The sequence below is a fragment of the Hyperoodon ampullatus genome (assembly GCF_949752795.1).
Source record: "Hyperoodon ampullatus genome assembly, chromosome: X".
NCBI lineage: Eukaryota > Metazoa > Chordata > Mammalia > Artiodactyla > Ziphiidae > Hyperoodon > Hyperoodon ampullatus.
In genome coordinates, this window is record NC_136913.1 from 134,419,377 (window position 1) to 134,563,555 (window position 144,179).

Sequence of the window (144,179 nt, forward strand, 5' to 3'; positions counted from 1 at the left end):
GTATTCTCCGTTTTTTTTCATTTTTTCTTTAACAGAAATTTAAAAAGTGTGGGAAAATGAACCTTAGAAATAATTAAAGACATGCAAATCCAAATTACAAAAGTCCTATCAGTTCACACCAGTCAGAATGGCCATCCCCCAAAATTCTGCAAACAATAAATGCTGAAGGGGTTGTGGAGAAATGCCTAGCCTTGGTTCAACGTGGGACATGGTAAGAGCCAGTAAGGAAAACACAAAGGAGGTGCCTTGAAAAGGTAAATACTGAGCTACCACTCAATCAAGCATACCCACTGCTGGGCCTATCGCCTGAGAGGATGAGAATCAAAAAGATACAGGCTGGACTTCACTGGTGGCGCAGTGGTTGAGGGTCCTCTGCTGAAGCAGGGGACACGGGTTCATGCCCCGGTTTGGGAAAATCACACGTGTCCCGGAGCGGATGGTCCCATGAGCTATGGCTGCTGGGCCTTTGCGGCCAGAGCCTGTGCTCTGCAATGGGAGTGGCCATGGCAGTGAGTGGCCCACGTACCGCAAATAATAAAAAAAAAACACAGGCTGGCAATCCTACACTCCAGCAATATTTATCATAGCCAACACTTGGAAGCTATGAAAATGTCCATCAACAGAGGAATGCACAAAGAAAAAGTGGTCCATGTACACTATGGAATATGACTCCAATAAAAAATTATAAATTCAATCTAGAAAACAAACATAAGTAAAGAAACATCAGCTTTTGGGGGTTTATCCAGGCACATTTCACTCTAGTTTATAACTGAGGAATACCACTGCAAGGTACTCTGTTTCCCTAGTTAAAAGCTTGGGAAAAGCAGAAATGCTGCCACCCTCTGTCCATGACCTGCAACAGCAGCGTTAAAACCTGTGCTAAGGGTCACTGCATATGCACCAGTACTGGAGGGCTGTAAATGAAACCTGCCCTCAAAATGTCTTGAGGGGGGTAATGGCCAAAATATTTCTAAATGTCACACATACTTCAAGAAAACAATTTGAAGAGGTAAGCTGTACTCACAGTTTGAAGAAAATAAGGACATGCCAGAAAGCTCAATTTCAATGGATTATGAGACGCATGCAAATCCTACCACAAACATGTACCAGCTCACACTAGTCAGAATAAACATCGGCAAAAAATCTACAAACAATAAATGCTGAAGGTGTTGTGCAGAAGTGCATACCCTCAACGTTAAGTGGGACGTGACCTGGTAAGAGCCACTAATGAGAACAGAATGGAGGTGCCTTTAAAGGTAAACATTTTGCTACCATATGATCCAGCAGGCCCACTCCTGGGCCTATAACCTAAGAAGACAGAATTGGAAACACAGAGGCAGGCAAATGTGCATTGCCGCAGCATTACAATAGCCAAGTCATGGAAGCAACCAAAAAGTCCATCAACAGATCAGTGGACAAAGAAGAACTGGTACATGTACAGACGGAGTATTAGCCAAGGAAAAATAGGACACGATGCCATTTGCAGCACTGTAGATGAGCCTACTTGTACTATGTCAGGAAAAGAAAGACACATATCGTATGATATCACTTATAGGTATTACCTATAAATTGATACCAGTGAAGATATTTCCACAGAGAAGGGCAACCACACATTCATTAAACAAACTTATGGTTCCCCAATGGAAACTTGGGAGGACTGGATACATTAGGATATTGGGGTTAACAGACATATACAAACACAGGTGAAATATATAATTACCAAACACCTACGGAATACCAAGAGAAGACTACTCAACATTCTGTCATAACGTACGTGGGAAAAGGATTCCAGGAAGGAAAGACATATGTTTATGTGTACAAGAACCACATCTTGCACAGCTAGAACAAGCCAAATATTGTAATCAAACTTGCTGTGGTAAAAATAAAAATTAAATTAAAAAAATGAACAAGAAGTAGGGAGACATATACTTAAGGGGCTTCAGGAAAAGAAAGACACATATCGTATGATATCACTTATAGGTATTACCTATAAATTGATACCAGTGAAGATATTTCCACAGAGAAGGGCAACCACACATTCATTAAACAAACATATGGTTCCCCAATGGAAACTTGTGAGGACTGGATACATTAGGATATTGGGGTTAACAGACATATACAAACACAGGTGAAATATATAATTACCAAACACCTACGGAATACCAAAAGAAGACTACTCAACATTGTGTCATAACGTACGTGGGAAAAGGATTCCAGGAAGAAAAGACATATGTTTATGTGTACAAGAAGCACATCTTGCACACCTAGAACAAGCCAAATATTGTAATCAAACTTGCTGTGGTAAAAATAAAAATTAAATTAAAAAAATGAACAAGAAGTAGGGAGACATATACTTAAGGGGCTTTTTCCTGGCACATTCCATTCTAAATTACAACCTAGAACACGACTTCCATTGAGGCTCTGTTGCCCTAGTAACCAGATTTGGTAAAGTAGAACTGCTGCCACCTTGTGCGCGTTTCACACAACAGCAGCTTTCATCCCGGCATCGATGGAAGTTGATATTCAAAATAATTGCAGGCCTTTATATCACACCTGCCCGGAAAACCAATCCTGGGGTCGTATATCGACCAAAAAATTCAAAAGGCGTCCATATTTCAAACCGACAGTTTCAAGACGCATAATTTATGCACATTTGTCTTCTGGTTCTTTTTCTTTCTTTCTTTTTTGTTAAAAAATCGGGAATGGAAAAAGGCTGAACATCAGGAATTAATAAAGCCATGCAAATCCAGTGTACACAAACGTTCACCTGACAGCCGTCAGAATGATCATCAGCAAAAAAAGTCTACAAAGAATAAATGCTGAAGGGGTTTTAGAGAACTGCGTACCCTTTAGCTGCCAGTGAGATGTAACCTGGTAACAGCCAGTAGTGAGAGCAGAATGGAGGTGCGTTTAAGGGTAAAAATGGAGCTACCATGTGATGTGGTAGGCCCACTCATGGGCCTATCACCTGAAGAGAGCAGAATCAAAAAGACACAGGCTGGCAATCCTGCACTGCAGCAACATGTACCATAGCCAAGACCTGGAAGAATCCAAAATGTCCATCAACAGAAAAATGCACCAAGAAGAAGTCGCCCATGTACACAATGGAATATTAGCCATGAAAAAGCATGGAACAGTGCCGTTGGCGCCACCATAGAAGGACCAAGAGATAATCACCCAACTTGAAGTAAGAGAGAAATAGAAAGGCCGACATCCTACGAAACCACTTAGAGGTGTTACCTAAAAATTGATACCCATGAAATAATTTCCAAGAGAAGGACACACATAGATTCAGAAAATCAAATTATCTTTAACCAAATGGAAAGGTGTAAGGAATGTATGAATTAGGATATGGGGGTTAACAGACATATACTAATACATAGGAAATATATAATCACAAAATACCTATGGAATACGAAGAGAGGTCTACTCAACACTCTATAATAACATACACGGGAAAGGATCCAAACAGGAATAGACAGATACATTGATAGGATGAACCAGAAACTGTCCACCTCGGAGAATCTACATTTTGATCAAATTCGCTCTGATAATTAATAAAAATTAAATTTAAATAACAAACAACAATTTAGGAGATATAAGCTCTTGGGGGTTTGCGCTGGCACATTCCACTCTAATTCGCAGCTTACTAACACGATTGCCGGGAAACCTCTGTGGCCCAAAATCCCAGAGTTGGAAATGTAGAAATGCTGCCGCCTTGTGGCCGTTTCCCACAGGAGCGGCTTTAAACCCACAGCTAATGGTCACTTAACATTCACAAGGATTCAGGGCTGTAAAGGACACCTGCCCTAAAAAATTGTGCAGAGGTAGGGAATGGCCAAAAAATTTCAAAACTCTCAAATTTTTCAAGGAGATTATATGGAGGGGTGAGTTTTACTCACTCATTTTCAAAAAAGAGGAAAATGGATAAAAGCTCAACATCAGTAATTATTAGACTCATGCAAATCTAACCTCCAAAAAGGTTTCAACTCACACATGTCAACTACCATCAACTAAAAGTCTACAAACATTACATGCTGAAGGGGTTTTAGAGAACTGTGTACTCTCTAGCTGCTGGTGAGATGTAAAGTGGTGACAGCCAATAATGAGAATAGAAAGGAGCTGCGTTTAAAAGTAAACATTGAGCCACCATTCCGTTCAGCAGGCCCACCGCTGAGACTCTCACCTGACAAGTCCAGAGTCGAGAAGGCACAGGCTTCAACAGCTGCACTGCAGGAATTTTCACAGTAGCCAAGACACGGAAGCAACCAAAATGTCCATCACCATATCAGTTGACAAAGTAGAAGTGGTCCATGTACACAATGGAATATTAGCCATGGAAAACAATGAAACACTGCTCTTTGAGGCACCATAGTTGAGCCTAGAGATAATCACAGAACATGAGGTAAGTCGGAAAGCAAAACACACATCCTATGATATCACTTATAGGCGTTATCTAACAACTGACACAAATGAACATATTTGCACAGAGAATGACACACACACACTTAGAAAACAAACTATGCTTATCTAAAAGGAAAGGTGGGCTGAATGGAAAAATTAGAGATTAGGGTTACCATACGTGTACAAATACCTATTAAATACATATGTCAAAAGCCCGACCATATAACAAGGGAGGTCTAGGGAACACTCTGCAATAATTTACATGGCAAGTGGATCTGTACATGAGTATATATATATATATATATATATATGTTATGCACAAATGACCCAGATTGTGTACACCTAGGACAAACAATATTCTAAACATTACCCCAATTAAAAAAACTAAAACAACAAACAAGTAATAATGTAACATAAACTTATGGGGGTTTCTCCTGGCACATTCCATTTTAATTTACAACCTAGGAACAGGGATTGCAGAACGGCTCTGCTGCCCTAGTAACCAGATTTGGGAATGGAGAAATGCTGCCGCCTAGTGGCCGTTTACCACAACAGCAGCTTTAAACCCAGTGCTAATGGTCACTAAATATTCACACTCATTACAGGCCTGTGAATGACACCTGCCCTCAAAAAAAATCCTGGGGGCGAATATTGACCAAAAAATTCAATTTTGAGGGCAACCTTTCAAGAAGATAATTTCAAGAGGTTAATTGTATTCTCCGTTTTTTTCATTTTTTCTTTAACAGAAATTTAAAAAGGTGTGGGAAAATGAACCTTAGAAATAATTAAAGACATGAAAATCCAAATTACAAAAGTCCTATGAGTTCACACCAGTCAGAATGGCCATCCCCCAAAATTCTGCAAACAATAAATGCTGAAGGGGTTGTGGAGAAATGCCTAGCCTTGGTTCAACGTGGGACATGGTAAGAGCCAGTAAGGAAAACACAAAGGAGGTGCCTTGAAAAGGTAAATACTGAGCTACCATTCATTCAAGCATACCCACTGCTGGGCGTATCGCCTGAGAGGATGAGAATCAAAAACATACAGGCTGGACTTCACTGGTGGCGCAGTGGTTGAGGGTCCTCCGCTGAAGCAGGGGACACGGGTTCATGCCCCAGTTCGGGAAAATCACACATGACCCGGAGCGGCTGGTCCTGTGAGCTATGGCTCCTGGGCCTGTGCGTCCAGAGCCTGTGCTCTGCAATGGGAGTGGCCATGGCAGTGAGTGGCCCACGTACCGCCAATAATAAAAAAAAAAAACACAGGCTGGCAATCCTACACTCCAGCAATATGTATCATAGCCAACACTTGGAAGCTATGAAAATGTCCATCAACAGAGGAATGCACAAAGAAAAAGTGGTCCATGTACACAATGGAATATGACTCCAATAAAAAAATATAAATTCAATCTAGAAAACAAACATAAGTAAAGAAACATCAGCTTTTGGGGGTTTATCCAGGCACATTCCACTCTAATTTATAACCGAAGAATACCACTGCAAGGTACTCTGTTTCCCTAGTTAAAAGCTTGGGAAAATCAGAAATGCTGCCACCCTCTGTCCATGACCTGCAACAGCAGCTTTAAAACCTGTGCTAAGGGTCACTGCATATGCACCAGTAATGGAGGGCTGTAAATGAAACCTGCCCTCAAAATGTCTTGAGGGGGGTAATGGCCAAAATATTTCTAAATGTCACACATACTTCAAGAAAACAATTTGAAGAGGTAAGCTGTACTCACAGTTTGAAGAAAATAAGGACATGCCAGAAAGCTCAATTTCAATGGATTATGAGACGCATGCAAATCCTACCACAAACATGTACCAGCTCACACTAGTCAGAATAAACATCGGCAAAAAATCTACAAACAATAAATGCTGAAGGTGTTGTGCAGAAGTGCATACCCTCAACGTTAAGTGGGACGTGACCTGGTAAGAGCCACTAATGAGAACAGAATGGAGGTGCCTTTAAAGGTAAACATTTTGCTACCATATGATCCAGCAGGCCCACTCCTGGGCCTATAACCTAAGAAGACAGAATTGGAAAGACACATGCAGGCAAATGTGCATTGCCGCAGCATTACAATAGCCAAGTCATGGAAGCAACCAAAAAGTCCATCAACAGATGAGTGGACAAAGAAGAACTGGTACATGTACAGACGGAGTATTAGCCAAGGAAAAATAGGACACAATGCCATTTGCAGCACTGTAGATGAGCCTAGAGGTAATCACACAACTTGTACTATGTCAGGAAAAGAAAGACACATATCGTATGATATCACTTTTAGGTATTACCTATAAATTGATACCAGTGAAGATATTTCCACAGAGAAGGGCAACCACACATTCATTAAACAAACTTATGGTTCCCCAATGGAAACTTGTGAGGACTGGATACATTAGGATATTGGGGTTAACAGACATATACAAACACAGGTGAAATATATAATTACCAAACACCTACGGAATACCAAGAGAAGACTACTCAACATTCTGTCATAACGTACATGGGAAAAGGATTCCAGGAAGAAAAGACATATGTTTATGTGTACAAGAACCACATCTTGCACAGCTAGAACAAGCCAAATATTGTAATCAAACTTGCTGTGGTAAAAATAAAAATTAAATTAAAAAAATGAACAAGAAGTAGGGAGACATATAATTAAGGGGCTTTTTCCTGGCACATTCCATTCTAAATTACAACCTAGAACACGACTTCCATTGAGGCTCTGTTGCCCTAGTAACCAGATTTGGTAAAGTAGAACTGCTGCCACCTTGTGGGCGTTTCGCACAACAGCAGCTTTCATCCCAGCATCAACGGTCAGTTGATATTCAAAATAATTGCAGGCCTGTAAATCACACCTGCCCGGAAAACCAATCCTGGGGTCGTATATCGACCAAAAAATTCAAAAGGCGTCCATATTTCAAACCGACAGTTTCAAGAGGCATAATTTATACACATTTGTCTTCTGTTTCTTTTTCTTTCTTTCTTTTTTGTTAAAAAAACGGGAATGGAAAAAGGCTGAACATCAGGAATTAATAAAGCCACGCAAATCCAGTGTACACAAACGTTCACCTGACAGCCGTCAGAATGATCATCAGCAAAAAACGTCTACAAAGAATAAATGCTGAAGGGGTTTTAGAGAACTGCGTACCCTTTAGCTGCCGGTGGGATGTAACCTGGTAACAGCCAGTAGTGAGAGCAGAATGGAGGTGCGTTTAAGGGTAAAAATGGAGCTACCATGTGATGTGGTAGGCCCACTCATGGGCCTATCACCTGAAGAGAGCAGAATCAAAAAGACACAGGCTGGCAATCCTGCACTGCAGCAACATGTACCATAGCCAAGACCTGGAAGAAACCAAAATGTCCATCAACAGAAAAATGCACCAAGAAGAAGTCGCCCATGTACACAATGGAATATTAGCCATGAAAAAGCATGGAACAGTGCCGTTGGCACCACCATAGAAGGACCATGAGATAATCACCCAACTTGAAGTAAGAAAGAAACAGAAAGGCCGACATCCTACGACATCACTTAGAGGTGTTACCTAAAAATTGATACCCATGAAATAATTTCCAAGAGAAGGACACACATAGATTCAGAAAATCAAATTATCTTTAACCAAATGGAAAGGTGTAAGGAATGTATGAATTAGGATATGGGGGTTAACAGACATATACTAATACATAGGAAATATATAATCACAAAATACCTATGGAATACGAAGAGAGGTCTACTCAATACTCTATAATAACATACACGGGAAAGGATCCAAACAGGAATAGACAGATACATTGATAGGATGAACCAGAAACTGTCCACCTAGGAGAATATACATTTTGATCAAATTTGCTCTGATAATTAATAAAAATTAAATTTAAATAACAAACAACAATTTAGGAGATATAAGCTCTTGGGGGTTTGCGCTGGCACATTCCACTCTAATTCATAGCTTACTAACACGATTGCCGGGAAACCTCTGTGGCAGAAAAACCCAGAGTTGGAAATGTAGAAATGCTGCCGCCTTGTGGCCATTTCCCACAAGAGCAGCTTTAAACCCACATCTAATGGTCACTTAACATTCACAAGGATTCAGGGCTGTAAAGGACACCTGCCCTAAAAAATTGTGCGGAGGTAGGGAATGGCCAAAAAATTTCAAATCTCTCAAATTTTTCAAGGAGATTGTATGGAGGGGTAAGTTTTACTCACTCATTTTCAAAAAAGAGGAAAATGGATAAAAGCTCAACATCAGTAATTATTAGACTCATGCAAATCTAACCGCCAAAAAGGTTTCAACTCACACATGTCAACTACCATCAACTAAAAGTCTACAAACATTACATGCTGAAGGGGTTTTAGAGAACTGTGTACCCTCTAGCTGCTGGTGAGATGTAAAGTGGTGACAGCCAATAATGAGAATAGAAAGGAGCTGCGTTTAAAAGTAAACATTGAGCCACCATTCCGTTCAGCAGGCCCCCCGCTGAGACTCTCACCTGACAAGTCCAGAGTCGAGAAGGCACAGGCTTCAACAGCTGCACTGCAGGAATTTTCGCAGTAGCCAAGACACGGAAGCAACCAAAATGTCCATCACCATATCAGTTGAAAAAGAAGAAGTGGTCCATGCACACAATGGAATATTAGCCATGGAAAACAATGAAACACTGCTCTTTCAGGCACCATAGTTGAGCCTAGAGATAATCACAGAACATGAGGTAAGTCGGAAAGCAAAACACATATCCTATGATATCACTTATAGGCGTTATCTAACAACTGACACAAATGAACATATTTGCACAGAGAATGACACACACACACTTAGAAAACAAACTATGCTTATCTAAAAGGAAAGGTGGGGGGAATGGAAAAATTAGAGATTAGGGTTACCATACGTGTACAAATACCTATTAAATACATATGTCAAAAGCCCGACCATATAACAAGGGAGGTCTAGGGAACACTCTGCAATAATTTACATGGCAAGTGGATCTGTACATGAGTATATATATATATATATATGTTATGCACAAATGACCCAGATTGTGTACACCTAGGACAAACAATATTCTAAACATTACCCCAATTAAAAAAACTAAAACAACAAACAAGGAATAATGTAACATAAACTTATGGGGGTTTCTCCTGGCACATTCCATTTTAATTTACAACCTAGGAACAGGGATTCCAGAACGGCTCTGCTGCCCTAGTAACAGGATTTGGGAATGGAGAAATGCTGCCGCCTAGTGGCCGTTTACCACAACAGCAGCTTTAAACCCAGTGCTAATGGTCACTAAATATTCACACTCATTACAGGCCTGTGAATGACACCTGCCCTCAAAAAAAATCCTGGGGGCGAATATTGACCAAAAAATTCAATTTTGAGGGCAACCTTTCAAGAAGATAATTTCAAGAGGTTAATTGTATTCTCCGTTTTTTTCTTTTTTTCTTTAACAGAAATTTAAAAAGGTGTGGGAAAATGAAACTTAGAAATAATTAAACACATGCAAATCCAAATTACAAAAGTCCTATCAGTTCACACCAGTCAGAATGGCCATCCCCCAAAATTCTGCAAACAATAAATGCTGAAGGGGTTGTGGAGAAATGCCTAGCCTTGGTTCAACGTGGGACATGGTAAGAGCCAGTAAGGAAAACACAAAGGAGGTGCCTTGAAAAGGTAAATACTGAGCTACCATTCAATCAAGCATACCCACTGCTGGGCCTATCGCCTGAGAGGATGAGAATCAAAAACATACAGGCTGGACTTCACTGGTGGCGCAGTGGTTGAGGGTCCTCCGCTGAAGCAGGGGACACGGGTTCATGCCCCAGTTCGGGAAAATCACACATGACCCGGAGCGGCTGGTCCTGTGAGCTATGGCTCCTGGGCCTGTGTGTCCAGAGCCTGTGCTCTGCAATGGGAGTGGCAATGGCAGTGAGTGGCCCACGTACCGCCAATAATTAAAAAAAAAAACACAGGCTGGCAATCCTACACTCCAGCAATATGTATCATAGCCAACACTTGGAAGCTATGAAAATGTCCATCAACAGAGGAATGCACAAAGAAAAAGTGGTCCATGTACACAATGGAATATGACTCCAATAAAAAAATATAAATTCAATCTAGAAAACAAACATAAGTAAAGAAACATCAGCTTTTGGGGGTTTATCCAGGCACATTCCACTCTAATTTATAACCGAAGAATACCACTGCAAGGTACTCTGTTTCCCTAGTTAAAAGCTTGGGAAAATCAGAAATGCTGCCACCCTCTTTCCATGACCTGCAACAGCAGCTTTAAAACCTGTGCTAAGGGTCACTTCATATTCACCAGTAATGGAGGGCTGTAAATGAAACCTGCCCTCAAAATGTCTTGAGGGCGGTAATGGCCAAAATATTTCTAAATGTCACACATACTTCAAGAAAACAATTTGAAGAGGTAAGCTGTACTCACAGTTTGAAGAAAATAAGGACATGCCAGAAAGCTCAATTTCAATGGATTATGAGACGCATGCAAATCCTACCACAAACATGTACCAGCTCACACTAGTCAGAATAAACATCGGCAAAAAATCTACAAACAATAAATGCTGAAGGTGTTGTGCAGAAGTGCATACCCTCAACGTTAAGTGGGACGTGACCTGGTAAGAGCCACTAATGAGAACAGAATGGAGGTGCCTTTAAAGGTAAACATTTTGCTACCATATGATCCAGCAGGCCCACTCCTGGGCCTATAAACTAAGAAGACAGAATTGGAAAGGCACAGGCAGGCAAATGTGCATTGCCGCAGCATTACAATAGCCAAGTCATGGAAGCAACCAAAAAGTCCATCAACAGATGAGTGGACAAAGAAGAACTGGTACATGTACAGATGGAGTATTAGCCAAGGAAAAATAGGACACGATGCCATTTGCAGCACTGTAGATGAGCCTAGAGGTAATCACACAACTTGTACTATGTCAGGAAAAGAAAGACACATATCGTATGATATCACTTTTAGGTATTACCTATAAATTGATACCAGTGAAGATATTTCCACAGAGAAGGGCAACCACACATTCATTAAACAAACTTATGGTTCCCCAATGGAAACTTGTGAGGACTGGATACATTAGGATATTGGGGTTAACAGACATATACAAACACAGGTGAAATATATAATTACCAAACACCTACGGAATACCAAGAGAAGACTACTCAACATTCTGTCATAACGTACATGGGAAAAGGATTCCAGGAAGAAAAGACATATGTTTATGTGTACAAGAACCACATCTTGCACACCTAGAACAAGCCAAATATTGTAATCAAACTTGCTGTGGTAAAAATAAAAATTAAATTAAAAAAATGAACAAGAAGTAGGGAGACATATAATTAAGGGGCTTTTTCCTGGCACATTCCATTCTAAATTACAACCTAGAACACGACTTCCATTGAGGCTCTGTTGCCCTAGTAACCAGATTTGGTAAAGTAGAACTGCTGCCACCTTGTGGGCGTTTCGCACAACAGCAGCTTTCATCCCAGCATCAACGGTCAGTTGATATTCAAAATAATTGCAGGCCTGTAAATCACACCTGCCCGGAAAACCAATCCTGGGGTCGTATATCGACCAAAAAATTCAAAAGGCGTCCATATTTCAAACCGACAGTTTCAAGAGGCATAATTTATACACATTTGTCTTCTGTTTCTTTTTCTTTCTTTCTTTTTTGTTAAAAAAACGGGAATGGAAAAAGGCTGAACATCAGGAATTAATAAAGCCACGCAAATCCAGTGTACACAAACGTTCACCTGACAGCCGTCAGAATGATCATCAGCAAAAAACGTCTACAAAGAATAAATGCTGAAGGGGTTTTAGAGAACTGCGTACCCTTTAGCTGCCGGTGGGATGTAACCTGGTAACAGCCAGTAGTGAGAGCAGAATGGAGGTGCGTTTAAGGGTAAAAATGGAGCTACCATGTGATGTGGTAGGCCCACTCATGGGCCTATCACCTGAAGAGAGCAGAATCAAAAAGACACAGGCTGGCAATCCTGCACTGCAGCAACATGTACCATAGCCAAGACCTGGAAGAAACCAAAATGTCCATCAACAGAAAAATGCACCAAGAAGAAGTCGCCCATGTACACAATGGAATATTAGCCATGAAAAAGCATGGAACAGTGCCGTTGGCACCACCATAGAAGGACCAAGAGATAATCACCCAAATTGAAGTAAAAAAGAAACAGAAAGGCCGACATCCTACGACATCACTTAGAGGTGTTACCTAAAAATTGATACCCATGAAATAATTTCCAAGAGAAGGACACACATAGATTCAGAAAATCAAATTATCTTTAACCAAATGGAAAGGTGTAAGGAATGTATGAATTAGGATATGGGGGTTAACAGACATATACTAATACATAGGAAATATATAATCACAAAATACCTATGGAATACGAAGAGAGGTCTACTCAATACTCTATAATAACATACACGGGAAAGGATCCAAACAGGAATAGACAGATACATTGATAGGATGAACCAGAAACTGTCCACCTAGGAGAATCTACATTTTGATCAAATTTGCTCTGATAATTAATAAAAATTAAATTTAAATAACAAACAACAATTTAGGAGATATAAGCTCTTGGGGGTTTGCGCTGGCACATTCCACTCTAATTCACAGCTTACTAACACGATTGCCGGGAAACCTCTGTGGCCCAAAAACCCAGAGTTGGAAATGTAGAAATGCTGCCGCCTTGTGGCCATTTCCCACAAGAGCAGCTTTAAACCCACATCTAATGGTCACTTTACATTCACAAGGATTCAGGGCTGTAAAGGACACCTGCCCTAAAAAATTGTGCGGAGGTAGGGAATGGCCAAAAAATTTCAAATCTCTCAAATTTTTCAAGGAGATTGTATGGAGGGGTAAGTTTTACTCACTCATTTTCAAAAAAGAGGAAAATGGATAAAAGCTCAACATCAGTAATTATTAGACTCATGCAAATCTAACCCCCAAAAAGGTTTCAACTCACACATGTCAACTACCATCAACTAAAAGTCTACAAACATTACATGCTGAAGGGGTTTTAGAGAACTGTGTACCCTCTAGCTGCTGGTGAGATGTAAAGTGGTGACAGCCAATAATGAGAATAGAAAGGAGCTGCGTTTAAAAGTAAACATTGAGCCACCATTCCGTTCAGCAGGCCCACCGCTGAGACTCTCACCTGACAAGTCCAGAGTCGAGAAGGCACAGGCTTCAACAGCTGCACTGCAGGAATTTTCACAGTAGCCAAGACACGGAAGCAACCAAAATGTCCATCACCATATCAGTTGACAAAGAAGAAGTGGTCCATGTACACAATGGAATATTAGCCATGGAAAACAATGAAACACTGCTCTTTGAGGCACCATAGTTGAGCCTAGAGATAATCACAGAACATGAGGTAAGTCGGAAAGCAAAACACATATCCTATGATATCACTTATAGGCGTTATCTAACAACTGACACAAATGAACATATTTGCACAGAGAATGACACACACACACTTAGAAAACAAACTATGCTTATCTAAAAGGAAAGGTGGGGGGAATGGAAAAATTAGAGATTAGGGTTACCATACGTGTACAAATACCTATTAAATACAATTGTCAAAAGCCCGACCATATAACAAGGGAGGTCTATGGAACACTCTGCAATAATTTACATGGCAAGTGGATCTGTACATGAGTATATATATATATATATGTTATCCACAAATGACCCAGATTGTGTACACCTAGGACAAACAATATTCTAAACATTACCCCAATTAAAAAAACTAAAAGAACAAACAAGAAATAATGTAACATAAACTTATGGGGGTTTCTCCTGGCACATTCCATTTTAATTTACAACCTAGGAACAGGGATTCCAGAACGGCTCTGCTGCCCTAGTAAGCAGATTTGGGAATGGAGAAATGCTGCCGCCTAGTGGCCGTTTACCACAACAGCAGCTTTAAACCCAGTGCTAATGGTCACTAAATATTCACACTCATTACAGGCCTGTGAATGACACCTGCCCTCAAAAACAATCCTGGGGGCGAATATTGACCAAAAAATTCAATTTTGAGGGCAACCTTTCAAGAAGATAATTTCAAGAGGTTAATTGTATTCTCCGTTTTTTTCATTTTTTCTTTAACAGAAATTTAAAAAGGTGTGGGAAAATGAACCTTAGAAATAATTAAACACATGCAAATCCAAATTACAAAAGTCCTATCAGTTCACACCAGTCAGAATGGCCATCCCCCAAAATTCTGCAAACAATAAATGCTGAAGGGGTTGTGGAGAAATGCCTAGCCTTGGTTCAACGTGGGACATGGTAAGAGCCAGTAAGGAAAACACAAAGGAGGTGCCTTGAAAAGGTAAATACTGAGCTACCATTCAATCAAGCATACCCACTGCTGGGCCTATCGCCTGAGAGGATGAGAATCAAAAACATACAGGCTGGACTTCACTGGTGGCGCAGTGGTTGAGGGTCCTCCGCTGAATCAGGGGACACGGGTTCATGCCCCGGATCGGGAAAATCACACGTGTCCCGGAGCGGATGGTCCCATGAGCTATGGGTGCTGGGCCTGTGCGTCCAGAGCCTGTGCTCTGCAATGGGAGTGGCCATGGCAGTGAGTGGCCCACATACCGCCCAAAATGAAAAAAAAAAAACACAGGCTGCCAATACTACACTCCAGCAATATTTATCATAGCCAACACTTGGAAGCTATGAAAATGTCCATCAACAGAGGAATGCACAAAGAAAAAGTGGTCCATGTACACAATGGAATATGACTCCAATTAAAAAAATATAAATTCAATCTAGAAAACAAACATAAGTAAAGAAACATCAGCTTTTGGGGGTTTATCCAGGCACATGCCACTCTAGTTTATAACTGAGGAATACCATTGCAAGGTACTCCGTTTCCCTAGTAAAAAGCTTGGGAAAAGCAGAAATGCTGCCACCCTCTGTCCATGACCTGCAACAGCAGCGTTAAAACCTGTGCTAAGGGTCACTTCATATGCACCAGTACTGGAGGGCTGTAAATGAAACCTGCCCTCAAAATGTCTTGAGGGCGGTAATGGCCAAAATATTTCTAAATGTCACACATACTTCAAGAAAACAATTTGAAGAGGTAAGCTGTACTCACAGTTTGAAGAAAATAAGGACATGCCAGAAAGCTCAATTTCAATGGATTATGAGACGCATGCAAATCCTACCACAAACATGTACCAGCTCACACTAGTCAGAATAAACATCGGCAAAAAATCTACAAACAATAAATGCTGAAGGTGTTGTGCAGAAGTGCATACCCTCAACGTTAAGTGGGACGTGACCTGGGAAGAGCCACTAATGAGAACAGAATGGAGGTGCCTTTAAAGGTAAACATTTTGCTACCATATGATCCAGCAGGCCCACTCCTGGGCCTATAACCTAAGAAGACAGAATTGGAAAGACACAGGCAGGCAAATGTGCATTGCCGCAGCATTACAATAGCCAAGTCATGGAAGCAACCAAAAAGTCCATCAACAGATGAGTGGACAAAGAAGAACTGGTACATGTACAGATGGAGTATTAGCCAAGGAAAAATAGGACACGATGCCATTTGCAGCACTGTAGATGAGCCTAGAGGTAATCACACAACTTGTACTATGTCAGGAAAAGAAAGACACATATCGTATGATATCACTTATAGGTATTACCTATAAATTGATACCAGTGAAGATATTTCCACAGAGAAGGGCAACCACACATTCATTAAACAAACTTATGGTTCCCCAATGGAAACTTGGGAGGACTGGATACATTAGGATATTGGGGTTAACAGACATATACAAACACAGGTGAAATATATAATTACCAAACACCTACGGAATACCAAGAGAAGACTACTCAACATTCTGTCATAACGTACGTGGGAAAAGGATTGAAGGAAGAAAAGACATATGTTTATGTGTACAAGAACCACATCTTGCACACCTAGAACAAGCCAAATATTGTAATCAAACTTGCTGTGGTAAAAATAAAAATTAAATTTAAAAAATGAACAAGAAGTAGGGAGACATATACTTAAGGGGCTTTTTCCTGGCACATTCCATTCTAAATTACAACCTAGAACACGACTTCCATTGAGGCTCTGTTGCCCTAGTAACCAGATTTGGTAAAGTAGAACTGCTGCCACCTTGTGGGCGTTTCGCACAACAGCAGCTTTCATCCCGGCATCAATGGTCAGTTGATATTCAAAATAATTGCAGGCCTGTAAATCACACCTGCCCGGAAAACCAATCCTGGGGTCGTATTTCGACCAAAAAATTCAAAAGGCGTCCATATTTCAAACCGACAGTTTCAAGAGGCATAATTTATGCACATTTGTCTTCTGGTTCTTTTTCTTTCTTTCTTTTTTGTTAAAAAATCGGGAATGGAAAAAGGCTGAACATCAGGAATTAATAAAGCCATGCAAATCCAGTGTACACAAACGTTCACCTGACAGCCGTCAGGATGATCATCAGCAAAAAAAGTCTACAAAGAATAAATGCTGAAGGGGTTTTAGAGAACTGCGTACCCTTTAGCTGCCGGTGAGATGTAACCTGGTAACAGCCAGTAGTGAGAGCAGAATGGAGGTGCGTTTAAGGGTAAAAATGGAGCTACCATGTGATGTGGTAGGCCCACTCATGGGCCTATCACCTGAAGAGAGCAGAATCAAAAAGACACAGGCTGGCAATCCTGCACTGCAGCAACATGTACCATAGCCAAGACCTGGAAGAAACCAAAATGTCCATCAACAGAAAAATGCACCAAGAAGAAGTCGCCCATGTACACAATGGAATATTAGCCATGAAAAAGCATGGAACAGTGCCGTTGGCACCACCATAGAAGGACCAAGAGATAATCACCCAACTTGAAGTAAGAAAGAAACAGAAAGGCCGACATCCTACGACATCACTTAGAGGTGTTACCTAAAAATTGATACCCATGAAATAATTTCCAAGAGAAGGACACACATAGATTCAGAAAACCAAATTATCTTTAACCAAATGGAAAGGTGTAAGGAATGTATGAATTAGGATATGGGGGTTAACAGACATATACTAATACATAGGAAATATATAATCACAAAATACCTATGGAATACGAAGAGAGGTCTACTCAACACTCTATAATAACACACACGGGAAAGGATCCAAACAGGAATAGACAGATACATTGATAGGATGAACCAGAAACTGTCCACCTAGGAGAATCTACATTTTGATGAAATTGGCTCTGATAATTAATAAAAATTAAATTTAAATAACAAACAACAATTTAGGAGATATAAGCTCTTGGGGGTTTGCGCTGACACATTCCACTCTAATTCGCAGCTTACTAACACGATTGCTGGGAAACCTCTGTGGCCCAAAAACCCAGAGTTGGAAATGTAGAAATGCAGCCGCCTTGTGGCCGTTTCCCACAAGAGCGGCTTTAAACCCACAGCTAATGGTCACTTAACATTCACAAGGATTCAGGGCTGTAAAGGACACCTGCCCTAAAAAATTGTGCGGAGGTAGGGAATGGCCAAAAAATTTCAAAACTCTCAAATTTTTCAAGGAGATTGTATGGAGGGGTAAGTTTTACTCACTCATTTTCAAAAAAGAGGAAAATGGATAAAAGCTCAACATCAGTAATTATTAGACTCATGCAAATCTAACCGCCAAAAAGGTTTCAACTCACACATGTCAACTACCATCAACTAAAAGTCTACAAACATTACATGCTGAAGGGGTTTTAGAGAACTGTGTACCCTCTAGCTGCTGGTGAGATGTAAAGTGGTGACAGCCAATAATGAGAATAGAAAGGAGCTGCGTTTAAAAGTAAACATTGAGCCACCATTCCGTTCAGCAGGCCCACCGCTGAGACTCTCACCTGACAAGTCCAGAGTCGAGAAGGCACAGGCTTCAACACCTGCACTGCAGGAATTTTCACAGTAGCCAAGACACGGAAGCAACCAAAATGTCCATCACCATATCAGTTGACAAAGAAGAAGTGGTCCATGTACACAATGGAATATTAGCCATGGAAAACAATGAAACACTGCTCTTTGAGGCACCATAGTTGAGCCTAGAGATAATCACAGAACATGAGGTAAGTCGGAAAGCAAAACACATATCCTATGATATCACAAATAGGCGTTATCTAACAACTGACACAAATGAACATATTTGCACAGAGAATGACACACACACACTTAGAAAACAAACTATGCTTATCTAAAAGGAAAGGTGGGGGGAATGGAAAAATTAGAGATTAGGGTTACCATACGTGTACAAATACCTATTAAATACATATATCAAAAGACCGACCATATAAGAAGGGAGGTCTATGGAACACTCTGCAATAATTTACATGGCAAGTGGATCTGTACATGAATATATATATATATATATAAATATATGTTATCCACAAATGACCCAGATTGTGTACACCTAGGACAAACAATATTCTAAATATTACCCCAATTAAAAAAACTAAAACAACAAACAAGAAATAATGTAACATAAACTTATGGGGGTTTCTCCTGGCACATTCCATTTTAATTTACAACCTAGGAACAGGGATTCCAGAACGGCTCTGCTGCCCTAGTAACCAGATTTGGGAATGGAGAAATGCTGCCGCCTAGTGGCCGTTTACCACAACAGCAGCTTTAAACCCAGTGCTAATGGTCACTAAATATTCACACTCATTACAGGCCTGTGAATGACACCTGCCCTCAAAAAAAATCCTGGGGGCGAATATTGACCAAAAAATTCAATTTTGAGGGCAACGTTTCAAGAAGAAAATTTCAAGAGGTTAATTGTATTCTCCGTTTTTTTTCATTTTTTCTTTAACAGAAATTTAAAAAGGTGTGGGAAAATGAACGTTAGAAATAATTAAAGACATGCAAATCCAAATTACAAAAGTCCTATCAGTTCACACCAGTCAGAATGGCCATCCCCAAAATTCTGCAAACAATAAATGCTGACGGGGTTGTGGAGAAATACCTAGCCTTGGTTCAACGTGGGACATGGTAAGAGCCAGTAAGGAAAACACAAAGGAGGTGCCTTGAAAAGGTAAATACTGAGCTACCATTCAATCAAGCATACCCACTGCTGGGCCTATCGCCTGAGAGGATGAGAATCAAAAACATACAGGCTGGACTTCACTGGTGGCGCAGTGGTTGAGGGTCCTCCGCTGAAGCAGGGGACACGGGTTCACGCCCCGGTTTGGGAAAATCACACATGCCCCGGAGAGTCTGGTCCCGTGAGCTATGGCTGCTGGGCCTGTGCGTCCAGAGCCTGTGCTCTGCAATGGGAGTGGCCATGGCAGTGAGTGGCCCACGTACCGCCAATAATAAAAAAAAAACACAGGCTGGCAATCCTACACTCCAGCAATATTTATCATAGCCAACACTTGGAAGCCATGAAAATATCCATCAACAGAGGAATCCACAAAGAAAAAGTGGTCCATGTACACAATGGAATATGACTCCAATAAAAAAATATAAATTCAATCTAGAAAACAAACATAAGTAAAGAAACATCAGCTTTTGGGGGTTTATCCAGGCACATTCCACTCTAATTTATAACTGAGGAATACCACTGCAAGGTACTCTGTTTCCCTAGTTAAAAGCTTGGGAAAAGCAGAAATGCTGCCACCCTCTGTCCATGACCTGCAACAGCAGCGTTAAAACCTGTGCTAAGGGTCACTTCATATGCACCAGTACTGGAGGGCTGTAAATGAAACCTGCCCTCAAAATGTCTTGAGGGCGGTAATGGCCAAAATATTTCTAAATGTCACACATACTTCAAGAAAACAATTTGAAGAGGTAAGCTGTACTCACAGTTTGAAGAAAATAAGGACATGCCAGAAAGCTCAATTTCAATGGATTATGAGACGCATGCAAATCCTACCACAAACATGTACCAGCTCACACTAGTCAGAATAAACATCGGCAAAAAATCTACAAACAATAAATGCTGAAGGTGTTGTGCAGAAGTGCATACCCTCAACGTTAAGTGGGACGTGACCTGGTAAGAGCCACTAATGAGAACAGAATGGAGGTGTCTTTAAAGTTAAACATTTTGCTACCATATGATCCAGCAGGCCCACTCCTGGGCCTATAACCTAAGAAGACAGAATTGGAAAGACACAGGCAGGCAAATGTGCATTGCCGCAGCATTACAATAGCCAAGTCATGGAAGCAACCAAAAAGTCCATCAACAGATGAGTGGACAAAGAATAACTGGTACATGTACAGACGGAGTATTAGCCAAGGAAAAATAGGACACGATGCCATTTGCAGCACTGTAGATGAGCCTAGAGGTAATCACACAACTTGTACTATGTCAGGAAAAGAAAGACACATATCGTATGATATCGCTTTTAGGTATTACCTATAAATTGATACCAGTGAAGATATTTCCACAGAGAAGGGCAACCACACATTCATTAAACAAACTTATGGTTCCCCAATGGAAACTTGTGAGGATTGGATACATTAGGATATTGGGGTTAACAGACATATACAAACACAGGTGAAATATATAATTACCAAACACCTACGGAATACCAAGAGAAGACTACTCAACATTCTGTCATAACGTACATGGGAAAAGGATTCCAGGAAGAAAAGACATATGTTTATGTGTACAAGAACCACATCTTGACCACCTAGAACAAGCCAAATATTGTAATCAAACTTGCTGTGGTAAAAATAAAAATTAAATTAAAAAAATGAACAAGAAGTAGGGAGACATATACTTAAGGGTCTCTTTCCTGGCACATTCCATTCTAAATTACAACCTAGAACACGACTTCCATTGAGGCTCTGTTGCCCTAGTAACCAGATTTGGTAAAGTAGAACTGCTGCCACCTTGTGGGCGTTTCGCATAACAGCAGCTTTCATCCCAGCATCGATGGTCAGTTGATATTCAAAATAATTGCAGGCCTTTATATCACACCTGCCCGGAAAACCAATCCTGGGGTCGTATATTGACCAAAAAATTCAAAAGGCGTCCATATTTCAAACCGACAGTTTCAAGAGGCATAATTTATACACATTTGTCTTCTGTTTCTTTTTCTTTCTTTCTTTTTTGTTAAAAAAACGGGAATGGAAAAAGGCTGAACATCAGGAATTAATAAAGCCATGCAAATCCAGTGTACACAAACGTTCACCTGACAGCCGTCAGAATGATCATCAGCAAAAAACGTCTACAAAGAATAAATGCTGAAGGGGTTTTAGAGAACTGCGTACCCTTTAGCTGCCGGTGGGATGTAACCTGGTAACAGCCAGTAGTGAGAGCAGAATGGAGGTGCGTTTAAGGGTAAAATTGGAGCTACCATGTGATGTGGTAGGCCCACTCATGGGCCTATCACCTGAAGAGAGCAGAATCAAAAAGACACAGGCTGGCAATCCTGCACTGCAGCAACATGTACCATAGCCAAGACCTGGAAGAAACCAAAATGTCCATCAACAGAAAAATGCACCAAGAAGAAGTCGCCCATGTACACAATGGAATATTAGCCATGAAAAAGCATGGAACAGTGCCGTTGGCACCACCATAGAAGGACCAAGAGATAATCACCCAACTTGAAGTAAGAAAGAAACAGAAAGGCCGACATCCTACGACATCACTTAGAGGTGTTACCTAAAAATTGATACCCATGAAATAATTTCCAAGAGAAGGACACACATAGATTCAGAAAACCAAATTATCTTTAACCAAATGGAAAGGTGTAAGGAATGTATGAATTTGGTTATGGGGGTTAACAGACATATACTAATACATAGGAAATATATAATCACAAAATACCTATGGAATACGAAGAAAGGTCTACTAAACACTCTACAATAACATACACGGGAAAGGATCCAAACAGGAATAGACAGATACATTGATAGGATGAACCAGAAACTGTCCACCTAGGAGAATCTACATTTTGATCAAATTTGCTCTGATAATTAATAAAAATTAAATTGAAATAACAAACAACAATTTAGGAGATATAAGCTCTTGGGGGTTTGCGCTGGCACATTCCACTCTAATTCACAGATTACTAACACGATTGCCGGGAAACCTCTGTGGCCCAAAAACCCAGAGTTGGAAATGTAGAAATGCTGCCGCCTTGTGGCCGTTTCCCACAAGAGCAGCTTTAAACCCACATCTAATGGTCACTTAACATTCACAAGGATTCAGGGCTGTAAAGGACACCTGCCCTAAAAAATTGTGCGGAGGTAGGGAATGGCCAAAAAATTTCAAAACTCTCAAATTTTTCAAGGAGATTGTATGGAGGGGTAAGTTTTACTCACTCATTTTCAAAAAAGAGGAAAATGGATAAAAGCTCAACATCAGTAATTATTAGACTCATGCAAATCTAACCCCCAAAAAGGTTTCAACTCACACATGTCAACTAACATCAACTAAAAGTCTACAAACATTACATGCTGAAGGGGTTTTAGAGAACTGTGTACCCTCTAGCTGCTGGTGAGATGTAAAGTGGTGACAGCCAATAATGAGAATAGAAAGGAGCTGCGTTTAAAAGTAAACATTGAGCCACCATTCCGTTCAGCAGGCCCCCCGCTGAGACTCTCACCTGACAAGTCCAGAGTCGAGAAGGCACAGGCTTCAACAGCTGCACTGCAGGAATTTTCGCAGTAGCCAAGACACGGAAGCAACCAAAATGTCCATCACCATATCAGTTGAAAAAGAAGAAGTGGTCCATGCACACAATGGAATATTAGCCATGGAAAACAATGAAACACTGCTCTTTCAGGCACCATAGTTGAGCCTAGAGATAATCACAGAACATGAGGTAAGTCGGAAAGCAAAACACATATCCTATGATATCACTTATAGGCGTTATCTAACAACTGACACAAATGAACATATTTGCACAGAGAATGACACACACACACTTAGAAAACAAACTATGCTTATCTAAAAGGAAAGGTGGGGGGAATGGAAAAATTAGAGATTAGGGTTACCATACGTGTACAAATACCTATTAAATACATATGTCAAAAGCCCGACCATATAACAAGGGAGGTCTAGGGAACACTCTGCAATAATTTACATGGCAAGTGGATCTGTACATGAGTATATATATATATATATATATATGTTATGCACAAATGACCCAGATTGTGTACACCTAGGACAAACAATATTCTAAACATTACCCCAATTAAAAAAACTAAAACAACAAACAAGGAATAATGTAACATAAACTTATGGGGGTTTCTCCTGGCACATTCCATTTTAATTTACAACCTAGGAACAGGGATTCCAGAACGGCTCTGCTGCCCTAGTAACAGGATTTGGGAATGGAGAAATGCTGCCGCCTAGTGGCCGTTTACCACAACAGCAGCTTTAAACCCAGTGCTAATGGTCACTAAATATTCACACTCATTACAGGCCTGTGAATGACACCTGCCCTGAAAAAAAATCCTGGGGGCGAATATTGACCAAAAAATTCAATTTTGAGGGCAACCTTTCAAGAAGATAATTTCAAGAGGTTAATTGTATTCTCCGTTTTTTTCTTTTTTTCTTTAACAGAAATTTAAAAAGGTGTGGGAAAATGAAACTTAGAAATAATTAAACACATGCAAATCCAAATTACAAAAGTCCTATCAGTTCACACCAGTCAGAATGGCCATCCCCCAAAATTCTGCAAACAATAAATGCTGAAGGGGTTGTGGAGAAATGCCTAGCCTTGGTTCAACGTGGGACATGGTAAGAGCCAGTAAGGAAAACACAAAGGAGGTGCCTTGAAAAGGTAAATACTGAGCTACCATTCAATCAAGCATACCCACTGCTGGGCCTATCGCCTGAGAGGATGAGAATCAAAAACATACAGGCTGGACTTCACTGGTGGCGCAGTGGTTGAGGGTCCTCCGCTGAAGCAGGGGACACGGGTTCATGCCCCAGTTCGGGAAAATCACACATGACCCGGAGCGGCTGGTCCTGTGAGCTATGGCTCCTGGGCCTGTGTGTCCAGAGCCTGTGCTCTGCAATGGGAGTGGCAATGGCAGTGAGTGGCCCACGTACCGCCAATAATTAAAAAAAAAAACACAGGCTGGCAATCCTACACTCCAGCAATATGTATCATAGCCAACACTTGGAAGCTATGAAAATGTCCATCAACAGAGGAATGCACAAAGAAAAAGTGGTCCATGTACACAATGGAATATGACTCCAATAAAAAAATATAAATTCAATCTAGAAAACAAACATAAGTAAAGAAACATCAGCTTTTGGGGGTTTATCCAGGCACATTCCACTCTAATTTATAACCGAAGAATACCACTGCAAGGTACTCTGTTTCCCTAGTTAAAAGCTTGGGAAAATCAGAAATGCTGCCACCCTCTTTCCATGACCTGCAACAGCAGCTTTAAAACCTGTGCTAAGGGTCACTTCATATTCACCAGTAATGGAGGGCTGTAAATGAAACCTGCCCTCAAAATGTCTTGAGGGCGGTAATGGCCAAAATATTTCTAAATGTCACACATACTTCAAGAAAACAATTTGAAGAGGTAAGCTGTACTCACAGTTTGAAGAAAATAAGGACATGCCAGAAAGCTCAATTTCAATGGATTATGAGACGCATGCAAATCCTACCACAAACATGTACCAGCTCACACTAGTCAGAATAAACATCGGCAAAAAATCTACAAACAATAAATGCTGAAGGTGTTGTGCAGAAGTGCATACCCTCAACGTTAAGTGGGACGTGACCTGGTAAGAGCCACTAATGAGAACAGAATGGAGGTGCCTTTAAAGGTAAACATTTTGCTACCATATGATCCAGCAGGCCCACTCCTGGGCCTATAAACTAAGAAGACAGAATTGGAAAGGCACAGGCAGGCAAATGTACATTGCCGCAGCATTACAATAGCCAAGTCATGGAAGCAACCAAAAAGTCCATCAACAGATGAGTGGACAAAGAAGAACTGGTACATGTACAGATGGAGTATTAGCCAAGGAAAAATAGGACACGATGCCATTTGCAGCACTGTAGATGAGCCTAGAGGTAATCACACAACTTGTACTATGTCAGGAAAAGAAAGACACATATCGTATGATATCACTTTTAGGTATTACCTATAAATTGATACCAGTGAAGATATTTCCACAGAGAAGGGCAACCACACATTCATTAAACAAACTTATGGTTCCCCAATGGAAACTTGTGAGGACTGGATACATTAGGATATTGGGGTTAACAGACATATACAAACACAGGTGAAATATATAATTACCAAACACCTACGGAATACCAAGAGAAGACTACTCAACATTCTGTCATAACGTACATGGGAAAAGGATTCCAGGAAGAAAAGACATATGTTTATGTGTACAAGAACCACATCTTGCACACCTAGAACAAGCCAAATATTGTAATCAAACTTGCTGTGGTAAAAATAAAAATTAAATTAAAAAAATGAACAAGAAGTAGGGAGACATATACTTAAGGGGCTTTTTCCTGGCACATTCCATTCTAAATTACAACCTAGAACACGACTTCCATTGAGGCTCTGTTGCCCTAGTAACCAGATTTGGTAAAGTAGAACTGCTGCCACCTTGTGGGCGTTTCGCACAACAGCAGCTTTCATCCCAGCATCAACGGTCAGTTGATATTCAAAATAATTGCAGGCCTGTAAATCACACCTGCCCGGAAAACCAATCCTGGGGTCGTATATCGACCAAAAAATTCAAAAGGCGTCCATATTTCAAACCGACAGTTTCAAGAGGCATAATTTATACACATTTGTCTTCTGTTTCTTTTTCTTTCTTTCTTTTTTGTTAAAAAAACGGGAATGGAAAAAGGCTGAACATCAGGAATTAATAAAGCCACGCAAATCCAGTGTACACAAACGTTCACCTGACAGCCGTCAGAATGATCATCAGCAAAAAACGTCTACAAAGAATAAATGCTGAAGGGGTTTTAGAGAACTGCGTACCCTTTAGCTGCCGGTGGGATGTAACCTGGTAACAGCCAGTAGTGAGAGCAGAATGGAGGTGCGTTTAAGGGTAAAAATGGAGCTACCATGTGATGTGGTAGGCCCACTCATGGGCCTATCACCTGAAGAGAGCAGAATCAAAAAGACACAGGCTGGCAATCCTGCACTGCAGCAACATGTACCATAGCCAAGACCTGGAAGAAACCAAAATGTCCATCAACAGAAAAATGCACCAAGAAGAAGTCGCCCATGTACACAATGGAATATTAGCCATGAAAAAGCATGGAACAGTGCCGTTGGCACCACCATAGAAGGACCAAGAGATAATCACCCAACTTGAAGTAAGAAAGAAACAGAAAGGCCGACATCCTACGACATCACTTAGAGGTGTTACCTAAAAATTGATACCCATGAAATAATTTCCAAGAGAAGGACACACATAGATTCAGAAAATCAAATTATCTTTAACCAAATGGAAAGGTGTAAGGAATGTATGAATTAGGATATGGGGGTTAACAGACATATACTAATACATAGGAAATATATAAAGACAAAATACCTATGGAATACGAAGAGAGGTCTACTCAACACTCTATAATAACATACACGGGAAAGGATCCAAACAGGAATAGACAGATACATTGATAGGATGAACCAGAAACTGTCCACCTAGGAGAATCTACATTTTGATCAAATTTGCTCTGATAATTAATAAAAATTAAATTTAAATAACAAACAACAATTTAGGAGATATAAGCTCTTGGGGGTTTGCGCTGGCACATTCCACTCTAATTCACAGCTTACTAACACGATTGCCGGGAAACCTCTGTGGCCCAAAAACCCAGAGTTGGAAATGTAGAAATGCTGCCGCCTTGTGGCCATTTCCCACAAGAGCAGCTCTAAACCCACATCTGATGGTCACTTTACATTCACAAGGATTCAGGGCTGTAAAGGACACCTGCCCTAAAAAATTGTGCGGAGGTAGGGAATGGCCAAAAAATTTCAAATCTCTCAAATTTTTCAAGGAGATTGTATGGAGGGGTAAGTTTTACTCACTCATTTTCAAAAAAGAGGAAAATGGATAAAAGCTCAACATCAGTAATTATTAGACTCATGCAAATCTAACCCCCAAAAAGGTTTCAACTCACACATGTCTACTACCATCAACTAAAAGTCTACAAACATTACATGCTGAAGGGGTTTTAGAGAACTGTGTACCCTCTAGCTGCTGGTGAGATGTAAAGTGGTGACAGCCAATAATGAGAATAGAAAGGAGCTGCGTTTAAAAGTAAACATTGAGCCACCATTCCGTTCAGCAGGCCCACCGCTGAGACTCTCACCTGACAAGTCCAGAGTCGAGAAGGCACAGGCTTCAACAGCTGCACTGCAGGAATTTTCACAGTAGCCAAGACACGGAAGCAACCAAAATGTCCATCACCATATCAGTTGACAAAGAAGAAGTGGTCCATGTACACAATGGAATATTGGCCATGGAAAACAATGAAACACTGCTCTTTGAGGCACCATAGTTGAGCCTAGAGATAATCACAGAACATGAGGTAAGTCGGAAAGCAAAACACATATCCTATGATATCACAAATAGGCGTTATCTAACAACTGACACAAATGAACATATTTGCACAGAGAATGACACACACACACTTAGAAAACAAACTATGCTTATCTAAAAGGAAAGGTGGGGGGAATGGAAAAATTAGAGATTAGGGTTACCATACGTGTACAAATACCTATTAAATACATATATCAAAAGACCGACCATATAACAAGGGAGGTCTAGGGAACACTCTGCAATAATTTACATGGCAAGTGGATCTGTACATGAATATATATATATATATATATATAAATATATGTTATCCACAAATGACCCAGATTGTGTACACCTAGGACAAACAATATTCTAAATATTACCCCAATTAAAAAAACTAAAACAACAAACAAGAAATAATGTAACATAAACTTATGGGGGTTTCTCCTGGCACATTCCATTTTAATTTACAACCTAGGAACAGGGATTCCAGAACGGCTCTGCTGCCCTAGTAAGCAGATTTGGGAATGGAGAAATGCTGCCGCCTAGTGGCCGTTTACCACAACAGCAGCTTTAAACCCAGTGCTAATGGTCACTAAATATTCACACTCATTACAGGCCTGTGAATGACACCTGCCCTCAAAAAAAATCCTGGGGGCGAATATTGACCAAAAAATTCAATTTTGAGGGCAACGTTTCAAGAAGAAAATTTCAAGAGGTTAATTGTATTCTCCGTTTTTTTTCATTTTTTCTTTAACAGAAATTTAAAAAGGTGTGGGAAAATGAACGTTAGAAATAATTAAAGACATGCAAATCCAAATTACAAAAGTCCTATCAGTTCACACCAGTCAGAATGGCCATCCCCAAAATTCTGCAAACAATAAATGCTGACGGGGTTGTGGAGAAATACCTAGCCTTGGTTCAACGTGGGACATGGTAAGAGCCAGTAAGGAAAACACAAAGGAGGTGCCTTGAAAAGGTAAATACTGAGCTACCATTCAATCAAGCATACCCACTGCTGGGCCTATCGCCTGAGAGGATGAGAATCAAAAACATACAGGCTGGACTTCACTGGTGGCGCAGTGGTTGAGGGTCCTCCGCTGAAGCAGGGGACACGGGTTCACGCCCCGGTTTGGGAAAATCACACATGCCCCGGAGAGTCTGGTCCCGTGAGCTATGGCTGCTGGGCCTGTGCGTCCAGAGCCTGTGCTCTGCAATGGGAGTGGCCATGGCAGTGAGTGGCCCACGTACCGCCAATAATTAAAAAAAAAAAAACACAGGCTGGCAATCCTACACTCCAGCAATATGTATCATAGCCAACACTTGGAAGCTATGAAAATGTCCATCAACAGAGGAATGCACAAAGAAAAAGTGGTCCATGTACACAATGGAATATGACTCCAATAAAAAAATATAAATTCAATCTAGAAAACAAACATAAGTAAAGAAACATCAGCTTTTGGGGGTTTATCCAGGCACATTCCACTCTAATTTATAACCGAAGAATACCACTGCAAGGTACTCTGTTTCCCTAGTTAAAAGCTTGGGAAAATCAGAAATGCTGCCACCCTCTGTCCATGACCTGCAACAGCAGCTTGAAAACCTGTGCTAAGGGTCACTTCATATGCACCAGTAATGGAGGGCTGTAAATGAAACCTGCCCTCAAAATGTCTTGAGGGGGGTAATGGCCAAAATATTTCTAAATGTCACACATACTTCAAGAAAACAATTTGAAGAGGTAAGCTGTACTCACAGTTTGAAGAAAATAAGGACATGCCAGAAAGCTCAATTTCAATGGATTATGACACACATGCAAATCCTACCACAAACATGTACCAGCTCACACTAGTCAGAATAAACATCGGCAAAAAATCTACAAACAATAAATGCTGAAGGTGTTGTGCAGAAGTGCATACCCTCAACGTTAAGTGGGACGTGACCTGGTAAGAGCCACTAATGAGAACAGAATGGAGGTGCCTTTAAAGGTAAACATTTTGCTACCATATGATCCAGCAGGCCCACTCCTGGGCCTATAAACTAAGAAGACAGAATTGGAAAGGCACAGGCAGGCAAATGTGCATTGTCGCAGCATTACAATAGCCAAGTCATGGAAGCAACCAAAAAGTCCATCAACAGATGAGTGGACAAAGAAGAACTGGTACATGTACAGACGGAGTATTAACCAAGGAAAAATAGGACACGATGCCATTTGCAGCACTGTAGATGAGCCTAGAGGTAATCACACAACTTGTACTATGTCAGGAAAAGAAAGACACATATCGTATGATATCGCTTTTAGGTATTACCTATAAATTGATACCAGTGAAGATATTTCCACAGAGAAGGGCAACCACACATTCATTAAACAAACTTATGGTTCCCCAATGGAAACTTGTGAGGATTGGATACATTAGGATATTGGGGTTAACAGACATATACAAACACAGGTGAAATATATAATTACCAAACACCTACGGAATACCAAGAGAAGACTACTCAACATTCTGTCATAACGTACATGGGAAAAGGATTCCAGGAAGAAAAGACATATGTTTATGTGTACAAGAACCACATCTTGCACAGCTAGAACAAGCCAAATATTGTAATCAAACTTGCTGTGGTAAAAATAAAAATTAAATTAAAAAAATGAACAAGAAGTAGGGAGACATATACTTAAGGGGCTTTTTCCTGGCACATTCCATTCTAAATTACAACTTAGTACACGACTTCCATTGAGGCTCTGTTGCCCTAGTAACCAGATTTGGTAAAGTAGAACTGCTGCCACCTTGTGGGCGTTTCGCACAACAGCAGCTTTCATCCCAGCATCAACGGTCAGTTGATATTCAAAATAATTGCAGGCCTGTAAATCACACCTGCCCGGAAAACCAATCCTGGGGTGGTATATCGACCAAAAAATTCAAAAGGCGTCCGTATTTCAAACCGACAGTTTAAAGAGGCATAATTTATGCACATTTGTCTTCTGTTTCTTTTTCTTTCTTTCTTTTTTGTTAAAAAAACGGGAATGGAAAAAGGCTGAACATCAGGAATTAATAAAGCCACGCAAATCCAGTGTACACAAACGTTCACCTGACAGCCGTCAGAATGATCATCAGCAAAAAACGTCTACAAAGAATAAATGCTGAAGGGGTTTTAGAGAACTGCGTACCCTTTAGCTGCCGGTGGGATGTAACCTGGTAACAGCCAGTAGTGAGAGCAGAATGGAGGTGCGTTTAAGGGTAAAAATGGAGCTACCATGTGATGTGGTAGGCCCACTCATGGGCCTATCACCTGAAGAGAGCAGAATCAAAAAGACACAGGCTGGCAATCCTGCACTGCAGCAACATGTACCATAGCCAAGACCTGGAAGAAACCAAAATGTCCATCAACAGAAAAATGCACCAAGAAGAAGTCGCCCATGTACACAATGGAATATTAGCCATGAAAAAGCATGGAACAGTGCCGTTGGCACCACCATAGAAGGACCAAGAGATAATCACCCAACTTGAAGTAAGAAAGAAACAGAAAGGCCGACATCCTACGACATCACTTAGAGGTGTTACCTAAAAATTGATACCCATGAAATAATTTCCAAGAGAAGGACACACATAGATTCAGAAAACCAAATTATCTTTAACCAAATGGAAAGGTGTAAGGAATGTATGAATTTGGTTATGGGGGTTAACAGACATATACTAATACATAGGAAATATATAATCACAAAATACCTATGGAATACGAAGAAAGGTCTACTAAACACTCTACAATAACATACACGGGAAAGGATCCAAACAGGAATAGACAGATACATTGATAGGATGAACCAGAAACTGTCCACCTAGGAGAATCTACATTTTGATCAAATTTGCTCTGATAATTAATAAAAATTAAATTTAAATAACAAACAACAACTTAGGAGATATAAGCTCTTGGGGGTTTGCGCTGGCACATTCCACTCTAATTCACAGATTACTAACACGATTGCCGGGAAACCTCTGTGGCCCAAAAACCCAGAGTTGGAAATGTAGAAATGCTGCCGCCTTGTGGCCGTTTCCCACAAGAGCAGCTTTAAACCCACATCTAATGGTCACTTAACATTCACAAGGATTCAGGGCTGTAAAGGACACCTGCCCTAAAAAATTGTGCGGAGGTAGGGAATGGCCAAAAAATTTCAAAACTCTCAAATTTTTCAAGGAGATTGTATGGAGGGGTAAGTTTTACTCACTAATTTTCAAAAAAGAGGAAAATGGATAAAAGCTCAACATCAGTAATTATTAGACTCATGCAAATCTAACCGCCAAAAAGGTTTCAACTCACACATGTCAACTACCATCAACTAAAAGTCTACAAACATTACATGCTGAAGGGGTTTTAGAGAACTGTGTACCCTCTAGCTGCTGGTGAGATGTAAAGTGGTGACAGCCAATAATGAGAATAGAAAGGAGCTGCGTTTAAAAGTAAACATTGAGCCACCATTCCGTTCAGCAGGCCCCCCGCTGAGACTCTCACCTGACAAGTCCAGAGTCGAGAAGGCACAGGCTTCAACAGCTGCACTGCAGGAATTTTCGCAGTAGCCAAGACACGGAAGCAACCAAAATGTCCATCACCATATCAGTTGAAAAAGAAGAAGTGGTCCATGCACACAATGGAATATTAGCCATGGAAAACAATGAAACACTGCTCTTTCAGGCACCATAGTTGAGCCTAGAGATAATCACAGAACATGAGGTAAGTCGGAAAGCAAAACACATATCCTATGATATCACTTATAGGCGTTATCTAACAACTGACACAAATGAACATATTTGCACAGAGAATGACACACACACACTTAGAAAACAAACTATGCTTATCTAAAAGGAAAGGTGGGGGGAATGGAAAAATTAGAGATTAGGGTTACCATACGTGTACAAATACCTATTAAATACATATGTCAAAAGCCCGACCATATAACAAGGGAGGTCTAGGGAACACTCTGCAATAATTTACATGGCAAGTGGATCTGTACATGAGTATATATATATATATATATATATGTTATGCACAAATGACCCATGTTGTGTACACCTAGAACAAACAATATTCTAAACATTACCCCAATTAAAAAAACTAAAACAACAAACAAGGAATAATGTAACATAAACTTATGGGGGTTTCTCCTGGCACATTCCATTTTAATTTACAACCTAGGAACAGGGATTCCAGAACGGCCCTGCTGCCCTAGTAACCAGATTTGGGAATGGAGAAATGCTGCCGCCTAGTGGCCGTTTACCACAACAGCAGCTTTAAACCCAGTGCTAATGGTCACTAAATATTCACACTCATTACAGGCCTGTGAATGACACCTGCCCTCAAAAAAAATCCTGGGGGCGAATATTGACCAAAAAATTCAATTTTGAGGGCAACCTTTCAAGAAGATAATTTCAAGAGGTTAATTGTATTCTCCGTTTTTTTCATTTTTTCTTTAACAGAAATTTAAAAAGGTGTGGGAAAATGAACCTTAGAAATAATTAAACACATGCAAATCCAAATTACAAAAGTCCTATCAGTTCACACCAGTCAGAATGGCCATCCCCCAAAATTCTGCAAACAATAAATGCTGAAGGGGTTGTGGAGAAATGCCTAGCCTTGGTTCAACGTGGGACATGGTAAGAGCCAGTAAGGAAAACACAAAGTAGGTGCCTTGAAAAGGTAAATACTGAGCTACCATTCAATCAAGCATACCCACTGCTGGGCCTATCGCCTGAGAAGATGAGAATCAAAAACATACAGGCTGGACTTCACTGGTGGCGCAGTGGTTGAGGGTCCTCCGCTGAAGCAGGGGACACGGGTTCATGCCCCAGTTCGGGAAAATCACACATGACCCGGAGCGGCTGGTCCCGTGAGCTATGGCTCCTGGGCCTGTGTGTCCAGAGCCTGTGCTCTGCAATGGCAGTGGCAATGGCAGTGAGTGGCTCACGTACCGCCAATAATTAAAAAAAAAAAAAACACAGGCTGGCAATCCTACACTCCAGCAATATTTATCATAGCCAACACTTGGAAGCTATGAAAATGTCCATCAACAGAGGAATGCACAAAGAAAAAGTGGTCCATGTACACAATGGAATATGACTCCAATAAAAAAATATAAATTCAATCTAGAAAACAAACATAAGTAAAGAAACATCAGCTTTTGGGGGTTTATCCAGGCACATTCCACTGTAATTTATAACCGAAGAATACCACTGCAAGGTACTCTGTTTCCCTAGATAAAAGCTTGGGAAAATCAGAAATGCTGCCACCCTCTGTCCATGACCTGCAACAGCAGCTTTAAAACCTGTGCTAAGGGTCACTTCATATGCACCAGTAATGGAGGGCTGTAAATGAAACCTGCCCTCAAAATGTCTTGAGGGGGGTAATGGCCAAAGTATTTCTAAATGTCACACATACTTCAAGAAAACAATTTGAAGAGGTAAGCTGTACTCACAGTTTGAAGAAAATAAGGACATGCCAGAAAGCTCAATTTCAATGGATTATGACACGCATGCAAATCCTACCACAAACATGTACCAGCTCACACTAGTCAGAATAAACATCGGCAAAAAATCTACAAACAATAAATGCTGAAGGTGTTGTGCAGAAGTGCATACCCTCAACGTTAAGTGGGACGTAACCTGGTAAGAGCCACTAATGAGAACAGAATGGAGGTGCCTTTAAAGGTAAACATTTTGCTACCATATGATCCAGCAGGCCCATTCCTGGGCCTATAACCTAAGAAGACAGAATTGGAAAGGCACAGGCAGGCAAATGTGCATTGCCGCAGCATTACAATAGCCAAGTCATGGAAGCAACCAAAAAGTCCATCAACAGATGAGTGGACAAAGAAGAACTGGTACATGTACAGACGGAGTATTAGCCAAGGAAAAATAGGACACGATGCCATTTGCAGCACTGTAGATGAGCCTAGAGGTAATCACACAACTTGTACTATGTCAGGAAAAGAAAGACACATATCGTATGATATCACTTTTAGGTATTACCTATAAATTGATACCAGTGAAGATATTTCCACAGAGAAGGGCAACCACACATTCATTAAACAAACTTATGGTTCCCCAATGGAAACTTGTGAGGACTGGATACATTAGGATATTGGGGTTAACAGACATATACAAACACAGGTGAAATATATAATTACCAAACACCTACGGAATACCAAGAGAAGACTACTCAACATTCTGTCATAACGTACATGGGAAAAGGATTCCAGGAAGAAAAGACATATGTTTATGTGTACAAGAACCACATCTTGCACACCTAGAACAAGCCAAATATTGTAATCAAACTTGCTGTGGTAAAAATAAAAATTAAATTAAAAAAATGAACAAGAAGTAGGGAGACATATAATTAAGGGGCTTTTTCCTGGCACGTTCCATTCTAAATTACAACCTAGAACACGACTTCCATTGAGGCTCTGTTGCCCTAGTAACCAGATTTGGTAAAGTAGAACTGCTGCCACCTTGTGGGCGTTTCGCACAACAGCAGCTTTCATCCCAGCATCAACGGTCAGTTGATATTCAAAATAATTGCAGGCCTGTAAATCACACCTGCCCGGAAAACCAATCCTGGGGTCGTATATCGACCAAAAAATTCAAAAGGCGTCCATATTTCAAACTGACAGTTTCAAGAGGCATAATTTATGCACATTTGTCTTCTGTTTCTTTTTCTTTCTTTCTTTTTTGTTAAAAAAACGGGAATGGAAAAAGGCTGAACATCAGGAATTAATAAAGCCATGCAAATCCAGTGTACACAAACGTTCACCTGACAGCCGTCAGAATGATCATCAGCAAAAAAACGTCTACAAAGAATAAATGCTGAAGGGGTTTTAGAGAACTGCGTACCCTTTAGCTGCCGGTGGGATGTAACCTGGTAACAGCCAGTAGTGAGAGCAGAATGGAGGTGCGTTTAAGGGTAAAATTGGAGCTACCATGTGATGTGGTAGGCCCACTCATGGGCCTATCACCTGAAGAGAGCAGAATCAAAAAGACACAGGCTGGCAATCCTGCACTGCAGCAACATGTACCATAGCCAAGACCTGGAAGAAACCAAAATGTCCATCAACAGAAAAATGCACCAAGAAGAAGTTGCCCATGTACACAATGGAATATTAGCCATGAAAAAGCATGGAACAGTGCCGTTGGCACCACCATAGAAGGACCAAGAGATAATCACCCAACTTGAAGTAAGAAAGAAACAGAAAGGCCGACATCCTACGACATCACTTAGAGGTGTTACCTAAAAATTGATACCCATGAAATAATTTCCAAGAGAAGGACACACATAGATTCAGAAAACCAAATTATCTTTAACCAAATGGAAAGGTGTAAGGAATGTATGAATTTGGTTATGGGGGTTAACAGACATATACTAATACATAGGAAATATATAATCACAAAATACCTATGGAATACGAAGAAAGGTCTACTAAACACTCTACAATAACATACACGGGAAAGGATCCAAACAGGAATAGACAGATACATTGATAGGATGAACCAGAAACTGTCCACCTAGGAGAATCTACATTTTGATCAAATTTGCTCTGATAATTAATAAAAATTAAATTTAAATAACAAACAACAATTTAGGAGATATAAGCTCTTGGGGGTTTGCGCTGGCACATTCCACTCTAATTCACAGATTACTAACACGATTGCCGGGAAACCTCTGTGGCCCAAAAACCCAGAGTTGGAAATGTAGAAATGCTGCCGCCTTGTGGCCGTTTCCCACAAGAGCAGCTTTAAACCCACATCTAATGGTCACTTAACATTCACAAGGATTCAGGGCTGTAAAGGACACCTGCCCTAAAAAATTGTGCGGAGGTAGGGAATGGCCAAAAAATTTCAAAACTCTCAAATTTTTCAAGGAGATTGTATGGAGGGGTAAGTTTTACTCACTAATTTTCAAAAAAGAGGAAAATGGATAAAAGCTCAACATCAGTAATTATTAGACTCATGCAAATCTAACCGCCAAAAAGGTTTCAACTCACACATGTCAACTACCATCAACTAAAAGTCTACAAACATTACATGCTGAAGGGGTTTTAGAGAACTGTGTACCCTCTAGCTGCTGGTGAGATGTAAAGTGGTGACAGCCAATAATGAGAATAGAAAGGAGCTGCGTTTAAAAGTAAACATTGAGCCACCATTCCGTTCAGCAGGCCCCCCGCTGAGACTCTCACCTGACAAGTCCAGAGTCGAGAAGGCACAGGCTTCAACAGCTGCACTGCAGGAATTTTCGCAGTAGCCAAGACACGGAAGCAACCAAAATGTCCATCACCATATCAGTTGAAAAAGAAGAAGTGGTCCATGCACACAATGGAATATTAGCCATGGAAAACAATGAAACACTGCTCTTTCAGGCACCATAGTTGAGCCTAGAGATAATCACAGAACATGAGGTAAGTCGGAAAGCAAAACACATATCCTATGATATCACTTATAGGCGTTATCTAACAACTGACACAAATGAACATATTTGCACAGAGAATGACACACACACACTTAGAAAACAAACTATGCTTATCTAAAAGGAAAGGTGGGGGGAATGGAAAAATTAGAGATTAGGGTTACCATACGTGTACAAATACCTATTAAATACATATGTCAAAAGCCCGACCATATAACAAGGGAGGTCTATGGAACACTCTGCAATAATTTACATGGCAAGTGGATCTGTACATGAGTATATATATATATATATATATGTTATGCACAAATGACCCAGATTGTGTACACCTAGGACAAACAATATTCTAAACATTATCCCAATTAAAAAAACTAAAACAACAAACAAGAAATAATGTAACATAAACTTATGGGGGTTTCTCCTGGCACATTCCATTTTAATTTACAACCTAGGAACAGGGATTCCAGAACGGCTCTGCTGCCCTAGTAAGCAGATTTCGGAATGGAGAAATGCTGCCGCCTAGTGGCCGTTTACCACAACAGCAGCTTTAAACCCAGTGCTAATGGTCACTAAATATTCACACTCATTACAGGCCTGTGAATGACACCTGCCCTCAAAAACAATCCTGGGGGCGAATATTGACCAAAAAATTCAATTTTGAGGGCAACCTTTCAAGAAGATAATTTCAAGAGGTTAATTGTATTCTCCGTTTTTTTCATTTTTTCTTTAACAGAAATTTAAAAAGGTGTGGGAAAATGAACCTTAGAAATAATTAAACACATGCAAATCCAAATTACAAAAGTCCTATCAGTTCACACCAGTCAGAATGGCCATCCCCCAAAATTCTGCAAACAATAAATGCTGAAGGGGTTGTGGAGAAATGCCTAGCCTTGGTTCAACGTGGGACATGGTAAGAGCCAGTAAGGAAAACACAAAGGAGGTGCCTTGAAAAGGTAAATACTGAGCTACCATTCAATCAAGCATACCCACTGCTGGGTCTATCGCCTAAGAGGATGAGAATCAAAAACATACAGGCTGGACTTCACTGGTGGCGCAGTGGTTGAGGGTCCTCCGCTGAAGCAGGGGACACGGGTTCATGCCCCAGTTCGGGAAAATCACACATGACCCGGAGCGGCTGGTCCTGTGAGCTATGGCTCCTGGGCCTGTGTGTCCAGAGCCTGTGCTCTGCAATGGGAGTGGCCATGGCAGTGAGTGGCCCACGTACTGCCAATAATTAAAAAAAAAAACACAGGCTGGCAATCCTACACTCCAGCAATATTTATCATAGCCAACACTTGGAAGCTATGAAAATGTCCATCAACAGAGGAATGCACAAAGAAAAAGTGGTCCATGTACACAAAGGAATATGACTCCAATAAAAAAATATAAATTCAATCTAGAAAACAAACATAAGTAAAGAAACATCAGCTTTTGGGGGTTTATCCAGGCACATTCCACTCTAGTTTATAACCGAAGAATACCACTGCAAGGTACTCTGTTTCCCTAGTTAAAAGCTTGGGAAAATCAGAAATGCTGCCACCCTCTTTCCATGACCTGCAACAGCAGCTTTAAAACCTGTGCTAAGGGTCACTTCATATGCACCAGTAATGGAGGGCTGTAAATGAAACCTGCCCTCAAAATGTCTTGAGGGCGGTAATGGCCAAAATATTTCTAAATGTCACACATACTTCAAGAAAACAATTTGAAGAGGTAAGCTGTACTCACAGTTTGAAGAAAATAAGGACATGCCAGAAAGCTCAATTTCAATGGATTATGAGACGCATGCAAATCCTACCACAAACATGTACCAGCTCACACTAGTCAGAATAAACATCGGCAAAAAATCTACAAACAATAAATGCTGAAGGTGTTGTGCAGAAGTGCATACCCTCAACGTTAAGTGGGACGTGACCTGGTAAGAGCCACTAATGAGAACAGAATGGAGGTGCCTTTAAAGGTAAACATTTTGCTACCATATGATCCAGCAGGCCCACTCCTGGGCCTATAACCTAAGAAGACAGAATTGGAAAGACACAGGCAGGCAAATGTGCATTGCCGCAGCATTACAATAGCCAAGTCATGGAAGCAACCAAAAAGTCCATCAACAGATGAGTGGACAAAGAAGAACTGGTACATGTACAGACGGAGTATTAGCCAAGGAAAAATAGGACACGATGCCATTTGCAGCACTGTAGATGAGCCTAGAGGTAATCACACAACTTGTACTATGTCAGGAAAAGAAAGACACATATCGTATGATATCACTTATAGGTATTACCTATAAATTGATACCAGTGAAGATATTTCCACAGAGAAGGGCAACCACACATTCATTAAACAAACTTATGGTTCCCCAATGGAAACTTGGGAGGACTGGATACATTAGGATATTGGGGTTAACAGACATATACAAACACAGGTGAAATATATAATTACCAAACACCTACGGAATACCAAGAGAAGACTACTCAACATTCTGTCATAACGTACGTGGGAAAAGGATTGCAGGAAGAAAAGACATATGTTTATGTGTACAAGAACCACATCTTGCACACCTAGAACAAGCCAAATATTGTAATCAAACTTGCTGTGGTAAAAATAAAAATTAAATTAAAAAAATGAACAAGAAGTAGGGAGACATATACTTAAGGGGCTTTTTCCTGGCACATTCCATTCTAAATTACAACCTAGAACACGACTTCCAGTGAGGCTCTGTTGCCCTAGTAACCAGATTTGGTAAAGTAGAACTGCTGCCAACTTGTGGGCGTTTCGCACAAGAGCAGCTTTCAACCCAGCATCGATGGTCAGTTGATATTCAAAATAATTGCAGGCCTTTATATCACACCTGCCCGGAAAACCAATCCTGGGGTCGTATATTGACCAAAAAATTCAAAAGGCGTCCATATTTCAAACCGACAGTTTCAAGAGGCATAATTTATGCACATTTGTCTTCTGGTTCTTTTTCTTTCTTTCTTTTTTGTTAAAAAAAAGGGAATGGAAAAAGGCTGAACATCAGGAATTAATAAAGCCATGCAAATCCAGTGTACACAAATGTTCACCTGACAGCCATCAGAATGATCATCAGCAAAAAAAGTCTACAAAGTATAAATGCTGAAGGGGTTTTAGAGAACTGCGTACCCTATAGCTGCCGGTGAGATGTAACCTGGTAACAGCCAGTAGTGAGAGCAGAATGGAGGTGCGTTTAAGGGTAAAAATGGAGCTACCATGTGATGTGGTAGGCCCACTCATGGGCCTATCACCTGAAGAGAGCAGAATCAAAAAGACACAGGCTGGCAATCCTGCACTGCAGCAACATGTACCATAGCCAAGACCTGGAAGAAACCAAAATGTCCATCAACAGAAAAATGCACCAAGAAGAAGTCGCCCATGTACACAATGGAATATTAGCCATGAAAAAGCATGGAACAGTGCCGTTGGCACCACCATAGAAGGACCAAGAGATAATCACCCAACTTGAAGTAAGAAAGAAACAGAAAGGCCGACATCCTACGACATCACTTAGAGGTGTTACCTAAAAATTGATACCCATGAAATAATTTCCAAGAGAAGGACACACATAGATTCAGAAAACCAAATTATCTTTAACCAAATGGAAAGGTGTAAGGAATGTATGAATTAGGATATGGGGGTTAACAGACATATACTAATATATAGGAAATATATAATCACAAAATACCTATGGAATACGAAGAGAGGTCTACTCAACACTCTATAATAACATACACGGGAAAGGATCCAAACAGGAATAGACAGATACATTGATAGGATGAACCAGAAACTGTCCACCTAGGAGAATCTACATTTTGATCAAATAGGCTCTGATAATTAATAAAAATTAAATTTAAATAACAAACAACAATTTAGGAGATATAAGCTCTTGGGGGTTTGCGCTGGCACATTCCACTCTAATTCACAGCTTACTAACACGATTGCCGGGAAACCTCTGTGGCCCAAAAACCCAGAGTTGGAAATGTAGAAATGCTGCCGCCTTGTGGCCATTTCCCACAAGAGCAGCTTTAAACCCACATCTAATGGTCACTTTACATTCACAAGGATTCAGGGCTGTAAAGGACACCTGCCCTAAAAAATTGTGCGGAGGTAGGGAATGGCCAAAAAATTTCAAATCTCTCAAATTTTTCAAGGAGATTGTATGGAGGGGTAAGTTTTACTCACTCATTTTCAAAAAAGAGGAAAATGGATAAAAGCTCAACATCAGTAATTATTAGACTCATGCAAATCTAACCTCCAAAAAGGTTTCAACTCACACATGTCAACTACCATCAACTAAAAGTCTACAAACATTACATGCTGAAGGGGTTTTAGAGAACTGTGTACCCTCTAGCTGCTGGTGAGATGTAAAGTGGTGACAGCCAATAATGAGAATAGAAAGGAGCTGCGTTTAAAAGTAAACATTGAGCCACCATTCCGTTCAGCAGGCCCACCGCTGAGACTCTCACCTGACAAGTCCAGAGTCGAGAAGGCACAGGCTTCAACAGCTGCACTGCAGGAATTTTCACAGTAGCCAAGAAACGGAAGCAACCAAAATGTCCATCACCATATCAGTTGACAAAGAAGAAGTGGTCCATGTACACAATGGAATATTAGCCATGGAAAACAATGAAACACTGCTCTTTGAGGCACCATAGTTGAGCCTAGAGATAATCACAGAACATGAGGTAAGTCGGAAAGCAAAACACATATCCTATGATATCACTTATAGGCGTTATCTAACAACGGACACAAATGAACATATTTGCACAGAGAATGACACACACACACTTAGAAAACAAACTATGCTTATCTAAAAGGAAAGGTGGGGGGAATGGAACAATTAGAGATTAGGGTTACCATACGTGTACAAATACCTATTAAATACAATTGTCAAAAGCCCGACCATATAACAAGGGAGGTCTATGGAACACTCTGCAATAATTTACATGGCAAGTGGATCTGTACATGAGTATATATATATATATATATGTTATCCACAAATGACCCAGATTGTGTACACCTAGGACAAACAATATTCTAAACATTACCCCAATTAAAAAACTAAAACAACAAACAAGAAATAATGTAACATAAACTTATGGGGGTTTCTCCTGGCACATTCCATTTTAATTTACAACCTAGGAACAGGGATTCCAGAACGGCTCTGCTTCCCTAGTAAGCAGATTTCGGAATGGAGAAATGCTGCCGCCTAGTGGCCGTTTACCACAACAGCAGCTTTAAACCCAGTGCTAATGGTCACTAAATATTCACACTCATTACAGGCCTGTGAATGACACCTGCCCTCAAAAACAATCCTGGGGGCGAATATTGACCAAAAAATTCAATTTTGAGGGCAACCTTTCAAGAAGATAATTTCAAGAGGTTAATTGTATTCTCCGTTTTTTTCATTTTTTCTTTAACAGAAATTTAAAAAGGTGTGGGAAAATGAACCTTAGAAATAATTAAACACATGCAAATCCAAATTACAAAAGTCCTATCAGTTCACACCAGTCAGAATGGCCATCCCCCAAAATTCTGCAAACAATAAATGCTGAAGGGGTTGTGGAGAAATGCCTAGCCTTGGTTCAACGTGGGACATGGTAAGAGCCAGTAAGGAAAACACAAAGGAGGTGCCTTGAAAAGGTAAATACTGAGCTACCATTCAATCAAGCATACCCACTGCTGGGCCTATCGCCTGAGAGGATGAGAATCAAAAACATACAGGCTGGACTTCACTGGTGGCGCAGTGGTTGAGGGTCCTCCGCTGAAGCAGGGGACACGGGTTCATGCCCCGGGTCGGGAAAATCACACGTGTCCCGGAGCGGATGGTCCCATGAGCTATGGGTGCTGGGCCTGTGCGTCCAGAGCCTGTGCTCTGCAATGGGAGTGGCCATGGCAGTGAGTGGCCCACATACCGCCCAAAATGAAAAAAAAAAAACACAGGCTGGCAATCCTACACTCCAGCAATATTTATCATAGCCAACACTTGGAAGCTATGAAAATGTCCATCAACAGAGGAATGCACAAAGAAAAAGTGGTCCATGTACACAATGGAATATGACTCCAATTAAAAAAATGTAAATTCAATCTAGAAAACAAACATAAGTAAAGAAACATCAGCTTTGGGGGTTTATCCAGGCACATTCCACTCTAGTTTATAACTGAGGAATACCACTGCAAGGTACTCTGTTTCCCTAGTTAAAAGCTTGGGAAAAGCAGAACTGCTGCCACCCTCTGTCCATGACCTGCAACAGCAGCGTTAAAACCTGTGCTAAGGGTCACTTCATATGCACCAGTACTGGAGGGCTGTAAATGAAACCTGCCCTCAAAATGTCTTGAGGGCGGTAATGGCCAAAATATTTCTAAATGTCACACATACTTCAAGAAAACAATTTGAAGAGGTAAGCTGTACTCACAGTTTGAAGAAAATAAGGACATGCCAGAAAGCTCAATTTCAATGGATTATGAGACGCATGCAAATCCTACCACAAACATGTACCAGCTCACACTAGTCAGAATAAACATCGGCAAAAAATCTACAAACAATAAATGCTGAAGGTGTTGTGCAGAAGTGCATACCCTCAACGTTAAGTGGGACGTGACCTGGTAAGAGCCACTAATGAGAACAGAATGGAGGTGCCTTTAAAGGTAAACATTTTGCTACCATATGATCCAGCAGGCCCACTCCTGGGCCTATAACCTAAGAAGACAGAATTGGAAAGACACAGGCAGGCAAATGTGCATTGCCGCAGCATTACAATAGCCAAGTCATGGAAGCAACCAAAAAGTCCATCAACAGATGAGTGGACAAAGAAGAACTGGTACATGTACAGATGGAGTATTAGCCAAGGAAAAATAGGACACGATGCCATTTGCAGCACTGTAGATGAGCCTAGAGGTAATCACACAACTTGTACTATGTCAGGAAAAGAAAGACACATATCGTATGATATCACTTATAGGTATTACCTATAAATTGATACCAGTGAAGATATTTCCACAGAGAAGGGCAACCACACATTCATTAAACAAACTTATGGTTCCCCAATGGAAACTTGTGAGGACTGGATACATTAGGATATAGGGGTTAACAGACATATACAAACACAGGTGAAATATATAATTACCAAACACCTACGGAATACCAAGAGAAGACTACTCAACATTCTGTCATAACGTACGTGGGAAAAGGATTGCAGGAAGAAAAGACATATGTTTATGTGTACAAGAACCACATCTTGCACACCTAGAACAAGCCAAATATTGTAATCAAACTTGCTGTGGTAAAAATAAAAATTAAATTAAAAAAATGAACAAGAAGTAGGGAGACATATACTTAAGGGGCTTTTTCCTGGCACATTCCATTCTAAATTAAAACCTAGAACACGACTTCCATTGAGGCTCTGTTGCCCTAGTAACCAGATTTGGTAAAGTAGAACTGCTGCCACCTTGTGGGCGTTTCGCACAACAGCAGCTTTCATCCCGGCATCAATGGTCAGTTGATATTCAAAATAATTGCAGGCCTGTAAATCACACCTGCCCGGAAAACCAATCCTGGGGTCGTATTTCGACCAAAAAATTCAAAAGGCGTCCATATTTCAAACCGACAGTTTCAAGAGGCATAACTTATGCACATTTGTCTTCTGGTTCTTTTTCTTTCTTTCTTTTTTGTTAAAAAATCGGGAATGGAAAAAGGCTGAACATCAGGAATTAATAAAGCCATGCAAATCCAGTGTACAGAAACGTTCACCTGACAGCCGTCAGGATGATCATCAGCAAAAAAAGTCTACAAAGAATAAATGCTGAAGGGGTTTTAGAGAACTGCGTACCCTTTAGCTGCCGGTGAGATGTAACCTGGTAACAGCCAGTAGTGAGAGCAGAATGGAGGTGCGTTTAAGGGTAAAAATGGAGCTACCATGTGATGTGGTAGGCCCACTCATGGGCCTATCACCTGAAGAGAGCAGAATCAAAAAGACACAGGCTGGCAATCCTGCACTGCAGCAACATGTACCATAGCCAAGACCTGGAAGAAACCAAAATGTCCATCAACAGAAAAATGCACCAAGAAGAAGTCGCCCATGTACACAATGGAATATTAGCCATGAAAAAGCATGGAACAGTGCCGTTGGCACCACCATAGAAGGACCAAGAGATAATCACCCAACTTGAAGTAAGAAAGAAACAGAAAGGCCGACATCCTACGACATCACTTAGAGGTGTTACCTAAAAATTGATACCCATGAAATAATTTCCAAGAGAAGGACACACATAGATTCAGAAAACCAAATTATCTTTAACCAAATGGAAAGGTGTAAGGAATGTATGAATTAGGATATGGGGGTTAACAGACATATACTAATACATAGGAAATATATAATCACAAAATACCTATGGAATACGAAGAGAGGTCTACTCAACACTCTATAATAACACACACGGGAAAGGATCCAAACAGGAATAGACAGATACATTGATAGGATGAACCAGAAACTGTCCACCTAGGAGAATCTACATTTTGATGAAATTGGCTCTGATAATTAATAAAAATTAAATTTAAATAACAAACAACAATTTAGGAGATATAAGCTCTTGGGGGTTTGCGCTGACACATTCCACTCTAATTCGCAGCTTACTAACACGATTGCCAGGAAACCTCTGTGGCCCAAAACCCCAGAGTTGGAAATGTAGAAATGCTGCCGCCTTGTGGCCGTTTCCCACAAGAGCGGCTTTAAACCCATAGCTAATGGTCACTTAACATTCACAAGGATTCAGGGCTGTAAAGGACACCTGCCCTAAAAAATTGTGCGGAGGTAGGGAATGGCCCAAAAATTTCAAAACTCTCAAATTTTTCAAGGAGATTGTATGGAGGGGTAAGTTTTATTCACTCATTTTCAAAAAAGAGGAAAATGGATAAAAGCTCAACATCAGTAATTATTAGACTCATGCAAATCTAACCTCCAAAAAGGTTTCAACTCACACATGTCAACTACCATCAACTAAAAGTCTACAAACATTACATGCTGAAGGGGTTTTAGAGAACTGTGTACCCTCTAGCTGCTGGTGAGATGTAAAGTGGTGACAGCCAATAATGAGAATAGAAAGGAGCTGCGTTTAAAAGTAAACATTGAGCCACCATTCCGTTCAGCAGGCCCACCGCTGAGACTCTCACCTGACAAGTCCAGAGTCGAGAAGGAACAGGCTTCAACAGCTGCACTGCAGGAATTTTCACAGTAGCCAAGACACGGAAGCAACCAAAATGTCCATCACCATATCAGTTGACAAAGAAGAAGTGGTCCATGTACACAATGGAATATTAGCCATGGAAAACAATGAAACACTGCTCTTTGAGGCACCATAGTTGAGCCTAGAGATAATCACAGAACATGAGGTAAGTCGGAAAGCAAAACACATATCCTATGATATCACTTATAGGCGTTATCTAACAACTGACACAAATGAACATATTTGCACAGAGAATGACACACACACACTTAGAAAACAAACTATGCTTATCTAAAAGGAAAGGTGGGGGGAATGGAAAAATTAGAGATTAGGGTTACCATACGTGTACAAATACCTATTAAATACATATATCAAAAGACCGACCATATAACAAGGGAGGTCTATGGAACACTCTGCAATAATTTACATGGGAAGTGGATCTGTACATGAACATATATATATATATATATATATATATATATATATATATATATAAATATATGTTATCCACAAATGACCCAGATTGTGTACACCTAGGACAAACAATATTCTAAATATTACCCCAGTTAAAAAACTAAAACAACAAACAAGAAATAATGTAACATAAACTTATGGGGGTTTCTCCTGGCACATTCCATTTTAATTTACAACCTAGGAACAGGGATTCCAGAACGGCTCTGCTGCCCTAGTAACCAGATTTGGGAATGGAGAAATGCTGCCGCCTACTGGCCGTTTACCACAACAGCAGCTTTAAACCCAGTGCTAATGGTCACTAAATATTCACACTCATTACAGGCCTGTGAATGACACCTGCCCTCAAAAAAAATCCTGGGGGCGAATATTGACGAAAAAATTCAATTTTGAGGGCAACCTTTCAAGAAGATAATTTCAAGAGGTTAATTGTATTCTCCGTTTTTTTTCATTTTTTCTTTAACAGAAATTTAAAAACGTGTGGGAAAATGAACGTTAGAAATAATTAAAGACATGCAAATCCAAATTACAAAAGTCCTATCAGTTCACACCAGTCAGAATGGCCATCCCCCAAAATTCTGGAAACAATAAATGCTGAAGGGGTTGTGGAGAAATGCCTAGCCTTGGTTCAACGTGGGACATGGTAAGAGCCAGTAAGGAAAACACAAAGGAGGTGCCTTGAAAAGGTAAATACTGAGCTACCATTCAATCAAGCATACCCACTGCTGGGCCTATCGCCTGAGAGGATGAGAATCAAAAACATACAGGCTGGACTTCACTGGTGGCGCAGTGGTTGAGGGTCCTCCGCTGAAGCAGGGGACACGGGTTCACGCACCGGTTCGGGAAAATCACACATGCCCCGGAGAGTCTGGTCCCGTGAGCTATGGCTGCTGGGCCTGTGGGTCCAGAGCCTGTGCTCTGCAATGGGAGTGGCCATGGCAGTGAGTGGCCCACATACCGCAAATAATAAAAAAAAAAAAACACAGGCTGTCAATCATACACACCAGCAATATTTATCATAGCCAACACTTGGAAGCTATGAAAATGTCCATCAACAGAGGAATGCACAAAGAAAAAGTGGTCCATGTACACAATGGAATATGACTCCAATAAAAAAAATATAAATTCAATCTAGAAAACAAACATAAGTAAAGAAACATCAGCTTTGGGGGTTTATCCAGGCACATTCCACTCTAGTTTATAACTGAGGAATACCACTGCAAGGTACTCTGTTTCCCTAGTTAAAAGCTTGGGAAAAGCAGAACTGCTGCCACCCTCTGTCCATGACCTGCAACAGCAGCGTTAAAACCTGTGCTAAGGGTCACTTCATATGCACCAGTACTGGAGGGCTGTAAATGAAACCTGCCCTCAAAATGTCTTGAGGGCGGTAATGGCCAAAATATTTCTAAATGTCACACATACTTCAAGAAAACAATTTGAAGAGGTAAGCTGTACTCACAGTTTGAAGAAAATAAGGACATGCCAGAAAGCTCAATTTCAATGGATTATGAGACGCATGCAAATCCTACCACAAACATGTACCAGCTCACACTAGTCAGAATAAACATCGGCAAAAAATCTACAAACAATAAATGCTGAAGGTGTTGTGCAGAAGTGCATACCCTCAACGTTAAGTGGGACGTGACCTGGTAAGAGCCACTAATGAGAACAGAATGGAGGTGCCTTTAAAGGTAAACATTTTGCTACCATATGATCCAGCAGGCCCACTCCTGGGCCTATAACCTAAGAAGACAGAATTGGAAAGACACAGGCAGGCAAATGTGCATTGCCGCAGCATTACAATAGCCAAGTCATGGAAGCAACCAAAAAGTCCATCAACAGATGAGTGGACAAAGAAGAACTGGTACATGTACAGACGGAGTATTAGCCAAGGAAAAATAGGACACGATGCCATTTGCAGCACTGTAGATGAGCCTAGAGGTAATCACACAACTTGTACTATGTCAGGAAAAGAAAGACACATATCGTATGATATCGCTTTTAGGTATTACCTATAAATTGATACCAGTGAAGATATTTCCACAGAGAAGGGCAACCACACATTCATTAAACAAACTTATGGTTCCCCAATGGAAACTTGTGAGGACTGGATACATTAGGATATTGGGGTTAACAGACATATACAAACACAGGTGAAATATATAATTACCAAACACCTACGGAATACCAAGAGAAGACTACTCAACATTCTGTCATAACGTACGTGGGAAAAGGATTCCAGGAAAAAAAGACATATGTTTATGTGTACAAGAACCACATCTTGCACACCTAGAACAAGCCAAATATTGTAATCAAACTTGCTGTGGTAAAAATAAAAATTAAATTAAAAAAATGAACAAGAAGTAGGGAGACATATACTTAAGGGGCTTTTTCCTGGCGCATTCCATTCTAAATTACAACCTAGAACACGACTTCCAGTGAGGCTCTGTTGCCCTAGTAACCAGATTTGGTAAAGTAGAACTGCTGCCACCTTGTGGGCGTTTCGCACAACAGCAGCTTTCATCCCAGCATCGATGGTCAGTTGATATTCAAAATAATTGCAGGCCTTTATATCACACCTGCCCGGAAAACCAATCCTGGGGTCGTATATTGACCAAAAAATTCAAAAGGCGTCCATATTTCAAACCGACAGTTTCAAGAGGCATAATTTATGCACATTTGTCTTCTGGTTCTTTTTCTTTCTTTCTTTTTTGTTAAAAAAAAGGGAATGGAAAAAGGCTGAACATCAGGAATTAATAAAGCCATGCAAATCCAGTGTACACAAATGTTCACCTGACAGCCATCAGAATGATCATCAGCAAAAAAAGTCTACAAAGTATAAATGCTGAAGGGGTTTTAGAGAACTGCGTACCCTATAGCTGCCGGTGAGATGTAACCTGGTAACAGCCAGTAGTGAGAGCAGAATGGAGGTGCGTTTAAGGGTAAAAATGGAGCTACCATGTGATGTGGTAGGCCCACTCATGGGCCTATCACCTGAAGAGAGCAGAATCAAAAAGACACAGGCTGGCAATCCTGCACTGCAGCAACATGTACCATAGCCAAGACCTGGAAGAAACCAAAATGTCCATCAACAGAAAAATGCACCAAGAAGAAGTCGCCCATGTACACAATGGAATATTAGCCATGAAAAAGCATGGAACAGTGCCGTTGGCACCACCATAGAAGGACCAAGAGATAATCACCCAACTTGAAGTAAGAAAGAAACAGAAAGGCCGACATCCTACGACATCACTTAGAGGTGTTACCTAAAAATTGATACCCATGAAATAATTTCCAAGAGAAGGACACACATAGATTCAGAAAACCAAATTATCTTTAACCAAATGGAAAGGTGTAAGGAATGTATGAATTAGGATATGGGGGTTAACAGACATATACTAATATATAGGAAATATATAATCACAAAATACCTATGGAATACGAAGAGAGGTCTACTCAACACTCTATAATAACATACACGGGAAAGGATCCAAACAGGAATAGACAGATACATTGATAGGATGAACCAGAAACTGTCCACCTAGGAGAATCTACATTTTGATCAAATAGGCTCTGATAATTAATAAAAATTAAATTTAAATAACAAACAACAATTTAGGAGATATAAGCTCTTGGGGGTTTGCGCTGGCACATTCCACTCTAATTCGCAGCTTACTAACACGATTGCCGGGAAACCTCTGTGGCCCAAAAACCCAGATTTGGAAATGTAGAAATGCTGCCGCCTTGTGGCCGTTTCCCACAAGAGCGGCTTTAAACCCACAGCTAATGATCACTTAACATTCACAAGGATTCAGGGTTGTAAAGGACACCTGCCCTAAAAAATTGTGCGGAGGTAGGGAATGGCCCAAAAATTTCAAAACTCTCAAATTTTTCAAGGAGATTGTATGGAGGGGTGAGTTTTACTCACTCATTTTCAAAAAAGAGGAAAATGGATAAAAGCTCAACATCAGTAATTATTAGACTCATGCAAATCTAACCTCCAAAAAGGTTTCAACTCACACATGTCAACTACCATCAACTAAAAGTCTACAAACATTACATGCTGAAGGGGTTTTAGAGAACTGTGTACCCTCTAGCTGCTGGTGAGATGTAAAGTGGTGACAGCCAATAATGAGAATAGAAAGGAGCTGCGTTTAAAAGTAAACATTGAGCCACCATTCCGTTCAGCAGGCCCACCGCTGAGACTCTCACCTGACAAGTCCAGAGTCGAGAAGGCACAGGCTTCAACAGCTGCACTGCAGGAATTTTCACAGTAGCCAAGACACGGAAGCAACCAAAATGTCCATCACCATATCAGTTGACAAAGAAGAAGTGGTCCATGTACACAATGGAATATTAGCCATGGAAAACAATGAAACACTGCTCTTTGAGGCACCATAGTTGAGCCTAGAGATAATCACAGAACATGAGGTAAGTCGGAAAGCAAAACACATATCCTATGATATCACTTATAGGCGTTATCTAACAACTGACACAAATGAACATATTTGCACAGAGAATGACACACACACACTTAGAAAACAAACTATGCTTATCTAAAAGGAAAGGTGGGGGGAATGGAAAAATTAGAGATTAGGGTTACCATACGTGTACAAATACCTATTAAACACATATATCAAAAGACAGACCATATAACAAGGGAGGTCTATGGAACACTCTGCAATAATTTACATGGGAAGTGGATCTGTACATGAATATATATATATATATATAAATATATGTTATCCACAAATGACCCAGATTGTGTACACCTAGGACAAACAATATTCTAAATATTACCCCAATTAAAAAAACTAAAACAACAAACAAGAAATAATGTAACATAAACTTATGGGGGTTTCTCCTGGCACATTCCATTTTAATTTACAACCTAGGAACAGGGATTCCAGAACGGCTCTGCTGCCCTAGTAACCAGATTTGGGAATGGAGAAATGCTGCCGCCTAGTGGCCGTTTACCACAACAGCAGCTTTAAACCCAGTGCTAATGGTCACTAAATATTCACACTCATTACAGGCCTGTGAATGACACCTGCCCTCAAAAAAAATCCTGGGGGCGAATATTGACCAAAAAATTCAATTTTGAGGGCAACCTTTCAAGAAGATAATTTCAAGAGGTTAATTGTATTCTCCGTTTTTTTTCATTTTTTCTTTAACAGAAATTTAAAAAGGTGTGGGAAAATGAACGTTAGAAATAATTAAAGACATGCAAATCCAAATTACAAAAGTCCTATCAGTTCACACCAGTCAGAATGGCCATCCCACAAAATTCTGCAAACAATAAATGCTGAAGGGGTTGTGGAGAAATGCCTAGCCTTGGTTCAACGTGGGACATGGTAAGAGCCAGTAAGGAAAACACAAAGGAGGTGCCTTGAAAAGGTAAATACTGAGCTACCATTCAATCAAGCATACCCACTGCTGGGCCTATCGCCTGAGAGGATGAGAATCAAAAACATACAGGCTGGACTTCACTGGTGGCGCAGTGGTTGAGGGTCCTCCGCTGAAGCAGGGGACACGGGTTCATGCCCCGGTTTGGGAAAATCACACATGCCCCGGAGAGTCTGGTCCCGTGAGCTATGGCTGCTGGGCCTGTGCGTCCAGAGCCTGTGCTCTGCAATGGGAGTGGCCATGGCAGTGAGTGGCCCACGTACCGCCAATAATAAAAAAAAAACACAGGCTGGCAATCCTACACTCCAGCAATATTTATCATAGCCAACACTTGGAAGCTATGAAAATATCCATCAACAGAGGAATGCACAAAGAAAAAGTGGTCCATGTACACAATGGAATATGACTCCAATAAAAAAATATAAATTCAATCTAGAAAACAAACATAAGTAAAGAAACATCAGCTTTTGGGGGTTTATCCAGGCACATTCCACTCTAGTTTATAACTGAGGAATACCACTGCAAGGTACTCTGTTTCCCTAGTTAAAAGCTTGGGAAAAGCAGAAATGCTGCCACCCTCTGTCCATGACCTGCAACAGCAGCGTTAAAACCTGTGCTAAGGGTCACTTCATATGCACCAGTACTGGAGGGCTGTAAATGAAACCTGCCCTCAAAATGTCTTGAGGGCGGTAATGGCCAAAATATTTCTAAATGTCACACATACTTCAAGAAAACAATTTGAAGAGGTAAGCTGTACTCACAGTTTGAAGAAAATAAGGACATGCCAGAAAGCTCAATTTCAATGGATTATGAGACGCATGCAAATCCTACCACAAACATGTACCAGCTCACACTAGTCAGAATAAACATCGGCAAAAAATCTACAAACAATAAATGCTGAAGGTGTTGTGCAGAAGTGCATACCCTCAACGTTAAGTGGGATGTGACCTGGTAAGAGCCACTAATGAGAACAGAATGGAGGTGCCTTTAAAGGTAAACATTTTGCTACCATATGATCCAGCAGGCCCACTCCTGGGCCTATAACCTAAGAAGACAGAATTGGAAAGACACAGGCAGGCAAATGTGCATTGCCGCAGCATTACAATAGCCAAGTCATGGAAGCAACCAAAAAGTCCATCAACAGATGAGTGGACAAAGAAGAACTGGTACATGTACAGACGGAGTATTAACCAAGGAAAAATAGGACACGATGCCATTTGCAGCACTGTAGATGAGCCTAGAGGTAATCACACAACTTGTAATATGTCAGGAAAAGAAAGACAGATATCGTATGATATCACTTATAGGTATTACCTATAAATTGATACCAGTGAAGATATTTCCACAGAGAAGGGCAACCACACATTCATTAAACAAACTTATGGTTCCCCAATGGAAACTTGTGAGGACTGGATACATTAGGATATTGGGGTTAACAGACATATACAAACACAGGTGAAATATATAATTACCAAACACCTACGGAATACCGAGAAGACTACTCAACATTCTGTCATAACGTACATGGGAAAAGGATTCCAGGAAGAAAAGACATATGTTTATGTGTACAAGAACCACATCTTGCACAGCTAGAACAAGCCAAATATTGTAATCAAACTTGCTGTGGTAAAAATAGAAATTAAATTAAAAAAATGAACAAGAAGTAGGGAGACATATAATTAAGGGGCTTTTTCCTGGCACATTCCATTCTAAATTACAACCTAGAACACGACTTCCATTGAGGCTCTGTTGCCCTAGTAACCAGATTTGGTAAAGTAGAACTGCTGCCACCTTGTGGGCGTTTCGCACAACAGCAGCTTTCATCCCAGCATCAACGGTCAGTTGATATTCAAAATAATTGCAGGCCTGTAAATCACACCTGCCCGGAAAACCAATCCTGGGGTCGTATATCGACCAAAAAATTCAAAAGGCGTCCATATTTCAAACCGACAGTTTCAAGAGGCATAATTTATACACATTTGTCTTCTGTTTCTTTTTCTTTCTTTCTTTTTTGTTAAAAAAACGGGAATGGAAAAAGGCTGAACATCAGGAATTAATAAAGCCACGCAAATCCAGTGTACACAAACGTTCACCTGACAGCCGTCAGAATGATCATCAGCAAAAAACGTCTACAAAGAATAAATGCTGAAGGGGTTTTAGAGAACTGCGTACCCTTTAGCTGCCGGTGGGATGTAACCTGGTAACAGCCAGTAGTGAGAGCAGAATGGAGGTGCGTTTAAGGGTAAAAATGGAGCTACCATGTGATGTGGTAGGCCCACTCATGGGCCTATCACCTGAAGAGAGCAGAATCAAAAAGACACAGGCTGGCAATCCTGCACTGCAGCAACATGTACCATAGCCAAGACCTGGAAGAAACCAAAATGTCCATCAACAGAAAAATGCACCAAGAAGAAGTCGCCCATGTACACAATGGAATATTAGCCATGAAAAAGCATGGAACAGTGCCGTTGGCACCACCATAGAAGGACCAAGAGATAATCACCCAACTTGAAGTAAGAAAGAAACAGAAAGGCCGACATCCTACGACATCACTTAGAGGTGTTACCTAAAAATTGATACCCATGAAATAATTTCCAAGAGAAGGACACACATAGATTCAGAAAATCAAATTATCTTTAACCAAATGGAAAGGTGTAAGGAATGTATGAATTAGGATATGGGGGTTAACAGACATATACTAATACATAGGAAATATATAATCACAAAATACCTATGGAATACGAAGAGAGGTCTACTCAATACTCTATAATAACATACACGGGAAAGGATCCAAACAGGAATAGACAGATACATTGATAGGATGAACCAGAAACTGTCCACCTAGGAGAATCTACATTTTGATCAAATTTGCTCTGATAATTAATAAAAATTAAATTTAAATAACAAACAACAATTTAGGAGATATAAGCTCTTGGGGGTTTGCACTGGCACATTCCACTCTAATTCACAGCTTACTAACACGATTGCCGGGAAACCTCTGTGGCCCAAAAACCCAGAGTTGCAAATGTAGCAATGCTGCCGCCTTGTGGCCGTTTCCCACAAGAGCAGCTTTAAACCCACATCTAATGGTCACTTAACATTCACAAGGATTCAGGGCTGTAAAGGACACCTGCCCTAAAAAATTGTGCGGAGGTAGGGAATGGCCAAAAAAATTCAAATCTCTCAAATTTTTCAAGGAGATTGTATGGAGGGGTAAGTTTTACTCACTCATTTTCAAAAAAGAGGAAAATGGATAAAAGCTCAACATCAGTAATTATTAGACTCATGCAAATCTAACCTCCAAAAAGGTTTCAACTCACACATGTCAACTACCATCAACTAAAAGTCTACAAACATTACATGCTGAAGGGGTTTTAGAGAACTGTGTACCCTCTAGCTGCTGGTGAGATGTAAAGTGGTGACAGCCAATAATGAGAATAGAAAGGAGCTGCGTTTAAAAGTAAACATTGAGCCACCATTCCGTTCAGCAGGCCCACCGCTGAGACTCTCACCTGACAAGTCCAGAGTCGAGAAGGCACAGGCTTCAACAGCTGCACTGCAGGAATTTTCACAGTAGCCAAGACACGGAAGCAACCAAAATGTCCATCACCATATCAGTTGACAAAGAAGAAGTGGTCCATGTACACAATGGAATATTAGCCATGGAAAACAATGAAACACTGCTCTTTGAGGCACCATAGTTGAGCCTAGAGATAATCACAGAAAATGAGGTAAGTCGGAAAGCAAAACACATATCCTATGATATCACTTATAGGCGTTATCTAACAACTGACACAAATGAACATATTTGCACAGAGAATGACACGCACACACTTAGAAAACAAACTATGCTTATCTAAAAGGAAAGGTGGGGTGAATGGAAAAATTAGAGATTAGGGTTACCATACGTGTACAAATACCTATTAAATACATATGTCAAAAGCCCGACCATATAACAAGGGAGGTCTAGGGAACACTCTGCAATAATTTACATGGCAAGTGGATCTGTACATGAGTATATATATATATATATATATGTTATGCACAAATGACCCAGATTGTGTACACCTAGGACAAACAATATTCTAAACATTACCCCAATTAAAAAAACTAAAACAACAAACAAGTAATAATGTAACATAAACTTATGGGGGTTTCTCCTGGCACATTCCATTTTAATTTACAACCTAGGAACAGGGATTCCAGAACGGCTCTGCTGCCCTAGTAACCAGATTTGGGAATGGAGAAATGCTGCCGCCTAGTGGCCGTTTACCACAACAGCAGCTTTAAACCCAGTGCTAATGGTCACTAAATATTCACACTCATTACAGGCCTGTGAATGACACCTGCCCTCAAAAAAAATCCTGGGGGCGAATATTGACCAAAAAATTCAATTTTGAGGGCAACCTTTCAAGAAGATAATTTCAAGAGGTTAATTGTATTCTCCGTTTTTTTCATTTTTTCTTTAACAGAAATTTAAAAAGGTGTGGGAAAATGAACCTTAGAAATAATTAAAGACATGAAAATCCAAATTACAAAAGTCCTATCAGTTCACACCAGTCAGAATGGCCATCCCCCAAAATTCTGCAAACAATAAATGCTGAAGGGGTTGTGGAGAAATGCCTAGCCTTGGTTCAACGTGGGACATGGTAAGAGCCAGTAAGGAAAACACAAAGGAGGTGCCTTGAAAAGGTAAATACTGAGCTACCATTCAATCAAGCATACCCACTGCTGGGCCTATCGCCTGAGAGGATGAGAATCAAAAACATACAGGCTGGACTTCACTGGTGGCGCAGTGGTTGAGGGTCCTCCGCTGAAGCAGGGGACACGGGTTCATGCCCCAGTTCGGGAAAATCACACATGACCCGGAGCGGCTGGTCCTGTGAGCTATGGCTCCTGGGCCTGTGTATCCAGAGCCTGTGCTCTGCAATGGGAGTGGCCATGGCAGTGAGTGGCCCACGTACCGCCAATAATAAAAAAAAAAACACAGGCTGGCAATCCTACACTCCAGCAATATTTATCATAGCCAACACTTGGAAGCTATGAAAATGTCCATCAACAGAGGAATGCACAAAGAAAAAGTGGTCCATGTACACAATGGAATATGACTCCAATAAAAAAATATAAATTCAATCTAGAAAACAAACATAAGTAAAGAAACATCAGCTTTTGGGGGTTTATCCAGGCACATTCCACTCTAATTTATAACCGAAGAATACCACTGCAAGGTACTCTGTTTCCCTAGTTAAAAGCTTGGGAAAATCAGAAATGCTGCCACCCTCTGTCCATGACCTGCAACAGCAGCTTTAAAACCTGTGCTAAGGGTCACTTCATATGCACCAGTAATGGAGGGCTGTAAATGAAACCTGCCCTCAAAATGTCTTGAGGGGGGTAATGGCCAAAATATTTCTAAATGTCACACATACTTCAAGAAAACAATTTGAAGAGGTAAGCTGTACTCACAGTTTGAAGAAAATAAGGACATGCCAGAAAGCTCAATTTCAATGGATTATGAGACGCATGCAAATCCTACCACAAACATGTACCAGCTCACACTAGTCAGAATAAACATCGGCAAAAAATCTACAAACAATAAATGCTGAAGGTGTTGTGCAGAAGTGAATACCCTCAACGTTAAGTGGGACGTGACCTGGTAAGAGCGACTAATGAGAACAGAATGGAGGTGCCTTTAAAGGTAAACATTTTGCTACCATATGATCCAGCAGGCCCACTCCTGGGCCTATAACCTAAGAAGACAGAATTGGAAACACAGAGGCAGGCAAATGTGCATTGCAGCAGCATTACAATAGCCAAGTCATGGAAGCAACCAAAAAGTCCATCAACAGATGAGTGGACAAAGAAGAACTGGTACATGTACAGACGGAGTATTAGCCAAGGAAAAATAGGACACGATGCCATTTGCAGCACTGTAGATGAGCCTAGAGGTAATCACACAACTTGTACTATGTCAGGAAAAGAAAGACACATATCGTATGATATCACTTTTAGGTATTACCTATAAATTGATACCAGTGAAGATATTTCCACAGAGAAGGGCAACCACACATTCATTAAACAAACTTATGGTTCCCCAATGGAAACTTGTGAGGACTGGATACATTAGGATATTGGGGTTAACAGACATATACAAACACAGGTGAAATATATAATTACCAAACACCTACGGAATACCAAGAGAAGACTACTCAACATTCTGTCATAACGTACATGGGAAAAGGATTCCAGGAAGAAAAGACATATGTTTATGTGTACAAGAACCACATCTTGCACACCTAGAACAAGCCAAATATTGTAATCAAACTTGCTGTGGTAAAAATAAAAATTAAATTAAAAAAATGAACAAGAAGTAGGGAGACATATAATTAAGGGGCTTTTTCCTGGCACATTCCATTCTAAATTAAAACCTAGAACACGACTTCCATTGAGGCTCTGTTGCCCTAGTAACCAGATTTGGTAAAGTAGAACTGCTGCCACCTTGTGGGCGTTTCGCACAACAGCAGCTTTCATCCCAGCATCAACGGTCAGTTGATATTCAAAATAATTGCAGGCCTGTAAATCACACCTGCCCGGAAAACCAATCCTGGGGTCGTATATCGACCAAAAAATTCAAAAGGCGTCCATATTTCAAACCGACAGTTTCAAGAGGCATAATTTATACACATTTGTCTTCTGTTTCTTTTTCTTTCTTTCTTTTTTGTTAAAAAAACGGGAATGGAAAAAGGCTGATCATCAGGAATTAATAAAGCCACGCAAATCCAGTGTACACAAACGTTCACCTGACAGCCGTCAGAATGATCATCAGCAAAAAACGTCTACAAAGAATAAATGCTGAAGGGGTTTTAGAGAACTGCGTACCCTTTAGCTGCCGGTGGGATGTAACCTGGTAACAGCCAGTAGTGAGAGCAGAATGGAGGTGCGTTTAAGGGTAAAAATGGAGCTACCATGTGATGTGGTAGGCCCACTCATGGGCCTATCACCTGAAGAGAGCAGAATCAAAAAGACACAGGCTGGCAATCCTGCACTGCAGCAACATGTACCATAGCCAAGACCTGGAAGAAACCAAAATGTCCATCAACAGAAAAATGCACCAAGAAGAAGTCGCCCATGTACACAATGGAATATTAGCCATGAAAAAGCATGGAACAGTGCCGTTGGCACCACCATAGAAGGACCAAGAGATAATCACCCAACTTGAAGTAAGAAAGAAACAGAAAGGCCGACATCCTACGACATCACTTAGAGGTGTTACCTAAAAATTGATACCCATGAAATAATTTCCAAGAGAAGGACACACATAGATTCAGAAAATCAAATTATCTTTAACCAAATGGAAAGGTGTAAGGAATGTATGAATTAGGATATGGGGGTTAACAGACATATACTAATACATAGGAAATATATAATCACAAAATACCTATGGAATACGAAGAGAGGTCTACTCAATACTCTATAATAACATACACGGGAAAGGTTCCAAACAGGAATAGACAGATACATTGATAGGATGAACCAGAAACTGTCCACCTAGGAGAATCTACATTTTGATCAAATTTGCTCTGATAATTAATAAAAATTAAATTTAAATAACAAACAACAATTTAGGAGATATAAGCTCTTGGGGGTTTGCGCTGGCACATTCCACTCTAATTCACAGCTTACTAACACGATTGCCGGGAAACCTCTGTGGCCCAAAAACCCAGAGTTGGAAATGTAGAAATGCTGCCGCCTTGTGGCCATTTCCCACAAGAGCAGCTTTAAACCCACATCTAATGGTCACTTAACATTCACAAGGATTCAGGGCTGTAAAGGACACCTGCCCTAAAAAATTGTGCGGAGGTAGGGAATGGCCAAAAAATTTCAAATCTCTCAAATTTTTCAAGGAGATTGTATGGAGGGGTAAGTTTTACTCACTCATTTTCAAAAAAGAGGAAAATGGATAAAAGCTCAACATCAGTAATTATTAGACTCATGCAAATCTAACCTCCAAAAAGGTTTCAACTCACACATGTCAACTACCATCAACTAAAAGTCTACAAACATTACATGCTGAAGGGGTTTTAGAGAACTGTGTACCCTCTAGCTGCTGGTGAGATGTAAAGTGGTGACAGCCAATAATGAGAATAGAAAGGAGCTGCGTTTAAAAGTAAACATTGAGCCACCATTCCGTTCAGCAGGCCCACCGTTGAGACTCTCACCTGACAAGTCCAGAGTCGAGAAGGCACAGGCTTCAACAGCTGCACTGCAGGAATTTTCACAGTAGCCAAGACACGGAAGCAACCAAAATGTCCATCACCATATCAGTTGACAAAGAAGAAGTGGTCCATGTACACAATGGAATATTGGCCATGGAAAACAATGAAACACTGCTCTTTGAGGCACCATAGTTGAGCCTAGAGATAATCACAGAACATGAGGTAAGTCGGAAAGCAAAACACATATCCTATGATATCACTTATAGGCGTTATCTAACAACTGACACAAATGAACATATTTGCACAGAGAATGACACACACACACTTAGAAAACAAACTATGCTTATCTAAAAGGAAAGGTGGGGGGAATGGAAAAATTAGAGATTAGGGTTACCATACGTGTACAAATACCTATTAAATACATATGTCAAAAGCCCGACCATATAACAAGGGAGGTCTATGGAACACTCTGCAATAATTTACATGGGAAGTGGATTTGTACATGAATATATATATATATGTTATGCACAAATGAACCAGATTGTGTACACCTAGGACAAACAATATTCTAAACATTACCCCAATTAAAAAAACTAAAACAACAAACAAGTAATAATGTAACATAAACTTATGGGGGTTTCTCCTGGCACATTCCATTTTAATTTACAACCTAGGAACAGGGATTCCAGAACGGCTCTGCTGCCCTAGTAACCAGATTTGGGAATGGAGAAATGCTGCCGCCTAGTGGCTGTTTACCACAACAGCAGCTTTAAACCCAGTGCTAATGGTCACTAAATATTCACACTCATTAAAGGCCTGTGAATGACACCTGCCCTCAAAAAAAACCCTGGGGGCGAATATTGACCAAACAATTCAATTTTGAGGGCAAACTTTCAAGAAGATAATTTCAAGAGGTTAACTGTATTCTCCGTTTTTTTTCATTTTTTCTTTAACAAAAATTTAAAAAGTGTGGGAAAATGAACCTTAGAAATAATTAAAGACATGCAAATCCAAATTACAAAAGTCCTATCAGTTCACACCAGTCAGAATGGCCATCCCCCAAAATTCTGCAAACAATAAATGCTGAAGGGGTTGTGGAGAAATGCCTAGCCTTGGTTCAACGTGGGACATGGTAAGAGCCAGTAAGGAAAACACAAAGGAGGTGCCTTGAAAAGGTAAATACTGAGCTACCACTCAATCAAGCATACCCACTGCTGGGCCTATCGCCTGAGAGGATGAGAATCAAAAAGATACAGGCTGGACTTCACTGGTGGCGCAGTGGTTGAGGGTCCTCTGCTGAAGCAGGGGACATGGGTTCATGCCCCGGTTCGGGAAAATCACACGTGTCCCGGAGCGGATGGTCCCATGAGATATGGCTGCTGGGCCTGTGCGGCCAGAGCCTGTGCTCTGCAATGGGAGTGGCCATGGCAGTGAGTGGCCCACGTACCGCAAATAATAAAAAAAAAACACAGGCTGGCAATCCTACACTCCAGCAATATTTATCATAGCCAACACTTGGAAGCTATGAAAATGTCCATCAACAGAGGAATGCACAAAGAAAAAGTGGTCCATGTACACTATGGAATATGACTCCAATAAAAAATTATAAATTCAATCTAGAAAACAAACATAAGTAAAGAAACATCAGCTTTTGGGGGTTTATCCAGGCACATTTCACTCTAGTTTATAACTGAGGAATACCACTGCAAGGTACTCTGTTTCCCTAGTTAAAAGCTTGGGAAAAGCAGAAATGCTGCCACCCTCTGTCCATGACCTGCAACAGCAGCGATAAAACCTGTGCTAAGGGTCACTGCATATGCACCAGTACTGGAGGGCTGTAAATGAAACCTGCCCTCAAAATGTCTTGAGGGGGGTAATGGCCAAAATATTTCTAAATGTCACACATACTTCAAGAAAACAATTTGAAGAGGTAAGCTGTACTCACAGTTTGAAGAAAATAAGGACATGCCAGAAAGCTCAATTTCAATGGATTATGAGACGCATGCAAATCCTACCACAAACATGTACCAGCTCACACTAGTCAGAATAAACATCGGCAAAAAATCTACAAACAATAAATGCTGAAGGTGTTGTGCAGAAGTGCATACCCTCAACGTTAAGTGGGACGTGACCTGGTAAGAGCCACTAATGAGAACAGAATGGAGGTGCCTTTAAAGGTAAACATTTTGCTACCATATGATCCAGCAGGCCCACTCCTGGGCCTATAACCTAAGAAGACAGAATTGGAAACACAGAGGCAGGCAAATGTGCATTGCCGCAGCATTACAATAGCCAAGTCATGGAAGCAACCAAAAAGTCCATCAACAGATGAGTGGACAAAGAAGAACTGGTACATGTACAGACGGAGTATTAGCCAAGGAAAAATAGGACACGATGCCATTTGCAGCACTGTAGATGAGCCTAGAGGTAATCACACAACTTGAACTATGTCAGGAAAAGAAAGACACATATCGTATGATATCGCTTTTAGGTATTACCTATAAATTGATACCAGTGAAGATATTTCCACAGAGAAGGGCAACCACACATTCATTAAACAAACTTATGGTTCCCCAATGGAAACTTGTGAGGACTGGATACATTAGGATATTGGGGTTAACAGACATATACAAACACAGGTGAAATATATAATTACCAAACACCTACGGAATACCAAGAGAAGACTACTCAACATTCTGTCATAACGTACATGGGAAAAGGATTCCAGGAAGAAAAGACATATGTTTATGTGTACAAGAACCACATCTTGCACAGCTAGAACAAGCCAAATATTGTAATCAAACTTGCTGTGGTAAAAATAAAAATTAAATTAAAAAAATGAACAAGAAGTAGGGAGACATAATTAAGGGGCTTTTTCCTGGCACATTCCATTCTAAATTACAACCTAGAACACGACTTCCATTGAGGCTCTGTTGCCCTAGTAACCAGATTTGGTAAAGTAGAACTGCTGCCACCTTGTGGGCGTTTCGCACAACAGCAGTTTTCATCCCAGCATCAACGGTCAGTTGATATTCAAAATAATTGCAGGCCTGTAAATCACACCTGCCCGGAAAACCAATCCTGGGGTCGTATATCGACCAAAAAATTCAAAAGGCGTCCATATTTCAAACCGACAGTTTCAAGAGGCATAATTTATACACATTTGTCTTCTGTTTCTTTTTCTTTCTTTCTTTTTTGTTAAAAAAATGGGAATGGAAAAAGGCTGAACATCAGGAATTAATAAAGCCACGCAAATCCAGTGTACACAAACGTTCACCTGACAGCCGTCAGAATGATCATCAGCAAAAAACGTCTACAAAGAATAAATGCTGAAGGGGTTTTAGAGAACTGTGTACCCTTTAGCTGCCGGTGGGATGTAACCTGGTAACAGCCAGTAGTGAGAGCAGAATGGAGGTGCGTTTAAGGGTAAAAATGGAGCTACCATGTGATGTGGTAGGCCCACTCATGGGCCTATCACCTGAAGAGAGCAGAATCAAAAAGACACAGGCTGGCAATCCTGCACTGCAGCAACATGTACCATAGCCAAGACCTGGAAGAAACCAAAATGTCCATCAACAGAAAAATGCACCAAGAAGAAGTCGCCCATGTACACAATGGAATATTAGCCATGAAAAAGCATGGAACAGTGCCGTTGGCACCACCATAGAAGGACCAAGAGATAATCACCCAACTTGAAGTAAGAAAGAAACAGAAAGGCCGACATCCTACGACATCACTTAGAGGTGTTACCTAAAAATTGATACCCATGAAATAATTTCCAAGAGAAGGACACACATAGATTCAGAAAATCAAATTATCTTTAACCAAATGGAAAGGTGTAAGGAATGTATGAATTAGGATATGGGGGTTAACAGACATATACTAATACATAGGAAATATATAATCACAAAATACCTATGGAATACGAAGAGAGGTCTACTCAATACTCTATAATAACATACATGGGAAAGGATCCAAACAGGAATAGACAGATACATTGATAGGATGAACCAGAAACTGTCCACCTAGGAGAATCTACATTTTGATCAAATTTGCTCTGATAATTAATAAAAATTAAATTTAAATAACAAACAACAATTTAGGAGATATAAGCTCTTGGGGGTTTGCGCTGGCACATTCCACTCTAATTCATAGCTTACTAACACGATTGCCGGGAAACCTCTGTGGCCCAAAAACCCAGAGTTGCAAATGTAGAAATGCTGCCGCCTTGTGGCCATTTCCCACAAGAGCAGCTTTAAACCCACATCTAATGGTCCCTTAACATTCACAAGGATTCAGGGCTGTAAAGGACACCTGCCCTAAAAAATTGTGCGGAGGTAGGGAATGGCCAAAAAATTTCAAATCTCTCAAATTTTTCAAGGAGATTGTATGGAGGGGTAAGTTTTACTCACTCATTTTCAAAAAAGAGGAAAATGGATAAAAGCTCAACATCAGTAATTATTAGACTCATGCAAATCTAACCTCCAAAAAGGTTTCAACTCACACATGTCAACTACCATCAACTAAAAGTCTACAAACATTACATGCTGAAGGGGTTTTAGAGAACTGTGTACCCTCTAGCTGCTGGTGAGATGTAAAGTGGTGACAGCCAATAATGAGAATAGAAAGGAGCTGCGTTTAAAAGTAAACATTGAGCCACCATTCCGTTCAGCAGGCCCACCGCTGAGACTCTCACCTGACAAGTCCAGAGTCGAGAAGGCACAGGCTTCAACAGCTGCACTGCAGGAATTTTCACAGTAGCCAAGACACGGAAGCAACCAAAATGTCCATCACCATATCAGTTGACAAAGAAGAAGTGGTCCATGTACACAATGGAATATTGGCCATGGAAAACAATGAAACACTGCTCTTTGAGGCACCATAGTTGAGCCTAGAGATAATCACAGAACATGAGGTAAGTCGGAAAGCAAAACACATATCCTATGATATGACTTATAGGCGTTATCTAACAACTGACACAAATGAACATATTTGCACAGAGAATGACACACACACACTTAGAAAACAAACTATGCTTATCTAAAAGGAAAGGTGGGGGGAATGGAAAAATTAGAGATTAGGGTTACCATACGTGTACAAATACCTATTAAATACATATGTCAAAAGCCCGACCATATAACAAGGGAGGTCTATGGAACACTCTGCAATAATTTACATGGGAAGTGGATTTGTACATGAATATATATATATATGTTATGCACAAATGACCCAGATTGTGTACACCTAGGACAAACAATATTCTAAACATTACCCCAATTAAAAAAACTAAAACAACAAACAAGTAATAATGTAACATAAACTTATGGGGGTTTCTCCTGGCACATTCCATTTTAATTTACAACCTAGGAACAGGGATTCCAGAACGGCTCTGCTGCCCTAGTAACCAGATTTGGGAATGGAGAAATGCTGCCGCCTAGTGGCTGTTTACCACAACAGCAGCTTTAAACCCAGTGCTAATGGTCACTAAATATTAACACTCATTACAGGCCTGTGAATGACACCTGCCCTCAAAAAAAATCCTGGGGGCGAATATTGACCAAAAAATTCAATTTTGAGGGCAAACTTTCAAGAAGATAATTTCAAGAGGTTAACTGTATTCTCCGTTTTTTTTCATTTTTTCTTTAACAAAAATTTAAAAAGTGTGGGAAAATGAACCTTAGAAATAATTAAAGACATGCAAATCCAAATTACAAAAGTCCTATCAGTTCACACCAGTCAGAATGGCCATCCCCCAAAATTCTGCAAACAATAAATGCTGAAGGGTTGTGGAGAAATGCCTAGCCTTGGTTCAACGTGGGACATGGTAAGAGCCAGTAAGGAAAACACAAAGGAGGTGCCTTGAAAAGGTAAATACTGAGCTACCACTCAATCAAGCATACCCACTGCTGGGCCTATCGCCTGAGAGGATGAGAATCAAAAAGATACAGGCTGGACTTCACTGGTGGCGCAGTGGTTGAGGGTCCTCTGCTGAAGCAGGGGACATGGGTTCATGCCCCGGTTCGGGAAAATCACACGTGTCCCGGAGCGGATGGTCCCATGAGCTATGGCTGCTGGGCCTGTGCGGCCAGAGCCTGTGCTCTGCAATGGGAGTGGCCATGGCAGTGAGTGGCCCACGTACCGCAAATAATAAAAAAAAAACACAGGCTGGCAATCCTACACTCCAGCAATATTTATCATAGCCAACACTTGGAAGCTATGAAAATGTCCATCAACAGAGGAATGCACAAAGAAAAAGTGGTCCATGTACACTATGGAATATGACTCCAATAAAAAATTATAAATTCAATCTAGAAAACAAACATAAGTAAAGAAACATCAGCTTTTGGGGGTTTATCCAGGCACATTTCACTCTAGTTTATAACTGAGGAATACCACTGCAAGGTACTCTGTTTCCCTAGTTAAAAGCTTGGGAAAAGCAGAAATGCTGCCACCCTCTGTCCATGACCTGCAACAGCAGCGTTAAAACCTGTGCTAAGGGTCACTGCATATGCACCAGTACTGGAGGGCTGTAAATGAAACCTGCCCTCAAAATGTCTTGAGGGGGGTAATGGCCAAAATATTTCTAAATGTCACACATACTTCAAGAAAACAATTTGAAGAGGTAAGCTGTACTCACAGTTTGAAGAAAATAAGGACATGCCAGAAAGCTCAATTTCAATGGATTATGAGACGCATGCAAATCCTACCACAAACATGTACCAGCTCACACTAGTCAGAATAAACATCGGCAAAAAATCTACAAACAATAAATGCTGAAGGTGTTGTGCAGAAGTGCATACCCTCAACGTTAAGTGGGACGTGACCTGGTAAGAGCCACTAATGAGAACAGAATGGAGGTGCCTTTAAAGGTAAACATTTTGCTAGAATATGATCCAGCAGGCCCACTCCTGGGCCTATAACCTAAGAAGACAGAATTGGAAACACAGAGGCAGGCAAATGTGCATTGCCGCAGCATTACAATAGCCAAGTCATGGAAGCAACCAAAAAGTCCATCAACACATGAGTGGACAAAGAAGAACTGGTACATGTACAGACGGAGTATTAGCCAAGGAAAAATAGGACACGATGCCATTTGCAGCACTGTAGATGAGCCTAGAGGTAATCACACAACTTGAACTATGTCAGGAAAAGAAAGACACATATCGTATGATATCACTTATAGGTATTACCTATAAATTGATACCAGTGAAGATATTTCCACAGAGAAGGGCAACCACACATTCATTAAACAAACTTATGGTTCCCCAATGGAAACTTGGGAGGACTGGATACATTAGGATATTGGGGTTAACAGACATATACAAACACAGGTGAAATATATAATTACCAAACACCTACGGAATACCAAGAGAAGACTACTCAACATTCTGTCATAATGTACGTGGGAAAAGGATTCCAGGAAGGAAAGACATATGTTTATGTGTACAAGAACCACATCTTGCACACCTAAAACAAGCCAAATATTGTAATCAAACTTGCTGTGGTAAAAATAAAAATTAAATTAAAAAAATGAACAAGAAGTAGGGAGACATATACTTAAGGGGCTTCAGGAAAAGAAAGACACATATCGTATGATATCACTTATAGGTATTACCTATAAATTGATACCAGTGAAGATATTTCCACAGAGAAGGGCAACCACACATTCATTAAACAAACTTATGGTTCCCCAATGGAAACTTGTGAGGACTGGATACATTAGGATATTGGGGTTAACAGACATATACAAACACAGGTGAAATATATAATTACCAAACACCTACGGAATACCAAGAGAAGACTACTCAACATTCTGTCATAACGTACGTGGGAAAAGGATTCCAGGAAGAAAAGACATATGTTTATGTGTACAAGAACCACATCTTGCACACCCAGAACAAGCCAAATATTGTAAGCAAACTTGCTGTGGTAAAAATAAAAATTAAATTAAAAAAAATGAACAAGAAGTAGGGAGACATATACTTAAGGGGCTTTTTCCTGGCACATTCCATTCTAAATTACAACCTAGAACACGACTTCCATTGAGGCTCTGTTGCCCTAGTAACCAGATTTGGTAAAGTAGAACTGCTGCCACCTTGTGGGCGTTTCGCACAACAGCAGCTTTCATCCCAGCATCAACGGTCAGTTGATATTCAAAATAATTGCAGGCCTGTAAATCACACCTGCCCGGAAAACCAATCCTGGGGTCGTATATCGACCAAAAAATTCAAAAGGCGTCCATATTTCAAACCGACAGTTTCAAGAGGCATAATTTATACACATTTGTCTTCTGTTTCTTTTTCTTTCTTTCTTTTTTGTTAAAAAAACGGGAATGGAAAAAGGCTGAACATCAGGAATTAATAAAGCCACGCAAATCCAGTGTACACAAACGTTCACCTGACAGCCGTCAGAATGATCATCAGCAAAAAACGTCTACAAAGAATAAATGCTGAAGGGGTTTTAGAGAACTGCGTACCCTTTAGCTGCCGGTGGGATGTAACCTGGTAACAGCCAGTAGTGAGAGCAGAATGGAGGTGCGTTTAAGGGTAAAAATGGAGCTACCATGTGATGTGGTAGGCCCACTCATGGGCCTATCACCTGAAGAGAGCAGAATCAAAAAGACACAGGCTGGCAATCCTGCACTGCAGCAACATGTACCATAGCCAAGACCTGGAAGAAACCAAAATGTCCATCAACAGAAAAATGCACCAAGAAGAAGTCGCCCATGTACACAATGGAATATTAGCCATGAAAAAGCATGGAACAGTGCCGTTGGCACCACCATAGAAGGACCAAGAGATAATCACCCAACTTGAAGTAAGAAAGAAACAGAAAGGCCGACATCCTACGACATCACTTAGAGGTGTTACCTAAAAATTGATACCCATGAAATAATTTCCAAGAGAAGGACACACATAGATTCAGAAAATCAAATTATCTTTAACCAAATGGAAAGGTGTAAGGAATGTATGAATTAGGATATGGGGGTTAACAGACATATACTAATACATAGGAAATATATAATCACAAAATACCTATGGAATACGAAGAGAGGTCTACTCAACACTCTATAATAACATACACGGGAAAGGATCCAAACAGGAATAGACAGATACATTGATAGGATGAACCAGAAACTGTCCACCTAGGAGAATCTACATTTTGATCAAATTTGCTCTGATAATTAATAAAAATTAAATTTAAATAACAAACAACAGTTTAGGAGATATAAGCTCTTGGGGGTTTGCGCTGGCACATTCCACTCTAATTCACAGCTTACTAACACGATTGCCGGGAAACCTCTGTGGCCCAAAAACCCAGAGTTGCAAATGTAGCAATGCTGCCGCCTTGTGGCCATTTCCCACAAGAGCAGCTTTAAACCCACATCTAATGGTCACTTAACATTCACAAGGATTCAGGGCTGTAAAGGACACCTGCCCTAAAAAATTGTGCGGAGGTAGCGAATGGCCAAAAAAATTCAAATCTCTCAAATTTTTCAAGGAGATTGTATGGAGGGGTAAGTTTTACTCACTCATTTTCAAAAAAGAGGAAAATGGATAAAAGCTCAACATCAGTAATTATTAGACTCATGCAAATCTAACCTCCAAAAAGGTTTCAACTCACACATGTCAACTACCATCAACTAAAAGTCTACAAACATTACATGCTGAAGGGGTTTTAGAGAACTGTGTACCCTCTAGCTGCTGGTGAGATGTAAAGTGGTGACAGCCAATAATGAGAATAGAAAGGAGCTGCGTTTAAAAGTAAACATTGAGCCACCATTCCGTTCAGCAGGCCCACCGCTGAGACTCTCACCTGACAAGTCCAGAGTCGAGAAGGCACAGGCTTCAACAGCTGCACTGCAGGAATTTTCACAGTAGCCAAGACACGGAAGCAACCAAAATGTCCATCACCATATCAGTTGACAAAGAAGAAGTGGTCCATGTACACAATGGAATATTGGCCATGGAAAACAATGAAACACTGCTCTTTGAGGCACCATAGTTGAGCCTAGAGATAATCACAGAACATGAGGTAAGTCGGAAAGCAAAACACATATCCTATGATATCACTTATAGGCGTTATCTAACAACTGACACAAATGAACATATTTGCACAGAGAATGACACACACACACTTAGAAAACAAACTATGCTTATCTAAAAGGAAAGGTGTGGGGAATGGAAAAATTAGAGATTAGGGTTACCATACGTGTACAAATACCTATTAAATACATATGTCAAAAGCCCGACCATATAACAAGGGAGGTCTAGGGAACACTCTGCAATAATTTACATGGCAAGTGGATCTGTACATGAGTATATATATATATATATATATGTTATGCACAAATGACCCAGATTGTGTACACCTAGGACAAACAATATTCTAAACATTACCCCAATTAAAAAAACTAAAACAACAAACAAGTAATAATGTAACATAAACTTATGGGGGTTTCTCCTGGCACATTCCATTTTAATTTACAACCTAGGAACAGGGATTCCAGAACGGCTCTGCTGCCCTAGTAACGAGATTTGTGAATGGAGAAATGCTGCCGCCTAGTGGCCGTTTACCACAACAGCAGCTTTAAACCCAGTGCTAATGGTCACTAAATATTCACACTCATTACAGGCCTGTGAATGACACCTGCCCTCAAAAACAATCCTGGGGGCGAATATTGACCAAAAAATTCAATTTTGAGGGCAACCTTTCAAGAAGATAATTTCAAGAGGTTAATTGTATTCTCCGTTTTTTTCATTTTTTCTTTAACAGAAATTTAAAAAGGTGTGGGAAAATGAACCTTAGAAATAATTAAAGACATGAAAATCCAAATTACAAAAGTCCTATCAGTTCACACCAGTCAGAATGGCCATCCCCCAAAATTCTGCAAACAATAAATGCTGAAGGGGTTGTGGAGAAATGCCTAGCCTTGGTTCAACGTGGGACATGGTAAGAGCCAGTAAGGAAAACACAAAGGAGGTGCCTTGAAAAGGTAAATACTGAGCTACCATTCAATCAAGCATACCCACTGCTGGGCCTATCGCCTGAGAGGATGAGAATCAAAAACATACAGGCTGGACTTCACTGGTGGCGCAGTGGTTGAGGGTCCTCCGCTGAAGCAGGGGACACGGGTTCATGCCCCAGTTCGGGAAAATCACACATGACCCGGAGCGGCTGGTCCTGTGAGCTATGGCTCCTGGGCCTGTGTGTCCAGAGCCTGTGCTCTGCAATGGGAGTGGCCATGGCAGTGAGTGGCCCACGTACCGCCAATAATAAAAAAAAAACACAGGCTGGCAATCCTACACTCCAGCAATATTTATCATAGCCAACACTTGGAAGCTATGAAAATGTCCATCAACAGAGGAATGCACAAAGAAAAAGTGGTCCATGTACACAATGGAATATGACTCCAATAAAAAAATATAAATTCAATCTAGAAAACAAACATAAGTAAAGAAACATCAGCTTTTGGGGGTTTATCCAGGCACATTCCACTCTAATTTATAACCGAAGAATACCACTGCAAGGTACTCTGTTTCCCTAGTTAAAAGCTTGGGAAAATCAGAAATGCTGCCACCCTCTGTCCATGACCTGCAACAGCAGCTTTAAAACCTGTGCTAAGGGTCACTTCATATGCACCAGTAATGGAGGGCTGTAAATGAAACCTGCCCTCAAAATGTCTTGAGGGGGGTAATGGCCAAAATATTTCTAAATGTCACACATACTTCAAGAAAACAATTTGAAGAGGTAAGCTGTACTCACAGTTTGAAGAAAATAAGGACATGCCAGAAAGCTCAATTTCAATGGATTATGAGACGCATGCAAATCCTACCACAAACATGTACCAGCTCACACTAGTCAGAATAAACATCGGCAAAAAATCTACAAACAATAAATGCTGAAGGTGTTGTGCAGAAGTGCATACCCTCAACGTTAAGTGGGACGTGACCTGGTAAGAGCCACTAATGAGAACAGAATGGAGGTGCCTTTAAAGGTAAACATTTTGCTACCATATGATCCAGCAGGCCCACTCCTGGGCCTATAACCTAAGAAGACAGAATTGGAAAGACACATGCAGGCAAATGTGCATTGCCGCAGCATTACAATAGCCAAGTCATGGAAGCAACCAAAAAGTCCATCAACAGATGAGTGGACAAAGAAGAACTGGTACATGTACAGACGGAGTATTAGCCAAGGAAAAATAGGACACGATGCCATTTGCAGCACTGTAGATGAGCCTAGAGGTAATCACACAACTTGTACTATGTCAGGAAAAGAAAGACACATATCGTATGATATCACTTTTAGGTATTACCTATAAATTGATACCAGTGAAGATATTTCCACAGAGAAGGGCAACCACACATTCATTAAACAAACTTATGGTTCCCCAATGGAAACTTGTGAGGACTGGATACATTAGGATATTGGGGTTAACAGACATATACAAACACAGGTGAAATATATAATTACCAAACACCTACGGAATACCAAGAGAAGACTACTCAACATTCTGTCATAACGTACATGGGAAAAGGATTCCAGGAAGAAAAGACATATGTTTATGTGTACAAGAACCACATCTTGCACAGCTAGAACAAGCCAAATATTGTAATCAAACTTGCTGTGGTAAAAATAGAAATTAAATTAAAAAAATGAACAAGAAGTAGGGAGACATATAATTAAGGGGCTTTTTCCTGGCACATTCCATTCTAAATTACAACCTAGAACACGACTTCCATTGAGGCTCTGTTGCCCTAGTAACCAGATTTGGTAAAGTAGAACTGCTGCCACCTTGTGGGCGTTTCGCACAACAGCAGCTTTCATCCCAGCATCAACGGTCAGTTGATATTCAAAATAATTGCAGGCCTGTAAATCACACCTGCCCGGAAAACCAATCCTGGGGTCGTATATCGACCAAAAAATTCAAAATGCGTCCATATTTCAAACCGACAGTTTCAAGAGGCATAATTTATACACATTTGTCTTCTGTTTCTTTTTCTTTCTTTCTTTTTTGTTAAAAAAACGGGAATGGAAAAAGGCTGAACATCAGGAATTAATAAAGCCACGCAAATCCAGTGTACACAAACGTTCACCTGACAGCCGTCAGAATGATCATCAGCAAAAAACGTCTACAAAGAATAAATGCTGAAGGGGTTTTAGAGAACTGCGTACCCTTTAGCTGCCGGTGGGATGTAACCTGGTAACAGCCAGTAGTGAGAGCAGAATGGAGGTGCGTTTAAGGGTAAAAATGGAGCTACCATGTGATGTGGTAGGCCCACTCATGGGCCTATCACCTGAAGAGAGCAGAATCAAAAAGACACAGGCTGGCAATCCTGCACTGCAGCAACATGTACCATAGCCAAGACCTGGAAGAAACCAAAATGTCCATCAACAGAAAAATGCACCAAGAAGAAGTCGCCCATGTACACAATGGAATATTAGCCATGAAAAAGCATGGAACAGTGCCGTTGGCACCACCATAGAAGGACCAAGAGATAATCACCCAACTTGAAGTAAGAAAGAAACAGAAAAGCCGACATCCTACAACATCACTTAGAGGTGTTACCTAAAAATTGATACCAATGAAATAATTTCCAAGAGAAGGACACACATAGATTCAGAAAATCAAATTATCTTTAACCAAATGGAAAGGTGTAAGGAATGTATGAATTAGGATAGGGGGGTTAACAGACATATACTAATACATAGGAAATATATAATCACAAAATACCTATGGAATACGAAGAGAGGTCTACTCAATACTCTATAATAACATACACGGGAAAGGATCCAAACAGGAATAGACAGATACATTGATAGGATGAACCAGAAACTGTCCACCTAGGAGAATCTACATTTTGATCAAATTTGCTCTGATAATTAATAAAAATTAAATTTAAATAACAAACAACAATTTAGGAGATATAAGCTCTTGGGGGTTTGCGCTGGCACATTCCACTCTAATTCACAGCTTACTAACACGATTGCCGGGAAACCTCTGTGGCCCAAAAACCCAGAGTTGCAAATGTAGAAATGCTGCCGCCTTGTGGCCATTTCCCACAAGAGCAGCTTTAAACCCACATCTAATGGTCACTTAACATTCACAAGGATTCAGGGCTGTAAAGGACACCTGCCCTAAAAAATTGTGCGGAGGTAGCGAATGGCCAAAAAAATTCAAATCTCTCAAATTTTTCAAGGAGATTGTATGGAGGGGTAAGTTTTACTCACTCATTTTCAAAAAAGAGGAAAATGGATAAAAGCTCAACATCAGTAATTATTAGACTCATGCAAATCTAACCTCCAAAAAGGTTTCAACTCACACATGTCAACTACCATCAACTAAAAGTCTACAAACATTACATGCTGAAGGGGTTTTAGAGAACTGTGTACCCTCTAGCTGCTGGTGAGATGTAAAGTGGTGACAGCCAATAATGAGAATAGAAAGGAGCTGCGTTTAAAAGTAAACATTGAGCCACCATTCCGTTCAGCAGGCCCACCGCTGAGACTCTCACCTGACAAGTCCAGAGTCGAGAAGGCACAGGCTTCAACAGCTGCACTGCAGGAATTTTCACAGTAGCCAAGACACGGAAGCAACCAAAATGTCCATCACCATATCAGTTGACAAAGAAGAAGTGGTCCATGTACACAATGGAATATTAGCCATGGAAAACAATGAAACACTGCTCTTTGAGGCACCATAGTTGAGCCTAGAGATAATCACAGAACATGAGGTAAGTCGGAAAGCAAAACACATATCCTATGATATCACTTATAGGCGTTATCTAACAACTGACACAAATGAACATATTTGCACAGAGAATGACACACACACACTTAGAAAACAAACTATGCTTATCTAAAAGGAAAGGTGGGGTGAATGGAAAAATTAGAGATTAGGGTTACCATACGTGTACAAATACCTATTAAATACATATGTCAAAAGCCCGACCATATAACAAGGGAGGTCTAGGGAACACTCTGCAATAATTTACATGGCAAGTGGATCTGTACATGAGTATATATATATATATATATATGTTATGCACAAATGACCCAGATTGTGTACACCTAGGACAAACAATATTCTAAACATTACCCCAATTAAAAAAACTAAAACAACAAACAAGTAATAATGTAACATAAACTTATGGGGGTTTCTCCTGGCACATTCCATTTTAATTTACAACCTAGGAACAGGGATTCCAGAACGGCTCTGCTGCCCTAGTAACCAGATTTGGGAATGGAGAAATGCTGCCGCCTAGTGGCCGTTTACCACAACAGCAGCTTTAAACCCAGTGCTAATGGTCACTAAATATTCACACTCATTACAGGCCTGTGAATGACACCTGCCCTCAAAAAAAATCCTGGGGGCGAATATTGACCAAAAAATTCAATTTTGAGGGCAACCTTTTAAGGAGATAATTTCAAGAGGTTAATTGTATTCTCCAGTTTTTTTCATTTTTTCTTTAACAGAAATTTAAAAAGGTGTGGGAAAATGAACCTTAGAAATAATTATAGACATGCAAATCCAAATTACAAAAGTCCTATCAGTTCACACCAGTCAGAATGGCCATCCCCAAAAATTCTGCAAACAATAAATGCTGAAGGGGTTGTGGAGAAACGCCTAGCCTTGGTTCAACGTGGGACATGGTAAGAGCGAGTAAGGAAAACACAAAGGAGGTGCCTTGAAAAGGTAAATACTGAGCTACCATTCAATCAAGCATACCCACTGCTGGGCCTATCGCCTGAGAGGATGAGAATCAAAAAGATACAGCCTGGACTTCACTGGTGGTGCAGTGGTTGAGGGTCCTCCGCTGAAGCAGGGGACACAGGTTCATGCCCCGGTTCGGGAAAATCACACGTGCCCCGGAGTGGCTGGTCCCGTGAGCTATGGCTGCTGGGCCTGTGCGTCCAGAGCCTGTGCCCTGCAATGGGAGTGGCCATGGCAGTGAGTGGCCCACGTACAGCAAAAAATAAAAAATAAAAAAAACACAGGCTGGCAATCCTACACTCCAGCAATATTTATCATAGCCAACACTTGGAAGCTATGAAAATGTCCATCAACAGAGGAATGCACAAAGAAAAAGTGGTCCATGTACACAATGGAATATGACTCCAATAAAAAAATATAAATTCAATCTAGAAAACAAACATAAGTAAAGAAACATCAGCTTTTGGGGGTTTATCCAGGCACATTCCACTCTAATTTATAACCGAGGAATACCACTGCAAGGTACTCTGTTTCCCTAGTTAAAAGCTTGGGAAAAGCAGAAATGCTGCCACCCTCTGTCCATGACCTGCAACAGCAGCTTTCAAACCTGTGCTAAGGGTCACTTCATATGCACCAGTACTGGAGGGCTGTAAATGAAACCTGCCCTCAAAATGTCTTGAGGGGGGTAATGGCCAAAATATTTCTAAATGTCACACATACTTCAAGAAAACAATTTGAAGAGGTAAGCTGTACTCACAGTTTGAAGAAAATAAGGACATGCCAGAAAGCTCAATTTCAATGCATTATGAGACGCATGCAAATCCTACCACAAACATGTACCAGCTCACACTAGTCAGAATAAACATCGGCAAAAAATCTACAAACAATAAATGCTGAAGGTGTTGTGCAGAAGTGCATACCCTCAACGTTAAGTGGGACGTGACCTGGTAAGAGCCACTAATGAGAACAGAATGGAGGTGCCTTTAAAGGTAAACATTCTGCTACCATATGATCCAGCAGGCCCACTCCTGGGCCTATAACCTAAGAAGACAGAATTGGAACGACACAGGCAGGCAAATGTGCATTGCCGCAGCATTACAATAGCCAAGTCATGGAAGCAACCAAAAAGTCCATCAACAGATGAGTGGACAAAGAAGAACTGGTACATGTACAGACGGAGTATTAGCCAAGGAAAAATAGGACACGATGCCATTTGCAGCACTGTAGATGAGCCTAGAGGTAATCACACAGCTTGTAGTATGGCAGGAAGAGAAAGACACATATCGTATGATATCACTTTTAGGTATTACCTATAAATTGATACCAGTGAAGATATTTCCACAGAGAAGGGCAACCACACATTCATTAAACAAACTTATGGTTCCCCAATGGAAACTTGTGAGGACTGGATACATTAGGATATTGGGGTTAACAGACATATACAAACACAGGTGAAATATATAATTAACAAACACCTACGCAATACCAAGAGAAGACTACTCAACATTCTGTCATAACGTACATGGGAAAAGGATTCCAGGAAGAAAAGACATATGTTTATGTGTACAAGAACCACATCTTGCACACCTAGAACAAGCCAAATATTGTAATCAAACTTGCTGTGGTAAAAATAAAAATTAAATTAAAAAAATGAACAAGAAGTAGGGAGACATATACTTAAGGGGCTTTTTCCTGACACATTCCATTCTAAGTTACAACCTAGAACACGACTTCCATTGAGGCTCTGTTGCCCTAGTAACCAGATTTGGTAAAGTAGAACTGCTGCCACCTTGTGGGCGTTTCGCACAACAGCAGCTTTCATCCCAGCATCGATGGTCAGTTGATATTCAAAATAATTGCAGGCCTGTAAATCACACCTGCCCGGAAAACCAATCCTGGGGTCGTATATCGACCAAAAAATTCAAAAGGCGTCCATATTTCAAACCGACAGTTTCAAGAGGCATAATTTATGCCCATTTGTTTTCCGTTTCTTTTTCTTTCTTTCTTTTTTGTTAAAAAAACGGGAATGGAAAAAGGCTGAACATCAGGAATTAATAAAGCCATGCCATGCAAATCCAGTGTACACAAACGTTCACCTGACAGCCGTGAGAATGATCATCAGCAAAAAAAGTCTACAAAGAATAAATGCTGAAGGGGTTTTAGAGAACTGCGTACCCTTTAGCTGCCGGTGGGATGTAACCTGGTAACAGCCAGTAGTGAGAGCAGAATGGAGGTGCGTTTAAGGGTAAAAATGGAGCTACCATGTGATGTGGTAGGCCCACTCATGGGCCTATCACCTGAAGAGAGCAGAATCAAAAAGACACAGGCTGGCAATCCTGCACTGCAGCAACATGTACCATAGCCAAGACCTGGAAGAAACCAAAATGTCCATCAACAGAAAAACGCACCAAGAAGAAGTCGCCCATGTACACAATGGAATATTAACCATGAAAAAGCATGGAACAGTGCCGTTGGCACCACCATAGAAGGCCCAAGAGATAATCACCCAACTTGAAGTAAGAAAGAAACAGAAAGGCCGACATCCTACGACATCACTTATAGGTGTTACCTAAAAATTGATACCCATGAAATAATTTCCAAGAGAAGGACACACATAGATTCAGAAAACCAAATTATGTTTAACCAAATGGAAAGGTGTAAGGAATGTATGAATTAGGATATGGCGGTTAACAGACATATACTAATACATAGGAAATATATAATCACAAAATACCTATGGAATACAAAGAGAGGTCTACTCAACACTCTATAATAACATACACGGGAAAGGATCCAAACAGGAATAGACAGATACTTTGATAGGATGAACCAGAAACTGTCCACCTAGGAGAATCTACATTTTGATCAAATTTGCTCTGATAATTAATAAAAATTAAATTTAAATAACAAACAACAATTTAGGAGATATAAGCTCTTGGGGGTTTCGGCTGGCACATTCCACTCTAATTCGCAGCTTACTAACACGATTGCCGGGAAACCTCTGTTGCCCAAAAACCCAGAGTTGGAAATGTAGAAATGCTGCCGCCTTGTGGCCGTTTCCCACAAGAGCGGCTTTAAACCCACAGCTAATGGTCACTTAACATTCACAAGGATTCAGGGCTGTAAAGGACACCTGCCCTAAAAAATTGTGCGGAGGTAGGGAATGGCCAAAAAATTTCAAAACTGTCCAATTTTTCAAGGAGATTGTATGGAGGGGTAAGTTTTACTCACTCATTTTCAAAAAAGAGGAAAATTGATAAAAGATCAACATCAGTACTTATTAGACTCATATAAATATAACCTCCAAAAAGGTTTCAACACACACATGACAACTACCATCAACTAAAAGTCTACGAACATTACATGCTGAAGGGGTTTTAGAGAACTGTGTACCCTCTAGCTGCTGGTGAGATGTAAAGTGGTGACAGCCAATAATGAGAATAGAAAGGAGCTGCGTTTAAAAGTAAAAATTGAGCCACCATTCCGTTCAGCAGGCCCACCGCTGAGACTCTCACCTGACAAGTCCAGAGTCGAGAAGGCACAGGCTTCAAGAGCTTCACTGCAGGAATTTTCACAGTCGCCAAGACACGGAAGCAACCAAAATGTCCATCACCATATCAGTTGAAAAAGAAGAAGTGGTCCATGTACACAATGGAATATTAGCCATGGAAAACAATGAAACACTGCTCTTTGAGGCACCATAGTTGAGCCTAGAGATAATCACAGAACATGAGGTAAGTCGGAAAGCAAAACACATATCCTATGATATCACTTATAGGCGTTATCTAACAACTGACACAAATGAACATATTTGCACAGAGAATGACACACACACACTTAGAAAACAAACTATGCTTATCTAAAAGGAAAGGTGGGGGGAATGGAACAATTAGAGATTAGGGTTACCATACGTGTACAAATACCTATTAAATACATATATCAAAAGACCGACCATATAACAAGGGAGGTCTATGGAACACTCTGCAACAATTTACATGGGAAGTGGATCTGTACATGAATATATATATATATATATATATATGTTATGCACAAATGACCCAGATTGTGTACACCTAGGACAAACAATATTCTAAACATTACCCCAATTAAAGAAACTAAAACAACAAACAAGAAATAATGTAACATAAACTTATGGGGGTTTCTCCTGGCACATTCCATTTTAATTTACAACCTAGGAACAGGGATTCCAGAACGGCTCTGCTGCCCTAGTAACCAGATTTGGGAATGGAGAAATGCTGCCGCCTAGTGGCCGTTTACCACAACAGCAGCTTTAAACCCAGTGCTAATGGTCACTAAATATTCACACTCATTACAGGCCTGTGAATGACACCTGCCCTCAAAAAAAATCCTGGGGGCGAATATTGACAAAAAAATTCAATTTTGAGGGCAACCTTTTAAGGAGATAATTTCAAGAGGTTAATTGTATTCTCCAGTTTTTTTCATTTTTTCTTTAACAGAAATTTAAAAAGGTGTGGGAAAATGAACCTTAGAAATAATTATAGACATGCAAATCCAAATTACAAAAGTCCTATCAGTTCACACCAGTCAGAATGGCCATCCCCAAAAATTCTGCAAACAATAAATGCTGAAGGGGTTGTGGAGAAACGCCTAGCCTTGGTTCAACGTGGGACATGGTAAGAGCCAGTAAGGAAAACACAAAGGAGGTGCCTTGAAAAGGTAAATACTGAGCTACCATTCAATCAAGCATACCCACTGCTGGGCCTATCGCCTGAGAGGATGAGAATCAAAAAGATACAGCCTGGACTTCACTGGTGGTGCAGTGGTTGAGGGTCCTCCGCTGAAGCAGGGGACACAGGTTCATGCCCCGGTTCGGGAAAATCACACGTGCCCCGGAGTGGCTGGTCCCGTGAGCTATGGCTGCTGGGCCTGTGCGTCCAGAGCCTGTGCCCTGCAATGGGAGTGGCCATGGCAGTGAGTGGCCCACGTACAGCAAAAAATAAAAAATAAAAAAAACACAGGCTGGCAATCCTACACTCCAGCAATATTTATCATAGCCAACACTTGGAAGCTATGAAAATGTCCATCAACAGAGGAATGCACAAAGAAAAAGTGGTCCATGTACACAATGGAATATGACTCCAATAAAAAAATATAAATTCAATCTAGAAAACAAACATAAGTAAAGAAACATCAGCTTTTGGGGGTTTATCCAGGCACATTCCACTCTACTTTATAACCGAGGAATACCACTGCAAGGTACTCTGTTTCCCTAGTTAAAAGCTTGGGAAAAGCAGAAATGCTGCCACCCTCTGTCCATGACCTGCAACAGCAGCTTTCAAACCTGTGCTAAGGGTCACTTCATATGCACCAGTACTGGAGGGCTGTAAATGAAACCTGCCCTCAAAATGTCTTGAGGGGGGTAATGGCCAAAATATTTCTAAATGTCACACATACTTCAAGAAAACAATTTGAAGAGGTAAGCTGTACTCACAGTTTGAAGAAAATAAGGACATGCCAGAAAGCTCAATTTCAATGCATTATGAGACGCATGCAAATCCTACCACAAACATGTACCAGCTCACACTAGTCAGAATAAACATCGGCAAAAAATCTACAAACAATAAATGCTGAAGGTGTTGTGCAGAAGTGCATACCCTCAACGTTAAGTGGGACGTGACCTGGTAAGAGCCACTAATGAGAACAGAATGGAGGTGCCTTTAAAGGTAAACATTCTGCTACCATATGATCCAGCAGGCCCACTCCTGGGCCTATAACCTAAGAAGACAGAATTGGAACGACACAGGCAGGCAAATGTGCATTGCCGCAGCATTACAATAGCCAAGTCATGGAAGCAACCAAAAAGTCCATCAACAGATGAGTGGACAAAGAAGAACTGGTACATGTACAGACGGAGTATTAGCCAAGGAAAAATAGGACACGATGCCATTTGCAGCACTGTAGATGAGCCTAGAGGTAATCACACAGCTTGTAGTATGGCAGGAAGAGAAAGACACATATCGTATGATATCACTTTTAGGTATTACCTATAAATTGATACCAGTGAAGATATTTCCACAGAGAAGGGCAACCACACATTCATTAAACAAACTTATGGTTCCCCAATGGAAACTTGTGAGGACTGGATACATTAGGATATTGGGGTTAACAGACATATACAAACACAGGTGAAATATATAATTACCAAACACCTACGCAATACCAAGAGAAGACTACTCAACATTCTGTCATAACGTACATGGGAAAAGGATTCCAGGAAGAAAAGACATATGTTTATGTGTACAAGAACCACATCTTGCACACCTAGAACAAGCCAAATATTGTAATCAAACTTGCTGTGGTAAAAATAAAAATTAAATTAAAAAAATGAACAAGAAGTAGGGAGACAACTACTTAAGGGGCTTTTTCCTGGCACATTCCATACTAAATTACAACCTAGAACAAGACTTCCATTGAGGCTCTGTTGCCCTAGTAACCAGATTTGGTAAAGTAGAACTGCTGCCACCTTGTGGGCGTTTCGCACAACAGCAGCTTTCATCCCAGCATCGATGGTCAGTTGATATTCAAAATAATTGCAGGCCTGTAAATCACACCTGCCCGGAAAACCAATCCTGGGGTCGTATATCGACCAAAAAATTCAAAAGGCGTCCATATTTCAAACCGACAGTTTCAAGAGGCATAACTTATGCCCATTTGTTTTCCGTTTCTTTTTCTTTCTTTCTTTTTTGTTAAAAAATCGGGAATGGAAAAAGGCTGAACATCAGGAATTAATAAAGCCATGCAAATCCAGTGTACACAAACGTTCACCTGACAGCCGTGAGAATGATCATCAGCAAAAAAAGTTTACAAAGAATAAATGCTGAAGGGGTTTTAGAGAACTGCGTACCCTTTAGCTGCCGGTGGGATGTAACCTGGTAACAGCCAGTAGTGAGAGCAGAATGGAGGTGCGTTTAAGGGTAAAAATGGAGCTACCATGTGATGTGGTAGGCCCACTCATGGGCCTATCACCTGAAGAGAGCAGAATCAAAAAGACACACGCTGGCAATCCTGCACTGCAGCAACATGTACCATAGCCAAGACCTGGAAGAAACCAAAATGTCCATCAACAGAAAAACGCACCAAGAAGAAGTCGCCCATGTACACAATGGAATATTAACCATGAAAAAGCATGGAACAGTGCCGTTGGCACCACCATAGAAGGCCCAAGAGATAATCACCCAACTTGAAGTAAGAAAGAAACAGAAAGGCCGACATCCTACGACATCACTTATAGGTGTTACCTAAAAATTGATACCCATGAAATAATTTCCAAGAGAAGGACACACATAGATTCAGAAAACCAAATTATGTTTAACCAAATGGAAAGGTGTAAGGAATGTATGAATTAGGATATGGCGGTTAACAGACATATACTAATACATAGGAAATATATAATCACAAAATACCTATGGAATACAAAGAGAGGTCTACTCAACACTCTATAATAACATACACGGGAAAGGATCCAAACAGGAATAGACAGATACATTGATAGGATGAACCAGAAACTGTCCACCTAGGAGAATCTACATTTTGATCAAATTTGCTCTGATAATTAATAAAAATTAAATTTAAATAACAAACAACAATTTAGGAGATATAAGCTCTTGGGGGTTTCGGCTGGCACATTCCACTCTAATTCGCAGCTTACTAACACGATTGCCGGGAAACCTCTGTGGCCCAAAAACCCAGAGTTGGAAATGTAGAAATGCTGCCGCCTTGTGGCCGTTTCCCACAAGAGCGGCTTTAAACCCACAGCTAATGGTCACTTAACATTCACAAGGATTCAGGGCTGTAAAGGACACCTGCCCTAAAAAATTGTGCGGAGGTAGGGAATGGCCAAAAAATTTCAAAACTGTCCAATTTTTCAAGGAGATTGTATGGAGGGGTAAGTTTTACTCACTCATTTTCAAAAAAGAGGAAAATTGATAAAAGATCAACATCAGTACTTATTAGACTCATATAAATATAACCTCCAAAAAGGTTTCAACACACACATGACAACTACCATCAACTAAAAGTCTACGAACATTACATGCTGAAGGGGTTTTAGAGAACTGTGTACCCTCTAGCTGCTGGTGAGATGTAAAGTGGTGACAGCCAATAATGAGAATAGAAAGGAGCTGCGTTTAAAAGTAAAAATTGAGCCACCATTCCGTTCAGCAGGCCCACCGCTGAGACTCTCACCTGACAAGTCCAGAGTCGAGAAGGCACAGGCTTCAAGAGCTGCACTGCAGGAATTTTCACAGTCGCCAAGACACGGAAGCAACCAAAATGTCCATCACCATATCAGTTGAAAAAGAAGAAGTGGTCCATGTACACAATGGAATATTAGCCATGGAAAACAATGAAACACTGCTCTTTGAGGCACCATAGTTGAGCCTAGAGATAATCACAGAACATGAGGTAAGTCGGAAAGCAAAACACATATCCTATGATATCACTTATAGGCGTTATCTAACAACTGACACAAATGAACATATTTGCACAGAGAATGACACACACACACTTAGAAAACAAACTATGCTTATCTAAAAGGAAAGGTGGGGGGAATGGAACAATTAGAGATTAGGGTTACCATACGTGTACAAATACCTATTAAATACATATATCAAAAGACCGACCATATAACAAGGGAGGTCTATGGAACACTCTGCAACAATTTACATGGGAAGTGGATCTGTATATGAATATATATATATATATATATATGTTATGCACAAATGACCCAGATTGTGTACACCTAGGACAAACAATATTCTAAACATTACCCCAATTAAAGAAACTAAAACAACAAACAAGAAATAATGTAACATAAACTTATGGGGGTTTCTCCTGGCACATTCCATTTTAATTTACAACCTAGGAACAGGGATTCCAGAACGGCTCTGCTGCCCTAGTAACCAGATTTGGGAATGGAGAAATGCTGCCGCCTAGTGGCCGTTTACCACAACAGCAGCTTTAAACCCAGTGCTAATGGTCACTAAATATTCACACTCATTACAGGCCTGTGAATGACACCTGCCCTCAAAAAAAATCCTGGGGGCGAATATTGACAAAAAATTCAATTTTGAGGGCAACCTTTTAAGGAGATAATTTCAAGAGGTTAATTGTATTCTCCAGTTTTTTTCATTTTTTCTTTAACAGAAATTTAAAAAGGTGTGGGAAAATGAACCTTAGAAATAATTATAGACATGCAAATCCAAATTACAAAAGTCCTATCAGTTCACACCAGTCAGAATGGCCATCCCCAAAAATTCTGCAAACAAATGCTGAAGGGGTTGTGGAGAAATGCCTAGCCTTGGTTCAACGTGGGACATGGTAAGAGCCAGTAAGGAAAACACAAAGGAGGTGCCTTGAAAAGGTAAATACTGAGCTACCATTCAATCAAGCATACCCACTGCTGGGCCTATCGCCTGAGAGGATGAGAATCAAAAAGATACAGCCTGGACTTCACTGGTGGCGCAGTGGTTGAGGGTCCTCTGCTGAAGCAGGAGACACGGGTTCATGCCCCGGTTCGGGAAAATCACACGTGCCCCGGAGTGGCTGGTCCCGTGAGCTATGGCTGCTGGGCCTGTGCGTCCAGAGCCTGTGCTCTGCAATGGGAGTGGCCATGGCAGTGAGTGGCCCACGTACCGCAAAAAATAAAAAATAAAAAAACACAGGCTGGCAATCCTACACTCCAGCAATATTTATCATAGCCAACACTTGGAAGCTATGAAAATGTCCATCAACAGAGGAATGCACAAAGAAAAAGTGGTCCATGTACACAATGGAATATGACTCCAATAAAAAAATATAAATTCAATCTAGAAAACAAACATAAGTAAAGAAACATCAGCTTTTGGGGGTTTTTCCAGGCACATTCCACTCTACTTTATAACCGAGGTATACCACTGCAAGGTACTCTGTTTCCCTAGTTGAAAGCTTGGGAAAAGCAGAAATGCTGCCACCCTCTGTCCATGACCTGCAACAGCAGCTTTCAAACCTGTGCTAAGGGTCACTTCATATGCACCAGTACTGGAGGGCTGTAAATGAAACCTGCCCTCAAAATGTCTTGAGGGGGGTAATGGCCAAAATATTTCTAAATGTCACACATACTTCAAGAAAACAATTTGAAGAGGTAAGCTGTACTCACAGTTTGAAGAAAATAAGGACATGCCAGAAAGCTCAAATTCAATGGATTATGAGACGCATGCAAATCCTACCACAAACATGTACCAGCTCACACTAGTCAGAATAAACATCGGCAAAAAATCTACAAACAATAAATGCTGAAGGTGTTGTGCAGAAGTGCATACCCTCAACGTTAAGTGGGACGTGACCTGGTAAGAGCCACTAATGAGAACAGAATGGAGGTGCCTTTAAAGGTAAACATTCTGCTACCATATGATCCAGCAGGCCCACTCCTGGGCCTATAACCTAAGAAGACAGAATTGGAAAGACACAGGCAGGCGAATGTGCATTGCCGCAGCATTACAATAGCCAAGTCATGGAAGCAACCAAAAAGTCCATCAACAGATGAGTGGACAAAGAAGAACTGGTACATGTACAGACGGAGTATTAGCCAAGGAAAAATAGGACACGATGCCATTTGCAGCACTGTAGATGAGCCTAGAGGTAATCACACAGCTTGTAGTATGGCAGGAAGAGAAAGACACATATCGTATGATATCACTTTTAGGTATTACCTATAAATTGATACCAGTGAAGATATTTCCACAGAGAAGGGCAACCACACATTCATTAAACAAACTTATGGTTCCCCAATGGAAACTTGTGAGGACTGGATACATTAGGATATTGGGGTTAACAGACATATACAAACACAGGTGAAATATATAATTACCAAACACCTACGCAATACCAAGAGAAGACTACTCAACATTCTGTCATAACGTACATGGGAAAAGGATTCCAGGAAGAAAAGACATATGTTTATGTGTACAAGAACCACATCTTGCACACCTAGAACAAGCCAAATATTGTAATCAAACTTGCTGTGGTAAAAATAAAAATTAAATTAAAAAAATGAACAAGAAGTAGGGAGACAACTACTTAAGGGGCTTTTTCCTGACACATTCCATTCTAAGTTACAACCTAGAACACGACTTCCATTGAGGCTCTGTTGCCCTAGTAACCAGATTTGGTAAAGTAGAACTGATGCCACCTTGTGGGCGTTTCGCACAACAGCTGCTTTCATCCCAGCATCGATGGTCAGTTGATATTCAAAATAATTGCAGGCCTGTAAATCACACCTGCCCGGAAAACCAATCCTGGGGTCGTATATCGACCAAAAAATTCAAAAGGCGTCCATATTTCAAACCGACAGTTTCAAGAGGCATAATTTATGCCCATTTGTTTTCCGTTTCTTTTTCTTTCTTTCTTTTTTGTTAAAAAAACGGGAATGGAAAAAGGCTGAACATCAGGAATTAATAAAGCCATGCAAATCCAGTGTACACAAACGTTCACCTGACAGCCGTGAGAATGATCATCAGCAAAAAAAGTCTACAAAGAATAAATGCTGAAGGGGTTTTAGAGAACTGCGTACCCTTTAGCTGCCGGTGGGATGTAACCTGGTAACAGCCAGTAGTGAGAGCAGAATGGAGGTGCGTTTAAGGGTAAAAATGGAGCTACCATGTGATGTGGTAGGCCCACTCATGGGCCTATCACCTGAAGAGAGCAGAATCAAAAAGACACAGGCTGGCAATCCTGCACTGCAGCAACATGTACCATAGCCAAGACCTGGAAGAAACCAAAATGTCCATCAACAGAAAAACGCACCAAGAAGAAGTCGCCCATGTACACAATGGAATATTAACCATGAAAAAGCATGGAACAGTGCCGTTGGCACCACCATAGAAGGCCCAAGAGATAATCACCCAACTTGAAGTAAGAAAGAAACAGAAAGGCCGACATCCTACGACATCACTTATAGGTGTTACCTAAAAATTGATACCCATGAAATAATTTCCAAGAGAAGGACACACATAGATTCAGAAAACCAAATTATGTTTAACCAAATGGAAAGGTGTAAGGAATGTATGAATTAGGATATGGGGGTTAACAGACATATACTAATACATAGGAAATATATAATCACAAAATACCTATGGAATACAAAGAGAGGTCTACTCAACACTCTATAATAACATACACGGGAAAGGATCCAAACAGGAATAGACAGATACTTTGATAGGATGAACCAGAAACTGTCCACCTAGGAGAATCTCCATTTTGATCAAATTTGCTCTGATAATTAATAAAAATTAAATTTAAATAACAACAATTTAGGAGATATAAGCTCTTGGGGGTTTGGGCTGGCACATTCCACTCTAATTCGCAGCTTACTAACACGATTGCCGGGAAACCTCTGTTGCCCAAAAGCCCAGAGTTGGAAATGTAGAAATGCTGCCGCCTTGTGGCCGTTTCCCACAAGAGCGGCTTTAAACCCACAGCTAATGGTCACTTAACATTCACAAGGATTCAGGGCTGTAAAGGACACCTGCCCTAAAAAATTGTGCGGAGGTAGGGAATGGCCAAAAAATTTCAAAACTGTCCAATTTTTCAAGGAGATTGTATGGAGGGGTAAGTTTTACTCACTCATTTTCAAAAAAGAGGAAAATGGATAAAAGATCAACATCAGTACTTATTAGACTCATGCAAATCTAACCTCTAAAAAGGTTTCAACTCACACATGTCAACTACCATCAACTAAAAGTCTACGAACATTACATGCTGAAGGGGTTTTAGAGAACTCTGTACCCTCTAGCTGCTGGTGAGATGTAAAGTGGTGATAGCCAATAATGAGAATAGAAAGGAGCTGCGTTTAAAAGTAAAAATTGAGCCACCATTCCGTTCAGCAGGCCCACCGCTGAGACTCTCACCTGACAAGTCCAGAGTCGAGAAGGCACAGGCTTCAAGAGCTGCACTGCAGGAATTTTCACAGTCGCCAAGACACGGAAGCAACCAAAATGTCCATCACCATATCAGTTGAAAAAGAAGAAGTGGTCCATGTACACAATGGAATATTAGCCATGGAAAACAATGAAACACTGCTCTTTGAGGCACCATAGTTGAGCCTAGAGATAATCACAGAACATGAGGTAAGTCGGAAAGCAAAGGACATATCCTATGATATCACTTATAGGCGTTATCCAACAACTGACACAAATGAACATATTTGCACAGAGAATGACACACACACACTTAGAAAACAAACTATGCTTATCTAAAAGGAAAGGTGGGGGGAATGGAACAATTAGAGATTAGGGTTACCATACGTGTACAAATACCTATTAAATACATATGTCAAAAGCCCGACCATATAACAAGGGAGGTCTAGGGAACACTCTGCAATAATTTACATGGGAAGTGGATCTGTACATGAATATATATATATATATATATATATGTTATGCACAAATGACCCAGATTGTGTACACCTAGGACAAACAATATTCTAAACATTACCCCAATTAAAGAAACTAAAACAACAAACAAGAAATAATGTAACATAAACTTATGGGGGTTTCTCCTGGCACATTCCATTTTAATTTACAACCTAGGAACAGGGATTCCAGAACGGCTCTGCTGCCCTAGTAACCAGATTTGGGAATGGAGAAATGCTGCCGCCTAGTGGCCGTTTACCACAACAGCAGCTTTAAACCCAGTGCTAATGGTCACTAAATATTCACACTCATTACAGGCCTGTGAATGACACCTGCCCTCAAAAAAAATCCTGGGGGCGAATATTGACAAAAAATTCAATTTTGAGGGCAACCTTTTAAGGAGATAATTTCAAGAGGTTAATTGTATTCTCCAGTTTTTTTCATTTTTTCTTTAACAGAAATTTAAAAAGGTGTGGGAAAATGAACCTTAGAAATAATTATAGACATGCAAATCCAAATTACAAAAGTCCTATCAGTTCACACCAGTCAGAATGGCCATCCCCAAAAATTCTGCAAACAATAAATGCTGAAGGGGTTGTGGAGAAACGCCTAGCCTTGGTTCAACGTGGGACATGGTAAGAGCCAGTAAGGAAAACACAAAGGAGGTGCCTTGAAAAGGTAAATACTGAGCTACCATTCAATCAAGCATACCCACTGCTGGGCCTATCGCCTGAGAGGATGAGAATCAAAAAGATACAGCCTGGACTTCACTGGTGGCGCAGTGGTTGAGGGTCCTCCGCTGAAGCAGGGGACACGGGTTCATGCCCCGGTTCAGGAAAATCACACGTGCCCCGGAGTGGCTGGTCCCGTGAGCTATGGCTGCTGGGCCTGTGCGTCCAGAGCCGGTGCTCTGCAATGGGAGTGGCCATGGCAGTGAGTGGCCCACGTACCGCAAAAAATAAAAAATAAAAAAACACAGGCTGGCAATCCTACACTCCAGCAATATTTATCATAGCCAACACTTGGAAGCTATGAAAATGTCCATCAACAGAGGAATGCACAAAGAAAAAGTGGTCCATGTACACAATGGAATATGACTCCAATAAAAAAATATAAATTCAATCTAGAAAACAAACATAAGTAAAGAAACATCAGCTTTTGGGGGTTTATCCAGGCACATTCCACTCTACTTTATAACCGAGGAATACCACTGCAAGGTACTCTGTTTCCCTAGTTAAAAGCTTGGGAAAAGCAGAAATGCTGCCACCCTCTGTCCATGACCTGCAACAGCAGCTTTCAAACCTGTGCTAAGGGTCACTTCATATGCACCAGTACTGGAGGGCTGTAAATGAAACCTGCCCTCAAAATGTCTTGAGGGGGGTAATGGCCAAAATATTTCTAAATGTCACACATACTTCAAGAAAACAATTTGAAGAGGTAAGCTGTACTCACAGTTTGAAGAAAATAAGGACATGCCAGAAAGCTCAATTTCAATGGATTATGAGACGCATGCAAATCCTACCACAAACATGTACCAGCTCACACTAGTCAGAATAAACATCGGCAAAAAATCTACAAACAATAAATGCTGAAGGTGTTGTGCAGAAGTGCATACCCTCAACGTTAAGTGGGACGTGACCTGGTAAGAGCCACTAATGAGAACAGAATGGAGGTGTCTTTAAAGGTAAACATTCTGCTACCATATGATCCAGCAGGCCCACTCCTGGGCCTATAACCTAAGAAGACAGAATTGGAACGACACAGGCAGGCAAATGTGCATTGCCGCAGCATTACAATAGCCAAGTCATGGAAGCAACCAAAAAGTCCATCAACAGATGAGTGGACAAAGAAGAACTGGTACATGTACAGACGGAGTATTAGCCAAGGAAAAATAGGACACGATGCCATTTGCAGCACTGTAGATGAGCCTAGAGGTAATCACACAGCTTGTAGTATGGCAGGAAGAGAAAGACACATATCGTATGATATCACTTTTAGGTATTACCTATAAATTGATACCAGTGAAGATATTTCCACAGAGAAGGGCAACCACACATTCATAAAACAAACTTATGGTTCCCCAATGGAAACTTGTGAGGACTGGATACATTAGGATATTGGGGTTAACAGACATATACAAACACAGGTGAAATATATAATTACCAAACACCTACGCAATACCAAGAGAAGACTACTCAACATTCTGTCATAACGTACATGGGAAAAGGATTCCAGGAAGAAAAGACATATGTTTATGTGTACAAGAACCACATCTTGCACACCTAGAACAAGCCAAATATTGTAATCAAACTTGCTGTGGTAAAAATGAAAATTAAATTAAAAAAATGAACAAGAAGTAGGGAGACAACTACTTAAGGGGCTTTTTCCTGGCACATTCCATTCTAAATTACAACCTAGAACACGACTTCCATTGAGGCTCTGTTGCCCTAGTAACCAGATTTGGTAAAGTAGAACTGCTGCCACCTTGTGGGCGTTTCGCACAACAGCAGCTTTCATCCCAGCATCGATGGTCAGTTGATATTCAAAATAATTGCAGGCCTGTAAATCACACCTGCCCGGAAAACCAATCCTGGGGTCGTATATCGACCAAAAAATTCAAAAGGCATCCATATTTCAAACCGACAGTTTCAAGAGGCATAATTTATGCCCATTTGTTTTCCGTTTCTTTTTCTTTCTTTCTTTTTTGTTAAAAAATCGGGAATGGAAAAAGGCTGAACATCAGGAATTAATAAAGCCATGCAAATCCAGTGTACACAAACGTTCACCTAACAGCCGTGAGAATGATCATCAGCAAAAAAAGTTTACAAAGAATAAATGCTGAAGGGGTTTTAGAGAACTGCGTACCCTTTAGCTGCCGGTGGGATGTAACCTGGTAACAGCCAGTAGTGAGAGCAGAATGGAGGTGCGTTTAAGGGTAAAAATGGAGCTACCATGTGATGTGGTAGGCCCACTCATGGGCCTATCACCTGAAGAGAGCAGAATCAAAAAGACACAGGCTGGCAATCCTGCACTGCAGCAACATGTACCATAGCCAAGACCTGGAAGAAACCAAAATGTCCATCAACAGAAAAACGCACCAAGAAGAAGTCGCCCATGTACACAATGGAATATTAACCATGAAAAAGCATGGAACAGTGCCGTTGGCACCACCATAGAAGGACCAAGAGATAATCACCCAACTTGAAGTAAGAAAGAAACAGAAAGGCCGACATCCTACGACATCACTTATAGGTGTTACCTAAAAATTGATACCCATGAAATAATTTCCAAGAGAAGGACACACATAGATTCAGAAAACCAAATTATGTTTAACCAAATGGAAAGGTGTAAGGAATGTATGAATTAGGATATGGCGGTTAACAGACATATACTAATACATAGGAAATATATAATCACAAAATACCTATGGAATACAAAGAGAGGTCTACTCAACACTCTATAATAACATACACGGGAAAGGATCCAAACAGGAATAGACAGATACTTTGATAGGATGAACCAGAAACTGTCCACCTAGCAGAATCTCCATTTTGATCAAATTTGCTCTGATAATTAATAAAAATTAAATTTAAATAACAACAATTTAGGAGATATAAGCTCTTGGGGGTTTGGGCTGGCACATTCCACTCTAATTCGCAGCTTACTAACACGATTGCCGGGAAACCTCTGTGGCCCAAAAACCCAGAGTTGCAAATGTAGAAATGCTGCCGCCTTGTGGCCGTTTCCCTCAAGAGTGGCTTTAAACCCACAGCTAATGGTCACTTAACATTCACAAGGATTCAGGGCTGTAAAGGACACCTGCCCTAAAAAATTGTGCGGAGGTAGGGAATGGCCAAAAAATTTCAAAACTGTCCAATTTTTCAAGGAGATTGTATGGAGGGGTAAGTTTTACTCACTCATTTTCAAAAAAGAGGAAAATGGATAAAAGATCAACATCAGTACTTATTAGACTCATGCAAATCTAACCTCCAAAAAGGTTTCAACTCACACATGTCAACTACCATCAACTAAAAGTCTACGAACATTACATGCTGAAGGGGTTTTAGAGAACTGTGTACCCTCTAGCTGCTGGTGAGATGTAAAGTGGTGACAGCCAATAATGAGAATAGAAAGGAGCTGCGTTTAAAAGTAAAAATTGAGCCACCATTCCGTTCAGCAGGCCCACCGCTGAGACTCTCACCTGACAAGTCCAGAGTCGAGAAGGCACAGGCTTCAAGAGCTGCACTGCAGGAATTTTCACAGTCGCCAAGACACGGAAGCAACCAAAATGTCCATCACCATATCAGTTGAAAAAGAAGAAGTGGTCCATGTACACAATGGAATATTAGCCATGGAAAACAATGAAACACTGCTCTTTGAGGCACCATAGTTGAGCCTAGAGATAATCACAGAACATGAGGTAAGTCAGAAAGCAAAACACATATCCTATGATATCACTTATAGGCGTTATCCAACAACTGACACAAATGAACATATTTGCACAGAGAATGACACACACACACTTAGAAAACAAACTATGCTTATCTAAAAGGAAAGGTGGGGGGAATGGAACAATTAGAGATTAGGGTTACCATACGTGTACAAATACCTATTAAATACATATATCAAAAGACCGACCATATAACAAGGGAGGTCTATGGAACACTCTGCAACAATTTACATGGGAAGTGGATCTGTACATGAATATATATATATATATATATGTTATGCACAAATGACCCAGATTGTGTACACCTAGGACAAACAATATTCTAAACATTACCCCAATTAAAGAAACTAAAACAACAAACAAGAAATAATGTAACATAAACTTATGGGGGTTTCTCCTGGCACATTCCATTTTAATTTACAACCTAGGAACAGGGATTCCAGAACGGCTCTGCTGCCCTAGTAACCAGATTTGGGAATGGAGAAATGCTGCCGCCTAGTGGCCGTTTACCACAACAGCAGCTTTAAACCCAGTGCTAATGGTCACTAAATATTCACACTCATTACAGGCCTGTGAATGACACCTGCCCTCAAAAAAAATCCTGGGGGCGAATATTGACAAAAAAATTCAATTTTGAGGGCAACCTTTTAAGGAGATAATTTCAAGAGGTTAATTGTATTCTCCAGTTTTTTTCATTTTTTCTTTAACAGAAATTTAAAAAGGTGTGGGAAAATGAACCTTAGAAATAATTATAGACATGCAAATCCAAATTACAAAAGTCCTATCAGTTCACACCAGTCAGAATGGCCATCCCCAAAAATTCTGCAAACAATAAATGCTGAAGGGGTTGTGGAGAAACGCCTAGCCTTGGTTCAACGTGGGACATGGTAAGAGCCAGTAAGGAAAACACAAAGGAGGTGCCTTGAAAAGGTAAATACTGAGCTACCATTCAATCAAGCATACCCACTGCTGGGCCTATCGCCTGAGAGGATGAGAATCAAAAAGATACAGCCTGGACTTCACTGGTGGTGCAGTGGTTGAGGGTCCTCCGCTGAAGCAGGGGACACAGGTTCATGCCCCGGTTCGGGAAAATCACACGTGCCCCGGAGTGGCTGGTCCCGTGAGCTATGGCTGCTGGGCCTGTGCGTCCAGAGCCTGTGCCCTGCAATGGGAGTGGCCATGGCAGTGAGTGGCCCACGTACAGCAAAAAATAAAAAATAAAAAAAACACAGGCTGGCAATCCTACACTCCAGCAATATTTATCATAGCCAACACTTGGAAGCTATGAAAATGTCCATCAACAGAGGAATGCACAAAGAAAAAGTGGTCCATGTACACAATGGAATATGACTCCAATAAAAAAATATAAATTCAATCTAGAAAACAAACATAAGTAAAGAAACATCAGCTTTTGGGGGTTTATCCAGGCACATTCCACTCTACTTTATAACCGAGGAATACCACTGCAAGGTACTCTGTTTCCCTAGTTAAAAGCTTGGGAAAAGCAGAAATGCTGCCACCCTCTGTCCATGACCTGCAACAGCAGCTTTCAAACCTGTGCTAAGGGTCACTTCATATGCACCAGTACTGGAGGGCTGTAAATGAAACCTGCCTAAATGAAACCTGCCCTCAAAATGTCTTGAGGGGGGTAATGGCCAAAATATTTCTAAATGTCACACATACTTCAAGAAAACAATTTGAAGAGGTAAGCTGTACTCACAGTTTGAAGAAAATAAGGACATGCCAGAAAGCTCAATTTCAATGGATTATGAGACGCATGCAAATCCTACCACAAACATGTACCAGCTCACACTAGTCAGAATAAACATCGGCAAAAAATCTACAAACAATAAATGCTGAAGGTGTTGTGCAGAAGTGCATACCCTCAACGTTAAGTGGGACGTGACCTGGTAAGAGCCACTAATGAGAACAGAATGGAGGTGCCTTTAAAGGTAAACATTCTGCTACCATATGATCCAGCAGGCCCACTCCTGGGCCTATAACCTAAGAAGACAGAATTGGAACGACACAGGCAGGCAAATGTGCATTGCCGCAGCATTACAATAGCCAAGTCATGGAAGCAACCAAAAAGTCCATCAACAGATGAGTGGACAAAGAAGAACTGGTACATGTACAGACGGAGTATTAGCCAAGGAAAAATAGGACACGATGCCATTTGCAGCACTGTAGATGAGCCTAGAGGTAATCACACAGCTTGTAGTATGGCAGGAAGAGAAAGACACATATCGTATGATATCACTTTTAGGTATTACCTATAAATTGATACCAGTGAAGATATTTCCACAGAGAAGGGCAACCACACATTCATAAAACAAACTTATGGTTCCCCAATGGAAACTTGTGAGGACTGGATACATTAGGATATTGGGGTTAACAGACATATACAAACACAGGTGAAATATATAATTACCAAACACCTACGCAATACCAAGAGAAGACTACTCAACATTCTGTCATAACGTACATGGGAAAAGGATTCCAGGAAGAAAAGACATATGTTTATGTGTACAAGAACCACATCTTGCACACCTAGAACAAGCCAAATATTGTAATCAAACTTGCTGTGGTAAAAATGAAAATTAAATTAAAAAAATGAACAAGAAGTAGGGAGACAACTACTTAAGGGGCTTTTTCCTGGCACATTCCATTCTAAATTACAACCTAGAACACGACTTCCATTGAGGCTCTGTTGCCCTAGTAACCAGATTTGGTAAAGTAGAACTGCTGCCACCTTGTGGGCGTTTCGCACAACAGCAGCTTTCATCCCAGCATCGATGGTCAGTTGATATTCAAAATAATTGCAGGCCTGTAAATCACACCTGCCCGGAAAACCAATCCTGGGGTCGTATATCGACCAAAAAATTCAAAAGGCATCCATATTTCAAACCGACAGTTTCAAGAGGCATAATTTATGCCCATTTGTTTTCCGTTTCTTTTTCTTTCTTTCTTTTTTGTTAAAAAATCGGGAATGGAAAAAGGCTGAACATCAGGAATTAATAAAGCCATGCAAATCCAGTGTACACAAACGTTCACCTAACAGCTGTGAGAATGATCATCAGCAAAAAAAGTTTACAAAGAATAAATGCTGAAGGGGTTTTAGAGAACTGCGTACCCTTTAGCTGCCGGTGGGATGTAACCTGGTAACAGCCAGTAGTGAGAGCAGAATGGAGGTGCGTTTAAGGGTAAAAATGGAGCTACCATGTGATGTGGTAGGCCCACTCATGGGCCTATCACCTGAAGAGAGCAGAATCAAAAAGACACAGGCTGGCAATCCTGCACTGCAGCAACATGTACCATAGCCAAGACCTGGAAGAAACCAAAATGTCCATCAACAGAAAAACGCACCAAGAAGAAGTCGCCCATGTACACAATGGAATATTAACCATGAAAAAGCATGGAACAGTGCCGTTGGCACCACCATAGAAGGACCAAGAGATAATCACCCAACTTGAAGTAAGAAAGAAACAGAAAGGCCGACATCCTACGACATCACTTATAGGTGTTACCTAAAAATTGATACCCATGAAATAATTTCCAAGAGAAGGACACACATAGATTCAGAAAACCAAATTATGTTTAACCAAATGGAAAGGTGTAAGGAATGTATGAATTAGGATATGGCGGTTAACAGACATATACTAATACATAGGAAATATATAATCACAAAATACCTATGGAATACAAAGAGAGGTCTACTCAACACTCTATAATAACATACACGGGAAAGGATCCAAACAGGAATAGACAGATACTTTGATAGGATGAACCAGAAACTGTCCACCTAGCAGAATCTCCATTTTGATCAAATTTGCTCTGATAATTAATAAAAATTAAATTTAAATAACAACAATTTAGGAGATATAAGCTCTTGGGGGTTTGGGCTGGCACATTCCACTCTAATTCGCAGCTTACTAACACGATTGCCGGGAAACCTCTGTGGCCCAAAAACCCAGAGTTGCAAATGTAGAAATGCTGCCGCCTTGTGGCCGTTTCCCTCAAGAGTGGCTTTAAACCCACAGCTAATGGTCACTTAACATTCACAAGGATTCAGGGCTGTAAAGGACACCTGCCCTAAAAAATTGTGCGGAGGTAGGGAATGGCCAAAAAATTTCAAAACTGTCCAATTTTTCAAGGAGATTGTATGGAGGGGTAAGTTTTACTCACTCATTTTCAAAAAAGAGGAAAATGGATAAAAGATCAACATCAGTACTTATTAGACTCATGCAAATCTAACCTCCAAAAAGGTTTCAACTCACACATGTCAACTACCATCAACTAAAAGTCTACGAACATTACATGCTGAAGGGGTTTTAGAGAACTGTGTACCCTCTAGCTGCTGGTGAGATGTAAAGTGGTGACAGCCAATAATGAGAATAGAAAGGAGCTGCGTTTAAAAGTAAAAATTGAGCCACCATTCCGTTCAGCAGGCCCACCGCTGAGACTCTCACCTGACAAGTCCAGAGTCGAGAAGGCACAGGCTTCAAGAGCTGCACTGCAGGAATTTTCACAGTCGCCAAGACACGGAAGCAACCAAAATGTCCATCACCATATCAGTTGAAAAAGAAGAAGTGGTCCATGTACACAATGGAATATTAGCCATGGAAAACAATGAAACACTGCTCTTTGAGGCACCATAGTTGAGCCTAGAGATAATCACAGAACATGAGGTAAGTCAGAAAGCAAAACACATATCCTATGATATCACTTATAGGCGTTATCCAACAACTGACACAAATGAACATATTTGCACAGAGAATGACACACACACACTTAGAAAACAAACTATGCTTATCTAAAAGGAAAGGTGGGGGGAATGGAACAATTAGAGATTAGGGTTACCATACGTGTACAAATACCTATTAAATACATATATCAAAAGACCGACCATATAACAAGGGAGGTCTATGGAACACTCTGCAACAATTTACATGGGAAGTGGATCTGTACATGAATATATATATATATATATATATATATATATGTTATGCACAAATGACCCAGATTGTGTACACCTAGGACAAACAATATTCTAAACATTACCCCAATTAAAGAAACTAAAACAACAAACAAGAAATAATGTAACATAAACTGATGGGGGTTTCTCCTGGCACATTCCATTTTAATTTACAACCTAGGAACAGGGATTCCAGAACGGCTCTGCTGCCCTAGTAACCAGATTTGGGAATGGAGAAATGCTGCCGCCTAGTGGCCGTTTACCACAACAGCAGCTTTAAACCCAGTGCTAATGGTCACTAAATATTCACACTCATTACAGGCCTGTGAATGACACCTGCCCTCAAAAAAAATCCTGGGGGCGAATATTGACAAAAAAATTCAATTTTGAGGGCAACCTTTTAAGGAGATAATTTCAAGAGGTTAATTGTATTCTCCAGTTTTTTTCATTTTTTCTTTAACAGAAATTTAAAAAGGTGTGGGAAAATGAACCTTAGAAATAATTATAGACATGCAAATCCAAATTACAAAAGTCCTATCAGTTCACACCAGTCAGAATGGCCATCCCCAAAAATTCTGCAAACAATAAATGCTGAAGGGGTTGTGGAGAAACGCCTAGCCTTGGTTCAACGTGGGACATGGTAAGAGCCAGTAAGGAAAACACAAAGGAGGTGCCTTGAAAAGGTAAATACTGAGCTACCATTCAATCAAGCATACCCACTGCTGGGCCTATCGCCTGAGAGGATGAGAATCAAAAAGATACAGCCTGGACTTCACTGGTGGTGCAGTGGTTGAGGGTCCTCCGCTGAAGCAGGGGACACAGGTTCATGCCCCGGTTCGGGAAAATCACACGTGCCCCGGAGTGGCTGGTCCCGTGAGCTATGGCTGCTGGGCCTGTGCGTCCAGAGCCTGTGCCCTGCAATGGGAGTGGCCATGGCAGTGAGTGGCCCACGTACAGCAAAAAATAAAAAATAAAAAAAACACAGGCTGGCAATCCTACACTCCAGCAATATTTATCATAGCCAACACTTGGAAGCTATGAAAATGTCCATCAACAGAGGAATGCACAAAGAAAAAGTGGTCCATGTACACAATGGAATATGACTCCAATAAAAAAATATAAATTCAATCTAGAAAACAAACATAAGTAAAGAAACATCAGCTTTTGGGGGTTTATCCAGGCACATTCCACTCTAATTTATAACCGAGGAATACCACTGCAAGGTACTCTGTTTCCCTAGTTAAAAGCTTGGGAAAAGCAGAAATGCTGCCACCCTCTGTCCATGACCTGCAACAGCAGCTTTCAAACCTGTGCTAAGGGTCACTTCATATGCACCAGTACTGGAGGGCTGTAAATGAAACCTGCCCTCAAAATGTCTTGAGGGGGGTAATGGCCAAAATATTTCTAAATGTCACACATACTTCAAGAAAACAATTTGAAGAGGTAAGCTGTACTCACAGTTTGAAGAAAATAAGGACATGCCAGAAAGCTCAATTTCAATGCATTATGAGACGCATGCAAATCCTACCACAAACATGTACCAGCTCACACTAGTCAGAATAAACATCGGCAAAAAATCTACAAACAATAAATGCTGAAGGTGTTGTGCAGAAGTGCATACCCTCAACGTTAAGTGGGACGTGACCTGGTAAGAGCCACTAATGAGAACAGAATGGAGGTGCCTTTAAAGGTAAACATTCTGCTACCATATGATCCAGCAGGCCCACTCCTGGGCCTATAACCTAAGAAGACAGAATTGGAACGACACAGGCAGGCAAATGTGCATTGCCGCAGCATTACAATAGCCAAGTCATGGAAGCAACCAAAAAGTCCATCAACAGATGAGTGGACAAAGAAGAACTGGTACATGTACAGACGGAGTATTAGCCAAGGAAAAATAGGACACGATGCCATTTGCAGCACTGTAGATGAGCCTAGAGGTAATCACACAGCTTGTAGTATGGCAGGAAGAGAAAGACACATATCGTATGATATCACTTTTAGGTATTACCTATAAATTGATACCAGTGAAGATATTTCCACAGAGAAGGGCAACCACACATTCATTAAACAAACTTATGGTTCCCCAATGGAAACTTGTGAGGACTGGATACATTAGGATATTGGGGTTAACAGACATATACAAACACAGGTGAAATATATAATTAACAAACACCTACGCAATACCAAGAGAAGACTACTCAACATTCTGTCATAACGTACATGGGAAAAGGATTCCAGGAAGAAAAGACATATGTTTATGTGTACAAGAACCACATCTTGCACACCTAGAACAAGCCAAATATTGTAATCAAACTTGCTGTGGTAAAAATAAAAATTAAATTAAAAAAATGAACAAGAAGTAGGGAGACATATACTTAAGGGGCTTTTTCCTGACACATTCCATTCTAAGTTACAACCTAGAACACGACTTCCATTGAGGCTCTGTTGCCCTAGTAACCAGATTTGGTAAAGTAGAACTGCTGCCACCTTGTGGGCGTTTCGCACAACAGCAGCTTTCATCCCAGCATCGATGGTCAGTTGATATTCAAAATAATTGCAGGCCTGTAAATCACACCTGCCCGGAAAACCAATCCTGGGGTCGTATATCGACCAAAAAATTCAAAAGGCGTCCATATTTCAAACCGACAGTTTCAAGAGGCATAATTTATGCCCATTTGTTTTCCGTTTCTTTTTCTTTCTTTCTTTTTTGTTAAAAAAACGGGAATGGAAAAAGGCTGAACATCAGGAATTAATAAAGCCATGCAAATCCAGTGTACACAAACGTTCACCTGACAGCCGTGAGAATGATCATCAGCAAAAAAAGTCTACAAAGAATAAATGCTGAAGGGGTTTTAGAGAACTGCGTACCCTTTAGCTGCCGGTGGGATGTAACCTGGTAACAGCCAGTAGTGAGAGCAGAATGGAGGTGCGTTTAAGGGTAAAAATGGAGCTACCATGTGATGTGGTAGGCCCACTCATGGGCCTATCACCTGAAGAGAGCAGAATCAAAAAGACACAGGCTGGCAATCCTGCACTGCAGCAACATGTACCATAGCCAAGACCTGGAAGAAACCAAAATGTCCATCAACAGAAAAACGCACCAAGAAGAAGTCGCCCATGTACACAATGGAATATTAACCATGAAAAAGCATGGAACAGTGCCGTTGGCACCACCATAGAAGGCCCAAGAGATAATCACCCAACTTGAAGTAAGAAAGAAACAGAAAGGCCGACATCCTACGACATCACTTATAGGTGTTACCTAAAAATTGATACCCATGAAATAATTTCCAAGAGAAGGACACACATAGATTCAGAAAACCAAATTATGTTTAACCAAATGGAAAGGTGTAAGGAATGTATGAATTAGGATATGGCGGTTAACAGACATATACTAATACATAGGAAATATATAATCACAAAATACCTATGGAATACAAAGAGAGGTCTACTCAACACTCTATAATAACATACACGGGAAAGGATCCAAACAGGAATAGACAGATACTTTGATAGGATGAACCAGAAACTGTCCACCTAGGAGAATCTACATTTTGATCAAATTTGCTCTGATAATTAATAAAAATTAAATTTAAATAACAAACAACAATTTAGGAGATATAAGCTCTTGGGGGTTTCGGCTGGCACATTCCACTCTAATTCGCAGCTTACTAACACGATTGCCGGGAAACCTCTGTTGCCCAAAAACCCAGAGTTGGAAATGTAGAAATGCTGCCGCCTTGTGGCCGTTTCCCACAAGAGCGGCTTTAAACCCACAGCTAATGGTCACTTAACATTCACAAGGATTCAGGGCTGTAAAGGACACCTGCCCTAAAAAATTGTGCGGAGGTAGGGAATGGCCAAAAAATTTCAAAACTGTCCAATTTTTCAAGGAGATTGTATGGAGGGGTAAGTTTTACTCACTCATTTTCAAAAAAGAGGAAAATTGATAAAAGATCAACATCAGTACTTATTAGACTCATATAAATATAACCTCCAAAAAGGTTTCAACACACACATGACAACTACCATCAACTAAAAGTCTACGAACATTACATGCTGAAGGGGTTTTAGAGAACTGTGTACCCTCTAGCTGCTGGTGAGATGTAAAGTGGTGACAGCCAATAATGAGAATAGAAAGGAGCTGCGTTTAAAAGTAAAAATTGAGCCACCATTCCGTTCAGCAGGCCCACCGCTGAGACTCTCACCTGACAAGTCCAGAGTCGAGAAGGCACAGGCTTCAAGAGCTGCACTGCAGGAATTTTCACAGTCGCCAAGACACGGAAGCAACCAAAATGTCCATCACCATATCAGTTGAAAAAGAAGAAGTGGTCCATGTACACAATGGAATATTAGCCATGGAAAACAATGAAACACTGCTCTTTGAGGCACCATAGTTGAGCCTAGAGATAATCACAGAACATGAGGTAAGTCGGAAAGCAAAACACATATCCTATGATATCACTTATAGGCGTTATCTAACAACTGACACAAATGAACATATTTGCACAGAGAATGACACACACACACTTAGAAAACAAACTATGCTTATCTAAAAGGAAAGGTGGGGGGAATGGAACAATTAGAGATTAGGGTTACCATACGTGTACAAATACCTATTAAATACATATATCAAAAGACCGACCATATAACAAGGGAGGTCTATGGAACACTCTGCAACAATTTACATGGGAAGTGGATCTGTACATGAATATATATATATATATATATATATGTTATGCACAAATGACCCAGATTGTGTACACCTAGGACAAACAATATTCTAAACATTACCCCAATTAAAGAAACTAAAACAACAAACAAGAAATAATGTAACATAAACTTATGGGGGTTTCTCCTGGCACATTCCATTTTAATTTACAACCTAGGAACAGGGATTCCAGAACGGCTCTGCTGCCCTAGTAACCAGATTTGGGAATGGAGAAATGCTGCCGCCTAGTGGCCGTTTACCACAACAGCAGCTTTAAACCCAGTGCTAATGGTCACTAAATATTCACACTCATTACAGGCCTGTGAATGACACCTGCCCTCAAAAAAAATCCTGGGGGCGAATATTGACAAAAAAATTCAATTTTGAGGGCAACCTTTTAAGGAGATAATTTCAAGAGGTTAATTGTATTCTCCAGTTTTTTTTCATTTTTTCTTTAACAGAAATTTAAAAAGGTGTGGGAAAATGAACCTTAGAAATAATTATAGACATGCAAATCCAAATTACAAAAGTCCTATCAGTTCACACCAGTCAGAATGGCCATCCCCCAAAATTCTGCAAACAATAAATGCTGAAGGGGTTGTGGAGAAACGCCTAGCCTTGGTTCAACGTGGGACATGGTAAGAGCCAGTAAGGAAAACACAAAGGAGGTGCCTTGAAAAGGTAAATACTGAGCTACCATTCAATCAAGCATACCCACTGCTGGGCCTATCGCCTGAGAGGATGAGAATCAAAAAGATACAGCCTGGACTTCACTGGTGGTGCAGTGGTTGAGGGTCCTCCGCTGAAGCAGGGGACACAGGTTCATGCCCCGGTTCGGGAAAATCACACGTGCCCCGGAGTGGCTGGTTCCGTGAGCTATGGCTGCTGGGCCTGTGCGTCCAGAGCCTGTGCCCTGCAATGGGAGTGGCCATGGCAGTGAGTGGCCCACGTACAGCAAAAAATAAAAAATAAAAAAAACACAGGCTGGCAATCCTACACTCCAGCAATATTTATCATAGCCAACACTTGGAAGCTATGAAAATGTCCATCAACAGAGGAATGCACAAAGAAAAAGTGGTCCATGTACACAATGGAATATGACTCCAATAAAAAAATATAAATTCAATCTAGAAAACAAACATAAGTAAAGAAACATCAGCTTTTGGGGGTTTATCCAGGCACATTCCACTCTACTTTATAACCGAGGAATACCACTGCAAGGTACTCTGTTTCCCTAGTTAAAAGCTTGGGAAAAGCAGAAATGCTGCCACCCTCTGTCCATGACCTGCAACAGCAGCTTTCAAACCTGTGCTAAGGGTCACTTCATATGCACCAGTACTGGAGGGCTGTAAATGAAACCTGCCCTCAAAATGTCTTGAGGGGGGTAATGGCCAAAATATTTCTAAATGTCACACATACTTCAAGAAAACAATTTGAAGAGGTAAGCTGTACTCACAGTTTGAAGAAAATAAGGACATGCCAGAAAGCTCAATTTCAATGGATTATGAGACGCATGCAAATCCTACCACAAACATGTACCAGCTCACACTAGTCAGAATAAACATCGGCAAAAAATCTACAAACAATAAATGCTGAAGGTGTTGTGCAGAAGTGCATACCCTCAACGTTAAGTGGGACGTGACCTGGTAAGAGCCACTAATGAGAACAGAATGGAGGTGCCTTTAAAGGTAAACATTCTGCTACCATATGATCCAGCAGGCCCACTCCTGGGCCTATAACCTAAGAAGACAGAATTGGAACGACACAGGCAGGCAAATGTGCATTGCCGCAGCATTACAACAGCCAAGTCATGGAAGCAACCAAAAAGTCCATCAACAGATGAGTGGACAAAGAAGAACTGGTACATGTACAGACGGAGTATTAGCCAAGGAAAAATAGGACACGATGCCATTTGCAGCACTGTAGATGAGCCTAGAGGTAATCACACAGCTTGTAGTATGGCAGGAAGAGAAAGACACATATCGTATGATATCACTTTTAGGTATTACCTATAAATTGATACCAGTGAAGATATTTCCACAGAGAAGGGCAACCACACATTCATTAAACAAACTTATGGTTCCCCAATGGAAACTTGTGAGGACTGGATACATTAGGATATTGGGGTTAACAGACATATACAAACACAGGTGAAATATATAATTAACAAACACCTACGCAATACCAAGAGAAGACTACTCAACATTCTGTCATAACGTACATGGGAAAAGGATTCCAGGAAGAAAAGACATATGTTTATGTGTACAAGAACCACATCTTGCACACCTAGAACAAGCCAAATATTGTAATCAAACTTGCTGTGGTAAAAATAAAAATTAAATTAAAAAAATGAACAAGAAGTAGGGAGACAACTACTTAAGGGGCTTTTTCCTGGCACATTCCATACTAAATTACAACCTAGAACAAGACTTCCATTGAGGCTCTGTTGCCCTAGTAACCAGATTTGGTAAAGTAGAACTGCTGCCACCTTGTGGGCGTTTCGCACAACAGCAGCTTTCATCCCAGCATCGATGGTCAGTTGATATTCAAAATAATTGCAGGCCTGTAAATCACACCTGCCCGGAAAACCAATCCTGGGGTCGTATATCGACCAAAAAATTCAAAAGGCGTCCATATTTCAAACCGACAGTTTCAAGAGGCATAACTTATGCCCATTTGTTTTCCGTTTCTTTTTCTTTCTTTCTTTTTTGTTAAAAAATCGGGAATGGAAAAAGGCTGAACATCAGGAATTAATAAAGCCATGCAAATCCAGTGTACACAAACGTTCACCTGACAGCCGTGAGAATGATCATCAGCAAAAAAAGTTTACAAAGAATAAATGCTGAAGGGGTTTTAGAGAACTGCGTACCCTTTAGCTGCCGGTGGGATGTAACCTGGTAACAGCCAGTAGTGAGAGCAGAATGGAGGTGCGTTTAAGGGTAAAAATGGAGCTACCATGTGATGTGGTAGGCCCACTCATGGGCCTATCACCTGAAGAGAGCAGAATCAAAAAGACACACGCTGGCAATCCTGCACTGCAGCAACATGTACCATAGCCAAGACCTGGAAGAAACCAAAATGTCCATCAACAGAAAAACGCACCAAGAAGAAGTCGCCCATGTACACAATGGAATATTAACCATGAAAAAGCATGGAACAGTGCCGTTGGCACCACCATAGAAGGCCCAAGAGATAATCACCCAACTTGAAGTAAGAAAGAAACAGAAAGGCCGACATCCTACGACATCACTTATAGGTGTTACCTAAAAATTGATACCCATGAAATAATTTCCAAGAGAAGGACACACATAGATTCAGAAAACCAAATTATGTTTAACCAAATGGAAAGGTGTAAGGAATGTATGAATTAGGATATGGCGGTTAACAGACATATACTAATACATAGGAAATATATAATCACAAAATACCTATGGAATACAAAGAGAGGTCTACTCAACACTCTATAATAACATACACGGGAAAGGATCCAAACAGGAATAGACAGATACATTGATAGGATGAACCAGAAACTGTCCACCTAGGAGAATCTACATTTTGATCAAATTTGCTCTGATAATTAATAAAAATTAAATTTAAATAACAAACAACAATTTAGGAGATATAAGCTCTTGGGGGTTTCGGCTGGCACATTCCACTCTAATTCGCAGCTTACTAACACGATTGCCGGGAAACCTCTGTGGCCCAAAAACCCAGAGTTGGAAATGTAGAAATGCTGCCGCCTTGTGGCCGTTTCCCACAAGAGCGGCTTTAAACCCACAGCTAATGGTCACTTAACATTCACAAGGATTCAGGGCTGTAAAGGACACCTGCCCTAAAAAATTGTGCGGAGGTAGGGAATGGCCAAAAAATTTCAAAACTGTCCAATTTTTCAAGGAGATTGTATGGAGGGGTAAGTTTTACTCACTCATTTTCAAAAAAGAGGAAAATTGATAAAAGATCAACATCAGTACTTATTAGACTCATATAAATATAACCTCCAAAAAGGTTTCAACACACACATGACAACTACCATCAACTAAAAGTCTACGAACATTACATGCTGAAGGGGTTTTAGAGAACTGTGTACCCTCTAGCTGCTGGTGAGATGTAAAGTGGTGACAGCCAATAATGAGAATAGAAAGGAGCTGCGTTTAAAAGTAAAAATTGAGCCACCATTCCGTTCAGCAGGCCCACCGCTGAGACTCTCACCTGACAAGTCCAGAGTCGAGAAGGCACAGGCTTCAAGAGCTGCACTGCAGGAATTTTCACAGTCGCCAAGACACGGAAGCAACCAAAATGTCCATCACCATATCAGTTGAAAAAGAAGAAGTGGTCCATGTACACAATGGAATATTAGCCATGGAAAACAATGAAACACTGCTCTTTGAGGCACCATAGTTGAGCCTAGAGATAATCACAGAACATGAGGTAAGTCGGAAAGCAAAACACATATCCTATGATATCACTTATAGGCGTTATCTAACAACTGACACAAATGAACATATTTGCACAGAGAATGACACACACACACTTAGAAAACAAACTATGCTTATCTAAAAGGAAAGGTGGGGGGAATGGAACAATTAGAGATTAGGGTTACCATACGTGTACAAATACCTATTAAATACATATATCAAAAGACCGACCATATAACAAGGGAGGTCTATGGAACACTCTGCAACAATTTACATGGGAAGTGGATCTGTACATGAATATATATATATATATATATGTTATGCACAAATGACCCAGATTGTGTACACCTAGGACAAACAATATTCTAAACATTACCCCAATTAAAGAAACTAAAACAACAAACAAGAAATAATGTAACATAAACTTATGGGGGTTTCTCCTGGCACATTCCATTTTAATTTACAACCTAGGAACAGGGATTCCAGAACGGCTCTGCTGCCCTAGTAACCAGATTTGGGAATGGAGAAATGCTGCCGCCTAGTGGCCGTTTACCACAACAGCAGCTTTAAACCCAGTGCTAATGGTCACTAAATATTCACACTCATTACAGGCCTGTGAATGACACCTGCCCTCAAAAAAAATCCTGGGGGCGAATATTGACAAAAAAATTCAATTTTGAGGGCAACCTTTTAAGGAGATAATTTCAAGAGGTTAATTGTATTCTCCAGTTTTTTTCATTTTTTCTTTAACAGAAATTTAAAAAGGTGTGGGAAAATGAACCTTAGAAATAATTATAGACATGCAAATCCAAATTACAAAAGTCCTATCAGTTCACACCAGTCAGAATGGCCATCCCCCAAAATTCTGCAAACAAATGCTGAAGGGGTTGTGGAGAAATGCCTAGCCTTGGTTCAACGTGGGACATGGTAAGAGCCAGTAAGGAAAACACAAAGGAGGTGCCTTGAAAAGGTAAATACTGAGCTACCATTCAATCAAGCATACCCACTGCTGGGCCTATCGCCTGAGAGGATGAGAATCAAAAAGATACAGCCTGGACTTCACTGGTGGCGCAGTGGTTGAGGGTCCTCCGCTGAAGCAGGGGACACGGGTTCATGCCCCGGTTCGGGAAAATCACACGTGCCCCGGAGTGGCTGGTCCCGTGAGCTATGGCTGCTGGGCCTGTGCGTCCAGAGCCTGTGCTCTGCAATGGGAGTGGCCATGGCAGTGAGTGGCCCACGTACCGCAAAAAATAAAAAAATAAAAAAACACAGGCTGGCAATCCTACACTCCAGCAATATTTATCATAGCCAACACTTGGAAGCTATGAAAATGTCCATCAACAGAGGAATGCACAAAGAAAAAGTGGTCCATGTACACAATGGAATATGACTCCAATAAAAAAATATAAATTCAATCTAGAAAACAAACATAAGTAAAGAAACATCAGCTTTTGGGGGTTTATCCAGGCACATTCCACTCTACTTTATAAACGAGGAATACCACTGCAAGGTACTCTGTTTCCCTAGTTAAAAGCTTGGGAAAAGCAGAAATGCTGCCAGCCTCTGTCCATGACCTGCAACAGCAGCTTTCAAACCTGTGCTAAGGGTCACTTCATATGCACCAGTACTGGAGGGCTGTAAATGAAACCTGCCCTCAAAATGTCTTGAGGGGGGTAATGGCCAAAATATTTCTAAATGTCACACATACTTCAAGAAAACAATTTGAAGAGGTAAGCTGTACTCACAGTTTGAAGAAAATAAGGACATGCCAGAAAGCTCAATTTCAATGCATTATGAGACGCATGCAAATCCTACCACAAACATGTACCAGCTCACACTAGTCAGAATAAACATCGGCAAAAAATCTACAAACAATAAATGCTGAAGGTGTTGTGCAGAAGTGCATACCCTCAACGTTAAGTGGGACGTGACCTGGTAAGAGCCACTAATGAGAACAGAATGGAGGTGCCTTTAAAGGTAAACATTCTGCTACCATATGATCCAGCAGGCCCACTCCTGGGCCTATAACCTAAGAAGACAGAATTGGAAAGACACAGGCAGGCGAATGTGCATTGCCGCAGCATTACAATAGCCAAGTCATGGAAGCAACCAAAAAGTCCATCAACAGATGAGTGGACAAAGAAGAACTGGTACATGTACAGACGGAGTATTAGCCAAGGAAAAATAGGACACGATGCCATTTGCAGCACTGTAGATGAGCCTAGAGGTAATCACACAGCTTGTAGTATGGCAGGAAGAGAAAGACACATATCGTATGATATCACTTTTAGGTATTACCTATAAATTGATACCAGTGAAGATATTTCCACAGAGAAGGGCAACCACACATTCATTAAACAAACTTATGGTTCCCCAATGGAAACTTGTGAGGACTGGATACATTAGGATATTGGGGTTAACAGACATATACAAACACAGGTGAAATATATAATTACCAAACACCTACGCAATACCAAGAGAAGACTACTCAACATTCTGTCATAACGTACATGGGAAAAGGATTCCAGGAAGAAAAGACATATGTTTATGTGTACAAGAACCACATCTTGCACACCTAGAACAAGCCAAATATTGTAATCAAACTTGCTGTGGTAAAAATAAAAATTAAATTAAAAAAATGAACAAGAAGTAGGGAGACAACTACTTAAAGGGCTTTTTCCTGGCACATTCCATTCTAAATTACAACCTAGAACACGACTTCCATTGAGGCTCTTTTGCCCTAGTAACCAGGTTTGGTAAAGTAGAACTGCTGCCACCTTGTGGGCGTTTCGCACAACAGCAGCTTTCATCCCAGCATCGATGGTCAGTTGATATTCAAAATAATTGCAGGCCTGTAAATCACACCTGCCCGGAAAACCAATCCTGGGGTCGTATATCGACCAAAAAATTCAAAAGGCGTCCATATTTCAAACCGACAGTTTCAAGAGGCATAATTTACGCCCATTTGTTTTCCGTTTCTTTTTCTTTCTTTCTTTTTTGTTAAAAAATCGGGAATGGAAAAAGGCTGAACATCAGGAATTAATAAAGCCATGCAAATCCAGTGTACACAAACGTTCACCTGACAGCCGTGAGAATGATCATCAGCAAAAAAAGTTTACAAAGAATAAATGCTGAAGGGGTTTTAGAGAACTGCGTACCCTTTAGCTGCCGGTGGGATGTAACCTGGTAACAGCCAGTAGTGAGAGCAGAATGGAGGTGCGTTTAAGGGTAAAAATGGAGCTACCATGTGATGTGGTAGGCCCACTCATGGGCCTATCACCTGAAGAGAGCAGAATCAAAAAGACACAGGCTGGCAATCCTGCACTGCAGCAACATGTACCATAGCCAAGACCTGGAAGAAACCAAAATGTCCATCAACAGAAAAACGCACCAAGAAGAAGTCGCCCATGTACACAATGGAATATTAACCATGAAAAAGCATGGAACAGTGCCGTTGGCACCACCATAGAAGGCCCAAGAGATAATCACCCAACTTGAAGTAAGAAAGAAACAGAAAGGCCGACATCCTACGACATCACTTAGAGGTGTTACCTAAAAATTGATACCCATGAAATAATTTCCAAGAGAAGGACACACATAGATTCAGAAAACCAAATTATGTTTAACCAAATGGAAAGGTGTAAGGAATGTATGAATTAGGATATGGGGGTTAACAGACATATACTAATACATAGGAAATATATAATCACAAAATACCTATGGAATACAAAGAGAGGTCTACTCAACACTCTATAATAACATACACGGGAAAGGATCCAAACAGGAATAGACAGATACATTGATAGGATGAACCAGAAACTGTCCACCTAGGAGAATCTCCATTTTGATCAAATTTGCTCTGATAATTAATAAAAATTAAATTTAAATAACAAACAACAATTTAGGAGATATAAGCTCTTGGTGGTTTCGGCTGGCACATTCCACTCTAATTCGCAGCTTACTAACACGATTGCCGGGAAACCTCTGTGGCCCAAAAACCCAGAGTTGGAAATGTAGAAATGCTGCCGCCTTGTGGCCGTTTCCCACAAGAGCGGCTTTAAACCCACAGCTAATGGTCACTTAACATTCACAAGGATTCAGGGCTGTAAAGGACACCTGCCCTAAAAAATTGTGCGGAGGTAGGGAATGGCCAAAAAATTTCAAAACTGTCCAATTTTTCAAGGAGATTGTATGGAGGGGTAAGTTTTACTCACTCATTTTCAAAAAAGAGGAAAATTGATAAAAGATCAACATCAGTACTTATTAGACTCATATAAATATAACCTCCAAAAAGGTTTCAACACACACATGACAACTACCATCAACTAAAAGTCTACGAACATTACATGCTGAAGGGGTTTTAGAGAACTGTGTACCCTCTAGCTGCTGGTGAGATGTAAAGTGGTGACAGCCAATAATGAGAATAGAAAGGAGCTGCGTTTAAAAGTAAAAATTGAGCCACCATTCCGTTCAGCAGGCCCACCGCTGAGACTCTCACCTGACAAGTCCAGAGTCGAGAAGGCACAGGCTTCAAGAGCTGCACTGCAGGAATTTTCACAGTCGCCAAGACACGGAAGCAACCAAAATGTCCATCACCATATCAGTTGAAAAAGAAGAAGTGGTCCATGTACACAATGGAATATTAGCCATGGAAAACAATGAAACACTGCTCTTTGAGGCACCATAGTTGAGCCTAGAGATAATCACAGAACATGAGGTAAGTCGGAAAGCAAAACACATATCCTATGATATCACTTATAGGCGTTATCTAACAACTGACACAAATGAACATATTTGCACAGAGAATGACACACACACACTTAGAAAACAAACTATGCTTATCTAAAAGGAAAGGTGGGGGGAATGGAACAATTAGAGATTAGGGTTACCATACGTGTACAAATACCTATTAAATACATATATCAAAAGACCGACCATATAACAAGGGAGGTCTATGGAACACTCTGCAACAATTTACATGGGAAGTGGATCTGTACATGAATATATATATATATATATATATGTTATGCACAAATGACCCAGATTGTGTACACCTAGGACAAACAATATTCTAAACATTACCCCAATTAAAGAAACTAAAACAACAAACAAGAAATAATGTAACATAAACTTATGGGGGTTTCTCCTGGCACATTCCATTTTAATTTACAACCTAGGAACAGGGATTCCAGAACGGCTCTGCTGCCCTAGTAACCAGATTTGGGAATGGAGAAATGCTGCCGCCTAGTGGCCGTTTACCACAACAGCAGCTTTAAACCCAGTGCTAATGGTCACTAAATATTCACACTCATTACAGGCCTGTGAATGACACCTGCCCTCAAAAAAAATCCTGGGGGCGAATATTGACAAAAAAATTCAATTTTGAGGGCAACCTTTTAAGGAGATAATTTCAAGAGGTTAATTGTATTCTCCAGTTTTTTTCATTTTTTCTTTAACAGAAATTTAAAAAGGTGTGGGAAAATGAACCTTAGAAATAATTATAGACATGCAAATCCAAATTACAAAAGTCCTATCAGTTCACACCAGTCAGAATGGCCATCCCCAAAAATTCTGCAAACAAATGCTGAAGGGGTTGTGGAGAAATGCCTAGCCTTGGTTCAACGTGGGACATGGTAAGAGCCAGTAAGGAAAACACAAAGGAGGTGCCTTGAAAAGGTAAATACTGAGCTACCATTCAATCAAGCATACCCACTGCTGGGCCTATCGCCTGAGAGGATGAGAATCAAAAAGATACAGCCTGGACTTCACTGGTGGCGCAGTGGTTGAGGGTCCTCCGCTGAAGCAGGGGACACGGGTTCATGCCCCGGTTCGGGAAAATCACACATGCCCCGGAGTGGCTGGTCCCGTGAGCTATGGCTGCTGGGCCTGTGCGTCCAGAGCCTGTGCTCTGCAATGGGAGTGGCCATGGCAGTGAGTGGCCCACGTACCGCAAAAAATAAAAAATAAAAAAACACAGGCTGGCAATCCTACACTCCAGCAATATTTATCATAGCCAACACTTGGAAGCTATGAAAATGTCCATCAACAGAGGAATGCACAAAGAAAAAGTGGTCCATGTACACAATGGAATATGACTCCAATAAAAAAATATAAATTCAATCTAGAAAACAAACATAAGTAAAGAAACATCAGCTTTTGGGGGTTTATCCAGGCACATTCCACTCTACTTTATAACCGAGGAATACCACTGCAAGGTACTCTGTTTCCCTAGTTAAAAGCTTGGGAAAAGCAGAAATGCTGCCACCCTCTGTCCATGACCTGCAACAGCAGCTTTCAAACCTGTGCTAAGGGTCACTTCATATGCACCAGTACTGGAGGGCTGTAAATGAAACCTGCCCTCAAAATGTCTTGAGGGGGGTAATGGCCAAAATATTTCTAAATGTCACACATACTTCAAGAAAACAATTTGAAGAGGTAAGCTGTACTCACAGTTTGAAGAAAATAAGGACATGCCAGAAAGCTCAATTTCAATGCATTATGAGACGCATGCAAATCCTACCACAAACATGTACCAGCTCACACTAGTCAGAATAAACATCGGCAAAAAATCTACAAACAATAAATGCTGAAGGTGTTGTGCAGAAGTGCATACCCTCAACGTTAAGTGGGACGTGACCTGGTAAGAGGCACTAATGAGAACAGAATGGAGGTGCCTTTAAAGGTAAACATTCTGCTACCATATGATCCAGCAGGCCCACTCCTGGGCCTATAACCTAAGAAGACAGAATTGGAACGACACAGGCAGGCAAATGTGCATTGCCGCAGCATTACAATAGCCAAGTCATGGAAGCAACCAAAAAGTCCATCAACAGATGAGTGGACAAAGAAGAACTGGTACATGTACAGACGGAGTATTAGCCAAGGAAAAATAGGACACGATGCCATTTGCAGCACTGTAGATGAGCCTAGAGGTAATCACACAGCTTGTAGTATGGCAGGAAGAGAAAGACACATATCGTATGATATCACTTTTAGGTATTACCTATAAATTGATACCAGTGAAGATATTTCCACAGAGAAGGGCAACCACACATTCATTAAACAAACTTATGGTTCCCCAATGGAAACTTGTGAGGACTGGATACATTAGGATATTGGGGTTAACAGACATATACAAACACAGGTGAAATATATAATTACCAAACACCTACGCAATACCAAGAGAAGACTACTCAACATTCTGTCATAACGTACATGGGAAAAGGATTCCAGGAAGAAAAGACATATGTTTATGTGTACAAAAACCACATCTTGCACACCTAGAACAAGCCAAATATTGTAATCAAACTTGCTGTGGTAAAAATAAAAATTAAATTAAAAAAATGAACAAGAAGTAGGGAGACAACTACTTAAGGGGCTTTTTCCTGGCACATTCCATTCTAAATTACAACCTAGAACACGACTTCCATTGAGGCTCTGTTGCCCTAGTAACCAGATTTGGTAAAGTAGAACTGCTGCCACCTTGTGGGCGTTTCGCACAACAGCAGCTTTCATCCCAGCATCGATGGTCAGTTGATATTCAAAATAATTGCAGGCCTGTAAATCACACCTGCCCGGAAAACCAATCCTGGGGTCGTATATCGACCAAAAAATTCAAAAGGCGTCCATATTTCAAACCGACAGTTTCAAGAGGCATAATTTATGCCCATTTGTTTTCCGTTTCTTTTTCTTTCTTTCTTTTTTGTTAAAAAAAGGGGAATGGAAAAAGGCTGAACATCAGGAATTAATAAAGCCATGCAAATCCAGTGTACACAAACGTTCACCTGACAGCCGTGAGAATGATCATCAGCAAAAAAAGTCTACAAAGAATAAATGCTGAAGGGGTTTTAGAGAACTGCGTACCCTTTAGCTGCCGGTGGGATGTAACCTGGTAACAGCCAGTAGTGAGAGCAGAATGGAGGTGCGTTTAAGGGTAAAAATGGAGCTACCATGTGATGTGGTAGGCACACTCATGGGCCTATCACCTGAAGAGAGCAGAATCAAAAAGACACAGGCTGGCAATCCTGCACTGCAGCAACATGTACCATAGCCAAGACCTGGAAGAAACCAAAATGTCCATCAACAGAAAAACGCACCAAGAAGAAGTCGCCCATGTACACAATGGAATATTAACCATGAAAAAGCATGGAACAGTGCCGTTGGCACCACCATAGAAGGCCCAAGAGATAATCACCCAACTTGAAGTAAGAAAGAAACAGAAAGGCCGACATCCTACGACATCACTTATAGGTGTTACCTAAAAATTGATACCCATGAAATAATTTCCAAGAGAAGGACACACATAGATTCAGAAAACCAAATTATGTTTAACCAAATGGAAAGGTGTAAGGAATGTATGAATTAGGATATGGGGGTTAACAGACATATACTAATACATAGGAAATATATAATCACAAAATACCTATGGAATACAAAGAGAGGTCTACTCAACACTCTATAATAACATACACGGGAAAGGATCCAAACAGGAATAGACAGATACTTTGATAGGATGAACCAGAAACTGTCCACCTAGGAGAATCTACATTTTGATCAAATTTGCTCTGATAATTAATAAAAATTAAATTTAAATAACAAACAACAATTTAGGAGATATAAGCTCTTGGGGGTTTCGGCTGGCACATTCCACTCTAATTCGCAGCTTACTAACACGATTGCCGGGAAACCTCTGTTGCCCAAAAACCCAGAGTTGGAAATGTAGAAATGCTGCCGCCTTGTGGCCGTTTCCCACAAGAGCGGCTTTAAACCCACAGCTAATGGTCACTTAACATTCACAAGGATTCAGGGCTGTAAAGGACACCTGCCCTAAAAAATTGTGCGGAGGTAGGGAATGGCCAAAAAATTTCAAAACTGTCCAATTTTTCAAGGAGATTGTATGGAGGGGTAAGTTTTACTCACTCATTTTCAAAAAAGAGGAAAATGGATAAAAGATCAACATCAGTACTTATTAGACTCATATAAATATAACCTCCAAAAAGGTTTCAACACACACATGACAACTACCATCAACTAAAAGTCTACGAACATTACATGCTGAAGGGGTTTTAGAGAACTGTGTACCCTCTAGCTGCTGGTGAGATGTAAAGTGGTGACAGCCAATAATGAGAATAGAAAGGAGCTGCGTTTAAAAGTAAAAATTGAGCCACCATTCCGTTCAGCAGGCCCACCGCTGAGACTCTCACCTGACAAGTCCAGAGTCGAGAAGGCACAGGCTTCAAGAGCTGCACTGCAGGAATTTTCACAGTCGCCAAGACACGGAAGCAACCAAAATGTCCATCACCATATCAGTTGAAAAAGAAGAAGTGGTCCATGTACACAATGGAATATTAGCCATGGAAAACAATGAAACACTGCTCTTTGAGGCACCATAGTTGAGCCTAGAGATAATCACAGAACATGAGGTAAGTCGGAAAGCAAAACACATATCCTATGATATCACTTATAGGCGTTATCTAACAACTGACACAAATGAACATATTTGCACAGAGAATGACACACACACACTTAGAAAACAAACTATGCTTATCTAAAAGGAAAGGTGGGGGGAATGGAACAATTAGAGATTAGGGTTACCATACGTGTACAAATACCTATTAAATACATATATCAAAAGACCGACCATATAACAAGGGAGGTCTATGGAACACTCTGCAACAATTTACATGGGAAGTGGATCTGTACATGAATATATATATATATATATATATATGTTATGCACAAATGACCCAGATTGTGTACACCTAGGACAAACAATATTCTAAACATTACCCCAATTAAAGAAACTAAAACAACAAACAAGAAATAATGTAACATAAACTTATGGGGGTTTCTCCTGGCACATTCCATTTTAATTTACAACCTAGGAACAGGGATTCCAGAACGGCTCTGCTGCCCTAGTAACCAGATTTGGGAATGGAGAAATGCTGCCGCCTAGTGGCCGTTTACCACAACAGCAGCTTTAAACCCAGTGCTAATGGTCACTAAATATTCACACTCATTACAGGCCTGTGAATGACACCTGCCCTCAAAAAAAATCCTGGGGGCGAATATTGACAAAAAAATTCAATTTTGAGGGCAACCTTTTAAGGAGATAATTTCAAGAGGTTAATTGTATTCTCCAGTTTTTTTTCATTTTTTCTTTAACAGAAATTTAAAAAGGTGTGGGAAAATGAACCTTAGAAATAATTATAGACATGCAAATCCAAATTACAAAAGTCCTATCAGTTCACACCAGTCAGAATGGCCATCCCCCAAAATTCTGCAAACAATAAATGCTGAAGGGGTTGTGGAGAAACGCCTAGCCTTGGTTCAACGTGGGACATGGTAAGAGCCAGTAAGGAAAACACAAAGGAGGTGCCTTGAAAAGGTAAATACTGAGCTACCATTCAATCAAGCATACCCACTGCTGGGCCTATCGCCTGAGAGGATGAGAATCAAAAAGATACAGCCTGGACTTCACTGGTGGTGCAGTGGTTGAGGGTCCTCCGCTGAAGCAGGGGACACAGGTTCATGCCCCGGTTCGGGAAAATCACACGTGCCCCGGAGTGGCTGGTTCCGTGAGCTATGGCTGCTGGGCCTGTGCGTCCAGAGCCTGTGCCCTGCAATGGGAGTGGCCATGGCAGTGAGTGGCCCACGTACAGCAAAAAATAAAAAATAAAAAAAACACAGGCTGGCAATCCTACACTCCAGCAATATTTATCATAGCCAACACTTGGAAGCTATGAAAATGTCCATCAACAGAGGAATGCACAAAGAAAAAGTGGTCCATGTACACAATGGAATATGACTCCAATAAAAAAATATAAATTCAATCTAGAAAACAAACATAAGTAAAGAAACATCAGCTTTTGGGGGTTTATCCAGGCACATTCCACTCTACTTTATAACCGAGGAATACCACTGCAAGGTACTCTGTTTCCCTAGTTAAAAGCTTGGGAAAAGCAGAAATGCTGCCACCCTCTGTCCATGACCTGCAACAGCAGCTTTCAAACCTGTGCTAAGGGTCACTTCATATGCACCAGTACTGGAGGGCTGTAAATGAAACCTGCCCTCAAAATGTCTTGAGGGGGGTAATGGCCAAAATATTTCTAAATGTCACACATACTTCAAGAAAACAATTTGAAGAGGTAAGCTGTACTCACAGTTTGAAGAAAATAAGGACATGCCAGAAAGCTCAATTTCAATGGATTATGAGACGCATGCAAATCCTACCACAAACATGTACCAGCTCACACTAGTCAGAATAAACATCGGCAAAAAATCTACAAACAATAAATGCTGAAGGTGTTGTGCAGAAGTGCATACCCTCAACGTTAAGTGGGACGTGACCTGGTAAGAGCCACTAATGAGAACAGAATGGAGGTGCCTTTAAAGGTAAACATTCTGCTACCATATGATCCAGCAGGCCCACTCCTGGGCCTATAACCTAAGAAGACAGAATTGGAACGACACAGGCAGGCAAATGTGCATTGCCGCAGCATTACAACAGCCAAGTCATGGAAGCAACCAAAAAGTCCATCAACAGATGAGTGGACAAAGAAGAACTGGTACATGTACAGACGGAGTATTAGCCAAGGAAAAATAGGACACGATGCCATTTGCAGCACTGTAGATGAGCCTAGAGGTAATCACACAGCTTGTAGTATGGCAGGAAGAGAAAGACACATATCGTATGATATCACTTTTAGGTATTACCTATAAATTGATACCAGTGAAGATATTTCCACAGAGAAGGGCAACCACACATTCATTAAACAAACTTATGGTTCCCCAATGGAAACTTGTGAGGACTGGATACATTAGGATATTGGGGTTAACAGACATATACAAACACAGGTGAAATATATAATTAACAAACACCTACGCAATACCAAGAGAAGACTACTCAACATTCTGTCATAACGTACATGGGAAAAGGATTCCAGGAAGAAAAGACATATGTTTATGTGTACAAGAACCACATCTTGCACACCTAGAACAAGCCAAATATTGTAATCAAACTTGCTGTGGTAAAAATAAAAATTAAATTAAAAAAATGAACAAGAAGTAGGGAGACAACTACTTAAGGGGCTTTTTCCTGGCACATTCCATACTAAATTACAACCTAGAACAAGACTTCCATTGAGGCTCTGTTGCCCTAGTAACCAGATTTGGTAAAGTAGAACTGCTGCCACCTTGTGGGCGTTTCGCACAACAGCAGCTTTCATCCCAGCATCGATGGTCAGTTGATATTCAAAATAATTGCAGGCCTGTAAATCACACCTGCCCGGAAAACCAATCCTGGGGTCGTATATCGACCAAAAAATTCAAAAGGCGTCCATATTTCAAACCGACAGTTTCAAGAGGCATAACTTATGCCCATTTGTTTTCCGTTTCTTTTTCTTTCTTTCTTTTTTGTTAAAAAATCGGGAATGGAAAAAGGCTGAACATCAGGAATTAATAAAGCCATGCAAATCCAGTGTACACAAACGTTCACCTGACAGCCGTGAGAATGATCATCAGCAAAAAAAGTTTACAAAGAATAAATGCTGAAGGGGTTTTAGAGAACTGCGTACCCTTTAGCTGCCGGTGGGATGTAACCTGGTAACAGCCAGTAGTGAGAGCAGAATGGAGGTGCGTTTAAGGGTAAAAATGGAGCTACCATGTGATGTGGTAGGCCCACTCATGGGCCTATCACCTGAAGAGAGCAGAATCAAAAAGACACACGCTGGCAATCCTGCACTGCAGCAACATGTACCATAGCCAAGACCTGGAAGAAACCAAAATGTCCATCAACAGAAAAACGCACCAAGAAGAAGTCGCCCATGTACACAATGGAATATTAACCATGAAAAAGCATGGAACAGTGCCGTTGGCACCACCATAGAAGGCCCAAGAGATAATCACCCAACTTGAAGTAAGAAAGAAACAGAAAGGCCGACATCCTACGACATCACTTATAGGTGTTACCTAAAAATTGATACCCATGAAATAATTTCCAAGAGAAGGACACACATAGATTCAGAAAACCAAATTATGTTTAACCAAATGGAAAGGTGTAAGGAATGTATGAATTAGGATATGGCGGTTAACAGACATATACTAATACATAGGAAATATATAATCACAAAATACCTATGGAATACAAAGAGAGGTCTACTCAACACTCTATAATAACATACACGGGAAAGGATCCAAACAGGAATAGACAGATACATTGATAGGATGAACCAGAAACTGTCCACCTAGGAGAATCTACATTTTGATCAAATTTGCTCTGATAATTAATAAAAATTAAATTTAAATAACAAACAACAATTTAGGAGATATAAGCTCTTGGGGGTTTCGGCTGGCACATTCCACTCTAATTCGCAGCTTACTAACACGATTGCCGGGAAACCTCTGTGGCCCAAAAACCCAGAGTTGGAAATGTAGAAATGCTGCCGCCTTGTGGCCGTTTCCCACAAGAGCGGCTTTAAACCCACAGCTAATGGTCACTTAACATTCACAAGGATTCAGGGCTGTAAAGGACACCTGCCCTAAAAAATTGTGCGGAGGTAGGGAATGGCCAAAAAATTTCAAAACTGTCCAATTTTTCAAGGAGATTGTATGGAGGGGTAAGTTTTACTCACTCATTTTCAAAAAAGAGGAAAATTGATAAAAGATCAACATCAGTACTTATTAGACTCATATAAATATAACCTCCAAAAAGGTTTCAACACACACATGACAACTACCATCAACTAAAAGTCTACGAACATTACATGCTGAAGGGGTTTTAGAGAACTGTGTACCCTCTAGCTGCTGGTGAGATGTAAAGTGGTGACAGCCAATAATGAGAATAGAAAGGAGCTGCGTTTAAAAGTAAAAATTGAGCCACCATTCCGTTCAGCAGGCCCACCGCTGAGACTCTCACCTGACAAGTCCAGAGTCGAGAAGGCACAGGCTTCAAGAGCTGCACTGCAGGAATTTTCACAGTCGCCAAGACACGGAAGCAACCAAAATGTCCATCACCATATCAGTTGAAAAAGAAGAAGTGGTCCATGTACACAATGGAATATTAGCCATGGAAAACAATGAAACACTGCTCTTTGAGGCACCATAGTTGAGCCTAGAGATAATCACAGAACATGAGGTAAGTCGGAAAGCAAAACACATATCCTATGATATCACTTATAGGCGTTATCTAACAACTGACACAAATGAACATATTTGCACAGAGAATGACACACACACACTTAGAAAACAAACTATGCTTATCTAAAAGGAAAGGTGGGGGGAATGGAACAATTAGAGATTAGGGTTACCATACGTGTACAAATACCTATTAAATACATATATCAAAAGACCGACCATATAACAAGGGAGGTCTATGGAACACTCTGCAACAATTTACATGGGAAGTGGATCTGTACATGAATATATATATATATATATATGTTATGCACAAATGACCCAGATTGTGTACACCTAGGACAAACAATATTCTAAACATTACCCCAATTAAAGAAACTAAAACAACAAACAAGAAATAATGTAACATAAACTTATGGGGGTTTCTCCTGGCACATTCCATTTTAATTTACAACCTAGGAACAGGGATTCCAGAACGGCTCTGCTGCCCTAGTAACCAGATTTGGGAATGGAGAAATGCTGCCGCCTAGTGGCCGTTTACCACAACAGCAGCTTTAAACCCAGTGCTAATGGTCACTAAATATTCACACTCATTACAGGCCTGTGAATGACACCTGCCCTCAAAAAAAATCCTGGGGGCGAATATTGACAAAAAAATTCAATTTTGAGGGCAACCTTTTAAGGAGATAATTTCAAGAGGTTAATTGTATTCTCCAGTTTTTTTCATTTTTTCTTTAACAGAAATTTAAAAAGGTGTGGGAAAATGAACCTTAGAAATAATTATAGACATGCAAATCCAAATTACAAAAGTCCTATCAGTTCACACCAGTCAGAATGGCCATCCCCCAAAATTCTGCAAACAAATGCTGAAGGGGTTGTGGAGAAATGCCTAGCCTTGGTTCAACGTGGGACATGGTAAGAGCCAGTAAGGAAAACACAAAGGAGGTGCCTTGAAAAGGTAAATACTGAGCTACCATTCAATCAAGCATACCCACTGCTGGGCCTATCGCCTGAGAGGATGAGAATCAAAAAGATACAGCCTGGACTTCACTGGTGGCGCAGTGGTTGAGGGTCCTCCGCTGAAGCAGGGGACACGGGTTCATGCCCCGGTTCGGGAAAATCACACGTGCCCCGGAGTGGCTGGTCCCGTGAGCTATGGCTGCTGGGCCTGTGCGTCCAGAGCCTGTGCTCTGCAATGGGAGTGGCCATGGCAGTGAGTGGCCCACGTACCGCAAAAAATAAAAAAATAAAAAAACACAGGCTGGCAATCCTACACTCCAGCAATATTTATCATAGCCAACACTTGGAAGCTATGAAAATGTCCATCAACAGAGGAATGCACAAAGAAAAAGTGGTCCATGTACACAATGGAATATGACTCCAATAAAAAAATATAAATTCAATCTAGAAAACAAACATAAGTAAAGAAACATCAGCTTTTGGGGGTTTATCCAGGCACATTCCACTCTACTTTATAAACGAGGAATACCACTGCAAGGTACTCTGTTTCCCTAGTTAAAAGCTTGGGAAAAGCAGAAATGCTGCCAGCCTCTGTCCATGACCTGCAACAGCAGCTTTCAAACCTGTGCTAAGGGTCACTTCATATGCACCAGTACTGGAGGGCTGTAAATGAAACCTGCCCTCAAAATGTCTTGAGGGGGGTAATGGCCAAAATATTTCTAAATGTCACACATACTTCAAGAAAACAATTTGAAGAGGTAAGCTGTACTCACAGTTTGAAGAAAATAAGGACATGCCAGAAAGCTCAATTTCAATGCATTATGAGACGCATGCAAATCCTACCACAAACATGTACCAGCTCACACTAGTCAGAATAAACATCGGCAAAAAATCTACAAACAATAAATGCTGAAGGTGTTGTGCAGAAGTGCATACCCTCAACGTTAAGTGGGACGTGACCTGGTAAGAGCCACTAATGAGAACAGAATGGAGGTGCCTTTAAAGGTAAACATTCTGCTACCATATGATCCAGCAGGCCCACTCCTGGGCCTATAACCTAAGAAGACAGAATTGGAAAGACACAGGCAGGCGAATGTGCATTGCCGCAGCATTACAATAGCCAAGTCATGGAAGCAACCAAAAAGTCCATCAACAGATGAGTGGACAAAGAAGAACTGGTACATGTACAGACGGAGTATTAGCCAAGGAAAAATAGGACACGATGCCATTTGCAGCACTGTAGATGAGCCTAGAGGTAATCACACAGCTTGTAGTATGGCAGGAAGAGAAAGACACATATCGTATGATATCACTTTTAGGTATTACCTATAAATTGATACCAGTGAAGATATTTCCACAGAGAAGGGCAACCACACATTCATTAAACAAACTTATGGTTCCCCAATGGAAACTTGTGAGGACTGGATACATTAGGATATTGGGGTTAACAGACATATACAAACACAGGTGAAATATATAATTACCAAACACCTACGCAATACCAAGAGAAGACTACTCAACATTCTGTCATAACGTACATGGGAAAAGGATTCCAGGAAGAAAAGACATATGTTTATGTGTACAAGAACCACATCTTGCACACCTAGAACAAGCCAAATATTGTAATCAAACTTGCTGTGGTAAAAATAAAAATTAAATTAAAAAAATGAACAAGAAGTAGGGAGACAACTACTTAAAGGGCTTTTTCCTGGCACATTCCATTCTAAATTACAACCTAGAACACGACTTCCATTGAGGCTCTTTTGCCCTAGTAACCAGGTTTGGTAAAGTAGAACTGCTGCCACCTTGTGGGCGTTTCGCACAACAGCAGCTTTCATCCCAGCATCGATGGTCAGTTGATATTCAAAATAATTGCAGGCCTGTAAATCACACCTGCCCGGAAAACCAATCCTGGGGTCGTATATCGACCAAAAAATTCAAAAGGCGTCCATATTTCAAACCGACAGTTTCAAGAGGCATAATTTACGCCCATTTGTTTTCCGTTTCTTTTTCTTTCTTTCTTTTTTGTTAAAAAATCGGGAATGGAAAAAGGCTGAACATCAGGAATTAATAAAGCCATGCAAATCCAGTGTACACAAACGTTCACCTGACAGCCGTGAGAATGATCATCAGCAAAAAAAGTTTACAAAGAATAAATGCTGAAGGGGTTTTAGAGAACTGCGTACCCTTTAGCTGCCGGTGGGATGTAACCTGGTAACAGCCAGTAGTGAGAGCAGAATGGAGGTGCGTTTAAGGGTAAAAATGGAGCTACCATGTGATGTGGTAGGCCCACTCATGGGCCTATCACCTGAAGAGAGCAGAATCAAAAAGACACAGGCTGGCAATCCTGCACTGCAGCAACATGTACCATAGCCAAGACCTGGAAGAAACCAAAATGTCCATCAACAGAAAAACGCACCAAGAAGAAGTCGCCCATGTACACAATGGAATATTAACCATGAAAAAGCATGGAACAGTGCCGTTGGCACCACCATAGAAGGCCCAAGAGATAATCACCCAACTTGAAGTAAGAAAGAAACAGAAAGGCCGACATCCTACGACATCACTTAGAGGTGTTACCTAAAAATTGATACCCATGAAATAATTTCCAAGAGAAGGACACACATAGATTCAGAAAACCAAATTATGTTTAACCAAATGGAAAGGTGTAAGGAATGTATGAATTAGGATATGGGGGTTAACAGACATATACTAATACATAGGAAATATATAATCACAAAATACCTATGGAATACAAAGAGAGGTCTACTCAACACTCTATAATAACATACACGGGAAAGGATCCAAACAGGAATAGACAGATACATTGATAGGATGAACCAGAAACTGTCCACCTAGGAGAATCTCCATTTTGATCAAATTTGCTCTGATAATTAATAAAAATTAAATTTAAATAACAAACAACAATTTAGGAGATATAAGCTCTTGGTGGTTTCGGCTGGCACATTCCACTCTAATTCGCAGCTTACTAACACGATTGCCGGGAAACCTCTGTGGCCCAAAAACCCAGAGTTGGAAATGTAGAAATGCTGCCGCCTTGTGGCCGTTTCCCACAAGAGCGGCTTTAAACCCACAGCTAATGGTCACTTAACATTCACAAGGATTCAGGGCTGTAAAGGACACCTGCCCTAAAAAATTGTGCGGAGGTAGGGAATGGCCAAAAAATTTCAAAACTGTCCAATTTTTCAAGGAGATTGTATGGAGGGGTAAGTTTTACTCACTCATTTTCAAAAAAGAGGAAAATTGATAAAAGATCAACATCAGTACTTATTAGACTCATATAAATATAACCTCCAAAAAGGTTTCAACACACACATGACAACTACCATCAACTAAAAGTCTACGAACATTACATGCTGAAGGGGTTTTAGAGAACTGTGTACCCTCTAGCTGCTGGTGAGATGTAAAGTGGTGACAGCCAATAATGAGAATAGAAAGGAGCTGCGTTTAAAAGTAAAAATTGAGCCACCATTCCGTTCAGCAGGCCCACCGCTGAGACTCTCACCTGACAAGTCCAGAGTCGAGAAGGCACAGGCTTCAAGAGCTGCACTGCAGGAATTTTCACAGTCGCCAAGACACGGAAGCAACCAAAATGTCCATCACCATATCAGTTGAAAAAGAAGAAGTGGTCCATGTACACAATGGAATATTAGCCATGGAAAACAATGAAACACTGCTCTTTGAGGCACCATAGTTGAGCCTAGAGATAATCACAGAACATGAGGTAAGTCGGAAAGCAAAACACATATCCTATGATATCACTTATAGGCGTTATCTAACAACTGACACAAATGAACATATTTGCACAGAGAATGACACACACACACTTAGAAAACAAACTATGCTTATCTAAAAGGAAAGGTGGGGGGAATGGAACAATTAGAGATTAGGGTTACCATACGTGTACAAATACCTATTAAATACATATATCAAAAGACCGACCATATAACAAGGGAGGTCTATGGAACACTCTGCAACAATTTACATGGGAAGTGGATCTGTACATGAATATATATATATATATATATATGTTATGCACAAATGACCCAGATTGTGTACACCTAGGACAAACAATATTCTAAACATTACCCCAATTAAAGAAACTAAAACAACAAACAAGAAATAATGTAACATAAACTTATGGGGGTTTCTCCTGGCACATTCCATTTTAATTTACAACCTAGGAACAGGGATTCCAGAACGGCTCTGCTGCCCTAGTAACCAGATTTGGGAATGGAGAAATGCTGCCGCCTAGTGGCCGTTTACCACAACAGCAGCTTTAAACCCAGTGCTAATGGTCACTAAATATTCACACTCATTACAGGCCTGTGAATGACACCTGCCCTCAAAAAAAATCCTGGGGGCGAATATTGACAAAAAAATTCAATTTTGAGGGCAACCTTTTAAGGAGATAATTTCAAGAGGTTAATTGTATTCTCCAGTTTTTTTCATTTTTTCTTTAACAGAAATTTAAAAAGGTGTGGGAAAATGAACCTTAGAAATAATTATAGACATGCAAATCCAAATTACAAAAGTCCTATCAGTTCACACCAGTCAGAATGGCCATCCCCAAAAATTCTGCAAACAAATGCTGAAGGGGTTGTGGAGAAATGCCTAGCCTTGGTTCAACGTGGGACATGGTAAGAGCCAGTAAGGAAAACACAAAGGAGGTGCCTTGAAAAGGTAAATACTGAGCTACCATTCAATCAAGCATACCCACTGCTGGGCCTATCGCCTGAGAGGATGAGAATCAAAAAGATACAGCCTGGACTTCACTGGTGGCGCAGTGGTTGAGGGTCCTCCGCTGAAGCAGGGGACACGGGTTCATGCCCCGGTTCGGGAAAATCACACATGCCCCGGAGTGGCTGGTCCCGTGAGCTATGGCTGCTGGGCCTGTGCGTCCAGAGCCTGTGCTCTGCAATGGGAGTGGCCATGGCAGTGAGTGGCCCACGTACCGCAAAAAATAAAAAATAAAAAAACACAGGCTGGCAATCCTACACTCCAGCAATATTTATCATAGCCAACACTTGGAAGCTATGAAAATGTCCATCAACAGAGGAATGCACAAAGAAAAAGTGGTCCATGTACACAATGGAATATGACTCCAATAAAAAAATATAAATTCAATCTAGAAAACAAACATAAGTAAAGAAACATCAGCTTTTGGGGGTTTATCCAGGCACATTCCACTCTACTTTATAACCGAGGAATACCACTGCAAGGTACTCTGTTTCCCTAGTTAAAAGCTTGGGAAAAGCAGAAATGCTGCCACCCTCTGTCCATGACCTGCAACAGCAGCTTTCAAACCTGTGCTAAGGGTCACTTCATATGCACCAGTACTGGAGGGCTGTAAATGAAACCTGCCCTCAAAATGTCTTGAGGGGGGTAATGGCCAAAATATTTCTAAATGTCACACATACTTCAAGAAAACAATTTGAAGAGGTAAGCTGTACTCACAGTTTGAAGAAAATAAGGACATGCCAGAAAGCTCAATTTCAATGCATTATGAGACGCATGCAAATCCTACCACAAACATGTACCAGCTCACACTAGTCAGAATAAACATCGGCAAAAAATCTACAAACAATAAATGCTGAAGGTGTTGTGCAGAAGTGCATACCCTCAACGTTAAGTGGGACGTGACCTGGTAAGAGGCACTAATGAGAACAGAATGGAGGTGCCTTTAAAGGTAAACATTCTGCTACCATATGATCCAGCAGGCCCACTCCTGGGCCTATAACCTAAGAAGACAGAATTGGAACGACACAGGCAGGCAAATGTGCATTGCCGCAGCATTACAATAGCCAAGTCATGGAAGCAACCAAAAAGTCCATCAACAGATGAGTGGACAAAGAAGAACTGGTACATGTACAGACGGAGTATTAGCCAAGGAAAAATAGGACACGATGCCATTTGCAGCACTGTAGATGAGCCTAGAGGTAATCACACAGCTTGTAGTATGGCAGGAAGAGAAAGACACATATCGTATGATATCACTTTTAGGTATTACCTATAAATTGATACCAGTGAAGATATTTCCACAGAGAAGGGCAACCACACATTCATTAAACAAACTTATGGTTCCCCAATGGAAACTTGTGAGGACTGGATACATTAGGATATTGGGGTTAACAGACATATACAAACACAGGTGAAATATATAATTACCAAACACCTACGCAATACCAAGAGAAGACTACTCAACATTCTGTCATAACGTACATGGGAAAAGGATTCCAGGAAGAAAAGACATATGTTTATGTGTACAAAAACCACATCTTGCACACCTAGAACAAGCCAAATATTGTAATCAAACTTGCTGTGGTAAAAATAAAAATTAAATTAAAAAAATGAACAAGAAGTAGGGAGACAACTACTTAAGGGGCTTTTTCCTGGCACATTCCATTCTAAATTACAACCTAGAACACGACTTCCATTGAGGCTCTGTTGCCCTAGTAACCAGATTTGGTAAAGTAGAACTGCTGCCACCTTGTGGGCGTTTCGCACAACAGCAGCTTTCATCCCAGCATCGATGGTCAGTTGATATTCAAAATAATTGCAGGCCTGTAAATCACACCTGCCCGGAAAACCAATCCTGGGGTCGTATATCGACCAAAAAATTCAAAAGGCGTCCATATTTCAAACCGACAGTTTCAAGAGGCATAATTTATGCCCATTTGTTTTCCGTTTCTTTTTCTTTCTTTCTTTTTTGTTAAAAAAAGGGGAATGGAAAAAGGCTGAACATCAGGAATTAATAAAGCCATGCAAATCCAGTGTACACAAACGTTCACCTGACAGCCGTGAGAATGATCATCAGCAAAAAAAGTCTACAAAGAATAAATGCTGAAGGGGTTTTAGAGAACTGCGTACCCTTTAGCTGCCGGTGGGATGTAACCTGGTAACAGCCAGTAGTGAGAGCAGAATGGAGGTGCGTTTAAGGGTAAAAATGGAGCTACCATGTGATGTGGTAGGCACACTCATGGGCCTATCACCTGAAGAGAGCAGAATCAAAAAGACACAGGCTGGCAATCCTGCACTGCAGCAACATGTACCATAGCCAAGACCTGGAAGAAACCAAAATGTCCATCAACAGAAAAACGCACCAAGAAGAAGTCGCCCATGTACACAATGGAATATTAACCATGAAAAAGCATGGAACAGTGCCGTTGGCACCACCATAGAAGGCCCAAGAGATAATCACCCAACTTGAAGTAAGAAAGAAACAGAAAGGCCGACATCCTACGACATCACTTATAGGTGTTACCTAAAAATTGATACCCATGAAATAATTTCCAAGAGAAGGACACACATAGATTCAGAAAACCAAATTATGTTTAACCAAATGGAAAGGTGTAAGGAATGTATGAATTAGGATATGGGGGTTAACAGACATATACTAATACATAGGAAATATATAATCACAAAATACCTATGGAATACAAAGAGAGGTCTACTCAACACTCTATAATAACATACACGGGAAAGGATCCAAACAGGAATAGACAGATACTTTGATAGGATGAACCAGAAACTGTCCACCTAGGAGAATCTCCATTTTGATCAAATTGGCTCTGATAATTAATAAAAATTAAATTTAAATAACAACAATTTAGGAGATATAAGCTTCTGGGGGTTTGGGCTGGCACATTCCACTCTAATTCGCAGCTTACTAACACGATTGCCGGGAAACCTCTGTGGCCCAAAAACCCAGAGTTGGAAATGTAGAAATGCTGCCGCCTTGTGGCCGTTTCCCACAAGAGCGGCTTTAAACCCACAGCTAATGGTCACTTAACATTCACAAGGATTCAGGGCTGTAAAGGACACCTGCCCTAAAAAATTGTGCGGAGGTAGGGAATGGCCAAAAAATTTCAAAACTGTCCAATTTTTCAAGGAGATTGTATGGAGGGGTAAGTTTTACTCACTCATTTTCAAAAAAGAGGAAAATGGATAAAAGATCAACATCAGTACTTATTAGACTCATGCAAATCTAACCTCTAAAAAGGTTTCAACTCACACATGTCAACTACCATCAACTAAAAGTCTACGAACATTACATGCTGAAGGGGTTTTAGAGAACTCTGTACCCTCTAGCTGCTGGTGAGATGTAAAGTGGTGATAGCCAATAATGAGAATAGAAAGGAGCTGCGTTTAAAAGTAAAAATTGAGCCACCATTCCGTTCAGCAGGCCCACCGCTGAGACTCTCACCTGACAAGTCCAGAGTCGAGAAGGCACAGGCTTCAAGAGCTGCACTGCAGGAATTTTCACAGTCGCCAAGACACGGAAGCAACCAAAATGTCCATCACCATATCAGTTGAAAAAGAAGAAGTGGTCTATGTACACAATGGAATATTAGCCATGGAAAACAATGAAACACTGCTCTTTGAGGCACCATAGTTGAGCCTAGAGATAATCACAGAACATGAGGTAAGTCGGAAAGCAAAACACATATCCTATGATATCACTTATAGGCGTTATCTAACAACTGACACAAATGAAGGTATTTGCACAGAGAATGACACACACACACTTAGAAAACAAACTATGCTTATCTAAAAGGAAAGGTGGGGGGAATGGAACAATTAGAGATTAGGGTTACCATACGTGTACAAATACCTATTAAATACATATATCAAAAGACCGACCATATAAGAAGGGAGGTCTATGGAACACTCTGCAATAATTTACATGGGAAGTGGATCTGTACATGAATATATATATATATATATATATATATATGTTATGCACAAATGACCCAGATTGTGTACACCTAGGACAAACAATATTCTAAACATTACCCCAATTAAAGAAACTAAAACAACAAACAAGAAATAATGTAACATAAACTTATGGGGGTTTCTCCTGGCACATTCCATTTTAATTTACAACCTAGGAACAGGGATTCCAGAACGGCTCTGCTGCCCTAGTAACCAGATTTGGGAATGGAGAAATGCTGCCGCCTAGTGGCCGTTTACCACAACAGCAGCTTTAAACCCAGTGCTAATGGTCACTAAATATTCACACTCATTACAGGCCTGTGAATGACACCTGCCCTCAAAAAAAATCCTGGGGGCGAATATTGACAAAAAAATTCAATTTTGAGGGCAACCTTTTAAGGAGATAATTTCAAGAGGTTAATTGTATTCTCCAGTTTTTTTCATTTTTTCTTTAACAGAAATTTAAAAAGGTGTGGGAAAATGAACCTTAGAAATAATTATAGACATGCAAATCCAAATTACAAAAGTCCTATCAGTTCACACCAGTCAGAATGGCCATCCCCAAAAATTCTGCAAACAATAAATGCTGAAGGGGTTGTGGAGAAACGCCTAGACTTGGTTCAACGTGGGACATGGTAAGAGCCAGTAAGGAAAACACAAAGGAGGTGCCTTGAAAAGGTAAATACTGAGCTACCATTCAATCAAGCATACCCACTGCTGGGCCTATCGCCTGAGAGGATGAGAATCAAAAAGATACAGCCTGGACTTCACTGGTGGCGCAGTGGTTGAGGGTCCTCCGCTGAAGCAGGGGACACGGGTTCATGCCCCGGTTCAGGAAAATCACACGTGCCCCGGAGTGGCTGGTCCCGTGAGCTATGGCTGCTGGGCCTGTGCGTCCAGAGCCTGTGCTCTGCAATGGGAGTGGCCATGGCAGTGAGTGGCCCACGTACCGCAAAAAATAAAAAATAAAAAAAACACAGGCTGGCAATCCTACACTCCAGCAATATTTATCATAGCCAACACTTGGAAGCTATGAAAATGTCCATCAACAGAGGAATGCACAAAGAAAAAGTGGTCCATGTACACAATGGAATATGACTCCAATAAAAAAATATAAATTCAATCTAGAAAACAAACATAAGTAAAGAAACATCAGCTTTTGGGGGTTTTTCCAGGCACATTCCACTCTACTTTATAACCGAGGTATACCACTGCAAGGTACTCTGTTTCCCTAGTTGAAAGCTTGGGAAAAGCAGAAATGCTGCCACCCTCTGTCTATGACCTGCAACAGCAGCTTTCAAACCTGTGCTAAGGGTCACTTCATATGCACCAGTACTGGAGGGCTGTAAATGAAACCTGCCCTCAAAATGTCTTGAGGGGGGTAATGGCCAAAATATTTCTAAATGTCACACATACTTCAAGAAAACAATTTGAAGAGGTAAGCTGTACTCACAGTTTGAAGAAAATAAGGACATGCCAGAAAGCTCAATTTCAATGGATTATGAGACGCATGCAAATCCTACCACAAACATGTACCAGCTCACACTAGTCAGAATAAACATCGGCAAAAAATCTACAAACAATAAATGCTGAAGGTGTTGTGCAGAAGTGCATACCCTCAACGTTAAGTGGGACGTGACCTGGTAAGAGCCACTAATGAGAACAGAATGGAGGTGCCTTTAAAGGTAAACATTCTGCTACCATATGATCCAGCAGGCCCACTCCTGGGCCTATAACCTAAGAAGACAGAATTGGAACGACACAGGCAGGCAAATGTGCATTGCCGCAGCATTACAATAGCCAAGTCATGGAAGCAACCAAAAAGTCCATCAACAGATGAGTGGACAAAGAAGAACTGGTACATGTACAGACGGAGTATTAGCCAAGGAAAAATAGGACACGATGCCATTTGCAGCACTGTAGATGAGCCTAGAGGTAATCACACAGCTTGTAGTATGGCAGGAAGAGAAAGACACATATCGTATGATATCACTTTTAGGTATTACCTATAAATTGATACCAGTGAAGATATTTCCACAGAGAAGGGCAACCACACATTCATTAAACAAACTTATGGTTCCCCAATGGAAACTTGTGAGGACTGGATACATTAGGATATTGGGGTTAACAGACATATACAAACACAGGTGAAATATATAATTAACAAACACCTACGCAATACCAAGAGAAGACTACTCAACATTCTGTCATAACGTACATGGGAAAAGGATTCCAGGAAGAAAAGACATATGTTTATGTGTACAAGAACCACATCTTGCACACCTAGAACAAGCCAAATATTGTAATCAAACTTGCTGTGGTAAAAATAAAAATTAAATTAAAAAAATGAACAAGAAGTAGGGAGACAACTACTTAAGGGGCTTTTTCCTGGCACATTCCATTCTAAATTACAACCTAGAACACGACTTCCATTGAGGCTCTGTTGCCCTAGTAACCAGATTTGGTAAAGTAGAACTGCTGCCACCTTGTGGGCGTTTCGCACAACAGCAGCTTTCATCCCAGCATCGATGGTCAGTTGATATTCAAAATAATTGCAGGCCTGTAAATCACACCTGCCCGGAAAACCAATCCTGGGGTCGTATATCGACCAAAAAATTCAAAAGGCGTCCATATTTCAAACCGACAGTTTCAAGAGGCATAATTTATGCCCATTTGTTTTCCGTTTCTTTTTCTTTCTTTCTTTTTTGTTAAAAAAACGGGAATGGAAAAAGGCTGAACATCAGGAATTAATAAAGCCATGCAAATCCAGTGTACACAAACGTTCACCTGACAGCCGTGAGAATGATCATCAGCAAAAAAAGTCTACAAAGAATAAATGCTGAAGGGGTTTTAGAGAACTGCGTACCCTTTAGCTGCCGGTGGGATGTAACCTGGTAACAGCCAGTAGTGAGAGCAGAATGGAGGTGCGTTTAAGGGTAAAAATGGAGCTACCATGTGATGTGGTAGGCCCACTCATGGGCCTATCACCTGAAGAGAGCAGAATCAAAAAGACACAGGCTGGCAATCCTGCACTGCAGCAACATGTACCATAGCCAAGACCTGGAAGAAACCAAAATGTCCATCAACAGAAAAACGCACCAAGAAGAAGTCGCCCATGTACACAATGGAATATTAACCATGAAAAAGCATGGAACAGTGCCGTTGGCACCACCATAGAAGGCCCAAGAGATAATCACCCAACTTGAAGTAAGAAAGAAACAGAAAGGCCGACATCCTACGACATCACTTATAGGTGTTACCTAAAAATTGATACCCATGAAATAATTTCCAAGAGAAGGACACACATAGATTCAGAAAACCAAATTATGTTTAACCAAATGGAAAGGTGTAAGGAATGTATGAATTAGGATATGGGGGTTAACAGACATATACTAATACATAGGAAATATATAATCACAAAATACCTATGGAATACAAAGAGAGGTCTACTCAACACTCTATAATAACATACACGGGAAAGGATCCAAACAGGAATAGACAGATACTTTGATAGGATGAACCAGAAACTGTCCACCTAGGAGAATCTCCATTTTGATCAAATTGGCTCTGATAATTAATAAAAATTAAATTTAAATAACAACAATTTAGGAGATATAAGCTTCTGGGGGTTTGGGCTGGCACATTCCACTCTAATTCGCAGCTTACTAACACGATTGCCGGGAAACCTCTGTGGCCCAAAAACCCAGAGTTGGAAATGTAGAAATGCTGCCGCCTTGTGGCCGTTTCCCACAAGAGCGGCTTTAAACCCACAGCTAATGGTCACTTAACATTCACAAGGATTCAGGGCTGTAAAGGACACCTGCCCTAAAAAATTGTGCGGAGGTAGGGAATGGCCAAAAAATTTCAAAACTGTCCAATTTTTCAAGGAGATTGTATGGAGGGGTAAGTTTTACTCACTCATTTTCAAAAAAGAGGAAAATGGATAAAAGATCAACATCAGTACTTATTAGACTCATGCAAATCTAACCTCCAAAAAGGTTTCAACTCACACATGTCAACTACCATCAACTAAAAGTCTACGAACATTACATGCTGAAGGGGTTTTAGAGAACTCTGTACCCTCTAGCTGCTGGTGAGATGTAAAGTGGTGATAGCCAATAATGAGAATAGAAAGGAGCTGCGTTTAAAAGTAAAAATTGAGCCACCATTCCGTTCAGCAGGCCCACCGCTGAGACTCTCACCTGACAAGTCCAGAGTCGAGAAGGCACAGGCTTCAAGAGCTGCACTGCAGGAATTTTCACAGTCGCCAAGACACGGAAGCAACCAAAATGTCCATCACCATATCAGTTGAAAAAGAAGAAGTGGTCCATGTACACAATGGAATATTAGCCATGGAAAACAATGAAACACTGCTCTTTGAGGCACCATAGTTGAGCCTAGAGATAATCACAGAACATGAGGTAAGTCGGAAAGCAAAACACATATCCTATGATATCACTTATAGGCGTTATCTAACAACTGACACAAATGAACGTATTTGCACAGAGAATGACACACACACACTTAGAAAACAAACTATGCTTATCTAAAAGGAAAGGTGGGGGGAATGGAACAATTAGAGATTAGGGTTACCATACGTGTACAAATACCTATTAAATACATATATCAAAAGACCGACCATATAAGAAGGGAGGTCTATGGAACACTCTGCAATAATTTACATGGGAAGTGGATCTGTACATGAATATATATATATATATATATATATATATATATATATATATATATGTTATGCACAAATGACCCAGATTGTGTACACCTAGGACAAACAATATTCTAAACATTACCCCAATTAAAGAAACTAAAACAACAAACAAGAAATAATGTAACATAAACTTATGGGGGTTTCTCCTGGCACATTCCATTTTAATTTACAACCTAGGAACAGGGATTCCAGAACGGCTCTGCTGCCCTAGTAACCAGATTTGGGAATGGAGAAATGCTGCCGCCTAGTGGCCGTTTACCACAACAGCAGCTTTAAACCCAGTGCTAATGGTCACTAAATATTCACACTCATTACAGGCCTGTGAATGACACCTGCCCTCAAAAAAAATCCTGGGGGCGAATATTGACAAAAAAATTCAATTTTGAGGGCAACCTTTTAAGGAGATAATTTCAAGAGGTTAATTGTATTCTCCAGTTTTTTTCATTTTTTCTTTAACAGAAATTTAAAAAGGTGTGGGAAAATGAACCTTAGAAATAATTATAGACATGCAAATCCAAATTACAAAAGTCCTATCAGTTCACACCAGTCAGAATGGCCATCCCCAAAAATTCTGCAAACAATAAATGCTGAAGGGGTTGTGGAGAAACGCCTAGCCTTGGTTCAACGTGGGACATGGTAAGAGCCAGTAAGGAAAACACAAAGGAGGTGCCTTGAAAAGGTAAATACTGAGCTACCATTCAATCAAGCATACCCACTGCTGGGCCTATCGCCTGAGAGGATGAGAATCAAAAAGATACAGCCTGGACTTCACTGGTGGCGCAGTGGTTGAGGGTCCTCCGCTGAAGCAGGGGACACGGGTTCATGCCCCGGTTCGGGAAAATCACACGTGCCCCGGAGTGGCTGGTCCCGTGAGCTATGGCTGCTGGGCCTGTGCGTCCAGAGCCTGTGCCCTGCAATGGGAGTAGCCATGGCAGTGAGTGGCCCACGTACCGCAAAAAATAAAAAATAAAAAAAACACAGGCTGGCAATCCTACACTCCAGCAATATTTATCATAGCCAACACTTGGAAGCTATGAAAATGTCCATCAACAGAGGAATGCACAAAGAAAAAGTGGTCCATGTACACAATGGAATATGACTCCAATAAAAAAATATAGGGCTTCCCTGGTGGCGCAGTGGTTGAGAGTCCGCCTGCCGATGCAGGGGACACGGGTTCGTGCCCCGGTCCGGGAAGATCCCACATGCCGCGGAGCGGCTGGGCCTGTGAGCCATGGCCGCTGAGCCTGTGCTCTGCAACGGGAGAGGCCACAACGGTAAGAGGCCCACATACCAAAAAAAAAAAGAAAGAAAAAATATAAATTCAATCTAGAAAACAAACATAAGTAAAGAAACATCAGCTTTTGGGGGTTTATCCAGGCACATTCCACTCTAATTTATAACCGAGGAATACCACTGCAAGGTACTCTGTTTCCCTAGTTAAAAGCTTGGGAAAAGCAGAAATGCTGCCACCCTCTGTCCATGACCTGCAACAGCAGCTTTCAAACCTGTGCTAAGGGTCACTTCATATGCACCAGTACTGGAGGGCTGTAAATGAAACCTGCCCTCAAAATGTCTTGAGGGGGGTAATGGCCAAAATATTTCTAAATGTCACACATACTTCAAGAAAACAATTTGAAGAGGTAAGCTGTACTCACAGTTTGAAGAAAATAAGGACATGCCAGAAAGCTCAATTTCAATGGATTATGAGACGCATGCAAATCCTACCACAAACATGTACCAGCTCACACTAGTCAGAATAAACATCGGCAAAAAATCTACAAACAATAAATGCTGAAGGTGTTGTGCAGAAGTGCATACCCTCAACGTTAAGTGGGACGTGACCTGGTAAGAGCCACTAATGAGAACAGAATGGAGGTGCCTTTAAAGGTAAACATTCTGCTACCATATGATCCAGCAGGCCCACTCCTGGGCCTATAACCTAAGAAGACAGAATTGGAACGACACAGGCAGGCAAATGTGCATTGCCGCAGCATTACAATAGCCAAGTCATGGAAGCAACCAAAAAGTCCATCAACAGATGAGTGGACAAAGAAGAACTGGTACATGTACAGACGGAGTATTAGCCAAGGAAAAATAGGACACGATGCCATTTGCAGCACTGTAGATGAGCCTAGAGGTAATCACACAGCTTGTAGTATGGCAGGAAGAGAAAGACACATATCGTATGATATCACTTTTAGGTATTACCTATAAATTGATACCAGTGAAGATATTTCCACAGAGAAGGGCAACCACACATTCATTAAACAAACTTATGGTTCCCCAATGGAAACTTGTGAGGACTGGATACATTAGGATATTGGGGTTAACAGACATATACAAACACAGGTGAAATATATAATTACCAAACACCTACGCAATACCAAGAGAAGACTACTCAACATTCTGTCATAACGTACATGGGAAAAGGATTCCAGGAAGAAAAGACATATGTTTATGTGTACAAGAACCACATCTTGCACACCTAGAACAAGCCAAATATTGTAATCAAACTTGCTGTGGTAAAAATAAAAATTAAATTAAAAAAATGAACAAGAAGTAGGGAGACAACTACTTAAGGGGCTTTTTCCTGGCACATTCCATTCTAAATTACAACCTAGAACACGACTTCCATTGAGGCTCTGTTGCCCTAGTAACCAGATTTGGTAAAGTAGAACTGCTGCCACCTTGTGGGCGTTTCGCACAACAGCAGCTTTCATCCCAGCATCGATGGTCAGTTGATATTCAAAATAATTGCAGGCCTGTAAATCACACCTGCCCGGAAAACCAATCCTGGGGTCGTATATCGACCAAAAAATTCAAAAGGCGTCCATATTTCAAACCGACAGTTTCAAGAGGCATAATTTATGCCCATTTGTTTTCCGTTTCTTTTTCTTTCTTTCTTTTTTGTTAAAAAATCGGGAATGGAAAAAGGCTGAACATCAGGAATTAATAAAGCCATGCAAATCCAGTGTACACAAACGTTCACCTGACAGCCGTGAGAATGATCATCAGCAAAAAAAGTTTACAAAGAATAAATGCTGAAGGGGTTTTAGAGAACTGCGTACCCTTTAGCTGCCGGTGGGATGTAACCTGGTAACAGCCAGTAGTGAGAGCAGAATGGAGGTGCGTTTAAGGGTAAAAATGGAGCTACCATGTGATGTGGTAGGCCCACTCATGGGCCTATCACCTGAAGAGAGCAGAATCAAAAAGACACAGGCTGGCAATCCTGCACTGCAGCAACATGTACCATAGCCAAGACCTGGAAGAAACCAAAATGTCCATCAACAGAAAAACGCACCAAGAAGAAGTCGCCCATGTACACAATGGAATATTAACCATGAAAAAGCATGGAACAGTGCCGTTGGCACCACCATAGAAGGCCCAAGAGATAATCACCCAACTTGAAGTAAGAAAGAAACAGAAAGGCCGACATCCTACGACATCACTTATAGGTGTTACCTAAAAATTGATACCCATGAAATAATTTCCAAGAGAAGGACACACATAGATTCAGAAAACCAAATTATGTTTAACCAAATGGAAAGGTGTAAGGAATGTATGAATTAGGATATGGGGGTTAACAGACATATACTAATACATAGGAAATATATAATCACAAAATACCTATGGAATACAAAGAGAGGTCTACTCAACACTCTATAATAACATACACGGGAAAGGATCCAAACAGGAATAGACAGATACTTTGATAGGATGAACCAGAAACTGTCCACCTAGGAGAATCTACATTTTGATCAAATTTGCTCTGATAATTAATAAAAATTAAATTTAAATAACAAACAACAATTTAGGAGATATAAGCTCTTGGGGGTTTCGGCTGGCACATTCCACTCTAATTCGCAGCTTACTAACACGATTGCCGGGAAACCTCTGTTGCCCAAAAACCCAGAGTTGGAAATGTAGAAATGCTGCCGCCTTGTGGCCGTTTCCCACAAGAGCGGCTTTAAACCCACAGCTAATGGTCACTTAACATTCACAAGGATTCAGGGCTGTAAAGGACACCTGCCCTAAAAAATTGTGCGGAGGTAGGGAATGGCCAAAAAATTTCAAAACTGTCCAATTTTTCAAGGAGATTGTATGGAGGGGTAAGTTTTACTCACTCATTTTCAAAAAAGAGGAAAATTGATAAAAGATCAACATCAGTACTTATTAGACTCATATAAATATAACCTCCAAAAAGGTTTCAACACACACATGACAACTACCATCAACTAAAAGTCTACGAACATTACATGCTGAAGGGGTTTTAGAGAACTGTGTACCCTCTAGCTGCTGGTGAGATGTAAAGTGGTGACAGCCAATAATGAGAATAGAAAGGAGCTGCGTTTAAAAGTAAAAATTGAGCCACCATTCCGTTCAGCAGGCCCACCGCTGAGACTCTCACCTGACAAGTCCAGAGTCGAGAAGGCACAGGCTTCAAGAGCTGCACTGCAGGAATTTTCACAGTCGCCAAGACACGGAAGCAACCAAAATGTCCATCACCATATCAGTTGAAAAAGAAGAAGTGGTCCATGTACACAATGGAATATTAGCCATGGAAAACAATGAAACACTGCTCTTTGAGGCACCATAGTTGAGCCTAGAGATAATCACAGAACATGAGGTAAGTCGGAAAGCAAAACACATATCCTATGATATCACTTATAGGCGTTATCTAACAACTGACACAAATGAACGTATTTGCACAGAGAATGACACACACACACTTAGAAAACAAACTATGCTTATCTAAAAGGAAAGGTGGGGGGAATGGAACAATTAGAGATTAGGGTTACCATACGTGTACAAATACCTATTAAATACATATATCAAAAGACCGACCATATAAGAAGGGAGGTCTATGGAACACTCTGCAATAATTTACATGGGAAGTGGATCTGTACATGAATATATATATATATATATATATGTTATGCACAAATGACCCAGATTGTGTACACCTAGGACAAACAATATTCTAAACATTACCCCAATTAAAGAAACTAAAACAACAAACAAGAAATAATGTAACATAAACTTATGGGGGTTTCTCCTGGCACATTCCATTTTAATTTACAACCTAGGAACAGGGATTCCAGAACGGCTCTGCTGCCCTAGTAACCAGATTTGGGAATGGAGAAATGCTGCCGCCTAGTGGCCGTTTACCACAACAGCAGCTTTAAACCCAGTGCTAATGGTCACTAAATATTCACACTCATTACAGGCCTGTGAATGACACCTGCCCTCAAAAAAAATCCTGGGGGCGAATATTGACAAAAAAATTCAATTTTGAGGGCAACCTTTTAAGGAGATAATTTCAAGAGGTTAATTGTATTCTCCAGTTTTTTTCATTTTTTCTTTAACAGAAATTTAAAAAGGTGTGGGAAAATGAACCTTAGAAATAATTATAGACATGCAAATCCAAATTACAAAAGTCCTATCAGTTCACACCAGTCAGAATGGCCATCCCCAAAAATTCTGCAAACAATAAATGCTGAAGGGGTTGTGGAGAAACGCCTAGCCTTGGTTCAACGTGGGACATGGTAAGAGCCAGTAAGGAAAACACAAAGGAGGTGCCTTGAAAAGGTAAATACTGAGCTACCATTCAATCAAGCATACCCACTGCTGGGCCTATCGCCTGAGAGGATGAGAATCAAAAAGATACAGCCTGGACTTCACTGGTGGCGCAGTGGTTGAGGGTCCTCCGCTGAAGCAGGGGACACGGGTTCATGCCCCGGTTCGGGAAAATCACACGTGCCCCGGAGTGGCTGGTCCCGTGAGCTATGGCTGCTGGGCCTGTGCGTCCAGAGCCTGTGCCCTGCAATGGGAGTAGCCATGGCAGTGAGTGGCCCACGTACCGCAAAAAATAAAAAATAAAAAAAACACAGGCTGGCAATCCTACACTCCAGCAATATTTATCATAGCCAACACTTGGAAGCTATGAAAATGTCCATCAACAGAGGAATGCACAAAGAAAAAGTGGTCCATGTACACAATGGAATATGACTCCAATAAAAAAATATAGGGCTTCCCTGGTGGCGCAGTGGTTGAGAGTCCGCCTGCCGATGCAGGGGACACGGGTTCGTGCCCCGGTCCGGGAAGATCCCACATGCCGCGGAGCGGCTGGGCCTGTGAGCCATGGCCGCTGAGCCTGTGCTCTGCAACGGGAGAGGCCACAACGGTAAGAGGCCCACATACCAAAAAAAAAAAGAAAGAAAAAATATAAATTCAATCTAGAAAACAAACATAAGTAAAGAAACATCAGCTTTTGGGGGTTTATCCAGGCACATTCCACTCTAATTTATAACCGAGGAATACCACTGCAAGGTACTCTGTTTCCCTAGTTAAAAGCTTGGGAAAAGCAGAAATGCTGCCACCCTCTGTCCATGACCTGCAACAGCAGCTTTCAAACCTGTGCTAAGGGTCACTTCATATGCACCAGTACTGGAGGGCTGTAAATGAAACCTGCCCTCAAAATGTCTTGAGGGGGGTAATGGCCAAAATATTTCTAAATGTCACACATACTTCAAGAAAACAATTTGAAGAGGTAAGCTGTACTCACAGTTTGAAGAAAATAAGGACATGCCAGAAAGCTCAATTTCAATGGATTATGAGACGCATGCAAATCCTACCACAAACATGTACCAGCTCACACTAGTCAGAATAAACATCGGCAAAAAATCTACAAACAATAAATGCTGAAGGTGTTGTGCAGAAGTGCATACCCTCAACGTTAAGTGGGACGTGACCTGGTAAGAGCCACTAATGAGAACAGAATGGAGGTGCCTTTAAAGGTAAACATTCTGCTACCATATGATCCAGCAGGCCCACTCCTGGGCCTATAACCTAAGAAGACAGAATTGGAACGACACAGGCAGGCAAATGTGCATTGCCGCAGCATTACAATAGCCAAGTCATGGAAGCAACCAAAAAGTCCATCAACAGATGAGTGGACAAAGAAGAACTGGTACATGTACAGACGGAGTATTAGCCAAGGAAAAATAGGACACGATGCCATTTGCAGCACTGTAGATGAGCCTAGAGGTAATCACACAGCTTGTAGTATGGCAGGAAGAGAAAGACACATATCGTATGATATCACTTTTAGGTATTACCTATAAATTGATACCAGTGAAGATATTTCCACAGAGAAGGGCAACCACACATTCATTAAACAAACTTATGGTTCCCCAATGGAAACTTGTGAGGACTGGATACATTAGGATA